The following is a 111,894-nucleotide window of genomic DNA, read 5'->3' on the forward strand; positions in this document are numbered from 1 at the left end:
ATCCAGAGGAACTGGCGGACAACGCAGGGCCGCACTGTTGCCACAGGAGACGCAGGGGCATTGCGGGCGCCGGTCGTGGTCCGTTCGATTCCCTCAACCGAGCACGCAGACACAGACGACGACGAGGAGGACGATGCAGAAGACAGCATGCTTGACATCGTGTCAGGGTGAGTGACGCGCACGATTAGACGCTTAATGCATGTTATGCAGTTTCAGCGCCTTTCGTGGCGTAGGTAAAACGAAATCAGCGGAGGCCTGGCCCTCCTCCGCTGCAAAGGACCGCCGACGTTCTTGGCATCCGATACGGGGGCGCGAGGGTGCCTGAGACTGCGAGGCATGGGGCGTTCAGACATAAGACTCTCATGTGGAATGCCAGAGCCACTGCTAAAGGAAACGCAGTTTCAGCGTACTCATCAAACGTGTCGTGTAGAGCGGCGTTTCGTTCCCCGCCGTGCCCCAGCTTCGTATGCCGCTATACTGCGGCTAAACACCTCATTTGCCCTCAGCCATGCCGGGACGCGCAAATGGATCTACGCCCTGTTCTAAAATACACTTTACTGTTTCTGCGCCACCAGCGGCACGATCGGGCCGCCGGATTCTCCACTGTGGAGTCTGTTTTCAGAACTTCTGTGGGTGCATGCGCCATGCAGCCGCTGACCGCTCCGGTGCCAGCAGCATCGGCGACATCTCTGCCGCTCACGCGGTACGTTCACAAAAGCAAGGATAGAGCTGGGCGGAATTGAATAACGAACTCGTGCCGTCAAATACGTTTCAGATGATATTGTCGTTCAATGCTATGATCTTAAGGGAGCTCCAGGGATGCCGTGAGTGAGATAGGATTGAGTCTACAAATATTCCTAACAACCAAACTAGGTCGAGTGGATTCACAGCCGTAGAACAGAGACAATTCGTTCCTCCCCGGCAAGAGATCCGCGGATAAGGAACATCTCCTCCGGCATGGCGACCGATAACCATGAGATATGGTAAATATATCTCAGATATTGTGCAATAGCATGCGTACTCTGCCAACTCGAGCTCGGACGACCTAAACCCTAAGTACCCAGTCGGGTTGCTTCAGCCTGATGGTGGTTCGTCTTGCCTTCTGCAGCTCTATAGGTACCTCTCCGCTCCCTGCAGTCCAAGCCTCATCTTCATCTGCGACTTCGGGCACTTCTACGTCTTCTCTACAGACGCTGAGGCCTGGTCCTTCAGGATTGCCCAACGTCGAGAGACACCACCCCGGTGAGGCGATGCAGTCTCGTGCGACTATGCCTGCAACGCCAGCAGCATCCGCTCGAATACATCTCCGGGAGCGCTGCACCTCTTTGCCGGCGCCGTCCACTTCTGTCCGCCATGGAACTCACTCTGCCCAACGAGAGGGCTCCTGGGGGCGCAGTGACAGTAAAGTATCCTTCAAACCCGCTTCACCATCGCCTGCCCATAAGCTGAAAACCACGAACCCCATGCTGAGTCTTTATCATCCACTCCAGTCACATGATCCGGGCCAGCCTGCAGAAGGGAGGGCTTTCCAAGGGCAAGACCCAGAGCAACCTGCAACTAGTGGCCGTCTGCAGCAGCCACAGGTCAGCGTGGTAGAATTTACGACGCCGCCATGTCACGCGAAGAATAGTACAGAAGCGGCTCGGTGCGATTCGGTTCTTGAGCCCGAAAAAAGCGGAATAAATGACGAGCTACCCGGGGAAAAAGGCCTTCCGCTGAGCGGGAGCTCATTTCCGCAACCGGATGTGACTGCTCCACCAGCTCATCTCGGCGGATGGAAGATGACGCAGCCTTGGTACTGTGCCAGCTGCGGAGGGTGTGGCAGCCTCATCGAGCCTCCACTTCCTCAACAGCCCCGTCAACACTGTCGGCACTGCCAGGTGCTGCAAAAGATCGAGGAAGTTTCGGATTCCCCACTGTCAAGAAGTCGAGCAAACCGGTTTGGAGAGGACTTGTTCCTTCTTGAAGGGACTTTCACCTCGTTCAAGCGAGAGACTGCGAATTGCCCGGGTGTGCAGCGGAGGCCATGCACAGACGACAGAGAGGACGCCAACATGTGCTACCCTCTGGAAAACAGGCCAGCGCATCACAGAGCGTCTCCTGCGGGACGAGGTGCTGAAGACAAGCAATCGAACTCTTCTTCCCCGCAGCCAAGCCTACCGCACGAGGCACAGATGCGTGCGGCGACAGCTACTTCTGCAGCTGCCTCATTCTACGCAGAAGCTCTCAAGGAAGCGGGGTATCGAGGAGATGCATGCGTGCTTCCTTGCTTTCCTTCCTCCAAGAGTAACTCGACGGATACAGATACCGTGGAACCCCAGCCAGGCGTTGGAGCGAGCGCCGGGAGTTGCCCTCTTTGCATGACGTCGAGAAGGGCAGAAGACATCGCTAGCAACCTGGGCGTGGTTGCATGCAAAGATTCTGTCATCACTGAGGCCAATTCAGCATGCCATAGCACTATAAATGACGTAAGCAGAGGGCCATCGCTGAAAACTAAGATCCCGAGGAGTGCTCTTCATTACGGCGTGCCTGCATACCATTGGGGAGACTGGGTAATCCCACGAGATGCACGCGTCCGTGCTGCTAGCGCAGTTAGGCCGAGGATGTCCACACTCCCCCAAAGTCGATCTGCACGATCGCACTATTTTTATGCTACGACAAACCACTCTCCAGACCCAGGAAAGCCGTTGCCCGCGTCCAGGCAACTCTCACCCCCCCCCTTGCGGCCTCGCGCACAAAGGGGCCCGGGCGTCCGGGGTGGTCTACCTGTATCGTGTCAAGTTCCTCGATACAGCCGAGCATCGGGAAGGTTTCCAGTGCCTGCGACATCCTCGACCAGTTTCGCGAGACTTTCCAGAAAGCCTTTCCCTACGTTCTTACAGTCTTTTACTGCTCGAGAATGGACCTCGACATCACCGTTTCATCCCTCCAGATCTTTTGCTGAGACAACACGGTGATCGGTATTCGATAAAACGTGAAGGCGACGATACAGTGACCGGATGATGGACACTCAAAACGAACAGTTTGATCACTAGCACTCCACGACCGCAAAGGGTCCAGTACTCCCGCTCCCAGATCTGCGTAAACAATCCTTCTTCATGCCTTCAGCGCATCTAAGGACAGGCAATATGAGTCTCCACGCGCGAGCAGAAGTGATTGAAGCGCTACCTTCGTTCATTAGTCTGGTTACACTGAGCGCCCTTTGGCCTTTTTTTCCACTGGCACCCCTGTAGAAACGCTCTCATGCTCACACATAGAGGCAACGCCTCTTCGCTGTGGGTGACCCGCGCGAGAATGCCTTGCCCACGAACATTGTTGATTGGTCGTGAAAGCTAGGCACATTGAACGAAGAACCAAGAGAGCAACAACCCCCCAACATTTGTTCATTGCATTGCCGCTGCCCTTATCGCTGCTCGTGTGTGCATTTGTTGCGTGTATGTACACTTGCGGATGCCTCCAACGGTGCTGGATCAGGGAAAATGCACCCCCCGTCCGCCCCCGCCTGGCGCGTTCAGCCGCTGCATATTCCCTCCGGTCCCTGTAAAATCGCGGAAGAGGGATTCTTCTTGCGGTCACGTCTTCGGATGCAACAGCGCTGTTCGTCGGATGATAGCAAGGGCCCTTGACTACCTAAGAGAGCGGCGCAGCATACCTTCCTTTGGGTGCGTTCAAGCCGACGGAGAAGGCCCGTGCGGGAATTATACGGGCATGACCCCAGCGGAACAGGGGCTGCAGCGGGCAGAGCAGTAACGGGCAGAGCGGGAGAACAGAAGTGAATACCGGAACTCACGCACAAAAACTGTCAAGCGGAAGCGGAAGGACGCCAAGTGAAGCTCCACACTGGTCCTTGATGCCGTCTCTACTGGCCCGCGCTTCCTCTTCTTCACAATGTTCGTCCCTTGATTGTCTTCCTTGCTGAAAAGAGGCCTTCCAAACCTTCGCACTTAGCCATCTCGCAGACCAAACAGCTCTAGCTAACGCCGGCAACAGCTCCACGAAGACACTGCCGGCGGCTGACCACAGCCTTGAACAACATAGGGGATGCTGGCCAGTGGGCGGGCGGAGAAAACTGACCGCACCAAGGAATGCTACACCGCAGAGGCACTGGCACTCAGTGAGAAGAGTGGTGTGAGAGTAGCTGACAAGGGTTGACTGCCGCGGGCAGGATATCGTGCACTGGTTTCCCTCCTTGCATGTATACTTGTCTGGCTTCTGGTGAAGTCTCACAAAAGGGACACTCCGGGTATAGGGAACACCAGATAATGGGCAAGGCATGACTAGCGACAAACAATAGGCAACGCTGCGGGATGAGCGCACCACAAAGGCACACCTTTATCACAGCGGCAAGGTGGAAGCATGCCCTCTTATATTGGAAAAGAAAAAACGTGAGGGGGCTCGTACACAGGTGCCACCTGCTTTCTCTCATGCTATCCATCTTAGTCGTGTCCCAGCTCACTGTAACGACTCCAGCAGCTCGAGGGCGAAGCCTCTCCGCATGGATGTGTACGAAGAAAGGCCTTCTGTCAGTTGTACTTCGGCAGTTGATGTGTGCACACATGCCGCGAACGTCGAATCGCCCACGCACCGCAGGCAGCAGTTTATGCTTCGCCGCCACCGGTTGCCCGGTTGCCACCTTTCGCAGCGTATTCGCATGTTATATGCGAGAGCCGGTTACGTATTGTGTGTCATTCCTTGCTGGGTTCAAGAGGCCGGCACCCGCTGCATGGCGAGCGACCGTGTGAGTGCCCTTGCTCGCCACCCCATTCAGCATGCTGTTCAATTTCCGCATTCACCGAACCGTACCGCACCTTCGACAGCCATCTACTGATGGAACTACCTGCCCCCACAGAGCACCATTGCTGAGCGGTAACCAGTATCTGTCCCGTATAGGGAATCGGTGCCTCCCGAGCTCGCCAGGCGAAGTGGCACAGCATGCTCAGGTGTTGTTGCTTCAATTGTGCCTTATCTGTTTTGACGTAGAAATATCCTCATTAGATCAGTTGCTACGAAGAAAGGCGAAATGAGTCACCTGCTGGGCTGACGCAGTTTGAGCGTGCCCCATCACGACAGAACGCCATTGTGAGGTGCCCTGCTCAGTCTGTGGCTCTCGCCATCGTCTCCCACTTCCACGTTCTTTTTGCCACGCCTCAGCACGACTGAAACGTGTTGTATACAAGACACCGAAGTGACTCACAGCTCGCGGAAAATCCGAGATATGCATGCACAGGTATAGTGAAGGCCGCAACAAATGAGCAGGACAGGGAAAAACGGAAAAGACACGCCGCGAAGGAGAATCAACCGGATGATATGCAGAGCAGCCTCTCCAACTATTGGCTTCACCGGCGAATCTGCCGGCTCCTCTTGTTGGTGTTCTTCTTCACAGAAGAGTTTCCTTTGCCCTTCGCACCACCTCTACGCTTGTCCTTCTTCTTGACCAGAGTCGCCAAAGACTGCACCAGCACCAGACATCGGCAGACCACTCAAAATGACAGGCCCCCGACTACTGATCATGATTCGCAACTTTCATTCTACTCATCGCACTTGAAATGCGGACGTAACGGCTCTACTCAACCGCTCACACCATTTACGCGGGCGCGCGGACAAACCAGCTAAATTCTCTGAAGTTCTACCGTAGAGGGTTCAGCCTGGATTCTCTATTCGGAGAGAGCTGCCGTATCCAGGCGGGGCTGCATGAACTTAGTGCAACAGAGTGAGCCAGTGTACCACTGAAGTGAACACACCGACACAATATCACGGATCTATGACCGCAACCGCTCTATTCATAACGACACGTATCGCTTCACATACAGCGTGCTCTATTCGCATACATATACCGTCAAACTCATATCGCAGTACGTCTGCCGGTCCCAGGTGTCTGCGTGTTCTTACCTGTAGAGCTTGCGGTCTGTGCTTCTCCCTGAGCATCACCCGATTGAGCCGGATATACGCAAAAGGCTCGACTTTGTTGTTTTGTTTGACGTCACCTTTCGCCTTCTTAGCCTTGAATTCATCGCCGCTCTTCTGCACAAAATGGCCTCTTCTTCGCTCCTGCTTCGCTGACTTCATCGCTTCCCTGCGAGCCGCCAGGCAGCTCAGATTCTTGCGCGATGCGCCTGCCTCCTTCTGAAGTCCTCCCTTCTTCGCAAGCGACGAGAGCGGCGGCTGCATATAAGAGACGACAGAACGAAAGAGGGGCAAAAAGAACACATGACTCACGGATGGGAACGAGGTACAGACCAAGTGCCTAACATACCAGCACACTGTCATTGGCAACAGCATTGCACTGCAGCCCAGCGCTGCCTCACTAGATAACGCATAGTTCGTGCAATATGCCCACCTCCTTTGCAGAGAGCGCTCCGCTTCCACCTCCCTTCCTGCTTTCATTCTCTCTATGCAGAAACACTTCCCCGACCGCCTCCCACCAAGGCTTACTGTCTTCCCCGTGATCGACAGACCGCGCTTGCCACCAGGTGTAGAAGATGCCTTGCCTATTGTGAAACCGGCATCTGCGGCCGACATGCAAAATAACAGAAAAACACACGCACGCATCGCTGTCAGATCAGTCGTATTCACAAAGGTCAATGAGTTTCTCATGTGATGTACTTCTTTCTTAAACTAGGGGGCTTCACTGTTTTGAGGGCCTAGTGTTCTCGGCGCAGGTATCCTCTTCTGGGGTAGTAACGCGTAAGCGTACATTGCTTCCACGTTCGTGTTTCGAAGCCTACTTTCCTCCTGCCTTCGAAACTAAAATTGCCTCGCGACGAGCACTACGTACACAGAACGTTCCGTATCTGTTGTGGAGAAGGCTCTCCATGCTTGTTCGCTGGGAGAGGATCTTACCTTTGTCGTCCTCCTCATCGTCCTCTTCTTCAGGAATCACCAGACGGCCCTCTTCATTCCAAGTCAAGTTGGAGACCTTGCTGCGTTCGCCCTCAGAGAGAATTCGGCGCCTGTGCTTCGTCAGAGGCTGACTGAGAAGGACGCGGTGAGCTGCCGCCGGTGAGTAGAAGTCAAGCGGCAGTTCACCTGCACTGTCCTCCAAAAGCATCACGTCGTTTTGGTTTGCCGAATCACCTGCCGCTCGAGACTGATTCGCAAGGAAACACGCGCGAAACACACGGAAACGTAAGCAGAGACATGGGACAGAGGTGCAGGCTCAGACCAAAGGGGCATAAAGTGTTATCGTTTTCCTCTCTTCTCTAGCACTCTAGTTTAAAAACTTCTCGAGAAACGAGAAGCACCTGGCACTCGAAGAGGACAAACCTAATGCTCGTAGACTCCATACAATGAACCACAATAGCTGCAGCGCCGAATCTCCATTCTCTGCTTCATATATTGCGAGCGGGTCTTCCACAATCCTCAATCTTGTGTATGTGCACCACGAAGAGCATGGCTACCTACCCGCTTCCTCTTTTTGTTTCTGCGGCCTTCGTCGTCACTGTCGTCCTCCTCCTCGAAAGCGTCGAGCAGCTGCTGCATTAGAGAAGGCGAGGTCTTCTTCTGCGACTTCTCGTGGTCTTCGTTCTCCTCGTCGTCCGCGGCTTGGCTCTCAGCTCGGCGCTTCCGCAGTGCTGCCTTTTTAGCTGCCGAGGCATCGTCCTGCGGGCACACAGCGGGACAGACGACGCTCGACACAACAACATCGTCAATGCCTATCCCCGGAAATACCGCCAAAGAGAGTTCGGGGACAGTGAGGCTGACCAGGCGCAAGCGCACAAGCCTGCCGGGTGAGGACGACGAGACCTTCCCAGGTGAAAAAGGAGACCGGGAATGACGCCAGGCAGAAAGGAACGGATAGTGTAACAGACAAGAGAAACGGAAGGTGCGCGAAGAGCCAGCAACGACCGCATGAACTTGCGCCCAACACGACGCACACCACAAACACAGCATTGCCACGCATCGTGTTTGCAGCTGTCAGTCGTACCTCGTCGTCTTCATCATCTTCCTCATCCTCTTCCATCATCTTTGAAAAGGCGTCATTCTCCTTTCTCTTGCCCTTCTTGCCTCGCGCCTCGGTCTCCTCGCCGGCACCGTGCTTAAAGCTGAGCTCATCCCACGAGAGGCCCTCTTGCTGCAGAGAATAGGCATAGACGCATGAATGGATGGAATGTCATCAGGCGCTCCAGCTATGCTCTTCACAAACAGAATCGTCTCCCTCCCGCTAGCCGTCTTCAGAAAACTGCGGGTTAACAGCCCGCCAATGCTCTGACACGCAACTCTGCAGAGCCGCTTCGCCAACAGTCGCAGCCATGCATGGGGTTCGCGAAGGCCGCCGCCCGCGCTCAGGAAGTGCGACTTGGAACGCTTCACAGGAACTCCTTTCGGCACGAACCCCAGGGGCTACACTTACGAGTGCTCTATTGACGAGGAGTTCCCGCAGCTGCTGTTTCCGAACACTTCGCTGGAGATGCCGAAGAAGAGGCAGGTGTTCCTGTGGGAAGGCTGCCCTGATAGCGGTCTCTCCCTGAACGGACAGCACGCCGCACACACGAAGGACACAATGGACTGCGAGCCGCCGCGCGCGAAAAATCCCTGAGCATTCCTTCAGAGACAGCAGCTGAAACGTTCGCAGCAGAGCACATCGATCTGCGCACGTTACGCGGAATGCCAATCAAAATTGCGCGTATCGAAACTTATGTCTGCCTGCCGAGATGTGCAGGAGTTCATATACAAAGAGCCGTGAATCCTGGAATCGATGGTGCGGCGAGCGATGCCGTTTTCGACTCTTACCAGATTCTTCAACAGCTTCTCAATCAACCGTCTTATCCGCATTTTAGCTGCGAAGAAAAACAACACACAAAGAGGCTTGGCGCTGTGCAGGACAGCCGCAGCGGAATGACACACAAAAAGAGCGAGCAATCGCGCACACAGGGACATGCCTTCCAGTCTACAGAAGAATGTCATGCGCCGATCGACAGTTGCTCCGCATATACATACATAGGCCCATTGCCCGGTAAACGCAGCTCTCCACATGCATCCACGTATCACCAGTGCGCCGAAAAGCAAGCCCGTATCCGCTGGGCGGTTACCACGAGTCTCACCTCGCAGAGCGTGCTTATTGCGCAGGACGGCCAACATGGCGGGGAGGAAACGCTCCAACGTGTTAGTGTCAACGACTTGAGCAATAACCTGCGAAGATAAAGGGACACGAAGCATTCGTCGATTGAAGAGCAGTGGGTTCGCATCCTCGTAATGGATTCGCGAAGCGTTAATGAGATACCAGTAAAATGGGTAGCCATCCCACTCGCGCTGAATACAGACTCCCGCCCCCCTCCCCCCGCGCCTCAGTTCTTGCCTGTGTCTCTACTGGGTCGTCTGTTGGAACTGCGACTGTCCTAGCCGTTCATGTGCCAGTCCCTTTTCCCTTCGTCTACCGTGCTACGCTCTCGCTCTGTCTGTCGCTCTGTTTTTGTGTAGTTCCCTCAGTACCCTGTTTTGTGAGACCCCCTGCCTCCGTCTGCTTCTGTCTGCGTACCCTGGCGAAGCGAAGCGCAGCGAGAAAGACCTGTTTGTCCCCGTCCTGCAGCAGGACGAGCACGACGTCGGCGATCTGCTGGATGAGGGACTCGTCCATTTGATCGCCTGCGACACAATGCACACACGCAGCCACAGACCACAGGACGCGAGGCGTCTGAGAGGAACTCCAAAAGCACGCAGGAAGTCACCTGCGAGATTCGAGCAGTCATCTGCGTGGTCGTCGCTTCGAAAAGCACCGCAGTTGCAGCCCGTGGGGAAATCCTGAACAGGGTCTGGCGGTGGCCGCGTCAGGAGAAACCGCTCAGAACAAATCAGCTCCACAGACACACGCACAGGTCCCTTACGGTGGCAGCGCATGTGCGCTGCGAAGAGACTACGAGCTCTTTCCTCAAGCGCCCGTTCAACTGCGACCGTGCAGATGACTCCCACTCATCGCCGCTGTTTCCATGGGGCTTTCATCTCCCGTCCAACGTCCGCTCCCCTGCTCCGCTGGAAAGGCTTTTTTCGCGGGTATTCTAAAGACAAGGGCTGCTCACTGTAGCTAAAGACGACGCGGCTCAGCGCGAGGACAGCTGCCGTCTTCATGATGGGCGTTTCTCCAGAGATTCCACGCGCTGCGACTCCTGTGGTACCGCCGAGACCCGTTGCGATCAAAACGGCGAGGCGTGTCACTGAAAACACACGAAACAGACAGAGGACGAGAAGAGCACGTGAGGGAAAACCTGACGCGCCGAGAAGGGAGAACGGCACAGCCGCTAGGTTAACAGGAAACATGCCCACAAGCGAATGACACTCAGAGCAAGGGAACGGATCTTGAAGGACGGGAAGCCAGCCCGCCGGCGGACACAGCGCGAATCGTGACGCTCCCCCATTGCCAGGCGGTGATACTCCGAACACTAAGAGACACAACGATTATCGCAACAGCACCTTAAGACACCAGCGACGACAGCCGCTATGCCGTGAAGAGAAATTCAGAGGAGCACGCCATGTGCAGAGAATGGAAGACGAAGCCTGCACTCCACGCGTCAATTCGTGACTAACATTTCGCTTGATCCCCCCCGCAGGCATCGCAGAGAGCAGAGAGAGACGAAAGGGCGGTTTCGCGAACTAGACGATTGAGATCTTTGAGAGAGAGGAGGATCTCCGGGACGACCGCTGGGAACACGCGTTCGAGCAGCAGGTTATCCCAGACAGCGTGAGAGCCTGAGCAACGCAAACACAAACAGGAATCCTTGAAACGTCCAGCTTGTTTCAGAACGTGGAGAAAACCTGCGCCGAAAGACCAGCTCAGCTCCGTCGCCGCTACCGTCGCTCCCTTCCCTCCTATCCATCCACTCCTGCTTCTGGAGCTTGTCCTAACGCTATTACCACGCCCAGTCGCCTCGTAACTGAAGCACGTCGGCGACATGGTAGAAAAGCAAAACGACGTCCATTGTTGGTCGCCCTGGCATCGCGTTTCTCTACACACGTGTTGCTTACTCGACTCTTCCTGTCGCTGTATCGCGGCGTGTGCAGCAGCTGTGAGGCAGCCAACAAACGCGCGGAGGCACCCCAGGCGCGGTTTTTCGGCCGCCGTGCCGCAGGAGACGTTGCGGGCAGCCACAAGGTCCTCCCAGAGGCTCTCGAGTTCCTGACGCCCCAGCACGCAAGAGGGCACAGCCTCAGTGGCCTCCGGGGACGGCGCCCGACACGCCGCCGACCGCTCCAGCACATGCTTGAGGGCCTTGTAGCCTCGGCGGAGGAGTGCTCGAAGCACAAGCCGGTCATCTTGCGTCTGCTGCGACTCCGCCGGGTTGCTGCTTGTCAGGAGACCGCGGCTGCATACCGAAACCAACTGGCGGAGGCTTTCGAACACCTCCAACCCTGCAAAGAAAAGAGAGTCGTCCGATCCGAAGGTGTAACTTTACGACCATCGAATTCAACGGCATGTTCCTGAAAGTAACGGTGCAGGCGGTAAACAACGCAATCCTTACCTTAAACGTAGGATTCGAGTAGATACACACCGTAGAAGGATTAATAATGTCAGTCTGTGCATCTAAGTGGTCGGTTCAGTCGAGGGGGACATCGACGGGCACCGACGACGAACAGACGCCCATAAAACTAAACCAGACATCCCAGCAGGAGCTAAACAACTGGATGAAGTAACATATGCCTCGTGACGCGTGAAGATACACAAGAAGACGAAAGAAGCGCTTGTCACATGCAGCAGCCTAAACTCCCATCCTGTCGCTACCTCTCTGACTAGAGGTTGAACGCTAGCAATGCACACGATGCACAGTAAAGGCCGAGTGGGCACTCTGAAGGCGAGTCTGGGGCGTGCAGTCCTTACCGACAGAAACGGGCAGGAACGGGTGCAGCGCGTCGGCGACGTCCACCAGCGCTGAGCACTCGGCGACCCCCATGGCGGCAGGCGAGCCAGCAGACGGCGAGTCAGAAGGGAGACCTGCGGCCGCATTCGCCCGACGAAGGAACGCGGTCGTAAAGCGACGGACGTTGGCGTGAAGAAGGTCGGGAGGGCACAGCGGCGCATACGCCTGCGAGTGGGAGGGGGGGGGGGACAGGCAGGTGGAACACATCGAAATGCCAATGAGAGGACAGGCAGCGCGGCCGAGGAGGCCCAACGACAGGCCGTGAAGAACCCTAGTCTCTACACTCTCAAAGGTCTACCAAGATCGGCGAAGTCTGCACGCACTGCCAAGGAGCTGCCCTCAGCTCACGGCCCCCACCGACTGCACAGCATCGCTGCGTGTGAACTGCGCTGCACCTAGGTGCGCATGCAAACGTGAAGCTTACCTTGATAGCCCCGAGCAAGTGCTGAGCAGCCTTCATTTTGGCACTCTGCGTGAGCTGCTCCAGATCTTCTTTTTCGCCCAGGAGCATGGCTGCAAGGGCTCGCTCCCCCGCTGTTTCTTCTCCATCCTTCTTCAAGGAGATCTTATGCACCTGCAGGAAGCGAACCACGAGGAATCCCATGACGTGCGCGCCGCACGCCTGCATGGCTTCCTTGGCGCACGAGCTGGTGGCCGTGCAAAGAGCCTCCATCACCGCTTTCTCAGCGTCGTCTCCAAGTTCTTTGTTGCTCTTCCCTCGCGCAGCAGAAGCCTCTTCTTCGCCGCTGCTCTCCTCCGCGGCCCCCGTTGCGACGGCGGCCTCAGACAGGTTCCGGATCGCAGAACATATCTCCTCCCTGAGGACGGGATCATGAAGGAACTGCAGTATGTTTTTCATTAAGGCGAAATCGTTCGCCGAAATGCCCGTCGCCAGGTCGACTGGGTGGTTGGCGAATCCAGGCAAGAGGCTCCAGACCTGCTGGCTAAGCCGGCAGAGCTCGCGCGCCTCGAGCGGCTGCCTCTTCGCCTTTTCTGCAGTTTGCTGTTGAAGCTCACGGGCTAGGGGAAGGAAGTGCGTCGAGAAGAAGTGGAGCTCGTCCCGACCAAGCAGGCGAGGAAGGAGAGCGAGAGCCCACGCGTTGGTGATTGGGCACTGCTGCAGCAGACGACCGTGCTGCTGGACTGAGCTGAACGACACAGAGGCCCGCGAGCGAACCGGGAGAAGATGAGGATCTGTAAGAAGCGTACGCGCCTTGAAGGCACACAGAGCCGCCGAGACGCAAAGGCGAATGTGGCCTCTGTACGGAGCCAAGTCTTGTTGCTGAATGCGCGTCGAGTCCCGGCTATCCTTGTTCAAACCAAACACCTCCTCTACAGACTTCTTCTTCTCCGCTTTCCTCTTCTCTTCGCCATCTCTCGCCTTGCCCCCGGTGCCCTGTTCAGGGGCCTCGCCTGTCTCGACGACCGCAAACATGTTTACGATCTGCGTGAGCAGAGGAGCGAAGCAGGGCCTGTAGATTTCCAAGAAGTGGCGCAGGAAGGTCGGCATGCATTTGCCGTCGTAGGCCTGAACCGTGTTTTTGCTGCTCTGGACTGACTTGTCCGCTCCCCCACCTGACGCGCGTCTAAAGTGATCCAGCTCCGGGTGAAGCCAGCACTCGACAAACTGTTTGCTAGCCACAGCCTCGAGTGCGGCGAAGAGCGCGCGAGTCGCCTCGAGCCCCTCCGGGAGGCGCCGCTTGTGGCGAAAGTGCAGAAGAGAGAGGCAGAAGGAGGCGAGGGCGGGGAACGCGGGAACCGACGCACTGCCAGAAGCCTCAATGAGGCGGCGGCCTGTGACAGAGACTGCCGAGAGGATCGACGGGTCGGATTCGGTATCGAGAACTCTCCGGAAGCAACGAATTACGCGCTCTACAGCTTGCATGCAGACGGACAGGCGAACCGACGCCGCGGTGCCAGCAGCGGACGAGGGCGGGCACAGCGTCTGGGAGTCCGCGACGACCTTTGCGAGGGATGTCCTGCCCTCATCGTCCGCGAGAGACAAACTCTTGAGCTGCTGCAGCAGGAGCAGCTCGTCCATACTTTCTGTGTCCTGCTTCAGGGCCTCCGGCTTCTCCTCCTCGCCCATCGCCTCGTCCATCTCTGGCGCCTTCCAGGGCTCGCGCGCCTCTCCCGCCCAGTGCATGAGCGCGCAGGTCGTCGCCGCCACCGCGTCGACCCACGCAGTCGCATACTGAATGGTGCCCTGAGGCACGGGGCAGCTGCCCTTCCCTTTGTCACCGCCGAGTTCCTCCCACAGCCCTCGCTGGGCGCCTTGCCGCTTCTGCTGCTGCAGCAGCGCCGGGAGCAGCTGCACCGTCAACGAAAGCGCCGACGCCGATGATCCCGCGTCTCCGTGGCCGCCCTCGGCGCGACGCCGTCCCTGTGGGTCCGCTAGCGGAGCCTTCTCAGCCTCTCCGAGGCATCGGCGAGGGCGTCGCAAGTCGCGAATGACAGCTGCTACGCACCGAAGGGCGTCCGCAGCGGCGGGCGTTCGGCCTGCCTTCCGCGACAGGAAGGCGAGCCGCACGCAGAGACCTTCGGCCGCTTGCTGCGGCTCTGCGGGCTTGTCCGCGGACGCTGCAGACTGCGCGCCAGCGTTCTGCGAGCTCTCCAAGTCTAGCAAAGGCGGCAGGCAGCGGTGGAAGAAGGGGAGACTTCTCTGGAGCAGCGTGGAAGCTGGGACAGCTGTGGCCGTGACGACCGTGAAGTCGAGAGAGCGCACCCACCGGTCGAGGACACCCATGCACGTCTGCAGCGATTCCCGAGCCCGCTTTTGCTTCTTCGGGGAGGAGGATGAGGAGACCTGCTCGGCAGCGACGCGGAGCAAGTGGAGAGCGACTTGCCTCGACAGCCAGCGAGCCGAGGCCCTAGGGTCCTCCGTGAGGACGTAGAGAAGTCGAGTCCAGACCGCTCGAGTGGGAAGGCAGCCGCAGGCGCTGCGGCCCTCTTCCTCGGCCTTGCCTGCTGGCGGCGGGAGAAAGATGCGCCGCAGCGCATGCAGCAAGAGAAGTAAAGGACGCGGGGAGCCCGTTTTCATAGACGAGCTCACTGCATCTATTGCCCTCAGTAAACCGTCAATCAAAGCTGCGTCCTCGTGAGCAGCCCGGTGCCGTTCAAGCGGCGCCTGGGGCAACCCTTCCTCGACGAGAAGCGCAAAAAGAAGTGAGAGGCCGGTCGTGATGCGCCGCGTTCGCTCGTTGCCGGGGTCTTCTGCGCCCGCAGCTGCCTCCCTACAGATGCAGACGACCAACGTGTGCAGAGCTGTGGAGAGGACAGGCGTCTGTATGGCGGATGTTCCGTCCTCCGCACCCTGTCCCGCGGCCAGAGCACTCTGAGCTTGTACGCTTTGCCTCAGCAGATCTAGGCACTCCAGGGCTGCATCTGCATCAAACGGACTGCATCGCGCCAGCAGCAGCGATGAAGAAGCCTCTCCGCCATCGGCCGCAGTGAGATGAAAGTCGTCTTCTTCGTCTTTGGCCTGCGATCCAGCAGTGTCCACCATACTCTCCCCATCATCTCTGCCAGCTTCTGCCTCCTGCGCCCGTCGCCGCAGCAGCTCTTCGGTCCGCTGAAGAACGCGACGTTCCTTCAACAGCGCCGCGACAACGGCATCGTCGCTCGAAGACGACGAAGAAACAGCGGCCGGTTTCTGGCCCCGCCCACGCGACGGAGCCTTCTGTATCCCCATGGCTAGTGTCAATCTCTGCCAAGGACTCGTTTACGCGAAACTCTGAGCTGATTGCAATCGGCGGACAGACGTCAAGAAACCGGGGCTGAGAGGCTGCCTGGTGCAACAAGGAACACATTCATGTGCACGTGAGGGACAAACATCCAAAGCAAACGAATGAGAACAATTTGCTCTCACTAGACAAAGACAACAAGACTGCCGGAGTGAATTGTCTCGCGAGCGTCTGTGGGGCGGGCGTTCCAAGAGCGCTCTGCAGACTGAGAGACACTGGACAGGGTATGGAGGCAGTCTTCAGTAAATATGCATAGGCGACAAGAACCGGCTTCACCGTGTTCCCAGGAGTAAAGCCGAATGAAGAGCTGCCCATCGAGTGCTAGTTTCCTCTGCCAGCCTCAAGCTCTGGGGACGGAAAGCTGCAAGGATCGACGAACGCATGCATGCTCGCCGATGTCAAGTCTCGGCGTTCATTGCCCCCCCGGCTCGAAACACAAATTTTATGCGCAAGAGGCATGAAAAAAAGTCTCTGTAGTATGAGAGAGCCCACATTCACCAGCAGGGCTAAGAGTTCTTTTCACTGTGTGTGAGGACATAACCTGACTCGCACAGCGGCCGCGCCTACGGCGCGCCTTGTTCCGCGCCTCCAAAGATCATAGCTAGGCCATGTATCGTTATTATCATTATAAGAAGCTATCGTCTCTGTAAAAGTGATCCGCGATCCACAACTGTATAACTCAAATCGAGTAAACAAAGACATTATAGGTCCTAGAATACTGAAGATGACTCCGGTTTTGAGATACACACAACCAAGTTCTTTATGATTGCAGTACACCACCACCACCTCCACGCGCCTTTTTACTACAATAACCGCTTGTTGGCCGTTCGTATCCAAGTTACACGTTTTCTTCTAGAACGCTCTTTTCCGCGGTGCCGGAAGAAATACCTAAGCGGTGACATGGTGCGCTAGAAGCTGAGAATGCGTGTGGTTCTGAGGAAAGGTGAACCAAAAGACTACCCGTGCCTTCCCTGTACGATGCGCGATCACTTGGCCATTGCTAGAGAGGAATAGCCGAAATGAATGGCTCTCAGGAAGAACAGTCTATTTGAACCCATGGGCCTTGCGTCGACGGGAAACACGCTGGAGGCCTGCAGGCACCTGTCGCCTCTGTTGACCTTACAGCATCCCATCGCACGCACACACTACCGCAGGCAGGTTCAGCTCGCCCTTCCGCTTCTCTCGGGGGAGTTCGCTCTGTGCAGGACTATGCCGTCTACTTCAAGTGGCACTTTTGTTCGGCTCTGGCGACCCATCACGCGTGGCACGCTGCGCCCGTATACAGACATGAGCCGCAGTGCCTCCTCAAAAAGTGCACAAACCAGCCTCGATCGTGTCTTCCCTAAACCCCCTCGTAGTGAAGACACACCTGCGGTAAGGGGGACGGAGGGCCTTGCTGAGTTTTCTGCGCTGAAGAAGTTTCCCAGCCATATGCGCGCTGCGTTGAGCGCCACAAGTGTTAGTGTCTCAGCGTTGCCTTTTCCCGCAAAAGGAAGAACGGCGAAGCATCTGCCATGCTCCGGCTCCTGTGATGCCATGTATCCAATGGGCGACCCGCGGCGCATGCGTCTCCTTTTGAGGTGCGAATGATGCCCGTAAAGGACCGCGAATCGCTGGAATGACTTGTTGGAGCAACCGTGCCCAGAGGAAACGCCGACTGACGTGAGTTCGACTAGGTTAAGGTCAAGCAATGGAAAAGAGAATGTTACGGCCGGTGGGCAGTGTCAGGCGTCGGAATGGCAACTTCTTCAGTCGCTTGCCTCGGCTCTTGAGGCGATGGACTGGTAGATGGATCACGAGGGGGTGTTGGGGCCGGTCGTCGTTCAGCGGGAAGTCCCGCCCCCCTTTCCTCGTATGTTTTCCCTGTAGCATCACTCTCTGACTTCAGCCCTTCCTCGCCTCCACTCAGTCTCGCCCAGCTTCCGCGGCGACGCCTTCTGCGCCATTCGCTGTAATACCCGCTGCGCCAGTCTCTCCCTCCCCTCCTTGTCGCGGACGCGTAATGCACTGCATGCCCTGGAGCCCTCGAGGATTTTCCTTGTTTCAGCGAGGAATAAGTTGCATGCGCGGCAGCAGCCATAGCGACAGCGAGCACGGTCAGCGCTGGAGCGGCAAGCAGTAGCTTCAACCCTAGGCCGATGTCTTCGTGTTTATACTGCACACATAGCAGCGACCCGGAGACATAGAAATTGATGATGAATGCCGCTCTCAAAAAGCACCATATCTGTTGGGCGACTGGCTGCAGGCAGGAGGAGTTTCGACAAGCAGGGGAACACGTGTGCACTGTGGGACAGGCGCCCACAATAGAGAGACAGTCATACACCGAAGCCATGCGACGATTTGTGTAAGGCCGCAGTAGCAAGCGCAGCGGGGAGGCAAGTAGTGGTGACGAATGTTAACGGTTCTGGGCACGGTGGCGACAGCTGCTATCCGTACACGTTTTCGTCTGTTTCTGCATGTAGAGGAATTTAGCCGCAGACAAAAGCAATGAGCAAGCCGGCGCTGTTAAGAGGTCCAGCAGGCGAAATCATGTTTCTGGGCATTCTGTTTTATCAACAGAACGATGAGGAAAGAGTCCCATGCTACCTTCACCTACCAGTCGAAGCAATAGACCCCCCCCCGGACTTAACCACTCTATCCAGCCACTGCCGCACAGACGTCAGAGCGGTAGCCTAAGCGGAGGGTACTTCATTTTCCTTGCAGCAACCTCTTTTACCTTGTTATTCTTTTTCCCGTTAAGTGGAAGTGGAAACGGGCATTCAACCGCCCCTTCCCCCCCAGTTCCCTCGCTTCCAGCGAAAGTCACTATACCTGAGGAATGACTCCAGCGTACTGGACAGGAATAAGCAAGACTGGCTGCGGCGCGAACGGCTGCTCCCACCCTTCAGCCTGCATCGCTACCGACTCCCAGGAGGGCGCCGCAGCCTCCTGGGGGCCGGGGACTGACCGTGGGGAACTCCAGGGAGGCAGGGCCTGCAGCTGTTGGCGAAAGAGACTCCTCTGGAAGGTCCCAGCGTCCGCGATCCCGGGGTTTGGGGCCGGGTGGCCTGCCGAGCCCCCGCGTGTAGCGGGCCGTTGATGTCGGGGGCCGCCGCCGCGGCAGTCGGCGGCTCCACCCGCATCAAGAAACTCTTCCGCAGTGACACGATTCGCGTTGTCGAACCCGTCATCGGCAGCGGCTGTCATCCTCACGGGACCACCGAACGGACTCGCATCGAAACGGCTGCCGCCTCCTGTCACGAAATGAGGAGGACGTTGTCTGCTGCGCAAGCCGTCGGCTGGCCAGCCCCCAGCAGATCCGCCAAGGTCACTGCCGGCGGAGTCGTCTCTGAACGACAGAGGGCCATGACTCTCAAACGGTGGGGAAAACCATTCGTCCTCGGCGGAGCTTCGGTGATACCGCCTGCTGCGAGGCGCGGCGTTTCGCGGCCTCGATCCGACGCCGAAACGGCTGTCCCGGAATGGACTGCCGCCGGACGGCTCGTCGCCGTCGTCGTCGGCATCGAAGGCGCCACTGTCGGAAAGCCGCCTTGGAGCAGACGGGCCCCGTGGGCGGCTGGCAGGGTCAGTAGCCTCAGCCACAGGCGCGTTGTTGTGCGAGCGAGGACGGAAGACAGAGACACCGAAGCCGGGGACCAAAAGGAGGAAAGCAGAGATAAAGAGGAAGGACAACAGAACCCAGCCGCGGAGAGGTACTGTCAAACGAAGTGGTCGACGCACCCGTAGGCTGGAAGTAGTGCGAATCATTGCGGTGGTGACTGAATGCACGCAGGCAGACGAAGGAAAAAGAGAAATATCTTGTCGTATGTGGTACCGAGCGGAAGGCCTAAGACATACTGATGGGCGACTAAAAAAGATGTCCCTCTAGCACCACGTGAAACCGGGACAACAGGACACGCTGCGTGGGCTAAGATGCGTTGAGAGCTTCCGAGCGGGAGGAAGAAGACAGAATGAGCTTGAGTACAGTTGAAGACGCGTCTTCTTCGGGTGTTTTGCTGTTAGACGGAATACTTCAACCCTGCCCAAGCGCGCAGGTGGCCATGTCCAGAGATCCGGCAAGCCTTTAGAGATGTGGCCGCTCCAGTATTCTTTCTTAAGACAGAAGCCTGGTCAACGATCCTCTGCCATGCTGGGAGATCTTTATTGTCAGGTTGAGAACGAAGCAGCATCGATGCCTGACAGCAAAAGCTGTGAGACACTTTTTTGCCACGTCTGCAGTCGGATTGTGTTGACGAGGCACGTGTCTGAATGGGAACAGAAATAAGCTTCAGATCATCGGGGATATAGGCACATCTTCCTCACCGGAGGCTTTCGAGCCCGCACTACAGTAGATGTGTAGGTAGTCTCCTGGCCACAAGAGACCGCAGTTTGGCTGATGTCCTGAGCGAGGGGGGAAAGCGGCACGGACACTCCCGCACGAGCAAGCGCATGCCATCTCTTGCTCATAAAGTGGCATCAGTTTATGAAAAGGCTCTCGGGAAGCAAAGGAATTCGTCCAGTTGCGATGTCTGCCAGCCCAGCGGCTGCGTCCTGGCCAACCACGCACGCTTGCGGCGTTCCCGTCGCCTGACCGTAAAACCTCAATCGAGGCGTTTGCCCCTCAGGAAACAGCACAGAGAGTAGGGGAGTCTCTACGCGAAAGCGAGATGGGAAAAGTAAGAGGGAAAAAAGCTGGGGGGCCCCACAAGTGTGTCTCTCATGTGGCGGCACGGCTCCCCTCTTGCGCACGCAGGGTCACTGCGCGTTCGCGCCTTGAGCTCGGTCAGTCGGCGGAAGACAGTCTCCACGACAGAGCCGACGCAACTACTCTATACAGATGGTTTATTTCTGGTTAGGGTGAACTTCTTCCGAACGACGGAGAGCACAGAGCACAGCCGCTGCAAGCACGTGCGGTGGTGTGCACGGCGGCACGGGCTCGGCGCGGGGACGTGAGTCAGTTGCACGGCACCATTTCTCCAACCCGCCTTTGCGAGGAGCTGTTGCGCCAGGCGTCGACGCCTGAGGGTGCTGCCGGAAGTAAGCCCGCTCGGTGGAAGCTGGAATCTCTTTCAGCGTGAGAATCTGCAACCCGGACTCTTTGTCGCAGCGGTGACCGGGATGTCCATCAGACGTGCCTTGCCCCTATTTCGCCACAGCAAGTTGGGTTTAGGGTGCCTCATCGGGAATAAGTGCTTCCATTGTCGCAGCATAGATCCAAGAACTGGAGGCCGGAGTAGGGTTCAAAATAGGAAAGGTCACCGGCCCCAGAAGGATCGCGGCGACTACTGCCTGGCACGTGCGATCACCTACCGTACCGTGGTGGTGCGCTGGACGGAAGCGGAATCGGTACGCATACATGGATCTTTTTGTCTGCGTTCATGCGAATAGCGGAAGCGAAAAAGCGTCTACAGACCCAGTTATCTATCGCGCTGTGTGGATCGTGGGCTGGCCATGCCCTGCAGCCGTGGCCTTGACCTGCCGTGTGAGGCCAATCCTTACCTTGTTTACCCGCCACAATTTTGTGCATTGGCGGTTGTCGTGTGCGGAGAAACCCGATTCTCAGGGTCACTGTGTTGGACAACGTGGATGAGATGCAGAGGTGCAATTTAAAAGAGGGGATTTTGCCTCCTCTTGCGTGAACTACCTCTCGAGTGAGAGAAGCTATCAAAAAATGCCATGTTGAGTTACATAGTCACATTCGGTGGCACTGCAGAAGTGGACGCCCAGTCAGCTTGCGAAGTGTAACAGCTTCTCCATGAGCAAACACAGTGAGGTACACGTTTGGCGTATACCTCACTGTGTTCGTGGCGTTAGCAGTCTCAGGAGGCACGCTCACAGACTGCGATTGTGGTAGCGTAGTGAGTTCATCCCCCTTGGATTTGAATGATTTGTAGGGTAATTTACTTCATGATTTAGCGCAGGTAGGACTAGGTCAGGTGTCTTGTTTCCGGCACAAATTATAGTCTTGTGCAAATGCAAGCAGCGCAAACACCGCGTGGTTACCTCTTGCACTTCCGAGGGTGTCGTGGACGAGTCCAGGATTTTTTGCCCTCGAATGTGGCTGTAGTTGTATGTTCCGCTTGACGTATACTATTGCGGAGTTCGTTCTGGTGACGTCCGCTATTGCCAGTGTGTCGAACTTGTGCTTTTACTGCAGCGGGGTCGCAAATGACGTCCCCCCACCTCGTGGCGCTACGACAAACCGCCTCCTGCGACTGGACGCCACATGCGATCCAGGCCTTGGTCTCCCGTAAACGGCGACAAAGAATCGAGACCTTATACAAGCAGACCACCCACGGGAGGGCTCGCACCTAACGTCGTTCGCTGCAATACGGGAGTCACGTTCAGCCACCCTGCACCATTTTCTGACTGAAGAAACTACCCCAGTCTGCCACTGGTGCAAATTATCGCTTTGATCGACGTAACTAGAATTGTACGGGAGCGTTATCTTGTACTCTCGATCTTGCATTTACCGCAAACAGAATGTTGTCTACGTAGAAAAGTAAGCCCACCAGTGTAGAGGCGTGCCGGTCAGTTCCGCTTGTTCTCCAAGACCGTCTAGCGGGCGTACAAAAATGCGAGGGATCTTAGCATTATAGTCTGTTGTTGCCGTAACTGTTACGCCACGTAGATATGTGCTGACAAATAAATAAATTCGATTAAATTATGTTTAAGTGGTAGAACACTTTGTTCTAAATATTTTGGATTTTCTTTTTCTCAGAAAACATGTGAGAAGTTTTGCACGACCGCTTTTTCGGGTGAAGGACACAGTGATATTTTCTCTGGAAGCCGATTGCAACCTCACAGTGTTGGCGAGGCGTGTAAAAACAGCGAACAGAGAGCGTAGCGCCACCAAATTAGGCAGTGCCACAACTCAGTCCCCACAACGAGACATGCCTACACTGCGGGGTCGCACACTTCTGGGGCTTACCTGCCAAAGGTGAAGCCTCGTGTTTGGGTACTCATGCGGCAATGACGACCGCTGTTATTCACTGTACATGAGGACAGACCGTGCCAATCACAATCGTGGTTTGCAAAGGCGACTCATGAGTGCTAGAGAGGGGTTTTGCCATGTGTACGAACTATGCACACGACACAGTACCCGAGTTCAGCTCAGCTCCCGACTACTGCGTAGATTCAAACGACTGAGACACAGCAGCACACTCCGTCCGTACTACTGGCTGAGCGTTTCTGACTCAATCAGATGTGGTCGACTGCCTTGTTCATGCACTTTCACTCTTGTCGATGACATTCTGTCAGTGTGAATTCCAAATAAAGTCTAACTCGCCGCGGAGGAAGGCGTCCATTGTTGTAACCGACTTGGCGGGTCGCATATTCCGGCGGACTTAACGCACAAAGCTAACCGGGTCCCACAAGTCACAAGAAAGCTACTACACTGGTCGAGTCTTCTGTCTCCGCTGCGCCTCTCACCATGCTAATTGCGGGATCGCTTGCATCCATTGACGGCTTTCTAGGGGGCTGCCGCTCATCGGTTGCTGCGTCAAACATGACCACTTAGAACTGAAGCACCGTAGCCACCCCGGAGAAGACTCGATTGGCGGGGCTAGGATGGCCTCCGTTTTTCGTGACCCCTTCTCTCCCCGTTCCCGCCATCCACCTCCTCAACCTGTTTCCGTATTTACCCCGTGATTCCTTTCCATTGTTGCTGGGGTGAGCGCGCATGCAGCTCTCTTGGGAAAATGTCAACTTCCCCGCTCAGTCAATCTCCGGTGAGCAATAATGGTGGGACACGCCTTGGCACCGTTGCTCACTTGCCAATGGGAACTACAGGTCAGGCCACGTACATGGAAGACCATGTTGCTCGCCTGCAAGCTGAGATAGAGCGCACGACGAGACGTCTCGAGATGGAGAAACGGAAGTTACATGAACTGGGAGAGAACTCGCGAAAAGCGCAACACGAGTATAATGACAAGAGACTGCGGTACTCTTTCAATAAGGCTGATGCTAGGACAAAGGCGCGCAAGGCGGAGCACAACCTGATACAGCTTGAAAACAGACTTGCTCAGGCCCTAGTAAAGTACAACTCTGCGAACAATGAAATAAATACAGTGAAAGCTACCATCGATAAACATCGCAGGGATCGGCTCTCCATGCAAAAAGTCTTTAAACAAGTATCTCGAGAACTCTCCGAGCAAGCTGAACAGTTGAATGAAATGAAAGAAAGGGTCGTGCAAATGCGAGAGTGGGAACAGCAGACTACAAAGCGAATGGAGGAGCTTACGAAAATACAGGAGCAAGAGAGAGAAGAGTTCAAGGAGAAATGCTTGGTGATGCAGAAGGAACTGCGAGAACAAGTAGGAACCAAATGCGGTGGATCCTACCCGCAAACATAGAATCCGCCAAAGGATTTCAGATGTAACAATAACCACCTGTAGTCCAACTTACCCGCATTGGGGGGGCAGTCGTGGTAAAAATGTTTCTATTGCCTACCCTAGAGCCTTGAACGCGTATGGCACGCATTCTCACTTTGCCGTTTTGGGGAGCAACCCGACTATTCGCAGATGTGAAGTTTGCAAGTTTACGTGCTGCTTGTCAGGATCGTCTGCTCAAGGAATTTGACATCCGTGCACACAGAGAATCTTCGAATCAGCGCGCGCAGATGAGGGGCACTCCATACAGTCTAGCTGACGAAGAGCAGAAGTTCAATCCAGAGAGCCTCATGAAGCTCATTCTGAAGACAGCGCTTCTCAACGCTGTGCAACGCCATAGCATCAAGCAGCACAGAACGAAAATTGCAGTTTTTGAGCGCGCGATGGAAAGCATTAAAACCTCGACCGGTATCTCTGGTAAGGATCTAAGCACCGGCTCGATTCCGGAATGTGCCACAGCTTCCACAAGGGATCGGTACAAGGCCGGCGCCAGGGCTGCTGGTTCCGTTTGTCTAACCCGCGCGTCAACACGACGATATGGATTGGGGTTGGCTGAGCCCCCCCTCCTCATAGGCTGATACACTCGATCGCATTTACGCTCAGCGTACAGCCCTTCGAGAGACTAAGGCTGCAGCACGTGGGATCTCGATTAGTGCGCTCGGGCTGTGAATACGGGTTCGTATCCTACTCTGTCCTTCTTCAAGGCACCGAAGCCGCCCCAGGGCACTGTGGCCCCTGTACTTCTGAATGCGACATGTAGGAGAAAGTCGTCATCATTCGACTCAGTCTGAGCGGAGGTTGTGTGCCGACATGTTATACTACAGTCCAGCGCAACGCCCTTGCATGTATTTAGGACTCTACGTCGTGTCTCCAGAGTAGCCTTACGTGGTTCTATGCTTCGAGTTCCTGGTGAGACACAATGTGATAATGATATGACCATGCCCGGTTTCTTGACCTTCCACTTGGGTAGTGGTCCCCGGAGGCGACCTCCTCCACACTGCGGATGGACACTGATGTGCATTTCGACGTGTGAGATACTGTGGTCCCCGCAGATCCGGCAGAGATCGTGGCTATATTTTCGCAGTTAGAGGAGAGGAACTACAGCATCATGACATACGTAAACACCTTGAACTTTGAGCTCGAGGCCATCGAAGCGAAGAAACGTGACCTCGAGGCGCACATTCAGCAACAGGCCCAGCACGAGGCAGCTGCGCAGCAGGTGACAGACGCTACGCTTCGTAATGAGGCCGCGCAGATCTCGAAGATGGTATTCTCAACAGCTGGCAAGAACGCCATTGTTCAGCACCAGCTGCACTACCTCTCCCAGGCACACGCCATTTTACAAGACGCTGCAGCCCTGGTTGGCGGAGCCTGGAGCGACCGCCTCTGCATCGGAGGCGAGCCTCCACCTCCCGGAGCGGTAGATGAATGCGCTGTCGCAGCCACTTCGATGGCTGCCGAAGGCCGAAGCTCGGCATGTCAGGCATCGTGCAGCGGGCTTCAGCCAGGCGAGCAATCGGAGACCGCCGCTCCAAAAGACACCGGTGGCAGCGGAAACGCTAACAATATACTTCCCCTGCTTTGGTACATCGAGAAGTTTATCCTGGACAACAAAAGCACCTTGCGCTCGGCTCCTCGAGTCGCTACTCCTCCGGGGGCGGCCGAGTCAGGTGAATGCGCATCACCGGTGGCGCGTCATCCACTGGCCGCCTCTTCACTTCCTGGCGGGATCCGGCGTGGCGGCGGCTGCAAGAGTCCCGAGTTCGCTTCTTTGCCGTCGGGGGCTAGCCTGACTCTCACTGCCAGCGACGCCTGCCCTGAGCGTTCAACTGGAGGCCGGGCTCTGTTGCCTGCAAGTCGGAAAACCGTAAGCAGCCCAGGCGCCTTTTCTAGTCGCCAACCGGGCCACAATGGGTCCTGCCGGGGGGGGGGACCGTGTTGCAGCTCTCCCGCGGTTCCCAGCGGCGGAGTGAGAAATGCAACCGGGCAGTCGACCCCCGATGGAAACGCGAGTGGGACGTGCAGCATTGAAGCGGGCTGCACGAATTCCAAATACGGCTCAAGAGACGCAGGCAAAACCGACAAGCCTCAGCAGTTAGACGGTAACTGTGGGAGTCGATTCAGACTGAGCAGCATAACGGGACCGGAAGGCGGTGACGGCAGCTCAGGCAGCGACCTCAAAGTCACAGCGACATCGCCGCCTCAGCTAGCCAGCCCAGCAGATGGGCCACGTCCAGCTGGAGCCCCGGCTCGCGGGGACATCAAGCTCTCATCCTCCCGCGCAGGTCACGTGTCGCCACGAGGGGCGATGACAGCCGGAGAAGACGACGTTGACGGCGATGACGGGGGGACGGAGTCAGAAAGAGGGGGCGGCGACGTGGGCTTTGGAGACAGGCCCCTGAGCATTGGAGAATTGAGGGAGCGGACCATTCACGCACTGAACAGACAGAGGCGAAAACGAGGCGAGGGGGCTGGAACCCTGTGTATCACAGAGAAAATGTGTCTGCTAGCTGCCCCGATTCTCGATCCTGCAGGTACGTTCCTGCCCGCGTCGGCCCACGATACTCCAGGCTTACGGAAGCAGACACAGAGTCGCGAGGGGGGGGGGGCGGGGGGCTCACACTAGCGGAGGAATATGCCAGGGCGGTGACCGAAGCGCAGCGAGCCCATGAGGCAGACAGACTGTCTCTTGCACGGGTTTGGAGCGGCAGACTACTCTGAACCACGTTTTGCCGCACTTCATCAAAGTAGACAGAGAGCTGTATTGTCCAGAACCGCCCGCCAGGGCGTAGTCGTCGCTGTCAGGCATTCTGTAAGACCGTGGACCGCAAATATGTGATTTGTTTGAGCGTGCGTCAACTCTCTTTCAGCTCTCCGCGCGGCGTCGCTCCGTTCGCATCCGCGACCACCGAGTGGAGATCTGTCGGCCTCAGAGTCGCCACCACCGCCGACAGGCGCGGGCAGCACGGACTCCGGTTCCGCCAGTCACACTGCGAGACGGGGCAGCTCTGCACAGAGTCGCGAAGAAGAAAAAGACCCCAGACCCGATGGGGATCAGGGCTCGGAGTCTGGAAAGTCTCTGTCTTCGGCCACGGCACGGGGGGGCACACGAAACTCCCGTCGAGCCGCAAGAACGGTCAGTACGTACACACCATCGCATAGGGCGCTGCTGTTTCGGAACGCGCGGGGCAAGGATAAACAGTTCGTCCTGCTGTCATCATCAAAGCGAAAATCAAAACATCAGGGTGCCAGTGCGGCTGGCGACCCTGCCGCTTCTTCTTTGGAGATTCAAACGCATTCACCGGCGTCTGCCAGCGAGCCAACGCGGAGAGAGATCCAGGCTCCACGCTCAAATCCAGGCAACAGGAAAGGCACTGGCGTGCATGAGTCAGGGCCTGCGAACCCACGAGTCGCGTGCAAAGCCGGCACACCAGACAGGATGGGCGAAGTGTGTGGGGAGCCGACGGATGCCGCAGACTCTTTGGCATTGGCAGCCGCAGCAGAAGAGGCGCCAGCCACGCCCGCAAAGGGTGCGGATGCAGGCGAGGACGCAAAAAGAGAGGATTCCGCGCCAAGCGAGGCAGAGCAGGGGGAAGGGCAGGAGATGGAGGGCGTGCGTGCAGAGACGTCGCGCACAGACAACGGTCCTGGAGAGTTCGCTGAAGAGGAAGAAAACGCGCAAGATGAAGGCAACGAAGAAACCCTAGAGCCGGACGACAGCATGTCTGTGACATCTGCCGTAGCCCGGCGAAATTACGACGCTGACATGGAAGAAGACAATGAATGCAACGGATGCGGGTCTATTTGCCAGGATTGTTCAGAAGATACGCTAGGCCCACGTGAAGAAGACATTGAGGAACAGCACGCGAGAAAGGCAGAATGCAACTCCGCCGGTGAGTACGACACGCAGGCACGAGTAGACATTCTTGAAGGCGGACATGCACACAGGGACATAGGGCGAGAGGGAGGCGATGAACAAGGCGGCAAAGAACACGACTCTGGGACACAAGGCAGCCCGCGAAGCGAGCAGACTGACGACCCAGACACAGAGAAGCAAGCTACCGTTGGTAATGCGCCTGAAGAGAGAGATCCCGAACCAAAACCAAATACGGAAAACAAACAAGAGATACCACTATGTAGTGAAGAGAGCGAAAACACTCCGTCACACACCTCAACGCCTCAGCCAAGCTGTTCCTCTGACGCGGCGAGCCAGAGCCCAGCTGATGAACTCTCCAGCGCCCTCGGCCGCAATAGGGACATGAGCCATGGCGGTGATGCCGATGATGAATCCTGCATGCTAGGCGCGGAACCGGACTTACAGAAGGACGCCGCTCAGCCCCCGCCGCCCCTGTCCACTGAGACTCCCCCCTCTGAAGAGCTTTCTTCCGATCCAGGAGCGTCATCTGCGACGGATACAGACCCGCAGATATCAGCGTCTGCGTCCCACCAGTTGGCCTTCACGGGTGCTGAAGCGGACGAACCCTGTTGCTTCGCTCAGCATCCAGAGGAGGAGCCGCACAGCGACCCGCCGGCTCCATCGACGCCTACGTCCTCAGCGAAGAAGCTTTCCGGCACGTACGAGACTGCTGCAGAGGACAGTCCGGCGCAGGGCGCCCGGCGCAGCACGGCGGAGCTTGTCGCACGCGCACGCTCTGGCATTCGGAGCGCTGGACAGCGCGCAAACGACGCCAGCGAGCCAGTCTCACCTCCCCAGCAGGGCCTGCTCCCGCACAACACTAGCGAATCCGACGAAAACGTGTTGACGCCGCCGGCCTCTTTTTCATCTTCACCAACGCCGCCTCGATCCAACCATGGCAGCCGCCCCCTGACGCCGGTCGCTTGGCATCCACGCTTGTGGCTAGGCGAGCCCACGAACGCCTCCAACGACGGGCGACCCGGAAGTGCCGTGAACGCTGCGCATGACAGCAATGCGAAAATGCAGCATTTCTCACAGGACCTCGCGCTGTGTTCTGGGGGAAGCCGCAGCAGCGGAGATGATGCTTCTGGTCGTCTTCCTCAGCCGGTAGATGCCAGCCTGCAGGCGGGTGCGCAGGACAACGAGGCCGACGCGGGCACCCGGCGGATGGCGAGTGAGAGTCGCGCAACGATAAAGGAGACCAAGGCACGTGAGCCCTGCGAAAGCGCCACACGCCGTCACCTAACCGATACTCCTCTCCTCGAGCAGGGCACGAGACCAACTTCGGAGGAGGAAGAACCGACACCCGCTGCGGCGCCCGCGCGGCCGCCATCCCCGTTCCCGCGCGTTCCAGAGGGCATGCAGCGCGCCAAGGCGGCGCGACCACTGCCAGTCGGGCCCCCGTTCTCTGCAGGAGCGACGTGCTCCAGCGAGGCTCCAAGCCGCTTGAGCCTACGGCCGCCCTGTACACGGCCATCGTCGAGCCCGTCTCCCGGTACTCCACGAAACACAGGGGGGATGGTATCTCAGCCTGCTGCCCGATTCGTCCCTCCGCCGTGGCGCGCTGTGCCACCGCCGCGCATGCCGCGACCGCTTTGTCTCGCGAGCCCGAAAACCCAGGCCGAATTCCTCGCGCTCGACGAGATGCCGCCCTGTCCTCTGGCGCCTTCAGAGGAGGAGCCCGACGAGCAACGCGAATCAGGAATGGGGGCTGAGGTGAGGGATCTGACAGGGCCAGCCTGCCCACATCCTCCGCCTAGCGACAGCGGAAAAGGCTCCGAGAAGCTGCAGCTTACCCGGGCGGATTCTGGCGATGGAGGGCCCGAGCCGTCACCTGCCGTTGCACATCACTCCAACACTCGCATGGGCGAGACGAGCCGCGAGCAGGAGGGAGGCAGCGGGCCCCTGAGCTCCCCAAGTCGACCCTCAGGCCCTCCGTATCCGTCTCTGCACCTCTCGCCGTCTTCCGGCACGCGCCCCGGACCCCCCGAGGCGACCTTCCGGCGCTCACCGACCCCCCACGAGATGCCTCTTGACGCAGTCCCCCCACCCTCCTCAGCGGAGAAGCCAGTCGCTCTTCCCGCGAGAGCCTCTGAAGGAGGCGGAGAGCTGCCTGCCGACAGCGAAAGGAAGAGTCCCGAGGCGACAGAGAAGTGCAGCAAGGTGGTAGCTCAAAGCGCGACCAGCGAGGTCTGCCGAGGAGAATGCCGCGCAGCGAACGCTGTCCTGTCGGGGGTCGGATGCGAACTCCGCCCTGAAGAGCGCGCGCGTGTGTTCGAGAATTTGTCTGAGGAGTCCCCGGAGAATGACTCGAAGGACAAGGGGCTAGAATCGCCTCTGCGGCTCCCTCGGGCGTGCGGCGCCTCGGTGCACAATCTGGCGATGCCTCCAGGCATGCCACATGATCATGCGCAGACCTCGACTCCTGAATCGGAGCCCCTGAGTCCCCCGCGTCCCTCCGCTGCCCCCCGGCTGGAGTTGCCGCCGCTGCACTCGGACACGCATCGCATGTCTCCGCAGCCGTGTGAGGCAGTTGACACCGTCGGGGCCGCGCTGCAAACAGCGCCGGATGATGCTGCAGCGCTGGACGCGAGTGAGTCTGGGCCCCGGCCGGCGGCGTGCCCGACCCCAGAGAGCCTGCTAGCTGGGCGGACAAGGAGACCGCAGACGCAACCCGCCGGCGCGTCCCTGTCTCCCACTCGGCGCCTTTGCATCCTTCATCCGTCACTCTCGGTGCGATTTCTTTCCGAATCCGCCGGCAGTGAAAACGACCCCCAAGACCGCACAGCAGGCGTGACGCCTCCTGAACACGCGAGCGAACCTGAGCGGGCTGCGGGGACACCCACGCGCAGCATCGGCGTGCGACGGAGCGCGACAGAGGGAGCCGCATGCGCTCGACGCTCGCCTCTCGTCGCTCAGCGACCCACGCTGAGCGCCTTCTTTCACTTTCCAAATGACTTGCCGGTCCCCGAGTACGAAGCGCCGCCGGGAACGCCTCCTGGCGGCTCGAGGCCAGCCACGGCCCCGAGGGGGATTGCATGGGGGAGCGGGCGAGGCGCGGGCGAAGTTGTCGCGGAGGCAGTCGTTGATGGGAGCAGGATTACAGCAAAAGTGAGCCGACCGAGGTCGGATGGAAACTCAGGGAGCGGAGACAACGACGCAGTAGAAAGTCGAAAGAGCCACGAGGAGGAGATACGAGGCAACGAAAGGGCAGCCGAGTCTGAAGAAGACGCCCACAGCGCCAGGGGAGGACAGCAGGAGACGGAGGAGGCGCAGAGTGCGGAAGCGATGAACGGAGAAGGCAACGAGATGCATCCGGAGTCGGCCGTCTGCGTCGCGAGCCCGCTAGAGCAGAGACCTGACGAAAATCGAGAAGCAGAAGACGATGCGTGTGGCAATGCACCAGGAGAGCCAGACGAAATAGAACAGCACACACTGGGGCACCGGCACGGAAATGAAGTAGAAGTGCACTACACAGACGATGTATTTATGGCGCCCAGGGAGGCAGACAGCTCCGAAGAAGATACTAGGAACAGACCGGACACGGCAGAGGGACGGGAATGATCGGAGGCTGGCGGATAGTTCATTGAAAGTCCGGGAGAGAGCTGCAGGTGGAGCTGCGTGCGTGAAGACTGAATCGGTTGCGCTGGAGGCCAGCCACGCGCGAGTCTCAATCTCGCAGGCCTACCGGGTACGCACATCCTCTGCAGACTGAGCGCACAGCAAGTTCAGTCCAGTTCTACAAGAGTTAAGCCAACCATAAACCCTGAAGGCGGCAAACGATGCACGCAGGTGTCTGGAACAAAGTGCCGGGAGCTCTCGACTTTTGCAGGACACGTCAGGGCAGCGAAGAGACGATTGAGAGAAGACCTTTACGGCGTTCACGGCCAAAAGCCAGGCTACTCTCAGCTTGAGGGTTTCGGGTGTAAATTCAAACCCTAAACCTCTACTCTGGTTGACTGATGCGTGGCAGGGAAAGAAGGCACTTATCGCGGAGGCGTGTTAGATTAGCGCGGAACAGTCCCGCGATGCAGTCGCGGGTCTCTGACGCGTTCGCGCGGAGCGGCGACAGAGAAGGGAGCAAAGAGGGTCTCAGGAACTTTGGCGGGATCGCAGACTCCTAGTGCTAACGGCACCGCTACTCGCGGCAAGTTGCCGCGTCAGAGTTTGCAGCACACGCAGGTCTCAACTGGAGTCGACTCCCTCCGCGACCGCAGCACCCGAGCCGGCGGGGTTCTTTCAACAACGATGAGGCGAGACGGAGAGCGAAAAGAGACGACAGCGATGGACACCTAATGTGTCGAAACCCTACGCCCTGTGCGGCGAAGTGAAAATCAAGTTTCCCACGGCGTGATAAGGGTACAATTCCTCAGCGTGTAACGGCAAAACGACCGCTGGGGGGAGCAGGCCCGCGCTTCAACGTGCCACGACAGTCAGCTCGAGACTGCTCAGCAGTGAGCAATCTCCGGCATTTGTCGTGAGCTCCGCGCCACTCCTGCACACATACTATGCGCACTGAGAGGTACCTCTTTCAGGGTCCAGGGTGTACGCGCAGCATCCAGAGGGGGCTGGGGTTAGTCGTTGACGCTGAAGGCGAGACACGTTTCGATTACCGGACCGAGTCCCAGACTGGGCAGCGTTTCAGCAACAAGTATAATAGAGGCACAGGCGTCTACAGACGTCCGAGACGTCCGGCTTTTTCAGCGATGCAGATATAGACTGACACGGGTCGAAGAACTGGAAAAGGAAAAACTGACAAAAAAGAATCACCGTGTGAATCGCACGCCCTCCTGGTGTTTCACAGCCGCATCTCGAGGAGCACGAGGGTAGCTGGGGCTTCGCGCTGGTGAATGCCCGCGTTCAATCTTCAGAAGAGGTAGCGTGTTTCTCTGCCTCAACGAACTTGCAATACCGTTCTTCGTCCATGAGTCGTTTGGTGAGTTTGGCGACAACTTCCCGCGCCCTCTCCTCCTCTCCGCAGTCCCCCCCGTTGTCTGCGGCGGACGTCAACTGAAGTCTGAGAATCCACCCCTGTCCCTCGGGGTCCTGGAAGATCACATTTGGCGTTTTCACTGCTGTTCGGTTCACCGCTGTGACTCGTCCGTCGACGGGGCTGTAGACCTCAGCCACGCTCTTGACGCTCTCAAGCGAGCAAACAGGACTCCCTCGCTTCACCCAGAAACCATCGGCGTCTCCCTGCGCCTCTGCGCTGTCTGGCCTCTCCGCGGCATCCCCTGGTGCGGCGTGCGCGAGGCGATCGATCGGTTGAGGGAAGTCTGCGTAAACGACTTCGCCCAGTTCTTCCGCTGCATGTGCGCTTATGCCGATGATTCCGAACAAGACGCGCTCGGGGCCTGCGCCCGCGCTGGAGGCGCCCGCAGACGCCTCCGGTGCATCCAGGAGGAATCGAACATACTCGTGAGACTTGGAGTAGTAAACGCCGAGGGGGGTCGGCGCAGGCCGCGGCGGAGACCCCGCGGAATCCGCGCTGGAGCCCAGCGACGCAGAGGCGGAAGTCGGCGAAGAAGAGGACGCGCGGCAGAAACGGAGACAAGGTACCGAGAGGCCAGCAGGCGCAGGAAACCCGCACGAGAAAGGCACCACCGGACACGCACCGTGCAAGCAGACCTGCTTCAGCTGGCGACTTTGAGCGCGCGAGCGCAGAGCGCGAGGAAGAAGGGCGGCGGATGACAACGGCCGACGCACCCAAATGAAAGGCAGAAGCTGGACTGAGCTATGTGCGGAAAAAACGAAGCGGCTCATGGTCGATGAGTCGTTGAGAAACACCTTTCCACGGTCGACGAATGACTACCGATCGATTGAAGCGCAAGCACCCAAAGTCTGCCGCATTCCAGCATGCTCACCCGCCCACGCCCCTCTCACACTCGGGAAGATACGAGACAATCAAGAAAGAGATACAGGGTACAGCCGAAACGGAGTTGCGTGTCTCGCGCTTTTCGTTCAACCTCGTCACAGCGAGCATCGGTCACCGCGGCGGGTCACCTGGCTCAGAGACCTGCGGAGCGGCTGTGGCGAGTCGAGTTGGCTGAGCGTCAAAGTTTTAGACGAATGAACGATCCTCCACGGAAATCCGGCAGACAGACCTGTCAGGCCTATTCCGGGAGGGTATAGGGAGTATGGATAGTCGCCGTCGGGAGAAGCGATGAGCTCGTCACACCACTACCAGACACCGTCCACGTCGCCGTCGTGACTCAAAGCCAGGCAACGTGGAAAGCCCGCGCGCGTCAAGACCTAGGGAACAACAGAAACAACGGCTCAAGGCGTTTCTTCCGCCGTGTTCTCGTTCAATGGCGTTAGGATGCCTCGGTCACGTGGTCCGGTTGGCAATAGGCAGCTTGCGAAAAGTGGGTATGCAAGGCGACAAGGCACGGAGCAAAGCGCACCAAGAGCCGCGCCAAAGAAGGAGAGCCCGCTCTGAAAGTGGGATCGGCGTGGTCAGTGCTGCAATCAGACAGTTTCCAACGAGATTCCGCGCCAAACGGAGGGCAGCCTGGTCACGCAATGCACGTGGGCGCGGAAACCGGGAACAGGGAAAGGCAGAACGACGTGTCCGCGCGACTCGAAGACGGAATCCACCTACTGATCACTCTGTAAAGAACGGCCGGCACTAGAGCACGAAAACCGAAATCCACCGAGCCCAGAACTGTCCTCTTACGGCCTCCCACCACTGTGATATACATGCATGCTGAAGAAATTTTGCGAAGCGAGCGGTCGCGCGACACACCACGCCGGCGCGCCGCAGCTCAGGACGGGCAGCAGCATGCAGTGTGTATTCCAGAAGGAAGATACAAATAACTCGTGAATTACCGACCACCAAAGCTGTATATATAGAAGGGAGTATCCCTTTTTTCATTCTTGACAGATACGGCAACCGTAAGTCTACCCTTGTCCTCCTCTGGGGTTGCCGCCTCTCCCGGGTACCCAACATACATTAGTTAGTCGCCCTCGATTATTCGCTCCCCAGGTCGCCGTTCTCGTCGAATCGTTCGGCCGCCGTCCTTTTCCATCGGATCCTTTTTCGACGCCTTCGCATTCCTCTTTGCTCTAGAGTTACGGCCCGCCACCTTCGGGCAGCCGCGCGCATGAATCGTTGCGACTTTTGCGTGTGACTTCTCTCGCGCACATGCCTGTCTGCGCCCCGGGGTCAGCTGACAAGCCAGGATGCGGCGACAGCCATCGAAGGGCAGCTTTCTGGTCACCTGTAGTTGCTTTGTGCGTAGCTTTGAATTTCCTCGACACACTTTCGGCTTCGCTGTTGTGGCTGACGTTTCCTCGCCAGTAACGGGGGCGGAGACACCGTCTTGCGCGGCACCCGGCGCTTCCGGACGCACTTGGAAGACACGCCGCACAGAACAGCTTCCGACTCGCGCTTTCTCGAGCCGGTTCGGCCCTGATGGACTCTCTCCCTCGTTTGCAGGTTCTTCCGCCCGCGTCGCTCTTGTAGGAGGCGAGTAGCTCGCTCTTGCGTGCGCCTACAGGGCCATGGCCGCGCACAGCCTGGGGAAGCGAGACACTGGCGTGAAGAACAGGAGCATGATGAGAGAGTCCGCATGCTGGTGACTTCAGAACGCCAGTGGCACGCCCAGGTCGTATTCGAATGAATCCTCCCTCACACATCGTTTCATCGTTGCCCTCACTCCCGTCTACGCGTCGCACCGCCTCACTTCGTCGCTTGTCCTCCCGCGCACGTCGCTTCCAGTTCACGCCGCCTCCAGCTCGCGTCGCTTCCAGCTCGCGTCGCTTCCAGCTCGCGTTGCTTCCAGCTCGCGTTGCTTCCAGCTCACGTCCTGTGCGGCCGTCCCTTGATTCGGTTCGCCTTCGGGTTAGGCCTTGAGGCCTCCTCTACGGCGAATCGCCTGTCGTCTTCTAGATTCCTCACCGCATTCCTTCCGAGCTGGCGGGGTGGTGTTTCCAAGTCTAGGAGCCACAGCCGCTTCTTCTCGTCGTGTACCCTCTGCTTCTGGGCAGCCCGTCACGCGAGCCCTTTTTTCCACCTTGTTTCTATTCTCTGCTCGCTCTCTGACCTGCTAGCCACAGCATCTCCGTCTACTCCTCTTCACTCTCGTCCGCGGTGTCTCTCCTTCACCATGCAGCCGTCCAGCTTTGTGCCCGCCGCTTCGGCGGCCTCGCCCTGTCCGCCGGTCTACACAGAGGAGCGTGTTCGCGAGATGGTTGCAGCATTTTACTCTCCGTCTCCCATTTCTGGCGCGACGCCTGTCCAGGCGAATGAATTTCTTGTGGAGTTTCAGCAGCACGCCTCGGCTTGGCCCGTATGCATCTCCTTTTTGAACCAGTTTTCGCTCTCGTCCCCTCAGGCTGCTTCTCTCAGCGCGGGCGATGAGTGTCTCCTCTACTTCGCTTCGCAGACGCTCGCGGCACAGGCTCGCGCGGGCTTTCCTCAGCAGCTGTCTCTGCTGCTGGCGGGCAAGCAGCCCGCTGGCGGCGCTGCCGAGGCTGGGGGAGGCAGGAAGCGACACACGCAAATCGTTTCGTCCATCTTCAAGGAACTGCGAGAGGGCCTCCTGCAGCTTCTCTTCGCCTGCAGACACGCTCCGAAGGCAGTGGTTCGCCAGCTCGCAGTTGCGCTTTCGGCCGCGCTGGTGTTTGGCGCATGCGGAGGGGGAAGCGATGACAGAGGCGAGGGCGACGCAGCCGGAGAAGACACCGACGAGCTCCAAGAAGAAATTGCACTCGAAGAAATACTCGTCACGCTCGGGCAGAAACTGGGCGAGCAAGCTGCAGGCCCTCTCCTCGAGCTCCTTATCTCCTTGCCGCAGGAGGTCTCGAGCCAAAGGTGCGCGGAGGGGTTGAGCGGCCGCAACGGCGAAGACCGGACAGCAGATGATGAAGCAGAGAGAGCAGTTGAGACAGGCAACTCTGCAGGCAGACACAGCCGGGACAGAGCAGGGAAGGCCGCTGGAAACAGATATCCTGAGAGCGTTGGCGGCTGGAAAGGCTCGGACGGAAGAAACACCACGGCAGCTGCCCTCAAGACAAAAGTGGAACAGAAAACCAGATGCACGCGGGCGGTCATCCTGGCTCCTAGAATCAAACGGATGCTTCCTGTTGGTGGTACGCTGTCCTCTTCTCTTCTGCAGGCTCTCTTTGTCGCAATCCCAGCGCCTGGCTGTTTTGGGTACTCTCCTCCAGCGCCATTCTGGAAGCGCGCTGGCAGCCGCTGCATCAGTCTTTGATTTCCTCGAGCGCCGCGACCCGGCGCTTGGCTCGGCTTCTCAGCTTTCCAGCGGGGATCAGATTCTCACTCTGAAGTCAGGTAAGGGTCAAGAAGGGAGCTACCCTAAACTTCCTGAGGGCATGTGCTGCGAGCGCTCTTCCACATCATCGACGCACTGCGTTTCTCAGTTAAATCTCTTGCAGTTGTGTGTATATAGTATCGCGCGCGGACTCGTCTCCTTTCTCACGTCGTTACGCGTGCGTTCGTGCTATGTATGTCTGTACGTTGATTCGCCTTGTTTCTTTTCCGCTGTCTGCAGCCGCAGTTACGGCAGTGCGTGCGTGGATTTCTGCGCACATGTCCCTGCTTTCCGCGTCCGCCTGTCAAGCTTCGGAGCCTGCGGGTGTCTCGCAGATTGCGTCGAGTTGCACTCATCTTCTGTTTCATTCGCTGCTTCCCGCGTTTCTCCCTTCGTCTCTGCTTGCGGGCGCCGCGTCGCTGCCTTCCGAGTCGGCGCTCCGCGTGGTTTTGTCCACGCTGCAGTCCTCCACGGCGCTTGGGATTCTTCCAGAAGGAGCTACGTCACAGAACGGCGCCGCCGCCCAGCCGCGGGCGCCTCCGGAGACAATCGACGGGCTCCAGGCGGCGGCCGACGCGGTCGCGGCGCTCGCAGCGCTCGCCAGCGCAGTCGCAAACGCCGAGGCCGCCGAAGACGAGGAGACCGGCGGCCTGGGCGCAGGGCGCGCAGCTGGCGGGCTCTCCGCGGGTAAAGGGGCGAAGCAGAGAGAGGAGGAGCGAAGCACCATCCGCGCAGTCATGGAGATCGCCGTCCATGGATATGGAGTGGCCTGCGAGGCCCTACAGAGAGAAATGACACAGGTGAGAGGAGAGGCGAGGCGCTTCCGTAGAGGCCCAACCTAGAGAAGAACGGATGCCAGTTGGTCGGGATTGACTGGTGAAAGATGTGGAGGCCTCTCAGCTGTCTTTCCGCGTCCTCCCTTTCTTACAGCGCGTTAGGGTGGAGGTCTGCCGGAGATTTGGGGGTTCCATCCAGCAGTGGGCTACTCCGTCTGCATTCTTTACGTGTCATTGCGGGTGCTGAGAGTGGGCGCGATGAGATCTGTGCCCTTCGCCCCTGCTTTTTTTTGTGGGTGAGGGGTCGCTTTACACACCGGCAAGAAGCCTTCAAAGTGTGTCTGTCGCCCTGAGAGCGAAAGAGAGGTGCCTGACTTTTAGCAGTATCAGACGTGGGTGTGCTGCTGCGCCGCGGGTGCTGCAGGGTGCTGCCGTCGTGGACGCAGACCGGCTGCAAGCTTTTTCCGTCGGGTTGCTCGAGTTGGCGAAGGAAGTTTTGCCTGCGTTCCTCCACGGCGACCCGTGGCCTCTCTCTCCGTCTTCGACTCCCGCCGCTCCGTCTGCAGCCACTCCGCATTCGGCGCCCGCCAGTCTCGCACACATCTGCGCGTTTGCGGCAGACACGCTGTTGACGCATCCGTCGCTCGACGTGAAGGAACTCGGCCTAGACTTCCATTACAACTTCCTTTTTCACTTCATGACGCTCGCGGCCCAGCAGCAGGAGCTGTTTCAGAATGTGCGGGCGCACGAGCGCGCCTTCCTCGCAGAGCCAGCTGACCGGCGGACGCGGGAGGCCGCCGCCGTCGAGGGTCTTGCCGAGCGCCCGTCCCCCGGCGCCGCCGCGCCCGCTGCCGGCTCCAGCGTCGCGGGTCGGTTCCGCGCAGCGGTGGCGCCCGGGGCGGTGGCGTCGCCCGGCTGCAAGGACGGCGCATCCGAGAACCCGCCGCCTCCGGCCTTGGCCGCCGCGCACCGCATGTACGCCTCCGTGGCTGCGGAGACTGAAGCGCGGCGTCGGCGCCTGTTCCCGATCTACCTCCGCTTCCTCGACGTGCTCGTGGCGCAGGTCAGCGCGCCGCCCGCCGACTGCGTCGTAGACGAGCGAGTCGACTTGGAGCGGTGGTGTCGCTTTCGCGACGAAGCCGCGGGGAATCTCACAGAGGCTACGCTGGTCGTCGGGCACGCGCGGCTCCTTGAGAAAACCCGCGACGAGCTGGAGAAGGTCGTCGCGCTCGGACTGCTCGCAGGACATTCAGCCGCGGAGGCCCAGGGGTGTGGCGGCGCGGCAGCGAATGTAAGAATCGATATCGGCGGGTCAGGAGCGCAGTCGCTCAGAGTCGCTCAGAGTTGCTCATGTCGCTGCGTGTGGCATCGGCTGTGTCTTCCTGAGCAATGAAGAACTCTGTTTTCATGCGCCACCTCTTTCGGTCGCCACGAGTGTCTGCTTCAGTGCAGTGTCCTTTCGCCTGTCTATCAAACATGGGCTGTGGAGACCGCGGGCGAATCTCGAGCGAACGCCCCCGTCGTGTCCCCCCGTCTTCTGAATCTGGAGACCTGTGGCTCGCGCGCGTCGTGCCCGCCCGGCGTTTTGCTGGGGGTTAACCACTGTCTACTCTCTTTTGGGGAGCTTCCCCCGCGCTCTTCACGTGTTCTGCGTCTTGCTGGTGCTTGAGTATACACGGTGCGCGACCCCGTCTTTTCCAGCGCACACCCTGCATTTGGCGGCAAAGGAGGGTGGAATTGCCAAAATCTTGCTCAGTGACTGTGGATGTGGTGTTTCGCCTTGCGGTCGCCGTGGTTTCCTGCCCCTCCAGGTGGCATATTGCTTCGACGACGCATCGCCCGTCATCGCATGGGCACGACTTTGTTTTGTGTGGTTGTCAGGCTTGTGTGGATGGATGGAATGGATCTGTGGTCGGTGTGTCGGTATGCGTCGTTCTCCTGCGTGTTTGCTTCCTTTCAGACTCCGGGCGCAAGCTCAGCTTCTTCGTCGTCTCCCCTTCCGTGGCAGCGACTCGAAGCCTGTCTCTTCGTCGTGACGACCGTGGCTCCCAGGGCGCCCGCAGGCGAGGACCGAGTTATTCCTTTCTGCCTCGAAGTCCTACCTCGTCTCCCCTACGCGACGGCTCTCGATCTGGGCAACCCTGAGCGCGGGGCGGGCAGCAGCAGAGCCAACGCGCGAAGGCAAGAAGACGAAAGAGAGGCCACTGCGCTGTTTCTCTACGCGGCAGCCGGCAGATTCATTCTGTGGACTGCGGGCTACATCGGAACGCAAAAGTTCCTGTTCGCCCAGCTGCTCCACTTCCTCGCATCCAGTAGCTTGCCCTTCGTCATCAAGGCTGCTCAGGTAAACGCGGGTACGCAAGAGGCAAACGGGAACCCGCGAAATACGTGGGAGTCGAATCGCAAACTCACGGAACTCTACTCAAATCGCGAAGCAAAAAAAGATGACAGACGAACAACCGCAAATGCAGGTGCTGACATACGGAGGTGTCTTTGATTCTGCAGCAGCGGCATCGATTCGATTTGACGCTTTACTGCCTGTTTTGTTCCCCCCCGAGTCGTTAGCGTTAGATATTTTCTGTCCTCCGTGTTGCCTCCAGCGCCAGAAAGCGATGCTGGACTCCGGCGCAGCCGTGTGCAAACTCCGCGAGCTCGCAGAAGAGGTCCTCGTTGAGGCAATGAAGGCTCTCGCAGCTTCTGCAGCTCCCATTCTTGCGGAAGAAGTCGCCGAGGAGGACATTAACATAATTCTCAACTCCATTGTCTCCCTCATCCTCGAGTAAGCACCGGCTCACTCACGCACGCGTGCTTTCTGCAGCTCGTCAGACGGGACTTCCACCCAAACCCTAAACTCGATAGAGGGGGCGTGTCTGTCTCAGCAGGTGCGGCTGCCGCGGCGGCTGTGCCGCCTCTGTGCAGGATTGAGTCGTGGAAAGGTCGAGCGCAAGAAGATGAGTGAATTCAGAGTTCGGATGCCTTCCCGTGACCCTCCATGTCCGCCAACGCACAGGCGGATCGAGGGACGCGGGCGGCAGGCCAGCGAAGCGGACGATCTCGCCTGTCTGTTCATCTTGTGTTTTCGCGTTCCTTTCATGTCTCGTGTGTACAGAGAAAACCTCAGCATCGACAGTCGAGCCGCACTGGTGTTGGCCGCAGGCGCGGTGCTGGCGCCGATGCCCGCGGACAAAATGCGCGCTCTGCACAGGCAGCTGTTGAGTGTAGGTTGCTTGTTTCGCTGCGAGGGGGGAAGTGGGACAGGTTTTATTTAGAGGTGCCGATTCTTCTCTGTAGCGAGTTCGAGGGAGGCGTTTGCGCAGCCCACGCGGGGTTGTCTGCAGGAGACTGCGCGGCGAATTCGAACTCAGACAGCCTGCTGCTTCGAGGCTCAGCGTGCCTTCGCAAGTCTTGCGGTAGCATTTTTCGTAGAAAAGTAATAAAACTCCCTCTCCCCGACCCAGAGGGAACGATCAACTTGCCGCACAGCAGAATCGACGCCGCTCCAGCGTCCTGTTTGCATTCAGGTTCTGCGGAATATCTCGCGGCTCTCCTCACCGCACCTTCCCCTGTGGTGCATCTTTTTGTTCGCTTCTTAGCGTTGCGTTTTGTTTGCGTCTCATCCAATTTTCCCCTTGATTTGCTGCTTGACGGGTTCGCGCCCAGCTCGCTTCGTCCTCCACTTTTTTTCATCCGTGGCGATGTCTCTACTCGTTTCTGTTGTTCCTGGCCTTCAGTCGCTTGGCCAAAATCTGCGGGAAGTCCTCGCCCGCCCCGACAGCTCGTCGACTGCCTACCGCAACGCTGTGAAGCTCTTCTTTTCCGCGATCCAGGGACTCAGACCGTCCTACGCCCTCCCCCTGCCGCCGTCGACGACTGGAGATTTATGCGAGCCCCTTCCGAGTAGGAGAGCACAGAGGAAAACTACGCGCTGGTCTGTAGCCTTAGAAACGAACTCCGCGCCTTCTCGCCTCTTCGCTTGCACTTTGCTGAGTGGGGATCAGATGAAAGCAGCTCCGCGGGGGGTTGCGGAGGCCTCCTCGCTATGTGCACGATTCGAAGTCTCCGTAGACGTGATCGTCCTTTTCAGGGGATTTGTTCTTGCTGTGTATGTTCAACGCAAGCTCAGTTGATGCGCTGGAACCGCGCGGAGTGCAGATACTGACATGCAAAGTGTTTTTCTCATCTGGCGGCCAGAGCGCTCCAACGCATGCAGGAAGCCCGTTTCGACGTTGCGTGCATGGAGCTGAAGGCCAGTTCGCTTCGTGTGTGAGCCTCGTGGCATGCGAAGGCGGGCGTATGTGTGTGGATGTTTCTGTGGCCTGAACCTCAAACCTTGCCTCTGTCTGTAGAGGACAGTCCCTATCGGCACCCTGTGCTGGATGTCACGGAAGAGCTATGGGAGACCGTGGAGGCGGCGATGAAGAACCCGCGGCGACATGAGCACCTCTATGAGCAGTCGACCTACGCGATCGTCGCAGTCATATCCACGTGTCGGGCGCATGTCCCCCGATATTTGTGAGTGAATCCTTCAAGTCTCATCAAAGAAGCGCACAGGCGACTGAGACCAGCAACTAGCATGGAGGGACCTGGCCCTAGGAGGCATACGCGGGGAAGTGTGGAGGCAAGCGAGGCCAGAGAGCACGTCACAGCAGATGCCTCCACGTTCTCGTCTTTCGGTCTGCATTGCAGGCCGCGGGTCTCCACGTGCATGCGCCAACTCGGTTTTTCCATTTGCAGGGTTCTGTTTCGCTTCCTCGACGTCCTCGCAGAGACGTTCGCCCTGCACCCGACCGCCTACCATCTCGGCGCGCTTCGGACTCTCGAGGGACTCTTCGGAAGCGCGCCTGAAGAGCCTGTCTTAGACGCCGTCTGCGACTGCTTGCGGCGATGTGTACTCGCCACGCTCGAGCGAATCAACGTACGACCGAAACGAGACGGCAATGGCGTCGCTGGCGCATCTGAGCTGCTGAGAAAGGCGCTCCTGCGCCGGCGATCCTGTTATTCTGGTCGAGACCCACATACATATATTTATACCTGTATTTATATGTGTGTTCACTCGTGGACGTGTTTGTGCACAGAAGGGTGACCGGTTGTGATGCGGACAGTGAACTAGGTCTCCGTGCTGTGTGCACAAAACAGAAAAGGCGACATGGGACGCGGGTGTCTCGAAGTAATAAGTAGAGTTCGGAGAAGCGACCTTGACAGAGTCGCTGTCCCGACTCGAGACCCTGAGGATGCGATTTGACATTCGGTGTGCGCCGCTCCTCCCCTCCCCCCCTTTACAGCGGCTGGCTCTTAAGTCTTTTTGTCGTTCAGGTTGAAGGGGAGCACTACGTGTACAGGCAACCCGACCTTGTGGGCATGACCGTGGACAGTGTCAACATTGCGCTGCTTCATCCCCTTCAAGCAATGAGGTTTATTCAACCAACCTCGCTGAATCAGGCTTCCGCGAGTAGAAGCCAGAGTCAGCAAGAGTCGTCCAACTGGTTCTGTACGCTGGCCCTCGCTGTCCTTCAGTTCGCTCCCACGTGCCACCACCCCAAGGTAATATGAGATCCGCGAGATCCGACTGCAAGCAAAATCGCACATACACATATATACATATATATATGTATATATATACATATATACAGACATACGTACATGCATACACACATTCATACGTGCATACATACATATATACATGTATGTATATACGCACGCGTCTTTCTGTATCCGACAATTTGTTCTCAAATGTTCGACGTTTGTCGACGGAGCGTGCTCAATCACTGAGTGCAGTTCGCCCAGACGTGCACGGAGGCGATCCCTGTTTGTCATGGCATTCTGCTCGCTGCCACTCTGCGTTGTCTGTTGCCCCGCAGGTTCTGCATACCTTCATGGTGTTTTTCTCCCGGCTGGCAGGGTGGACAGACCCTCCTTCGCAGCTTCACGCTTTCGACAGAGGTGAGAAGCAGGCGGTCCTTGTGCTCAAGAAAGCCCTGTACTTGATATGCCTGGTGCCTGTCCTTTTAGCGGGGTGCTTCAGTGCACTGGTACGCACGCGTATGTTTTTTGTATCTTTTGTCTTTCCCGCGGTCGTCTTTTGTGGCCGGCCGTTTCTCGCCGGTTTATTCCTCTCCGCTTTGTCGCCGTCTGAGCCGACTGCGAGCCCGTTTCCTGTAGTCTTTCTCCATCCTCGTGTTTGCCCGACTGCTGCTGGGTTCGCTCAGGGGGCTCCATCCCGTGGCTGCTGGAGGCGGCAGAGAAGACTCAGCAAGCTGTTCTAGCGCTTCTCCTGAGGCCTCCCCCGGTTGCCTTCTCCTCGTCGGACGACCCGCCACAACCCGAGAAGCAGAGCTACGCGACTGTGACGATTCGCGTGATCGTGCATGCGCTCACGAGTGTGCACGCCGCAGTTCAGTCTTGGATCGGAAACGCCGCGCAGGCGCTGCTTTTGCTGCTTCACCATCCCGTCCTCGCAGAGCAGAGTCGCGTGGCTCTGGAGTCCGCTGTCATGGTAAGCGTAGTGCGTGTCGGCAAGGCTTTGAAAGGGGTGATGAGCGCTCTGAACCATGTGGCGAACAGGCCAGAACAGCCACTATCGGCTTTCCTCATGACTCGTCCGCCATTCCGTTTCCTCATTATGCTGAAAAACCGGCCGGAACAAGACTAAATACGGCGACCATCACCAGCTGGAGAGGCGCGTTGGCGCGCCCGCGGTATTTGTTTCAGTGGATCAGGGCGTAGACTAAAAACGCTTAAGGCAACTGGTGGCATGTATGCCTGGGAGTTCCTTCTTCGCGAGCGGACTAAAGAGATTCGAACGGACGAAATCGGTGTTGTACGAAGGGCCTTGTGCACTCATGTGCATATAGAATTTGGCTGTTTTGGGTTTGCGCGTTTCTTCTTCAAGAAGGTGCCTTTTCGGCGCTGGATCGCTGTGTGCCGTTCCTCTGTCGTTTGTGACTGCTGCTGGCGCCAGAGTCTTCATCCGCACCTGCTAACGCCCGAGCAGCGGCGAGGTTTCCTTCGCAACGCCCTCGCAGAGGCGTCCGTACGAGGCTTCTGCAATCTGTGCCAGCAGCTGGCAGATGACGCCAAGGCGCAGTTCCACAGAAACAAGTTCTCCGCCGGATTTCCAACTTCCGCGGGTCTTCAAGGCGGAACGGCTCTTGGTTCGCAGAGGCAGTGACCGACGGAGGCAAAGATCTCCCGCTGTGGATCCGATTGAGCCGAAAAGGTGTAAACCCAAAGGAAAGGAATGAGCAAGATAAAAACGATGTGGACGAGAGAAAGGCGAAAAAGAGAATGGACGGCAAGGCCCCTACAGTGTCGTGCCGTGTTCCTTCTGAGAGGCAGCCGTGTTGAGTTCCTCTGGCTAGGGAAAAATCTGAACAAGCGAGTGGATGCGCCAAGTTTGCCTCCGTCAAACGCGTGGCAGTGACGCTCGTTTCTTGCACTCACCCAGGTTCCGCGCGCAGTTTTTCCGCGCCTTGCAGTCTGGTAGTCTTGCCGAGTTGAACGGACTGGAACTCCAGTCAAGGCTACCAGCCAGTGAGTGGGGAAGCACAGAGCTGGGCTGTAGACTTGTGCATGTTAGCGGACGCGCTCCGAAAACTGCCGATTCTCCGTGTTGTGGGATGTATCATCTGTCTGCCTGTGCGTGCACCTCTGTGGTGCCCTCTTGTATGCGGCGCTACCCACCAGTCCATCACGCTCCGTGGATGGGTTCTGCTCTAGCTCCAAGATCTGCAGTCTTCGAAGGGCTTCCGGCGTCCGCGCCCGTGTGCCATCCCCGGAGTGAGCCATTTGTCGCGGCTGCGCAGCCCGCAACTGCGAATGCCCATTGTTTCTCTCTTCTCGTTCGGTGTCCGCTCTCTGGTGTCGTCTCTCCCTGTCGCGTCATGTGTCCAGAGATGAAGGGCCTCGCATTAATTTTCACTCAGACGGACAGGATTTTAGGACGGACTACCTCAAACCATCTCAAAAATGAGACTCCGTGTTGGGTCCCCTTTTTTTTCAGAGACTTCTAGTTGATATGGTAGCATCCGTCTTCGTCTTACTCCTAGCCACTGCCACTGACTCGCTGCCACTTTCACGCCTGCCGGGCTATGGGTGGCGTTAGATCGAGCTGCGTCGTCGGCTACATATCCAACAAAGGAAATAATACCACACAGACTCCCACCGCGTTCCCTGCGTCTTTCCCTACGATTCGTGGTGCGTTTTAACATTTCTGCAGGGGAACCGTACGGTGTAGAAATCCGCTCTCCGGTCAACCAGCAAGTGGGAGCGCAGGGGTTGCTAACATGTGAGCCGCCTGCCTTGGCAAAGTTGCACTCGCGGTGACAGTCGGGGGTCGTAAGCTATATTTACCGAGATTGTCGCCGTGTTGTGCGTCCGCTACAAAACGTGCCAGACACACTTGGAGTTCTTCCCGCGGAAGTGCCCACCAACCGCCACATTGTTTCAAAGGAGACAGCGGCCATCCGGTGCAGGCACGAAGAGTTGTTGCATGTCTCACATCTTCGGACCGCACGATATTAACCATGTGCATTGCCTGAACTCAGCCCCGCTCCCACGGCGGGGACGCGCGGACGCGTGGAGACACGTTGGCAAAGCGTAATCAAACGGCCAACCCCGACAGCTGTACGAGCCACAGCGAGTTCGTGAGGGACGTGACCGCCTGGCCGCGGGGAGAGACACCCGTGCAATGACACGTCTGCTGTACGGGGAGGAGCGACCCCGGAACGCGGAGACTATTCGAGCCAGCGACCAACCGAGGAAACCATCAAAGAACCGTGAGGGTGAGACAACGCCCACAAGCTAGCCAGCCACACTTTTCTACACGAGTGGCGTGGCTGCTGGTCCCTTTGACGTCGGGCAGCTGTGTCCCCAAAAAGGCTTGATGTACACGTCTACGGTCATAGGAGCGCACCTTACAGACCGATGGCGAATGTTTCAACGCGTACAACAGTGGTCATCCTCCAGCCTGTGCAACACAAGAGGATCGATGTGTTCACAGGAGCGCTGACGGGAGAAACGACTCCTACTCCCACCACCGTGTGGGCGCCTGCCACACCGCAGAACTCTTGACTGCAGAAGACTTCCGCGCACCGTCTGAAATGAATATGTCGCCGCTGCACCGTTTTGTGGCACTAGTTCAAATGCCATGTTCTCATTCCAGCCTTCCTAGACACTTTTTCCTCCAGCGCGTAGGCGGTGGCCGTAGCACAGGAACATCCACACCCCGCGAACGTGATCTCGCCTTTGTTCGCCTTCTCTCTCTCTCATCTGGACACGCGAGTCTGCCCCGCTGGTCGCAGAAGCTACTTTGATATCGCGGCGCCCATCACGCCGGATACGAAAACAGGGTAGCTGAAGAACGGCGTTAAAGCTGCTGCGGAACGTCTAGCTTGTTGATTCCTGCCGTCGCGTTCTCCTCGCCTTTCGCTTGACTCGCGACCTCCCTGAGTCCATCTACCTTAGACTTCCCCGTCCTCCTGGATGATGACACTGCATCTTCTTCCGCGTCCACCGTGCGTGTCGGAGTTTCTCGCTGACCGCCTGAGGACTCGGACTCACAGCAAGAACTTCCGTCTGGCGGCGCATCTCCCCTCTGCAACGGATTCCCCGTTCCCTCTAAATGGGACCCGCGCTCCATCTCCTTATGGCCATCCGCAGCGTGGCGACGAGGCTGACGCGTGTTCAGCGGCACCGGCGGCGCATACTCGCCGCTCCTGTACCCAATTAGCCAGCGGAGCAGGTCATACACGAACATGATGTTTCTACCGAGAAAAAAGTAGAACACAACCGGGTGATGGAACAATCGATGCAAAAAAGTCCCAAGTCCCTGCCTGCCTCCCGCCTGTCGCATGATCATTTCGTCATAATAGTCTCGGTAACGATAGATATACGCGTCTACGACCTGCAGGGCAATGGCGCAAATGAGAAGAGCAATCTTCCATCGTGCCTCTGTATTTAACGCAGTTCGGTGGAAGCGCAAATACCGCTGATGGAGTCGCCACCCCTGGCTGGGTGTTATAGCAGCTCCCTCATCCCCTGATGGTGTGTCATCCTCTGCAGAAAGAGCCTCCGTCGAAATCTCTCTTGTGGCTCCTGCTTGCGGTTTCCTCCCCAATCGGTCCCCTGGTGCAGACCGCAGAGATGCTGCGGGGAAGCGCGGTGAAAGTGGATACGAAGCCGCATCCGCCACAAGCTCTGATTTTATCCCACTCTCTGATGCAGATGTTTCCTCATCGAGGGTGGGTCTAGCATTGCGTCGCTTGTGTCTGGAATCGATCCATGAGTCACTGACCCTCGAAGATGCGACTCCCGTAAAAAACTCGCCACTGCGTCTGCCCGTTATCGGGCCTCGCCTCTGGCGGCGCCCTTCCGGAGTTGCAGCCTTTTGGTCACGCCTCGGTTGCGGGGATACACGGGGCATCTCGTCCCTAGCCGTATGGCTAAAACTCCCTGATGCGTCATAATTGTCTTTCTCGTCGAAAGGAACAGGCGCTCGCGCTCCGCTAGGTTGGCGATGCGACGCAGCATCTGCAGTAACGATATAAGCTGCGGAGTGAAGCCTCGATGGGAGCCAATCGAGGGCAGAGGACGCGAGAGCCAGGACACCAACTACAAGTACTGTCTTGAGGGCTTCATTCCTCCTGTACAGCGAACCCCACAAGGGCCCCCTGGGAGAAAGGAATGCCGTAGAAAACCACAAGCAGGGCGGCGGCATGGAGGCGGTCGCCTTCGCGCGCTGAGCAAGGAACTCCGGGACCAGCGACAACAGGTGTCGCACCGCAATTCCATTCCCAGCTTTGGAAGCCGTCCGCATGTGCCAGAGAACTAAAGAATCCGGTAACGATCGGAAAAGTACATTCGGAATAATTCGTGTTTGTCGCCGCTGAACAGGTTTTAGTCTTATTCATGGAGGCGTGAATGCGCTCCTGGGGATCCAGCGTGGGCAGCAGGTGTACTGACGAACTGCTAGTTCGATGTGTGCACACGCGCTGCGAGGGGTTTTCCTGCCTTCAAAAATGGCATGAGTAGAGGAGAGAAATTACGCTTCTGAGTACGATGCGCACCTGATGGTGCATTTGGTCAGGTGTATCCCCAAGCACTCACCTGCAACCCGCGTTCTCCGCGCATATTTTACTACCAGCAGACGGCAACGAGCATGCGCAAGCTGTCGCGCTACATGGGGTCCGCAAAAACCGCAATTTTTTAGCGATCCCGCGACGCCACGACACAACAAAGTAAAAAAAGCTCTCGCAGTTTGCGTCGAAGTCAACCCTGTATGGTAGATGCTACCATTCGGGAGGTGGACTAGCACAAGGCACCGTTGAATGCCTGGTTTGTGCTCGATCAACGCCATTGCGAGGACGATCCCGCGTTGCAGACTCGGCCACTGGACAGCAATCGCTGAAACTGCGTCGCATGTAATAAGCAACAGTAACGCTAAAGGAACACATATAATCTGCATTTTGATGGCTGCCGTACAAAAAATTGTCCCAGAATGTAGCATAGGTCCCACTCATGCGGAACGGGAGTGAGATTTTCAGCTGGGTAGGTGCGACCGTGATCCTGGCTGGATACGGCGGTACTGCACGAGTGTGGTTTCTTGCCGTGCATTGTTGGACTGGCCTGGTCTAGAGTAGCACATTGATGAATCCGTATGTTCATGGTGTGGGTAAAAGACCATTGGCTAGCTTTGCACGCGTGAATATGTTCTTTCCAAGCTACATCACCGAAATTCCCTATGGTAAGGGTGGACTGCAATACTCCCAGAAACCCCGACGAATTCACGCGTCCATAGGGCGCAAGGTGAAAAACTCCTTACGGAAAGAAAAGTACCAGACACCGTCACAATGGCCGGTCAAACGAAGAAAGTGTGCACTGTTCGCGATGCTGCTTGCCACCACACTACACCCTGCCATTTTCGCAGTGTAGTGTGGACCCGTGTCTTCGAGTCGATAGCCTTTCCGGGCACAGGTGCGGGCAAACGTCACCGGCCATATTAGGCGGCCACGGTTCAGAAGATACATGCATGAAAATCCGCTGTATAACGTTACCCTCTGTGACACACTCAGAGAGGAGCGTCGGCCAAATCTTTCAGCCTGAGAAATTTACATGAGGCGTTCCTATCCACCGTGACCAGCACTGACGTGCCGGAAAAGTTCAGAAGACAACGGACACGGTGGGACACTCCTCACGTGGACCAACATTTGTATACACGTTGCACGAATATCCTCGGCTAGTTTTCTTCAGAGAAAAGACGAAGTCCCGCTCTGTATCCCGCTGTCGGGGGGGCAGCAGAGTTTTTTCAAGTCGCAGCCGTATTCGAGGCGCCTCAACCTGTGGTTGTGTCGGGGATCCTCTTCCTCTTCTCCAAGTGAACAAGCTGCCAGGTCGATGTTCGCCTCGGCTGTGTCATCTCTGTGCAGACTGCACTACCCAATGTTCATTCCAGGTGTGTGCCGCGTTGCCCTACACCAGAAGCATCTGTCCGAACGGGACCCGGGCGTTCTATATGCAATAAAATGGTTCCCAGGCGACCAGCAAGCTAGGTCCAGAACTCCATCGGGATGCGTTGTTTGCACAGGGCGATCTGCTTTGGCACTCAGCCGTACTGCGGGTCACCAAAACTGAAAGGCAGGCATTCGCGAGTGTGGGTTGACGCTGACCCCCATGATGCGGAAGTGCGAAGTCGCGCAGAAAAAAAGAAACCTTGCAGGCTAGCATTATCAACAATAAGACATATTTTGAAGTTACCCTTGGCTTACGACAATCTCAGTTCGGAGGCACCGAAGCAGGAAGGTCTATGGCCTGCTTGCACGTAGACGCGTCTAAAGCGATCGTGTCAGGCTGTGCAGAGTGCTGAAGCCCGGACACTCTTGACCCCCCTCAATATGAAGTGTCTCGGCCTAAAGTGCAAGCCTGAATGCCTCTTCCTTCGATAATTACATGCCCGCCGCAGGCACTGTAGGGGAGGTGCTCCAATGCCCACGGAACGGGCTCACGAGACACTGGTATGAAAAAGCAGGAGGGGCTCCGAAAGGCGCGTCATTTGATGACTTCTCTGAGCTTGTCGCTGGTTTGCCCGTACTCCGGCTCCCAGAGGAAGTGCTGCGCTGTCACAAAAGCTCTCTAGCTGCTCCGCCGAGTTCGGAGCACCTGGTCGACACAAACAGGTATGATAGAGAATCGAAGCTACAGGTTAGTGACGTCAGAGAAGAAGGGGCTTCTCCAGACAGAATCCGTGGCGCGAGCGCATGAATGATCGGTTCTGCGAGAATGAAAGCTTCACGGGTTCAGGTCGGCTACGAAGTGTCTGTGCTTCCATGAGGGTAGGATGCGGCAATTGGGGACGGAGTACATCATCACCATGTCTCTGCTCTCCACAACCTATGCGAATCTTGGCTGCAGAGCAACCGTGCTGAATGAACTCCACCGGCGTAACTCCACCGTATCCCTGGTTATTGGCTCGCCCCACCTGCGCTTCGCACAGCACAACTCTCCCGCCAGGCCTTCGTGTCGTCCTGCAGTATCCACGAGAAGCGATGGGCAGCAGACATACGAAAGCGCAGCTCCGGTTCTCCCTGGGATCTTTCATAAGGAATACGCGATCCTCACATTCGAGCGGTCTCTGTCACGGCACACCGTGGCCCCCCGTGCACGATCCACGAACCGGATCGATACCGCGATGAAAAACCGCGCAGAGACCCCAAGGGCAATGCACGCGCTGCGCAGTTTGCAGTACCCGTCGGTCTCTACAGATTTGCAATCGCTTCACCTCCGAGCACGGCTAAAGCATTCCTTGCCACAGTTTTGATAATTGCGGCTACGGATTTACCCGCAGCTGTGAGAACGAGTAATAACTGTATTACCATATTTTCCACAGAAGCATCTGGCGCCCCCCCAGCAATTCGTGACGCCCCCCCACTAGCGAGCGTTCGGTCGATTCGCGGTCGGTGAGCGAAGTGAGTTGCAACTCGGCATTCGCGCTGGCCCGCCTCGATGAGCTTCACAGTGACGCAGAAAAAGTCGGGACGGGAGTTTGCTGTCCCACAGAATTCGAGGCGCTCCGATGCTTCCGGCGCGCGCCCATCGTTAAAACGCGGTGTAGAGCGCAGGGGGTGTCATTTTTTCCCGTCCAGGAGTCATGCTATCGCGGGCTCGAAGTCAATTTCTTGTGCTGGGATGTCTGCATGCTGAGCTGTGTGTTTTCTTCGGACGACATCTGCTTTCAGGTTTCATTGACACGGGGGTATCAGTGATACCTACGAGGTTTTCGGGCTCTTCAGACCTAGCGTTACCCCGCACCGTGCTGGGTTGGTCCTCGGCCCTTTTGGCGCGTGGGAAAAGCAATCCTGAGCTATTTTTGAGAAGAACATCGACCTGAGCCCGCAGGATTCGAGGTCAGCACACTAGCGGCCACGTCTGGGGATTTTTTCACCGCACGGCAGAGAGCAAACAGCGCCGTAACCGTCTCTAGTCCCGTGCCCGATCCGCGCAGATCTCCCGCCGGCTTTAACTGGCGCTCACTTGTAAAAATTGTTCTCGTGATGGAGAAAATGGCGACCGAGGCGTACAAGGTCCCAGCGGAGTTCGTGATGGAGGACATTGCTGACGCTGCGACGGCTTGCTCGCCGCGTCTGCTTACAACTGAAAGTCGCACAGTATCTTGTGCTCCTTTTGTAAGCAAGACCGTTTTGGCGGCTCCGCCCCAGACGACGCAGCCACCGATGAAATTCAAGGCTGTTCCGAAGCCCATGGAAACGGTCAAGACGTTCAGCCGCGTCGGAGATCCCCCCTTCACTCCTTACCTGTCTGCAACGCCTCAGGACTCGTGGGTGACGAAAAGAGTGTTCCGCGACGACCGCCCAGAGCAGCCATACGCGTTTTTCCCACCAGTGGCTCAGGGAGTCGTCGACACAGTGTCAGAATTCCTTCACAGCACATGCGCTGGGTTGAAGCAGAGCCAGTTCATCGACTACTGCCGTAGTCTGCAGCCAGCAGCGGTCGTTAAGAGAGCACCGTATGTCTTGCCTGCAGCCCCAGCGCCTGCATTCATTGCGCAACAGCCACAGCCGCTATACGTGGTTGCTCCTCTGCAGCGCCAAGTTGTTGCAGCGCCCACACAAGAGCTCATTTGGGTGCAACAACCGCCACAGCCAAGACCGCAGCCCGCCCGAGGGATGGACTGGTGCAGCCCCGCTGCACCGACTGTCATGATCCCCAACCCGGAAAAGCAACTCTGTTTTGGACACAAGGGCGACGAGCGGAAACTATGCTTTGGTCTTCTTACACTGCCTCCTCGTCAAATCAAATACGACTTCGTAGTCGAGAAGACCCAAAACTGCCTGGGGCTGTGCCAGCAGGAGACGTTTGTAGCGGTGTGCAGGAAATGCCGTATGCGTCTTGCCACGTGCCCCCACTGCCACAAGCAAAGCGTGACTGCCCATCCGTGAATTCGCCGTCTAAACTGTGGACTAGAGGCTGCAGAAATGAGATAACGGGGTGACGGGAGCTTTGTCTGTCATTAGTCCGATGCAAATGCAGGCAGTGCCGAATAAGCGTGCTTCTTCCTCACAGGACAGAACAGAACAAAACATGTTGAAAGGAGGTGTTCATTGAGTGCTTACGCGCCGCACTCTTGGGGCGGCCGCTATTGCGTTTGCCCCCTCCTCGCCATATGTGTAGTTGTTTTCATTCCCAACTTTTGAACGGGCGGGTTTTCGATCGGCAGTGGGTTGACAAGCTCAAAGTAAGGAACCAGCATGGATCCCTTACGGTTTTTCATGAAAAGGTTTGGTTGACGCGAACTCCAGCCGCCCCGCGGCCTGGCCTGGTTCGCATACCCGTCCATCATTTGTGCAAGGCAGACTTCATCAAGTGACAAACGCTGAAGCCACCTTATGCGCATCCCTCCTTTCTCCTATTCGATAGAGCGAACGGATCCAGAATTTGGACGGCGCCCTCGAGTATGACTAACCCTCGCACGCAAGGACACATTGGTTACAATCAGTCACTGCTTTTGCGGGGCCTGGAAGTTAGTATATATTGAATGCATAGAACCGAGAGTCACCTCCCAGACGCGGCGATAACAAATTTACCTACATGCTCGTGGAGGCAACCGGACAACAGATACACAAACAACTACTTATATTAAGCGTCTGATTCAGTCACAGCGTCAGCCAATGTCTTCTCTTACATGCCTAGAAGCCAGGAGGTCCGCATCAAAGCAAGCCAGCGGATCCCTGTGTAGCTTCAGGCGAGGCTGGGAGGCGACGATGCTTGCACACATGCAGCAAGCGTTCCCAGAACGGAGTTGGCCTTCAGTTCCATCTCTGCCCACTCTTCGCTGGGAACACTCAGAGCGACAATAGCTCCGCCCGCGCCGACACTGATGCGCTGTAGTGAGGAATACAAGGAAGTAACAAAATTCGCGTAGTGTTGGTGGCACGCATGTTCTGAGCGGGATATTGTGGTACCTCATGTAGAACGCAGAACAAGTGCTGTACGTGAAGTGTATGACTGCTTACACAAAAAAATCCTAATGTGCACGCGGTCGCTGATGTTGGCGGCAACTGTTTCGCATCTCTGTCCGCTCTGAAAAGGTAATCAAGCATTCACAACGAAAAGTGTCAACATGCCAGCCTTATCAACCCGGCAGCGAGCAAGCTTCTCCCTTACGTCAGGTTCGCTGAAGACGACTGTCCGAATGACGATGTTTAGGCTTGCTTCACCAGTAATCGATAAAAATCCGATCGCGCCGCTGTAAATTCCTCTTGGGCGGGCTTCCAGCCTGGCGGGGTGACAACGCCAACATCGCAGGCACACTGATGATGCTCCACGAAGAAACCCATCACTAAGGGCTGAAGCCTGCGCCTCCCTGCCCCGTCAACGGAAAAAGTGAAACTACTCCTGCGGCTGTCCTCACTGTTCTATGATCTCCATTGCCCGCTCTTTAGGAGCGCCTGTCATTGAACCGCCTGGGAAAGCGGCAATCACAGCGTCGAAGAAGTCCATTTCCGGTTCCCTGCAACAAAGCGCAACCACATAGCGCCACCGCCGCAGCGCACTTGAAGCGCGGGGAAGTCCACGTACATACATACTTGCATACATGTCCTTCTTGTGCGCCAGTTTGACGCCCTAGTCTCGTATAGAACACATGTCACATTGATACAGGGCAGCATGAGACTCCTGTTCTCACGCTTTAAAAAAATCATGTTCCCACCTGAGCTTGCCTTGGATGGTTGATACCAGCTGATGAACTGTCGCGTAGCTCTCCACCACCATCAGCTGCGGGACCGATACTGTTCCGGGAACGCAAACTCTTCCTGTTAATTCCACAGACCCAACATACTTTCGCAGAAAGTAAGCACATGCCAGCTCACAAAGCTTCCGGAAGCTGCCGGTGCACCCCTGAAGTATCCACGCTCACCTAAGTCGTTTCGGAGAAGGTCGACTATCATAAGGTTTTCGACAAGATCTTTTTCGTTCGTAGCAAGATCGTTTGCAAGCTCGCGGTCTTGCGCAGGAGTCTTTCCGCGTGGTCTCGTGCCCTTTATCGGTTTCGTCTCCAGCCAGCCAGCTGCATCCTTCATGAGAAATTGCTCCGGGCTAGAGCAGCAGACGGAGAACGGAGCACGGAGCCTTTGGCTCACCGGCTGTTTAGAAGACGTGCTCTCAAGGCCACGAGAGCCCGATGCTTGCAGAGAAGGATGTTCATCGAATCTGTAGCGCGAAGCACACACAGATGGGTTCAGTTGGTGAAGGGGCGATCAGCAGCCACAGCGTTATGTGAGCCATTTCTAGCCATACAATGTTTCCTCTTACCAACAACCGGGAATTCAAGTGCTCATACAATGTCTCCCTTACCGGAGAAATGCAGCAAACGGTGCAGGATTCCGCCGACGGAGCTGACCGTAGAACTGCAATGGAGGCAGCTTCGTCAACTTCATGGTACCTAAGAGTTCCGTAGTGAGGCAGACCTCATACGTCTCTCCCGCAGCTATGTACTCCTGGATCTTCCTAATCTTCTTCTTGTATGTGTCTGGCTTATCTCGAAATGCGAGGGTCACTGAGCTTTGCTTGTTTCCAGGCGCCGTCGTCATTTCACCCGTAGATACGGCATGCTCTGCGGGAGGATGAGCGGACGAAGTGAAGGTCCCAGACACCATGGAACGCAGCAGCTCGGACTCCTTTTCCGTCATAGGCACACATGGCAATGGTGCGTCCTCTCCGGAGCAGGGGGAACCCTGGCCTAGGGGGGAAAAAGCAAGATTTGCCGTCGAGGTGGAGGTTACGCCCGGGTGCTGAATGGGCCGAGTACTCGGAGTAGTTCTTGCACCTGTGAAGTACACAGCTGACGCGATAGCTTGCAGAACTCTTTCTGCCCATTTCTGCTGGGCCTGGCATATTGCCGCGGCCCTTTCCATATCGCCACCGAAGATCCACGGGTCACACGGGCACACTCCGCCAGAATCAGCTGCTCCGGCGCTTGGGAATGACTTCTCCCGCCTCACCGTTGGGGCCAGCCACGAGAGAAACAGCTGATTAGTCTCATGATTGATAGCGACCAATCTGTCTGAGAAGACCCAGCCGGCGTCAGGCACCCCGCTGCACTGACGCGCCACAGATGTCCGAACGGACGATTCCTGCATGTCAGGCCCCATGTATCTTCCGGTCTCATGTCGAAGTTCGTATCCAAAAAAGCCGGCGTAGCCGCACGGGAAGGGAAAAGGAATGGAACCGGGGGTCCACGGTTCCGACGGTCCGTTGATTTCGTGAAGAATCACCTGTGGCTCGTGCGAATCGGGGGCACATTCTGTGCCCGCCGTAGTACTTGCTTTCCACCTGCGCACGGTTGTACGAGGTGCGTAAGAGTTCTTTGCTATGCCGAAAGTGGAGAGACGAGCTCGAAGAAAGGAGAAGATGTCTCCCTTTACAGAATGGTGACATACACCAGTGGGGTGCAAATGTGATATGACCACTCCTTCATCGAGGGAATACCGAACTACCTCCCCCAGAGGACCAGATGCGCTGCCCATGAACGAGAAACAGGCGCGTCCAGAATAAGATCTACGCGCCTGTTCCCCAGCGCATGCGATATCCGCCGAACTGGAATCGAGCCAGAAACAAAACGGATCCAAGCCAAACACGTCACTGAACAACCGAAAATAGTCGACTGCCGGTTCTACGGTGTGGTCTCCTTGTGGATATCCCTGTTGCCAAATATCAACAGCCGCAACATTGATAGACCAATAACTATCCACACTTGGCACCAACGCGCGGTAGTTGCTGTGCCTTGGCGGAATCGGGGCAGCTTGGAGAACAGAGATCTCTGGTTCCCTGGACGACCAGCGTGAACCCTTAGCGCGCCACCACGACAGGGTCATATCCCTGAAATTCTCCAGGATCCTGAAGCCAGCACTTGTGCCTATTGACTCAGGGTGAAACTGGACACCGTGAAGCGGTAGTTCTCGGTGCCGCAATCCCATCAGCACATTATCACCATCAGTTGTCCAGCAGGTTGGCTCGAGGCAAGGGGGTAGGCTGTAGCCACGCAGCAACAGATCAGCAGAGAGTTGATTGCAGCCAGCGACACGAATTAGTCTCACGCACCGAGGACTGGCTTTGGGGTCAACTTACCTTTCCCTGTCGACCGCGAGTGAGTGATAGCGCACAACGTGCGTACCGCTGTCAACGCCGTTGAAAAGCTCGTATCCCGCGATGAAAGCAATGGGGCTTCTGCGCCCATGAACCGCTTGAGGTATTCGCTGAATCTGAAGACACGGCAGCCACGGTTGCGTGCGGAAATCAGCGTTCGACCGCACCACGCCGTGCCAGCGATGAGAACAAAGAAAAGCAACACTGCCGCTGCCTGTTCGGGTCGTATAGCTGCAGGGTCGAATCGTTCTTACCTTACCACCGTAAGTATGACCAAGCCCCTGGTGACCCAGGCAGATCCCGAGGACTGGAACAGCGGCCTCCTTGAGGACCTCACGGCAAACCCCGAAATCATGGTCGTTCTCTACAGTTCCCGGACCTGGGGAGATGACAATGTTGTGTACGGGCCCCACGCTCGCCTTTGCACTTGCCCAACTGCTAAATTCATCATTCCGTATAACAGTTGGAGCCACACCGTTTATGACCGAGAGGTACTGGTACACATTGAACGTATATGAGTCATGATTGTCTATCAGTAGTGTACGGACAACTGGAGACGATTCGCTGGTATGTCTTGTCTCCATGGCGTTGGAAGGTTGCTGGAGGTCCTCGGTTCCGTTGTGGCGGCCACACATCTTGCCTTCAGACAGCAAGACACCGCGGAGAGAAACATTTCAGATCCGAATCAACGTTTTGGAACCTAGTTCGATGGATGTTCCACAGAAAACCGGGAACCATTGTCCGCGTCATAAGGACCTGAAGCTAGTCGTTTTTCCCTAAACTTTGCATGCTATTCCAGAGCGCGTCGGCGTGATGCATGCCATTATACTTCGCTGTACAGACAGTTATGCCCTCTGTGAGGACCTTGTGCAACTTCTTCTGCATAGAATTGACTTTTGTGTATATCATGTTCTGAGATGCACGAAGATGAAAGGTGTCGCCGCGATTGCTGCCTTGGTGGGCATTTCATGGTATTCGTCTGAGGTGTCCGCGGATTTGCCACCCTTTTACCACACGACACCGCAGTTGAAGGACGAACTGATGAAGCTAGCGGATTCATGTGAAGGGTTTCGCGTACACCACGAGTCAATAGGCGATGGCAATACAGTCGAAATTGTCACGCTGTCACGAGCTACCAATGGCCCAAATAGGTTCTTTATGTTGGCGGGTGAACACGCACGGGAACTTATTAGCGCTGAGAGCGCATTGCACTTCCTCCAGGGTAAAAAAAATCCAGTTCATGGGCCCCCCCGCCGCATTGTGCAGTGTGAATTCAGTTTTGTGTGGAAAGGAGAAAAGGCTGGCTTATAAAGCACGGAAAGTTCTGGAACGGACGAGCTTCCAAGTCGTCGTAAATGGCAACCCATTGTCGAGGGCGAAGGTGGAGGCGGGTGATTATTGTGTAAGGCGACTCGGGCGCGCGAGACCCATAGTAGCGACAGCACGATACTGAATTATGCAGTTGCGTGTAAACGAGAACCACGTCGATCTTAACCGTAACTGGGGAGGCAAGCTGGCGATGCACTCCTCGCCCTCAGTACTCGAGGATGCCACTTATTTTTAGATCACTGGGCCCCCACGACGGCAACCCCAGATACGAATCCGGGGAAAAAAGCATTTTCAGGTCAGCGACAAGACCCGGTCGGCAAACGCAAGGGAACCACACACAAGGATAAAATGGCACCCGCTACCAGAGCCGGAGACTCAGGCATTCGCCAAGGCTCTCAAATCGTTCAAACCGCATGTGTTCCTCTCGGTGCACTCTGGTAAGCAGCAGTCTGGCTCTCCCTCGATATATCATTTTTCTCGATACGTGCGCTCAACAGGAACTTTGGGAATGTACATGCCGTGGGCATTTTCTGCAGCGGAACCGAAATGGAACGAAAAAGCGATGGAGTGCGAGTTTCTGACACATCGTGACCCGACAGATACATAGCTAGGGGGTCCTCAGGTCTATATTAAAAGATGTGGACAACAAGTTTTGCCAGTGTCCATACGGTAGGGCAATGCAAACCGTCCTGGGAGACGAATGAATGAGGCGCCTCTCCGCCTCTCAGGGCCAGCAGGGAAAGAAGTTGGATACCGCAGCTCAGGGACGTGCCTCGACTTCGTGTATGACAAGCTGAAAGTTCCATTGTCATTCGCTGTAGAGGTATGTTGCACAAGCTAGCGGTGACGTAAGCCGTAACAGAGGGGAAAATCTCAGATATATGCCCACCCCGAAAGAGAGCCGGAGCTGCATGAAGCGTGGAAAAAAGAAACGGAGTTCCTTGACCCTTACTCTGACTTTAGTGGCGTATTCCAACGCATGCGCTCACGTATCAGTAGAGCGCTCCGCTTCTCTATTGTACCAGAGGCAGCGTTCGCCTATAGAGAGTGTTTCGAGGTACGTCCGCCCTCAACGGTCGCAAGCCAAAGGAAACAGTGTCCTCACTCATGCTCAGCAATTCAATCCGGCCAGCGAAGGAGAAGTGAACTCGACGCTGCTGCGGTGGAGCGAGGTACACTGTCTTAACTACCTTCAGGAATCCGCAATATAGGATGCCTATTTAGGCGTACCTGGAACTGAGTGAAAAATCAAGCAGTGCTCTTGAGCATATGTAGCCTTTTGGGTGAAAGGGGGCACCATTTCTTTCGGCAGTTGTCCCCTATGGACTGAAATAACACGCCGTACCCCGCGACTCCTGATGAAACGGGGCTGCTCCGTGCCAATCCCCGGGACACAAGCCGGCACGCACTAATTTTGCTATGCTAGTGATTGCGACCTCGCAGACCCATGTTGCCACTGGCTTCTCCGACAGGGAGGAGCAGGACGCTGTTCACTTTGACTCCTTGTCCTCCGTATATGGGCTAGCACAGCCATCCCCGTTTTCCTCCCACCCGAGTCACTCTCCTCGAAACTCTAGATGGAGTAGCACTGAACACGCTTGTGTGTCAGTCCCAGTAGCAGCTGCTGAAATAACCTCGGAAGGTGAGCCCTAAATCTTCGCGCCGAATCCTGAGGGGCCCTCCATTCACCTTGCATTGTGAGCTAGAATAGTCTATCGTGAAGAAAATTGTCTTCGGATCGCTTCTAGAGCACAGAGACAAGGCAGAACCCCTGCGAAACAATGGAGGATTTTCTTTGCGCTTCCCGTGCTACGTTTCCTGGTTGCAGAACCATTCCAAAGTCTTACTCGTCTGGTTGCCAAAACATACCAGAAGCCGACAATTTGAAGGTCTATCCTTTGAAGAAGGCCAGTTGCGGAGCTCCTGTGATCTCAGCGGAATTGCGTGTTAGCTCATTTTGTCTAGTGCGTTCCGTTGCCTGGAGTTCCGTCGCGAACGAGGTCAGCTTTACTCGGTGCCTGCCGAGCAGCGGAGTGAATGAGAGCGTGGTGTCGCGAGTCTCCTCCTCTCAAGTTGGTGCAGCGGCGGCAACAGCAGCAGCCAACAACACCAGTAAAGCTGCTCCCTCCGTGAAGTGACTTCAGATCCTGCGCGTCTTCCCATTTTCTGTTTAAGAATATACTATTATATAATATCATTATTTCAGGGTGCGGTGTTCTGCATTTGGCTGGCCGGCGGTCTGTGGCAATGCGTCCGTCGTCTTGCCACTCGTTGACTGGGGGGTTCGAGGCAGTTCACAGGCTCCCATGGCGTTTTTTTCCGTTGTGGGGTCACCTACCGGCGGGTTCGCCACCCATATGTGGCGAAGAGACACTGTCCAGCGGGACTAAAACTCGGCAGTCAATTGCTGCTTATTGATCCGAGTACTTGTACTGCCTACCCTTCGACCGTATTCTCTCTCGACATCCGCGTCGTCGCTTCGTCTATGACTGGGCAGCCCCGCGAAATGGAGGGGTCCGCCTTGGCGGGAATTGGTTCTCCCTGCAACGCGTGTACATCCCTCGGAGGCTCTTGCTTGCTGGCTTTTTCAAACTCCCGTGTTTCGTCTTTTCAGCGTGGAAACGACCGAAGTTGTTGCACAGAACGTGATCGTCAGCTTTCTGTGCCGCCTGATTGCCACGAGCCCGGCCCAAGCTGCGCTACTGCCGTCGTTGGCGGGGCGGAGAATGACCACAGCAGCTCCTGTGGGGCCAGAAGCATGAATGTAGACCACTTTCCTCCTGTTGGAATGTGTGATGTGGAACATGTCAAAGTACTGGTTGTTGGGGGTCAACGTTTCGTTGCTTCTGTTTCCACTCTAAGCCGTTCCAGTACCCTTCGACGTCTCCTACAGAGAGATATTCTCATTCAACCACATGGAACAGAGTCCCGTAGACACCGCGGCCAGTCACAGGAACGTGGAGGCAATGCAGAATGCTCTGCAGCCAGAGGAGATTCACACCGAGCCGTGGATACCGGCGTGTGCACGTCGGACCCTCACGCCGCCACCAGTATTGCGAGGAGTATTTTCATTGACCGTGACCCACAGCACTTCCAACTGGTTTTAGAATACCTTCGTAACGGACAGGTGAATGTCCGCGAAGCATTTGGTGGACAGGAACCGTCGAGGGAGTTGTGGAGGACCCGAGTGTTATCCGCTAGCGAAGACCGAGAGTTTCCGCCGGGTTTCGACGGCCGACGACTCCATCGGCAGCAGTCAGTGAACAATCCTGAACGACTCGGCCCCAACTGTGCCGCTTCTCCGTCGCTTGTGAGCTTGCGGCGCGAGTTTGACTATTTTGGCCTCGAATGGCCGAGCCGCTGCATCCGGTGTGATGCCTTATTCGATCCTTCCCGATGCCAGCCGCGGCATCATCAGCCACATGGTCTCATGACCAGCGGCCTTGCGCGACAGGGTCAGTCTGATACTGCAAGCGACGAAGGTGCACGTAAAGTAGGGGCAGGAGGTGCTGCATCAGACGATCCTACAGGTGGTGACGGCAATTTAGAGCCTCGGTGTTACTATCACCCGGGGCAGCTTGCTGCGGTCGACCTGACGGCTCCTGAGGATGCTCAAGACGGCCCGCGCAGAAGAACGCTTGATGGCCACTGTGGCTCTCCAAAGGAGCACCTCTACTATACATGCTGTAGGCGACGAGAAGATGCAGTGGGATGCCAGGCCGGGTCTCACGTAAGTGAGGAAGAGGCCCTGGCTGGATTGCTACGGGGGCAAAGCGCGTCTGCGGGCGCTTGCAGCGAGGCTAGTGAGGGCTTACCAGCGGCGTCATCCGTCACTAACAGCTCATGTGTTCCCCTCGGAGGCGCGGCGACAGAGACACCAGAAGTTACGGAGCTTTTGAACAAGTGTAGCCGCGCGAAGTCTCAAGCGCCGCACCACGCTGGCGGTTCAGCTCTGCACCCTGTGGAGACTCGAGACTTGGACAAGCCGCGCGGCGACAGCCTCGAGTCCCTTCGTGCGAGCTGCCCGGGCTCTTCTTCCGTGGTTGAGCCGGCGCCCCTCAGTTCAGCTGCCATCCCCGAACGGCAGACTGTGGAGGGTGACAGCCGGGAGAATACGCGGGATGTAGGCGGCGAGAGAGAGCCGCCTGCCGAACCGGCTTGCGGCGCGATCTCAGCCTCCCTCATCACAACGTCTTCCTTGTCCTGCCGCGCTGCGGACTCCCCAAACTGCGCCACGGCGGAGATCGCTGGCGGCGAATCCTTTTCGGAGTCTGGATTCCATGTTCCCCAATACTCGGGTTCGACGGTTTGCTCGACGCCCCACCCGAGTATTACCTACCCACTGGCTGTCCAGTATTCACAACAACAGGCTGCACGTAGAAGTGCGGTGTGGCCTCCTGAACATGCAGCTACGGCTCCAACCGATATCACATCCGCGGCGCGTCATGGCCCTTTTTCGGCCACGTTTGTTCCCACGTATTCCGTAGGCGTGCATCAATCTGAAGGAGGTGCCTCGGGAACCGATAGTGCAGCAGCGTCCATGACGCTAGCGCTTTGTCAGTCCGCGGCAGCCGCTCCTCGTTATCCGTTAGGTTCTCTTATGGGGACAATCCTACAAATGCCTTTCGCGTGTCCGTTCTACTATTTTCCTGGCACGCCTATGCCGTCAGCAGGACCGCATGGTGCAGCGCCCGCCAACTTTATTGTCCCTGCCCGGCAGGCGCCAGCTGAGCACTCACAGGTCCTTCATCCACAGCTCCATGCCCAGCCGCAGCCTTCTGTGTATGGCTGGGGGGCCTTGCCAGCATCTTCGGCGAGCGCCGACGCGCCACAAACACATCCGCATGAATCGCTCTTGGCTTGCACACCCAGTTCGCCGGCGTCGGAATTAGCGAACGAGGACAACGGGGGTGCGGTCGGATGCCCCTGGCTACACCCGGCGTCTGTTTCCTTGTGCGAACACGAAGCGCCACCATTGTGTGTTCACTGGATTAGTGAGCGACACCATAACCTTCATAACCAGTGTCTTTTACAAGAACAACAGTTCCAGTTTCAACAGCAACATTTTCAACAAACGCGTGACCTTCCCCCCCTTGTAGTGATACCGACTGTGCCTGCACCGCAAAACTCGGCTACGGGCGGTGCCCACTCAGCTGCGGTGGGTGATCCCATACGAGCAGCAGAGAGACCCCGCCTCACGCCTCGGTCTCAGGGTAACTGCGCTGACGTACAACAGAACGGAGTAACTGACGGGGAAGATGTTCCACGACCAAGTGTTTCGGCGGCGGCAACCAGGGGAGCGGGAAGTCACACACGCGGAGAACCTCCCTCTCTGCTAGAGGGGAGGCGGACAGGCTCTGTGAATGGTCAGACCGGGGATGCTGGAAGGTATTGTTCAGTTCCTGGTGAGGAACAGGCGTGTGCGAGTGGTCGCAGCCATGCCGCTTCCGACAGCACGGGCCGCCCGGACGGAGCTCAGTGCGTGTCTCTGCGACGCCGGCGGTCTGCAAGGGGGGCAGATTACTATCAGCCTCACATTCGCGTTGACTCTATTGAGGCAAAGCAGGAGACGGCAGTCAACGTTGAGCAACCGGAAGCTCCAGTTTGCGGGATCCAACTATGTCGTGAACACAGCATGGAAGGCGTCAGGTACACGTCTCCGATCAAGGAGGAGCAGACGAACAAGCACACTAGCCCTTTGCAGGGAGGATCGGCGTTTGTGATGAAAGAAGGGATGGTGGGATGCCCGGACGATAACACAATGGATCTGAAACGGAGTTGCCGGCAATCGGCAGACTGTACGCAGTGGGGCTCATGGCAGAGCGCAGATATTGAGGATGCTCCTTCATTGGAGTGCGGAGCGGTGGCAGGGGCTGTAGTGATGCCTGATGAATCACTCACAGCGGGAGTTTTTGCAGATTCTCAGACAGGGCGCAGTGTCCGGGTAGGTGGTTTGTCAGGTGATGCCGATCAGCAGGTGTATTCCACGGAGGGACAGGAGACGCCTGCCACCTGCTGCCGCGTCCGAGATAGGAGGGCAGGAGTTGAGAGAAGCAGTCGTGCAGGCGACGCTGTCGGAGATGTTTCTAACGTGGCAAGCAGTTTTCCACGGGTAACGGATGGGACTGCCGCGGCCCAAGGAAGAGACTCGGAGTCCTTACAGGAAGACGAGCACAAGGGTGCGTGCCCATCAGTTGCAGGCAGGCCGGCGGGGAAAACCAGCTGGACCCTGAACCCCCTTTTCAAGACGAAAATGTGTCCGCTTCTTAAAGCTGGCCTATGCCCGAAGTAAGCGCTACGCCGCTGTGATGGGGGCCACTTGCTTAACATGTTTTCAGCCCCCGAAGGGCGCGCATCGCTCGCGTGATAGGATCCCCGCCTCCAGCGCTGTCAACACCATGTCGGTCCTTCCAGCGCAAAGGGTACTGCCAGCCCAGCGACGTGTGTGATGCATTCACTATTTTCTGTGTTTGCATGTCATGCCTTTTTCAGGACTGCGCGACGCTGTAAGTTCGCGCATGCCTTGCAAGAGCTGCGTCCCACTGCTGAGTTTTACAAGACCCAGATTTGCAGTTTCTGGCGAATGGGGGTATGTCGCGCCGGTCTTAGCTGTCGTCATGCTCATGGAGCAGAGGAGCTAAAAATACGACCAATGGTGAAGCCACGTCCGCCGGTGGAGACACGGCCAGTGAGAGAGCCACGCCCAGTGGACGGTAGCAGGCCCCAGCCAAGGACAAGTGATGGAACTGGCGCGCCTGCCTACCCCTGACAGCGTCTTCGCCAGTACTGCCTGAGTTGTTGAAAGCTTCGCCTTGTCATGGGGTTGGGGACGTCTGGAGACAAGGTGGTGGTACCATGCTGCTTTAAACCGCAGCATGTTATCAAGGATGAAGGTAGCAACCTTACCACCATAAGTGCTTCATTCATCAAGTGGGCTTCGCACAGGTCGCCCATGAATGGGGCATCCGGAGTGGGAAGCCGATGACCTGTGAGTATCTACTTCCACGGTAGGAGGTCCCCATGAGCCTTGAGCATAAATCAAAGGGAAGGGCTCAGCGGGACCGCTCACGCGAAAGACGTCGTGGCAGATCCTGCAGTGGAACGTGAGTACAATGCATACCGAGAGCAAACACCAACTTAAATGTCGGTGGGGCTGCAAACGAAGAAGCCGAGAACCGGCATCTGGAGTAAGGGCGTCCGCGCAGGAGCCGGAGGATGGAAAACTTTTTTCGCGCTCCACAGAGCCGTTCGACTTGATGTCTTTTCTCGGGTGCAGGGGAAGAGTGTGCATGAACAGTTCTGGCTCCCATTGCACTGTTCACTGTGGGAACGGCATTGTCTGTCGGTGGTGTCATCCGTTCCCTTTGGATGGCCACATGCAGTGTTATGCAGGCGCATGATCATCATGATTTGGTACTTGTGGCTATGCGGTCGACACACGGCGTTTGCATCTAGGGATAAGTATTGAATAAAAGGAAACTGCCGTTGGTCTCACTCTTCGGTATTGTGAGACGACCCGTTAAAAATAGCGCTTGAAGTGGGGAGCGTGTGGACTGGCTAGCCTGCTGGCGGAGTTCCTCAGCCTCAGCCTTTCTCTCTTTCGATAAGCGTATGTCAGCATTCAACTATTTGATGGGTTTCGTTTTTCGAAGTGTGCACGTCTGCCGCAAGAAACGTACGAATGCGTCGGCGTGACGGTGCGCATGCCGAGAACGTAGAGAGAGACGCAGTTCGTATCATGAGACGGGTAACGTGTCCGATCAGTCTTGGGTTGTGCAGTATTGTGCGCGTCGTGTGACGAGCTTGACGCTCGCAGGCCGATCCTGTGAGTTGCCAACTACCGCTCAGCCAGTGATGCCCGATGTGGCAACCTCAGCACGTGAACGAACTACACGTCCAGAGGTTGCCCGGGGTGCTGGGCATTTTTCCTTTTCGGCGCCTCCGGTGGTCTGGCAGAGTCTTCGTTGTTGCATTGCCAGTTGTACGCATGATGTGCAACGTGAAAGGTGTATGGCAGAAGGCTGGGAGCACGTTTCGACTACCAAGAATGGCTGTGTTCACAGTGGCTCTTCCCCATTCCCAGCTCCGTTGGCGCGTCCAGTGTCCGTTTCTGTTTGATGAGTTCGTGACCAAGGCGGCCTGATGCAGATAATGTAGGGTTACGGTTGTGCTTTTTCAAGGCAGACATATGCGCCGATTTTGCTTCTTGTTTCTACATGTAGCCCCCACTCCTTTCCAACCACGCTTTCTCGGCAACTATCCAGAACTGCGGAGGCATTCTGGAACATTCACCGCTCCCCTTAAGTGACTGCTACGACTTCGGTTTTTTATGTTCGTTGGATGAGGTACATGTATACATGCATGTGGTTGCCGAAAGACGGATGATCAGCGCAGGAGCGTTTGTGTGCGGGCGCCGGGCGGCGGCGTACGGAGGACGAGGAAGTCTGGCGTCTGCCCCCTCCCGGTGAGTTTTCCGTTGGCACGTGTGAAATGGGGCTGCCGCCACCATCCGCAGCTTTCGATACTGACTCTTTTGCCATGCTGGTAGCAAGGTCAGGAGCAACCGGAGCGTGTGGGAAACAGGCGCGCTGCCGTGTCTAAAGTTTCGAGTTCATATTTTTATCTGGAAGGAAGCAGTCAAACCGGTCTCCCTCCGTTCTTACACTCTACAAAGAGGTACCGCAGCCCTAACACTGCATATAGCGTAGCGGTGGGACAGTATATCAAGTACCGACGGTGGTATTATCAGCCTCTTCTTCCGAATAGGCATAATGGAGAACCAAAAATTCGCAGCTTTGTGCAAAACGGGCGTTTCTTCATTAGCTTGAGTTTACCTGTGCATCACTTGCTCCGGCCGTGCCACAGGGTCACACGCCTCAAGTTGGGCAGATGCCTCAAGCATCATGGTTTTCTGCGGGTGGGGCATCTGTGTGCATCCACGTTTGAGTTGCGTACAGGAGTTCACTATTGGCAAGTCCGCGTCACGTTCAAGCAGGGCTTTTGCAGCCGACACGCACAGATTTTGGTGTAGTTCACACAACACTTACGTCGTAGTTTGTCAAGCAGAGCATATTGTGCCGGTGTAGCCTTGTGTAGCCGGCTGCCACTAGCTAGAATAAGAGAGGGTACACTTCGTTTACAAATGAATGCACGAATGACCAATTGCCAGATGTCTGGCTTTTGAGCAAAAACTGAGGCATTCTCTATGTAGCCGGTAAGGCCGCAGCATACAGTGTCAGTTATACCTCAACTGTTGATCAACTTCAGTGATCTGGACCGACTAGGATGGCTTTGCACAGTTGAGACCAGAGAAAGAGAGGGCGGAAAGATGCAGCGAGGGCGTTTGGCGCAGTCGGTAGCGCGTGGGTCTCATAATCCCAAGGTCGCGAGTTCGATCCTCGCAGTGCCCAAGTGTTTTCACTTGATAGAGAGTGGTCCGTCTTTTTCTTTTGGCAACTAAACAAAGCCATCCTCGGCCGCGACTCTGCAGCCTGATATTACTTCACTCACTTGGCGCCCGGGTATGGCTCCTTAACTTCAAACAGATGAACCTTACTTATTTCCTCGGGGGAGTGCAGTGAACGAATGCTCCACTGGGATGTGTAAATACGCATAAGTACGCTGATACCCTCTCACCCGAACACTCTTTTTCCCTGCGAAGCGTGACCAAATAAGTGTCGCTCGAACAAGAATCCGACACATTCGTATTTCATATTGGCGAAACATCAGGAAGGCCCCCTCAGCATCCAGCATTGAAATTGAGTGACTGCGTGAGCACATAATCGCCTCAACCAACAGTGGAACGCCAGCAGGCCAAGGTTAGCCGTGGCTCCGTAACATTGAACTAGACGCCTGCCGACATTCACCGCCCGTTTCCCATCTCATCGAAGAGATCCACTCGGACTGTGTGTCTTCGTTCAGATGCCCTGTCTTAGCCGTTATTAGGCAACTCGAGCGCTTAGAGAGCTCGTGGTGCGCGTACGCGCTCTGATTGTATAATGCAGGTCCGGCGTATTTGCTTCTTTTGCTACCTGTAGATACCCTTGCCACCAATCCGCGTTGCTAAGTACTCACGAGAGCTCTGGTAATGAGAAGTCGCCTGGATCGACATACGCAGTTGGAACATGTATATATCTCTATTTAGCTATCCATCTACATGTGTGCATATACATACGTAAATGTGTTTGCCGATATATGGTGGGCCAGTAACGAGTGATCTACCACACTGTGTGATTGTTTTCCGAGGCTGAACAGGTGGCTTTGACGCCATGACACAGGCAAAGGCAGATCGACCGCTGGCGCCTGCAAGAAGATGTGATCCCCGTCGCGAACAAAACCTGAGAAGACCAACCGCTTCTACCTCTCGCCTACGACCTGTGGTCCCTGCCCTAAGCTGTGCGGGCTGTCCGCACAAACAGAGAACAGCCAGACATTCAGATAGACGCGAATGTGTAGCGGTGCACGCCAGACACTTCAAAGACTCCAGAGGGAATGGGCTTTGAAAGACACCCATCCCAACACTGGAGTGATACAAACGAATATATCTATATATGTATACGCGGTACCGCGGCGTACGTCTGCCATGTCAACAAGCTAAACCGGCGTCTCTCCCTTTGGCATGACTGTGCTAGGTAAAAACTAAAGATCCGTTTGACTGCGGCACAAAGAATCCCTGCTGTCAACGGGACAAGAGTATGTGGACAGACAGTGCACCCACTGGAATTTCTTGGCTGAAAAAAAGCAGACACCTCGTGCAATCCGCACACACATGCCGAAAGCCCTCTTTCTTTGCAGTCCACATGTCAAGGCGCTTCGCTCACCGCGCATCAGTAAGACAGGTGTTCACACTGCCATCCATCCTTGTTGGTAGGCACTGAGTCGCTGCCTGCTTCGTGTCGAAGCGGAGAGCCGAAGTTCCTGGCAGTTCTCTCCCAGAGTAGTATACGCACATGCAGATATGTATACGTAAACTAAAATACGCGCCACGAAAACGCATGCGTGCGAAGCGCGCCTTCACTCTTCGACGTCTCCCTGCTCCAGCCACCACGCAGACGCAATGCTGCGTGGCCTTCCCTCACGCCGTGTCAGTCACCACTCCTCCGCCCCTCGCCCTGTCGGCCTGCGGCTCACGAGCAGCCAGCACAGGCCTACCACTTCCTTGGGGTTAGTCACCCTCGTCAGGGTATCTGTCTACACCTGGTGCGTCTTCAGTCGCTTCGTCTCCCTCGCACCTGCGTCGCCATCAGCGTCTTCCACCGCAGCGCCTGTGACTGCCTCGTCGAGAGCTGCCACCCCGCGCCCACCCAGAAGAGGTTCTTCGCGTCCGCCGTCCTCCCCTACTCCGTTGCCTCGCTCCTCTTGAGCGCTCGCCGCAGTCACTGCGGGGCGGTTCGTTTCCCCCTTGTCTGAAAACGCCGTTTCGCCAGTCGCGCCGGCTTGGTGCTGGAGACTTGTCTTCCCAGCGGCTTGCATCGAATCAGCGTGAAATCCCGTGGAATGTGCAGGTGAGCTCGAAACAGAGCTCGTGTCGAGGGGCGGAGACGCTTGTACATCTGCGGTCTGACTCCCGAGCGAAGACGCAACAGCGGCTACCTCGTCCACACACGCAGAAACCTCCTGTGGACGCGCATGTGTCGCCTGTGCGCCTGCGGCCGTATGGGCTCGTCGCGGCGCCCGTGCCAGTGCGTGCCAGGCAGAAAGCTGCGAAGTGTCTCGGCTGGCTATAATGAACGCGCTCGCCTTGTGCGTGTCGCTTTCATCGAACTCTTCTCCCTCTCGCAGTCCATCTCCATCTCCTCCCCCAAGAGCCGCTTCAATATCACCTCCAGTCAGACGCGTTCCCAGCCCTCCCTCATCGAAGCCAGTCTCGTCTCCTGCCCCCTGAGGCTGGCACGCCCCCCCGCCGGCTGCGCCTGACGCACCGCCACCGCCACGCACTTTCCGCGACAAACTCGTCCCGGTCGCCGCAAATGGCGGCAGCGCGCCCTCGCCTCGCACAGAGTGTCCCGCTCCGCGCGGGCTTCTCCTCTGACTCTCGTCGTCTTGGTGGCCTTCGTCGCCTCCGTTTCGACTGCCTGCGCAGCCCTCGTCGTGAGAGCCGCGGCTCCCCCCCGACGCGTCGCTCGACGCGAACGGCGGAAACCCTTCAGTGGAGAAGCCTCGTCGAGCACAGCCGTTGGGTAAACCGCAGGGACCCTCCAGCCACTCCGCAGGCACGCGAGCCGCCCGCGAAAGGTCTTGAACGCAGTCTGGGATTGGCGCCTGGTACGCTGGTCCAATGCGCGGATGCCTCCGGCGCTGCGTCATCCAGCGGCTCGGATCGAACGGCATGTCGGAACTGGAACAGCGGAAGACACGCCAGAGACGCAGAAATTCGACTGAGGCGCGGAAGAAAGAACGGAAGACGCGGAGAAGGTATGGGAGCACTCCCGAAAGGGGAGCGAGATACGGCGGGAGACTGAGGAAGGTTCTGGCTGGTGGAACGCAGAAAGTGCCTCGGACAAAGTTTGCAGAGCGGACTCAACCAGTCCTGTCCGTTCTCATGCTCACTTCATCCGAAAATCGCTGCTTCTTCCAACAGGAATGATGCCGTGGAGACACTCAAATACCGCGCAAATGAAACTGGGCATTCACCGTGCGCCGGTGAGCACAGCAGACAGAGCCGGGGCGCTGTGGAAACGGCCTCCTGCCTTGCATCTACCTTCAATCTACCTTCAGTCTTCTCCCTGTCTATTCGCAGTGAGACTCGAGTTTCACGGAGAGGCACACCGATTTAAGGGTAGAAACCTCGCAACGAAGCACGTACCGCTTTTCCCGCCTGAACAACAGCCGGATCGATCGTCTTCTTACTTCGGCAAGATTTCCTAGGGACGTCAGTACTTGTGTGTGTCCCATGCTCACCGCGAGACAAATTGTGACTTCTGAGGCCAGGTTCATCGGGAAGAGGAGGCAGACGAGCCCTCGTCTTTGCATGGACGGTAGGTTTCGGCAGCCGAGGCGCGACACGCAGAGACGCCCTCGATCTTACTCGTCCGATGCATGCGCGCGACCTTCGGCCGGAGCTCATCCAAAGGATGGCGCATACGGTCGCATACGAAGCACACACGGGCGTGCGCACAAAAAGAGAATAATTATTATGTTGCATTGTATGCGCTGACCATGACGCAAAGTCCGCGGTATACATACAGCCGTCCCTGGACTCTGCTTCGTCAGGTCGCGCTTCACCGCCCCTCTCAGCAGGTCGACTACGGAGATGGCCGCGCGATACGCAACTCCAGAAATACCCCGTTCGACGCCACCTGTCTCCGCCTGATACGTCGAGCCTTCGGAGTGGATTTACTCCTCCCTAGGATCTCTGTCCGTTGCTCGTGTGCGTCGTCTGCGGGCGTAGCCTAGCTGAGAGCACCATTTGGCGTGAGCTGCATGTGCGGAGACTTGTCTCCGTGTCTCCCTGACATCGCAGCGGGCACGCTCCCGCCCTTCTCGAGAGGATATTCCCAAGCATGCTGCTACACCGTCTTTGCAACAGTTTGGTCGTAGAGGACTCGGACCTGCAGCACCCTCTGCAGGGCAAGCGCTGCAACATCTCTCTGCCTCGCTATCGACCTTGGTAGTACTCTGTTTGCCCGGGAGGCTGCGTTCCCATTCGTTTTCCAATTGAACTCTTCCAGGTGCTTGTTGATTCCACAAGAAGCCACACAACGCCACTGTCTTCTGGACTCTGTGAACCAGGGTAAACCTACCGCGGCCTTTTTTTGGCGGGAACGACCTACGGGGACTAGTCGTGCCTCGCAGCAGAGTTTCACTGGGCTGCCTTCATTCTCCAGGACACATCCGAGATACCGTCTTTGACATCACGAAAGAGAGTTCAGAAACTCGTAAAAAGCTCTTTCAAAGCGGCGGCAAACCGCAGATGCGGACTAGCACGGCACGGTCGCTCTCTCTGCCTTCCTTCGTCCTCTGCTTTCGCGACCGACACTCCTAAGTTTTCCCCGTTGTTGTTGGTTTTTCTCACCACCATTTCAGATCTGCTTTCCATGCATACTGCAGCGCCGCTGCCCGCGGTATCGCTTTCGCGTGCGCCTGCTCACTCCCGCGTCTCTCCATCAGCTATTTCTTTGCCGCCATGTCTCTGCGTCGGTGACGTCGCCTGATTGCCCTCGGCCGCAAGTACGGAACGCGTTTAGTATCGGCGCCGCTCGAGGAATTCCTTCCTTTTTTCGGCTGGGTAGCTCATTGGGGAGGGGGATTCCTGTCTGAGGCGCAGCGCCTCATGTGGCGAACCCCTTACACACAGACTTGAGCCTCGAGAGCCTATTCAAGCAATTTGGTAGAGTGCGGGGCTTGCAGAGATTGTTGGCATTTCCTCCTCGGCGTGCCGCTTTGCTGAAGAATACGACGAACCCTGGAACACCTTGACATAGAGGCAGGGGCGCTTCAGTGTGTGCATCCTCTCAGTCGAGGCGAGCATTTTCTCTCTTGGGTGCCATGCTGGAAGATGACAAAGCGCCTTGCGAATACAATGCCGCTCTCAGGGCATGAATGGTCTTCGGTCTCCACACATGTTTCCGTAGTGTCGTGCGAAACGGCTCCGCGACTCCAGTCGCATCGTTTGCGGCCTCTGGCATGCGCCGCCTCCGACCTGTGTCTCCGGAGCGCCTGTCCTCTCTCTCTCCTCCGGTCTCTGGCGTTTGTGGAACTGAATGCTGTGCGCACCTCGCCTCTGACTTCAGCCCCTCACTACTCTGTGTCCTCGTCTGATTCCGCGTGCTCCGCCTTGTTCTTGCGTCTTGAAGCCCGGTGCAGCAGCGAGGCTGCTGCTCGCCAGCGAATCTTCTTCCGCCAGCATGTGGACGACGGTCGCCGTGCAGCACCTTCCACCCTCGGGGGCACCGCCCCTGTCCCAATTCCAGTCGGTTTTTCTTCGCGGTTGGCGTCAGCGGCGCGCTGTGACTCGCAGTCTCTCTCTTCTTCCCCTGCGTCGCACGAGCTGCAGGCGGCGTATTCTGCGTCGCCGTCCGTCTCGCCTTCCGCACCAGCCACCCCCCCTGGCTGTGGGCTGACCCCTGCCGACGCGCCTGGTGTTTCACTGTACGCCCGCCTGTCTCTTGCGCCATCGCAGCCTTTTGCTGTTGCCGCGAGCACGTATTCTACAGCCTCAGCGTCCTCTTGGCCGTGGCGTTCTCCGTCGTCGCTCGACGTCATTCCTGCGTCATGCAGAGGGACCGCAAGAGAGGAGCGAGAAGCGGCTGGGCGTCGCGAGGAAGGCCCGCGCGCAGAAGCTTCAAGACCTCACTCAACCGCAGACATGCAGGGAGGAGAGGCGCACTCTGGCGACAGCAAGAGGCCAGCGGCTCAGAAAAGCGCGTTGGCCTCGGGCGTCGCGGCCGTCGTCACGTGCTGCGTTCTTCATCCTCTGGATCTGATCAAGACGAGGCTCCAAGGTGAGAGTGGCGGGAGAGATCCAGGAGGTCTTCAGAACTAAAGGCGGAACGACGTGCACATTACACAGCTTCTCGCTTTCCCTTGGCCTCGACGGTTCGGGTGTCTATACCCTGGAACGTGTTTTCCACGCTTCGCCCACCTCGTGAGTCTCTCGTGGCTGCGCGCGAGCTGTGTGTCAGTCCCGGCCTTTGGCTCCACATGTGCCTGAAACCGTCCACACGCGTCTCAGTTCGTCTCTCGAGCCTCGCTCGGCAGCCTGCCTGTCGTGTGCGCTTCAGTGTTTTTGATATGGTGTCTCTCTTCTGTGTTCGCGGCTGCCTCTCTGATGTCGCGGCGCTGTTTCTCTCCATCCCGCGGCCATCGCGTCTCTTGGCTTTGCCTCTGTGCGCCTTCACTCGCCTTTGCCGGCGTATCCATGTGCACATGCAATCAATCGGTGAGGGACTTGAAGCTCTGCTTCGCTCTCCACGCATATGGAGGCCGCTCTGCGCGTGTACGAGGGGGAAACGCAGAGTGCAGGGATCTAAGCGTCCGCCAGCTCATGCAGATGGCGGCCGAGATGCCGGCAGCACTCGCGCCGCGACGCGAGTCGTGCGATTCGTCTGCTGCCTTCCGTGAAGAAAAAATGACGTTTTGTAGCATCTTCTGTAGGTATACCACAATGAAAGTCGTAACTTTCTCTCTATATAGAAGTGTCCATATATATATATATATATATATATATGGAGGATAGCGGCAGTCCGGCGGACTTATGAAGTCGGGTTTCGTTACTCGGCAATTCCCGGTTTGCATGCCGTTTGCTGCTTCGTGGGCTGCTCGATGTGAACTTTCGTGGTGTTCAGTTTCCGCCATTACGAAGGGCGCGATTCCCAGGTACTCGTCTTCCGCCCAAGCAATTCGCGAGATCTGGAAGCTGGAAGGCACTCGAGGCCTTTGGAAGGGCGTGACGGCAACTGCAGCAGCATCAGGCATTTCGTGGATCACCTTCAGATATCTGTAAGACTGACGCTAGAAATCGCGTGCCGAGGCGTGCGTATATGGATTCGGAGTGCTTAGTCGTCCGCGTCTATGCGCATCGAGTTAGCAACGCAGGACACAGCGGCAGAGGGGGCACAGAAGGCTGCGGCTAACGTGGCGAGTGAAGAAGAGAAGAAAAGGCGACGGACGAAAACCTGAAACGGGCACGTGGAGCACCGACGCGCGCATATGCCGGAGCATAGTTGGGATGTGGATGGCGTCTCAGATTTGTTTGCTTGTCGCTTCAGCTTCGATTCGGGGAGATATCATCTTACGTCTCTCCCGGCGTTCTCCTCAGAAGGCGTCGCGACCTCGCGCACGCCTTTACCCGCTTCTTCATCTTCTGTTTCGCCTTTAGCGGTCGCGACTTCGTCGTCTGTCTCTCCCGCTGCTTCGAGGCCCCCGGTTGACGATGTGACGCGCACGCGTCCAGCGGACGAGCCGTTGCTTGGGAAGGCAACAAGCGGAGACGAGCAAGAGACATCGCGGATCGGCGTCGTGGTCGCCCCTGGGACCGCTGGCTGTTCAACGCAGGATCAGCAAAGAAAACACCGAGATGGACAGCAACAGGGCGGCGACACTGTCGCGTTCCGCGCGAATCTTGTGAGAGGCAACACCCGCGGCGTCAGACGACTCGCTCGCCGTTTCCGCGTTGCTGCATCAGCGAACAAATGGAAAGGACATTAGTTTGAGCGGCTGGTGGGTGGCTGCGGTCTCGCGTGTATTGTCGGCTTCTCCACACCTCGTGCGGACGCCTCACGTAGTTTGCCGGCGTCGCCCCTTCTCCGCCGTTCCGATGGGACAGCGGAGACCGCACACACCATGAAGGGCGTCTGTGTTGGTCCATGCTCCATGCGTCCTGTTTCGTGGCGCTATCCAGCGCGACGAACTACCTGACGGCTGGTCTGCCTCGGCGAGCGGACAGGGGAGAAGAGTGCTTGTGGTGTCTGCTCGGTGCGTCGCCAGCGCGTTTTCACCTCGCGTGCTGCGTCGCCGCTAGGTGTATCCCCGCGGCTTCACTCAAGAGCGATGGCGGGCACCGGGCATCCTCTGTGGCAGCATTCAGTTCTCTGCCTTCCTCTCTCTCCACTTGCTCTTCACAGGTCGCCAGCATCGTTGCAGGCTTCCTCTCCACTCTTTTGACGCACCCGCTGTGGCTAGTGAAGGCCCGCATGGAGATGCAGGCGTATGAGACTCAGGTGAGACGAGAGCAAAGGTCGCGAGCTGGAAGAAGGTACAGGGCGGCGACGAGAGAGGAGAGATAGTAGCCCAAGGCGGCTGAGAAGGGACTGATCGCGGGCTGGAGACACGAACGATGACGACGCGACAAGGACAGGGGTGCGGCGGTGGGGGGGTGAGGCGAGAGACAGCCGCCGCGAAGTGCCCGCGGTCGACACGAGTTTACCGATTTGCCGTTCATCGAGCGAGATTCCTTCGCTTCCTTTGTCACCCCGTGTCTCGGCTGTCTACCTGCCGCGTTTTCCCCCGTTTTCTCCTTTCTGTTGCGCAGGCGATCTCCGGGTGGCCGCGCTACCGGGGGCCGCTTGACTGTCTCCTCAGTCTCCGGCGCACTGGCGGGCTGCCGGCGCTGTACGCGGGTCTGGGCCCGGCGATTATGCTGGTGCCCCATGCCGCAGTCCAGATCATGGTCTACGAGGAGATGAAGAAGCGCGCAGTCCAGACTCCCGAGAGGTAAATGCGACCTGGACTGCAGTCGATATGGACTAACGGGAACTCGCGAAAAGCGCATGCTGCCGGACGTGCTTCGATGCGCCTCTGTGTGCGGACGTGAGCAGGCGGCTCTGCATGCAGCTTCGTCCAGACGGCGGTTCTGTTTGCTTGCGTGTGAGCCGGTGCCCGGCCGAGAGTTGGCAACGCATGCGTCGGGGGCTTCTATTGCCGGCTCGGCCGGTTCGATGTGTGCGCGACCTGCAGAGAGCGAGACAGCGATTCAGGAGGCTACGGCGTCAGGCCGTTCATTTGGGGCGCGGCCTCCAAGTGCGCGGCCATCACAGTCACTTACCCTCTTCAGGTACAGCTAGTTTTAGGAAGCAGAGCGGGGCATTTTGTCGAGGCGCTCGAGACACTTCTTAGACGCCTGGATCGCCCCGACAACTCGGCTGTGCCATCCTGCGCGTATCTAACTCTCACGACTCGTGCGTGAGGACGCGTGCGTTCTTAGAAAAACGTCTCTCTGCGGCGGTGCACCGTGAGATCGTCTGGTGTGCTGTGGACGCCACTGCGTTGCGGTCTGCAGGTGCTTCGAGCTCGGCAGCAAGTCGCGAATTCTCCGTATGCAGGGAAAAACTCTCTTCAGATTGCTGGCGTAAGTTGTCCAGATAAGAAGCCAAAAGAACGAGAGTGAGCCCTGCGCTGTCGGCGTTCCTGTGGATCGGGCTTTGGCTCCTCGAAACGTGCCGTAGACCAGGCGGCGCTTGACAGTGGAAATTCCGGAGGCGTGAGGCGTGGAACAGCACGGCGTTCAGGGTTCGAGCGGGACCGCAGATCCCAGGTCGGTGTGACGTTTCTGTGTGAAGACTGTGCTGTCTACGGTGTGCTGTCTCTTTTCTCGTCTGTCAGCTCATGCTTCGCAGCGAAGGCTTTCTATCTCTCTTTGGGGGCTACTTCGTCCATCTCCAGCGCGCGTGCCTCCAGAACGGCATCATGTTCCTCCTTTTTGAGCACCTCGTCGGGTCGCTTCGCTCGCGCTGATTGACGAATGCCTCCCTCCTTCAAACGCATCGCAGGCAGGGAGATTCTTTGCGGCCCTCAAGCTCAACCTGGCGCCTACTGCAAAGGATTCGGTATACGTAACGTGTCTGTCAAGAACAAGCAAGTGAACTGCGTGTGTGTGTGTGTGTATCTTTTGGCGTTTCCGTGCGTTCCATATTGGCTTTCAAAGGGAAATCTAGTTCTGGCATATGTACACCGTCATCGTCTCAACAGCGCAGATGTGAATAATTCGTCAAGCCGATTGGCAACCAGCGTCAGTGCTGGTGCAAAGGACTCGGCATCTAAAAAGTAATGAAAGCACATTTCAGGCCACTGCCTGGGGGAGAGGGCAGATGTGCTGGCGTATATGGTGGCTCTACAGCCGCCTCCTGAAGAACGCAGCTCCGCGCCTACAGGTTGTTTTGCAGAGGCACATAGTCAGGCTCATCTGCTAGGGCGCACATAATAGAAAAAGGCATGAGAAGGGTTCCACGACGTTATATATATATATATATAAACCCTAAACCCTATATATATATATATATATATATATATATATATATATATATAGAGAGAGAGAGAGAGAGAGAGAGAGAGAGAAACAGATCGATGGATAGACTGACACATAGCGATATATAAATAAGGCAAGAGGGGGAGACATTTGTTTCGCTTATCACCTGGTACAGATGATCTGCATCACGCTCACAAGATAAAAAGACGAGCCGCTGGACGTGGATAGGACCTACTGCATCCCTTTAGCTCTGGCGGCAGTCCTGCAGTTATGAGTGCTCTACCCCTCTTTTTAGCGCACGTCACCATTACGGTACATGCTGCGGTGGAAGCTTTTAAGAGCCGCGCACTTGTTCAAGGTTCTTGAAGGCGCAACGGAAGCCCAGATTGCCTGCGCCGCGGGCGATGCAGGTGTTGGTAATACGGTTCAAACATGGCGTCGTTCATTGGGGCGCCAGGCTTGGAGAAAGGGCACTCGCCGTATACTCTGTATTTCAGTGCCACCCCTGGATATTCATTGTCTTCGTCTCTGTCTGTACAAATACATGAACAGGGTGAGAGATCTCTAGGGGCAGCGTTATGCAGGTTGCTTCTCTGTGCTGGTCTACACGGAACCGGCATGTGCCATTGCAGAGAGCCCGTCTCGGTGCTTCTAGTGACCTGGCATCGATTTTAGCATTTTGAAAGTGAGTGGATCGCAATAAATCATCCTGATTTCTGTCCTGTAAGAACGGACCGCTACTTCGCGAGGGGATTCCCGCAAAGAGGCGTCGGCAGTATTCTCTGTAAGAGATTGTGCTTCGTAGTCTAGGGGAAGCGAGAGCTGACCCGTTGAAGGGAATGCACGCTGTCAGCGCGTAGCGGCCTCCATATTTGTCGATATTCTTTTATTTCCAGCGTGTGCGTAGGTTTGTTCAGATGGAATGCATGTGTATTCGTGTGTGTTTTTGGTATTTATCAAGCCTCAAGGTACGTAGACGCGGGGGGCGCAATATAAGCCGAGGCGGGGGGCGAAGTCGCACTGGGCGAGTGGAATCGAATTTTTGGTCTTGTTGGGATTCACGGCGGCACACGACGTATCGCAAAACAGCGGTGCCTGGACTCCTTCTTCCGCTTCCAGAGACGTTAGGTGCTTTTCGTGCTCGAGTTTTTGCAAGTCGTGGACGTTTCGCATTTTGCGTTCTGCTTCTCGGCTGTGTCGTTTCGTGTCTACGGTTGCTAGTCCGCCGCGGCGAGCGAGGGACGACGGCCCTACTAAAATTTATTCAGGAAAACAAAAAACGAACGGCTTATTTGCTATTTCTGTTTCGTAACGAGCAAGGATATCGTGAACACAGTGTTTCTGAGAGCCTTCTACAGCCTTCTTTCGGCTTTGCGAGTCGCATGCCTCTCACGCGAACAGACGGCACACAGAGACTGACAAAGCTTGTTTCTTTTTCGGGGCCAGGGATTTTGATGTGCCTCTTCCACACTCCCTGTATCGTGGACGCCCCAGAATCTCCTGACTGCGTCGTTTTCGTCTTCCCTAGTGCCCAGCGACCTCCGTGCGTTGCCTCGCCGTCTCGTATGAGTCTGGCGCTGTACTGCGCGACCTTTACCGGACTAACCGAGGCGCTTGTACTTTTCACTTCGTTTTCCATCTTCACCTTCTACGTTTGAGGATAGCGCATTGCTCTGCCTCTCGACCCGACAGTGCTTCCACGTTTCAGAGGTTGTCACTTGACGAACCAAAATATTTTTCCCCTGCCGAATCCGAGTCCGGAATTCGCGACCACTTGCCTTGAGCACGCGTCTTTCACTCACGTCCTTCTCCCGTCCCGCGCCAGATTATCTCCTTCACTGCTTGCAGAACACGCATCCTTTTGTTTGTCCACTGCCGCTGTTCCTCTCGGCGGGTACCTCCTTTCAAAGTGACGTCTCCTTCCGTACTGCGCAATCACATTTCTGTTTGCCCCTCGGAGGGCTATTGCCAAGCCCCTTTGCACAGAGGCAGTCTCTGCCTTGTTTGCTTGCTCAGCGGAGCTTCTCGAGTTCACTGCCGCATTACTCTTACCTGTGTGTGCATCCCGTTGGTGATTGCCTCGACGCCTCTTCCTGTGCTTGGTTTCCGCTCTTCTTCTTTTCTCGGCGTTGGTTCCTTTTCTCGGCATTGTTTTCAACCTTTTCAACATGCCGACGAGTGGAGAAAGCAGCGCTTCGGGCGCCTCCGCGTACGCGGCCATGAAGGTCACTGAGCTGAAGGACCTCCTAAGCCAGAGAGGCCTCCCAACGACGGGCAAGAAGGTAACTCGAAGTGCATCTCCGGTCGTGAAACAGTCTCGAAAAACGAAGATCGGGCGGTGAACATGCTGCCACTCTCGCGTGCAGGGGCGTCGACCAAAGGCCTCGAGAGCGAGATGACCTGCGACATGCAGAGGCGCCGTAGACGAGGTTTCGCCCAAGATAGGACGCCTATATACACATACATATTTATATGTTATGTATGCGGTAGCAGGGCATCTCCATAGACTCATACGTATTCAGTGCTCCTAGAGGAAGTTCAGTTACGATATGCTGCCTAAGCGAGGAGTTGCGGGGCACCCGCTGCAACCCTCCCGTTTGGCGAATAGAAGAGTTGAGACCGGCTGTAGACGCTTTTCCTTTCTTCCGTATAACCAACGTCTTCACTGAGGCCATGCATCTCTGCGGAGGTGTACCTGACAACTGCTGTCCCCCGATGCATATACATCTATATGTGTATATGTATATATAGATCAAATATATATGTGTGTCTTTTGCCTCTCGCATTCCTTGTGCGCCAGACTGAGCTGATTGACCGCTTGCTTCAGTCGGACGAGTCAACCAGCGCTTTGAAGCCTGAGGCTCTAGCTGGTGCAGCGGAGGCCTCGACTGCTCTGTTGCCTTCCGCGCCTCTGCTGGAGCACGCGGCGGCGGGCGAGCTCGGCGACCTCTCTGCAGCGACGTTCGAAGAGAAGGGCGACGCCTGTTTCCTTCACACGCTGAACGCGGAAGGAGCCGGAAGTGCCGGCGGAAGCGCGCCGCAGGCTCTGCACATGGCGGGCACTCATGCGGCTGCGAAGACTGCGTCCTCGTTCTCGCTTGCGTCCGCTGCCGCAGGCGAAAAGACAGCGGCCGGCGCGGCGGGCACGCCAGACGCCGTCAGAATCGACAGTGCGTGCAGAGTCAGAAATCGTTCACCTGCAATGTGAAGTGCACTCGTGCATTTATCTATATGTACATCTATTTACCTGTATATGTATAGCAACTTGTCTGAATATCTGTTTCGCGTGTGCGCATGCTGAGGTATGCTTTGTGCCGCGTGAAAGAGAGCAGAAAGGAATGGAGCGGATATAGAGACCAGCAAGGCAAGGCTGATACACTCAGTAGGCAGGATTGTATGTCGAATGACTCGCGTTATGTATATAGCATTCCCCCACCAGTGCGTGTGTGTGTGTGTGTGTGGCTCGGGAGTCTCATGCACGCATTGCCTGCCATTTGCCGCGCTGCTTTTCAGCGAAATCAATGACGGAAGAAGAGCGCCGAGCGCTGCGCAAGGCGAAGTTCGGTAAGGCTGTTTCCTGTGCGTTGCGAGGAGTCTTTTGGTGGTAGGCGAGTCTGAATGGCCGCAGAGCCTGCGGTCTTCACTAGCATGCCTTCTGTTCAGCTGCTGGTGTTTTCGAGGCGAGACGACCCCCGCCTGCTCAGGAGCCCGTGCCGGTAACACTGCATCAGATTGTATGCAGACGCATTTCACTGACACGTTGGGCTGGAACCGAAACATATATACGTCAAATATATATTTATATCTATATATGCGGGGGAGGGAGGGGGGAGGACGCTTCGCGGGGAAGGCTCCCACACACAGCGCTGCTCTCGCGCGTATTCTTCTCCGTGCTACGGTCGTGGCGTCTCTGTGTATCCGTATAATTTCGCATAAATATATACACGATTTTTTCGCGACTTACGTGTCGGGCAGGCCTTATAGCGCGCAGCTATCCGTGGAGTGTGGGCGGCTTCATCTCGCCGCTGTCCGCGTTGTTCGTTTTTCAGGCGTGAAGACCGACGACGAAAAGAAACTCGACCGGGCGCGCCGCTTCGGGCTCTCTGTGCCTGAACTGGAAGAGGAGAAGAAAAAACTGCGCGCGGAGCGATTCGGCACTGCGGCCGCTCCGGCGGCTTCCAAGCCCAGCAGCATCGGCACTGTGGTGAGGGTCTGGTGAAGAGGAGAATGATGCCTTCTTCGAGCTTCTCTCCATGTAATCACGTTGGAGTATGCTCTACTCCACGTCCCCCGTATCGGCCGCGTCGTTGAACCCCTGTGTCTAAGCGCGTGTGTACGTGGCATGTCACTCTGAGACAGGTCTCCAAGTGAGAAGCTCCGCACATGTACTCGTGTATATCTGTCTGCGCGAGCTCCTGTGGCTGTTTGACTGTCGCATGCCGCTGGCCTTAGTCTGGAGGTTTGCAGACCCGTGCTTCCGCCTGCCTCGGGGCTTTGTCTCTCCACGGCGTTCGTTTTTTTTCTGTCGCTGTGTAGGCTGTGGATCAAGAGGAGGAAGAGCGACGCAGAAAGCGAGCGGAGCGCTTTGGAATCGTTAGCGAAGTGAGTGCTGGATCACCCGCCAGGCGCTGTGTTCAGGTAGCCGAAAAACCGGTGTTCAGCGAACGCCACAGCAAGGCACGCACAGCACACTATGTTGCATGCACAGTGCCGCTGAATGCCTCTTTTTTGTGTGCTGCGTCCATGTGCGGTGATTCCGCCCGTTGACGTATGGCTGCGCTTCTCACTAAATTGCGAGGCGAGGCTCGCTGCAGAGGAAGGGCATCACGTGTGAACATGGACGTGTCAGTTTTGCACGAAAGTGCTTAGCGCGGCACGTGGCGTGCAGACGTATCGACCACATGATTCCGTGATGCATGTGCTGTGCATGGACCGAGGGTATTCGCACGTCGTCGCCGGCGGAGAGCAGAAAACTCATTTGCTGTTTATCTAGTTATGTTTTACTCAGCCGCCTTTTCATGCCATGAGCTGCTCGCCTCTGTGTCGTCGCATCCGTGTCGAATTTCAAGTTGCTTGAGTTGCTTCTTGACTGCGTCCAGGAGGAGAAGAAAAGGAAGCGCGCGGAGCGCTTCGGAGTGTCATCTGAAGAAGAGAAGCTCGCCAAGCGGCTCCAGCGGTTTTCGAGCCCAGCCGCCGGCGCGCCCACCTCGACGACGGCGGCGCCAGTGAAAGTCACCGGCGCATAGAGTGCTGCTGAGTAGGCGCGGGGGAGAAAGGCGGCGAAATTGTGTGGATTTTTGAGTATTGACTTCTACCTCCGCGACAACGTACAGAAAAGGAAGGAACGTCAGGGATGATAGCACAGAAGACAGAAACGCTTCCACTTTTTCCGTATATAGCAAAGTGCATCTCTGCCGAGGCGAAACGAGTTTTTAGGCGGCCCTCTGTTGTTATTGGCTTTCTCTTGTTTCCCCGCTGAAGGGGACCGGCGCCTCTGAGGCTGTTGTGTGTCCTTTATCGGGCGGGTGCGTGTCGGGTTTCGTCCCTGCGAGAGTTCTCAGCCCAGAGAGAAATCTACTTGTCTGGTGCGTCTCCCGCTATGCACTGGCGCCTTGCATGTTGCTCTCTGCTCAGCCCACTTGTCTCTCTGCTCATTGCCCTGTGGCGTCGCTTCTTCTGACTTTCATGTCCTCCCGTCTCTCTCATGGGGTTTCCGCTTCTGGCGTCGCGTGCAGTGTCTTTCTGGCGCCCTTCTGCTTCGTGCAGGAGCAGAGCCTGGTCTCCTCTCTTGTTCACCGCAGGTCGTTTTCCTCACTGTCGCGTATTTTGGCGGTGTTCTATTGAAACGTGTTGACCTGCTGCTCCTGGCGGGGCTCTCCGACGCGCAACTCAGTCTGTGATGCTGCATATATGCCTGCATGTGTGCAGATACTCGGCTGCGCTGTTCGCGCGCGCGTCAGCTGCCCTCACCCTGCCCGCCGAGAAACGCGCCCGCACGACGGCGGACGAAACGTGGCAGAGCGTGTTCAGGTCTCCGTCTTCTCGCATCCACGTGTTGAGTATGTAGAGAAGTGTTTGTGTCTAATCGCCTGTATGAGCATGTGCCTTTCTGCGCCCTGCTGCAGGAAAGCGCGCTTCTACCATACCACGCGTGGACATCTACGCAAATGCGTACGTATATATATATATACACTTATATACATATATGCATGTGTGGAAATTGGGGTGGAGGTGACAATTTTCTCCTGGTTTCCTGGATCGGAGATCTTGTATGCATGTATATATATATATATATATATATATATATATGCATATAAAGCGTTCGATACACATGTGCGTCTTGGGTATAAGATTGACAACGCAAAGAAGGGAGGAGTGCGACTGCTTGGTGGGGGAGGATGAGGGCGGAGAGCAAAAGGGGTGAATTGAAGAGTAGAAAGATGACGCCTCTCCAGGGGCACACGAATAGAGGAGCTAAACATCGACGGCGAGATTGCCCGTCCCTTCGAGGTAAGTACAGACATCTATGCTCTCCCCTCGCGATCTACTTACGTCCCCTTTCAAGCCTGTTGTTCGCCGTTCCTGTGACTGTAGCCTGGATCCCTTTGCGGGATGTGTCTATAGATGTTTATACGAAGAGCTTCCAGTGGAGAGCGCATAGCTCTTGCGTCTACGCATACAGAGACAGCTGTGCCGTGTGTGAGTGCTTCAGTTTGCGAGACCGCTCAACGTTAGGTTAGACAGCGCAAGCAGACGGCAGCCGCCCATGCGGGGCGACGTCTGGGCGCGTGTAAAAATAGAAGCCTACATGCTTGTGAGTAGGAAATATAACGTATAGACGTGTCTTCCTTGGGCAGTCGCGGCGGAAGGGGGGAGCGGAAGTTCAAGTTGACTCACTGCCATCTGCCTGCCGCCTGGGCGGAAATCTGAAGAGCCTAGACGCGCAGGGAGAAGAAAGACAGAGGCGCGGATGGAGCGGAGGGAGAGAGGCACAACTGCGCAGGACTGCATGGCGAGCGCTGCCTGCGGGAGCTGCAGGTGGCGGCGCCCAAAGAGCGGAGGAGGAATGGTGACGTGGACACGCAAGACAGAAGGAAGGGCGCCACGAGACTGAGGCGGCTAAGATTAAGCACGCGAAAATGGAGCCGACAAGGGTCAGAGGAGGAACGAGGAGGGAAACGAACGCAATGGCACCGACGGAGGGAGGAAGGACCGATAGGACGCGTTGGGGGGGAGGTGATGGAGGGCGAAGAAGAGACGAGAGCGTTGATGAGGAACGCTCCTGGACGGTGAAGCAAAGTCTTCTTCACGTGGAAGAAACGTGCACGAGCAAGCTGAGACGGCGAACGGGTGCGGAATTTGTAGGTCACTCGGACTTTACATGCGAAGAGACACCATTCTTTTTCCTTTCTACAAACTTGGCACAGCCCTCTCTCCCTAACTTCCTTAAAGTACTCTAGGACACAAGCCAAATTCGCGCCGGCGCCTGACCTCACGCAAGGCGATGCAGCTCTCTTTCTTCCAAGTGCCTCTCCTTGGATGGGCTACTCCTGTCCGCCTTCGCGTCTAGGTTCTTTTCGCGCATTCTTAGGCGTCATTCCGATGCCACTTCTCCCATTCTCGAATTTTCTGACGCGCTGGATATCGCGCTTTGTGTAGACGTATGCACACACAGGATCAGGGGACTGAGGGTGCCATGCGTGCACGATGCCGACAGCATCACTTGCATGGGGCGTGTCTGGCTGCAATCGAAAAATCGGGAAGCAGAGAACCACTGAGATTTGATTCCGTAGGTTCGCTCACAGCGGCTAGCGCTGCCGCAGCGACGAACAAGGCCGTTCACTGCCTGCGAGAGTTGCCACATTGTCCTTGATCTACTTTTATAAATAGTAGAAACTCTATTATATTCAGTTAGATAATTGCTTCAAATGGAACGCAGCGCTAGTAAGCGAAACATCGGAAAAACCGTTTCCTGCGGTTGAAACGTAATCCGCCCTTCGAGGATGTCGTCGAGCCTGGGGTCTAAATACAGGACGCGAGCCATTCTCACCTGTTGTTTCTAGGAATTCGTACGCGTTATGTATGTATGTATGTATGTATATATATATATATATATGTCTACGTTGGAATAGAAATGGAGACACTGTGGAGGAACAGCACATGCAGATGGAGCCGAACGGGTAAATTCTTTGCTGTGTTGCTCGACTTGCACGCGTGAACCTGTCGACGTATCTAGAATACAAAGCCGGCCTGCCTAGAGACGCGCAGTTGTATGCTAGCCACTAGGGAAATGATTAGAATTGCGGAAATAGGTTCACCAGAGGCTTGTCAGGGTGATATGGCAAGTGAGTATTCCCTAGATCCTCTTCATCGATCACCTTCGCATATTAGGCGTAGTCTGCGTATCTTCGGTCGTAGCATGCGGCGCCCTTCCGCAGGCGACTCATCGAAGTCTTCGTCAGCAGTAATCCCTTTGATATACCCTCGTGATTCAAGCACTGCCGAGGCGGCGAAGAAGTGCGCTGCACGGCTACGCAGCACACGCCTGTCTGCGCATGCAGTGTCCTCCGCGCATGCAGTCAAACATTCAGTTCCGTTGCACGCGCAGCTGCACCTCAAGCACTCTGCCTCGGCTTTTCCGCGTGGGCATCCTCCGCAGAAAAACCGAAAAAAACAGGTTTTTTTCGGTCTGTGGTGCATCTTAATTACGCGCGGCGCGGGAGGCCTGCCTTTGAGCATGCCGACGCAGGAAATTACGAGCCGATGTGAGTCAAGGCTGTGACGCCTTGAAACACAGATTGAGTGAGGCACTGCATAGAGCTGTACGAAGCCTTCTCCGCTTCTTTAGCGCGTCTCCGAGCTCGCCTTTACTCCTCGTTTGTCTTTTTCTTGCCGTTGCAACCTTCATCGCCACCTGAGCTCTGGGTGAACCGGTACGCCGCTTGGGGTCGACGGCGCATGCGCAGCGCGGCTTCGAAGCCGGCGTTTCTCGATTCACTCCTGCGCCTCTCCGCAGCTCCTTGCGCCGCTGCGCGTTGCTTCGAAGTGCCTCACGCAGCGAATCAAAGTCAACGGCAGAATCGCTCCACGCGGCGTCCGCGCCTACTATCCCGAACTATAAGCTGCGCCGACCTGGGGGGGGGGAGGGGAAGGATTTGACAGCGCCACGCGTCCTTACGTGGCGGCTGGCGCACAGAGACTCGCGTCGTCGCGTTTACGCTGGACTTTCGGCATGCTTCTGCGACTCTGTATTCCTCTCTGCAACTGACCATGGCGTGCCTGTCGCGCGCGACGTCGCCGCCTGCTCCGTGCGCGGCCGCTGCTCCCCCTCCGTCTTCTCTCTCTCCCGCTCGCTGCTCGCCCTGCCTCGCGTCTTCTTCGCCTTCTTGCGCGGGAGCAGGTGCTTTGGGATGCGACTTCGTGGCACTGATCAGCGGAGGGAAAGACAGCATCTACTCGATTCACTATGCCCTCGCGCTGGGGCATCGGCTGCGATGCGTCGCTTACTTGCGGCCGCCGCCTTCCGTTCTCGAGGCAGACAGCTTCATGTACCAGTCAGTAGGCGCCGAGCTCGTTCGGGGCATTGCCAAATGCCTGCAAGCGCCTCTCTTCGTGCGGACGATAGAGGGAAAACCCGTCGCCACTGACAGCGTCGCGTACCAGGAGACGGTCGGCGATGAAGTCGAAGACCTCCTCCATCTCCTGAAAGCTGTCAAGGTACGAAGAAAGCGCACCAGGTGCCGCAGAGGCTCCACCGATTGGCAGACGCCTCGCACGACTTCCGCGCTCATGCATATATATTTATATATATTTGTATGTCTATGGGCTGCGTCGTTTTGGTGCTGTTTTTCTTTTGTTTGACTACGCTTTCACATATGTGGCGCCTCAAGGCGGTGAGAAGCACCCGCCACGGGAGCAGGCGCCGCTCCTGCTCGTGTTCGCCGCGGCTTTTCGCGCTGTAACAACGTGCGTCCATCTTTGACTGGTGCTCCATCTGTTGCTGCAAGTATTCAGTCTCTCCGCGAATCTTTCCAGTGGCGTCTGTTGCTTTGTAGACAGAGATTGACAGGCGAGCGAGAGATCCGTTGCTACATGCAGGTCGTGTCGTAGAGTATGTGCCTCTGCCTCGCCACGTGCCTGACCTGCGGAGTGGACGCCTCCATGAGACGCCCTCGGCCTAATGCCGGACATCCCCTACATCTACGTGTCTGCGTGCATCAACGCATGTCTACCTGTATAAATGCGAATTCGCTTGCGCATTGAATCCGTATTAAATTTGTTCCTACGTATTCTAGACGCACCACAGCAAACTCCCGGTTGCGGCGCCTTCTCACCTTCCCCCTCTGTGTCTCGTCCGGTATATGCCCGCATAGTGTAGAGATATCTGCCAGCGAATGACTGAAAGGTGTTCACAAGTCAGGTATCTCAGCGTATCTGGCGCTGCATCTCCCGTGTTACGTTCGATCCACGCGCATTTGGCGTATGCAGCCACGCCATGAACTGATCATGTTCGGCGTTGTCGCGGTGTGTGGCTCTACTCTGCTTCAGAAACGCTTCCCCTCCATCACCGCCGTTACGGCGGGCGCGATTCTCTCCGACTACCAGAGGCAACGCGTCGAGAATGTGTAAGCATCGAAAACACTGAAACCCTCGCTAATTCAGAGGCCGTCACGCGAGGCACGCGAAGCTGAAGAGCCACAAGCGAAGGACAGAGCTCAGCTCCCCGACAAGCGAGCCGAGGCAGGATTCAGACGCAGAGAGGCTCGTGGGGAGGCTCGACGTGACCGCACGTCCAGCTTTGTGCGAGTGAACTCAGTGTTGTCTCAAAATACTGACTCGCCCAGCACGGGCTACGTCACTCTCGTGGCCGCTTCGTCAGGGCGCCAGCGGATGCATGGGGACGAGTCCAGCCTGGCGAGGGGCTCCGCGGCTGTCTTCCGGCGTGCGTACGTCTTCTCAGCAGGCGCTTCTCCGCTTCGTGGTGCGCTGTTTTGTTGCTCAGTTGTCAACGCCTGGGCCTTCAGCCGTTTTTCTTCCTCTGGCATCGGGCGCAGGGTCAGCTGCTTCGCGAAATGGCGGCGTGGGGTCTTGACGCGGTGCTCGTCAAGACCGCCGCCTGGGGGCTGGGCGCGAGGCAGCTCGGCGAAACCATCGGGACGCTGGTGCCGCAGTTTCAAAAAATGGATCGCGAGTTCGGCTTCCACCAGTGCGGCGAAGGTGAGCGAAATGACGCGCGCCAACGCGGGCGAGACGGGCGATTTGCAAAGAAGCGCTGAAGCGAAAGAATCCCCGCGCAGAGAACCGAGGAGAGGACGAAAGAGCTGCGCAGGCAGGCACACGCGACTACATGCGAGTATTCCACACCGGTTACGCTCTAGGCGTAGTATATGGATTTCTGTTCCCACTCATTATAACAGCGAAAGAAAACGACTACTCAGATGCTAGCCTGATCAGTAGCGTCGCACTTGGAGGAGGGGCTGGAGGGCGCGCGCCGCACCGTGGAGACTCATGGAAGATCGTATCTTTCTGGGCGTCCTTTTTCTTGTCCGTTCGTTCTCCTCAGGAGGCGAGTATGAGACCGTGGCGGTCGACTGTCCGCTCTTTCGGCGCGAAGCTCTCATTGTCGTCCGTTGGAACCTCGTGACGCATGTTCCGGACGCCTACGCGCCCGTTCTGTTGCTGCAGGCTCTGCGCTGGCGCACGCGAGAAAAGGGCGGCGCCCCCGCGGCCGCTGCTGGCGAAGGCCCTTCAGAGAGTCTCCCCACGGCGGCGGAGGCGGCCCGCGCGGCAGCCGAAAGGGCGCGGCGCGGCGAGACGGCGGGCGACAGCTCTGCCGACGCCGGACCCGAAGGGTCCCACACAGAGGGAGGAGGCGATGGGGACAGCTGCATGCTCAGAGTGGACGAAGGCGTTTGGATAGAAGACCGAAACCTCAGCGTAGAGAGGAACGAGGAAGCAGGTCAGACCGAGCTTCCGCGCGACTCCACCTCTCTTCGCTATGTCTGCGCCTGCCGGCCGGGCTTCGCGGCGGCAAAATCGCGATCCAAAGCGCCGCGGTGTCCTGCATGCGCCTTTCTACGCAGTCTGCTGTCGCTTCAGTTCTACCTGTCCCCTGCGGCTCGCGGCGTTGCGGCGCGTGCAAGCTCCCTGTACGCCGAGGCGCTTGCGAGGCTCGGCCTTCTACAGGGCCGCGCGGCTCGACGGTCTGGCGGCGTAGGCGACGTTCCTCCTCCCACTCGTGCTGTCGGTGCTGGAGCGGCTGACGGCGAAGGAAAGAGCGCGGCGGCGAACGCGCTGTCGGTCGGGGGCTCGTGTCGAGCGGCAGCCGCTGCACTCGCGGGTCGAAGCTGCGCACGCACGTTCAGAGTTTCCGCCGTCCGCGTAGGACGCCGAGTGATTGTGAATGCCTGTCTTGGCCCTCTGGGGGCGCCTGAGCCTCCGCAGGCGACCAGCCGCAGCGAGGGAGACGCGAGCGTTGTGCTCGAGGCCGAGTCGCCCGTAGGCGCCGCGGAGGCAGTGCCAACGGCGGCACTCTCTGGGCTTATCGTGCGCAGCATTCGACAGGTTTTGGCTGACAGCCGCCCTTCCGCGTGTGCTCCTTCTTGCAGTGGAAAGGCGGAGACCGTGATGAATGGCACACGTCCTCAACGAAACAACCTCCTGCTGCCTGTCACGCATGCGCTTCTGGTTTGGTTCGGTCATCCGGCATCGGCACCGAGCGGGCAGTCGGCCTCCAGCTCGCCCCCCACATCGCGCGGCGAAGGCATGGCGGAAGGCGGTGATGGCGCGCAAAATGGACGGGTTTCCGGCGAAGTCTTTCCCCAGATGGCCGGCGCGGAGGCCTCGCGTTCTGCGGCTGGCTCCGTTCCGTGTGGCGATGCTTCGCTAGCGTCCTCTCCGTCGCGGACTCTCTCCACAGACGCACTGGTGTGCGGCAACAAAGTCGGCGTTGAGCAGGTCCTGCGCGACCTGCAGGCCTCGGGTCGCCACGCGTTTCCGGTCACGTCGCTCTTTGCGTCTTTGCCGGATAACGTCACCAGAGGTGTCTCTGGCTCGGATACGGTCTCTCGCGTCCTGAGGCTTTTGGTAGAACTCGAGGACGACGCGACGGTTGCAGGGGCAGCTGGGGGGACGGACGTGTTTCTGGGCCGAGCGCCCGCCTCGTGCTCGCAGTCCAACGGCGCGTCTTCGGCTTTTTTTTATCGCCGTTCCCGCGCACTCACGCAGTCGTTCGACACCCGCTCCCTCAACCTCTGGCTGCCTGCCTTGCGGCTGCTTCCTGCGGCGCCACAGCCGCTACGCAGCGAAGAAAACGAGTCAGAAGTCAGAGCCGAGGCAGATCGACGGCGGGAAGCAGCGAGCCTCGACGCGGACGCCCGAGGCCCTCCGCGCGCGGCCGCGGCCTACTGCCCATTTTCGGTCTCTAGCAGATCGTGTCACGCGGCACAGTGCGTTGGGCACGAGCAAGCGTGGGAGTGGGGAGTGCGGCCTTGCGGCGATTCATCTTCAAATGCAGGAACCGGTCGGCGCGATGCGGCTTTCTCCACAAGCGCGTCCTCGCGCTCGCTCGCGCGGCTCGTCGCCTCTCGCCCGCTGCCGCACACGGAAATCTCCCTGGGGGCCGTCTCCGGGCACGTTCCCCACTCCGGTTGTCTTCCTCGTTCGCCTTGTGCCCTGAGCGCGCCGCCCGCTGACTGTCAGTCTCGCGCGGCTTCGCCTTCCTCCTCGTCTGCGCTCAGCTACGCTCCGCTCCCGCTCTCTGCCCCCGCCGGCGGCGACTCTCTCCGTCGAGGCGCGCAACCTGACGCCACCGCCACGCGCCCGTCGCCGCCCGCCGGTCAGGTGGAGCCGACGGCGGCGGCGCTGCAGCTGCTGAGTGGCGCGGACCTTGCTCTGGAGGTTGCGATGGCAAGTCGCAACCTGTTGCACGCCATGCGACTGGCGGGAGCCAAGGCTACGCCGAAAGTCGGAGAAGATAGCGGAGTGGATGAAGAAGACCAAGCCAGCGACGAGGAGGAGGAGGAGTGTGGGGAGGCGGCAGCCACGGACGGAGAAGACGCGATGGAGGGCAGCAGCGGCGAGGGCAGCAGCGGCGAGGCGGTGCATCTGACCAGCGTGGTGCCTCTTCCGCCTCCTCTGGTGTTTGCCTTCTTGAGCCTGTCGGAGGCAAATTGTCTCTTGCAGGCGAATGCCGTCCCTGGCCTGTCGCCCTCCAGGGACGCAGCACGTCAACCAGACGATGGGAAACAGATGCTCGAGGACGGGCACGCGAACCCCGGAAGAGCTGCGCCGCGGAGCCCACGCGAAGAGATCTCGGCGAGCGCCGCATGCGCTGACGAGCGTGTCGAGGCTCGCGCCTCGTCCGCAGTAGTGGGGTCTATTCTCGCAGGCGTCCGCGCTCAAGTCGAGTCGCACTTTGGACGCCTGCCGTGCGATTTTGCCGCACAACGGATCTCGAGGCCTAGCAAAGCCGTTCCTCAAAGGCGTGACGACGAGGAAAGCGCGCTGATGTCTCCGCCCCGTGGAGCCCCGGGGCTGGTCTGCTGTCTGTGCTCGTCTCGTGGCGCCAACTGCGCCCTTGTCGCCCCTTCCGCGCCGTCCGGTTCCTCGTCCTGCTTCGTTTCCTTCTCCAGCGCCTCGTCTTCTTCGCCGACTTGCGTGATGTCGTCGCTCGAAAGCCCTGCGTACTGCGCGCAGTGCCTGGGCACGGAGTCGCTTGCGGTGCCTGCACATCTGAGTGGAGTGCAGGGGGGCGGGAGGATCGCGTTGTGGCCTCTCGGAGTTCGAGGCGAAAACGCCGCGGCCTCGCGAGACGCTTCTAGCACGCCAGTAACCCCCGCGGCGGACGGAAGAGAGGCTGGGGCGTCACGGAACAGGCCCGAGGTCGCCGCCGTGAGCTCCCACAGGCCTTTCGTCGCGGCGGTGTTTTTGGAGGGCTGCAAACGCAAGAGGCAACCGAGAGACGCGATTGGTGGCGCGCGCGAGGAAAGGCGCGGTGCTTGCGACTGTGAAGCGGATAACGGGGGAGTAGAAGGGCCTGAGGAGGACGAACGCAGAGTCGCAGAGCCGCGGAGACGAGGCGAATCAGAGGTGTGGAGTCTCAGTGTCTCTGGAGACAGGGCGCGAGGAAGGTGGGTAAGAACTGTGAGGCGCTCCCCTTCGACAGAAGCAACGAACGCGAGATCCTTGCGGGGCGGCGCAAGCAAGAGGACAGAACAGGACATGTTTTTGAGCGAGCCAAGGAACGAGGAGAGCGTAGTCGCGCAGAGAGCGGCGTGCCCGTGCATGCTGGAGGACGAGGAGAAGCACAGAGCTGCAGCGAGAACCCACCCGAGCTGGCGACTCGACTTGAACTTCTCAGCTGTACTGAGAAAAACGCGGAGCACGCAGCAACAGCTGAGAGAGGCGAGCGCCGCGATGGCAGCGGGTGATCTGGGAGCTGACTGGGCGGCGGCCGTCGTTACGGCGGGGCGAGAAGACGGCGGCGGCTGCTTAAGAGCGGCAGAGGCACACATCGTGGAGATTCATATCGGTGCGGAGAATGAGACTCACGCAGGGGGGAGATCAGCTCAAGAGGACGATGCGCAGTGGCTCGGAGTGCTGGTGAAGGGCGCCGTGGACGCTGTGCTGACGCTGCGACGCTGGACGGCTGCCGCGCCGGCGAGCCCTGAGGCGTTGAGGACGGCACAGCAGTCCCGAGAGAACGACGAATTCAACGACGCGTCTCACGCGACGCGAGACTGTGTCAACGCTCTGGCGGATGGAGGATGGTGCGCGTACGTTCTGTATGTTCCATCGTCCGTGTCTGCCTCGCATGCAACGGGAAGCACGTGGGAGACTTCGTTCCGGCGCGCCTTCGCTGCAGCTCTCTGCGATTGCATCGCACAGGAAACCGCGACCTCCAATGAGGAGTTGATTTACTTGCCCGTCCCAGCGGTATCCGAGGCGGAAGGGGGGAGTGATACGCCCTCACCTGTTTGTGATGCGAGAGGACAAAGGACCGTCGCAGAGAAAAATCTGGCGACTAAACGCGCAGCCTCCCCTGCGAGTCCGGAGAGACAGATCTGCGGCAGCGTCGACGCTTCGTTTCCTCCACAAGGCTCCTCGTGTGACTCCTCGTCAAGCGGCGGCGGAACGATTCCTTTATTTTTCCTTCCTGTCCACGCCTTAGAAAAGCGAGAAGGCGGCATGCCGCGCGCTCAGGTTGTCATCGTCAGAGACGGGAGCCACGCGTGTGCGCGCTCTGCGCCTTCAGTCCCCACTGGAGGCGCAGAGCTCTGAATGAGTCGTGTGTTCCCAGTCCGCGGTCGCGAACAGGCAGAGGATGACCTTTTCCTTTTCCGAGGAGACAGTCTCCTTTCCGTTTGCCTGCTAAGACGCAGGCCTTACGCAGCTAGCCTCATCGCGGACGCGTCACTGTCTAGGGGCTTTAATCGACCCCCGTTGGAGGCCTTCCTATGGGGCTGAAGCGACTTGGCTGTCGCCTCCAGAGTGCATGCATGACTCGGCTTGTTTCTGCATTTCCCCTTCTGGCATGAGCATGCGGAACGAGTCTTAATTTGAGTGGGCAGTGCTTCCCTCGGAACGCATCCCTTTTCGACTTTCCACCTCCGAACGGCGGTGCGAATGCGCATCAGACTACACACGTGTCAGCAACCCCCCGTGGAACGCTCAGAAGCGTCTTCTGAACTGCGCTGGTGCGGCACGCCAGAGCATGTGGCTTCCGCAAAAACAACTAAACGAGAGGTTTGCTACTCGACTACCGAAGGCGAAGCGGGGGAGGGACCCGCGATGAAAAAATACCTCGCTTTTACACAGAACCTAATGGTACTAAAAAATAGGCGTCGCGTTTGTTCTTGGGAAAACGACTTCCGAACCACCAATATATATTGGTACAAAGAAGTTACCACATTCTCCGTACAAAGCAGGCATTAAGAATAGGGTTAAAGGTTTTCTGTACGCCGGCTCCACGGAGAGTAGGGTCAGAGGAACGTTCTAGCCTGCGCAGGCCCCAGCAAATCGCAGCGGGAGTTTGGTGACGGTCGGCAGCGCCATCACACAGCAGTATAGGACAAGAGCACTCGTGCAGAGAGTACGGAAGATCTGTGGAACTTGCGAGGAGAGCCCGTTGAGAGTCGCCCCGTAGCTTCAGTGTGCGCGCTCGTCCTAGGCGCACGTCCGCTCCAGTCGTGTCAAATCACCTTTGCAGAGTCAGAGCTTCCGTTAGGAAGCGCCCCGCATGCGCTCGGGGCTCTAACAGGTCTCAAACAACACAGCATGGCGCCTTTACTCGCCCTCTGCCGGTACAGGCACCCGTGTGTACCTAGCGCTGAAGACCGACGGTGTCTCAGATCAGCGGAACGCAACTGAGAAGCGATACAGAATCGATGCACGCGTGGAAATGTGGCAAGGTTCACAAACCGGGGAAGCACCGGCTCAGGTCTGCCTCTGTTCACTCGCGTCTCTCTTCCTCAGTGGGTGACAGCGCCACCGCCTCTCGTTCCCTCTCGCTTCTACGTGCGTGCGTCTGCGCGGGGCTGTCCGCGACTCTCTCTGATCCCCGCCGCTTGCTGGAGGCACGCGCCTTTTGCGGTGCCGCCTGGCGGGCACACGTTCGTTATTCTTGACTGTTCGTGTGGCGTTTGTCCAGAAGAAACGGCAGACAACGAGCACTCACTGCGTCCCTCGTGAGCCACGGGGAGTCGAAACTCGGCGACGCAAGTGAAAAACGCAAGGGTGAGCACACACACGGACACGCTGCAGAGGGAGCAGCAGAGAAGCGCGAAGAAAAGACTCTCTCCGTGCCGAGAAGGCGGAGCGAGAGCTAGAGAGGGGAAGACACAGACGAAGGACGCGACACCGGGAGCGGCCGCAGCAGCAGGACTGGCGCTCGAAAGAAGAGGCACACGCGCAGACGACGCTGAATGTTGTCCTCTCTCTCTCTCAAGTTCTCTTCTTGGCTTTACACATATGCGCGAGACAGCACACAGGCCCCCCGCCACGGGATTCGCTCCACTTTTGTTTTTTCTACAGCGTCACCTACGCACCAGCCACAAAAACACAAAGTCAATGTCGCACGGAAAGGACGGCAATCGCGCACAACCAGCCTACCGTAGCCCAAGTGAGCAAGGTTCCTCTGAAGAAGGTTTCAGCCCTCGCGCTCATGTCTTTCCTCCACGTTCTTCGCCTATGCATCATACACGGTATCACCACGAATTTGTCTGGATACGAAAGCAGACGTGAAAATGAATCACGCGTTCAACCCGCGTTCCGCGTTGGAAGAGACCGAGAGACGAAAGAAGACACAGACGGCCGACGAGACTGGAGACAAACGCACACCCTCCCTCTTTACCTGTAGATGTCCCTTCCTCGCTACAGAAGGCCACAGCCCTCTAGCCTGCCGCTCCCCCTCCTCCTCACAGTCACGTCCGAAGCACGTCGTACACGCAAGACAGTCCTGCTGCATTCTTCAGTTGTCTCCGCTTCGCAAGAGAAACAAAACTAGCTCCCTCGAAACAAAAGTGTAATCTCCACGAAGCTTCCTTCCTCTCTACTGCTCGCGTCCTTCTCTCCCCTCTCTAAACACTTTCTTTCTTCTCTAAGAAAAAAAACGGAATTCTTCGGCACTCGTGAAGAACTCCGCTCTTGGCTGACTCTTCCACGCGAATCAGAAGACCCACCCCGCTACCGAAGCAGACAGAAGCCGTCATTCCCCCTCTTTCTTGTCTCACTAAAAATACGAAGCACGGTCTTCCTCCAAGCGTGCTTGACGACCGAATCTACACGCTCACACAACGCAGTCTAGAAGACTGCATCCGGGCGGTTGCATCGTCGCAGTCAACGCGACTCGTCGCTCCTCCGCTCCTTCCTCCCACACAACACGAGCTCTCTCAGAGCTAAATCCCTTCCAGTCTACGCCCCGGCTCCTTCTCCGCTCGCCTGTGTCTGCCCCCCGCCTCCCCCCCCCCCCCCGTCCACCGGTCCCTTGCCTGCTCGCCGCCCAAGAAGCCGGCTCGGGCTGCGTCCTGTTTGGCGGAAGTCCCATCAAAATTCGGGCGCACATCCACGCACTCCGCTTCGTCGACCTCCTCTCTCGCTCGCTCTCCGCCCGCCTCCGCTTCGCTTCGAGTCTCGGGTCTGTCCGCTACTTTACAGGCTTGCACCGCCTGCGCTGCCAGAAAGCCAGACGCTTCCCGTCTGCGCAGAGGACTCAGGCGCCCCGCGGTTGGCGGTGGCAGCTGCTGACGTCGTCGAGCCGTTGCTGCTTGCAATGTCCTCCACGCCGGGATAGGCGAGGCCCTCCTGCTGCATGCAGAGGCTCGCAGCCGCCTGCGCGTTCGCCGCAGCGCCCAGCGAGCAGACAGTTCCGGTGCTTGGGGACTGCACCACAGTGAAGGAGCCGAGCGACGTCGCGCCCGCCAGCGGCGCGTTGCCCAGCGGCGCCGCCGCTCCGCCCACGCCCTGTGAGGAGACCGCGTGGTATCCGGGCGTCAGCGGCGCGGCTGCCGCTGCCGCAGTGATGACGATGGGCGAGAAATTCTGGCCCGTGCCGCCGCTGCTCGCAGAGGCGGCAGGCACCGCGGCAACCGCGGGGACGCCGGTGGTCGGAGCGCAAGAGGGGCTCGCCGCGGCTCCAAAGAACGCGCCGGGGCCTTGCGACGAAGACGGCGGCAGGCGCGGCGTCGTGCTCGAGTGCAGGACTCCGCTGGAGGCGCCGCCTGTGTCTCCGCTGCTGCCTGGCAAAGCCGACGCGGTGCTCGGGTTGCTGCCGCTGGTCATCACGCCTGACAGCTGCACCTGCGCAGGGGTCGACCCCTGCGACGCGAGGCCACTGTACGCATTCCCGGAGACGCCCCCGAAACTCTCATACGCGCGGCTCGCCGCAGCGGCCGCAGCGGCCGCTTCCTGCTGCTGCTGAAGAACGGCCGCCAAAGCGAGGTGGAGGGGCACCTGCTGCGTAGACGACGAGCCGACAGCTCCTGTCGAGAGCGACCGGGAAAATACCCCGCCGTTGTTCGCCGCAGAAGACATCTGCGCATGTTGCTGCAGCTGCTGCAGCTGCTGGTGCAACGCGAAAAGCTGCTGTGCGCTCGCGTTGGCGTGTGCGAAGGAAGTCGACCCTCCGGAGATACTCGAACCCGACGGCACCACACCTCCTCGCGAGTGCGGAAACCCCAAAAGAGGAGGTCCGGAAGCGTCTCCATTCCCCCCGTCGAGCTGACGTGGCTCATGTTGCCTGCACTTCCGTTCAACGCCGCCGCCATGGCTGCCGCCGCGGCCGCCACAGCCTGGCAGTTCGCGCCCGGCGCCTCAGCTCCCGGCGCGGGCACTGACCCCTCCGCGCCCTGCGGGCTCGGGCCTTGGTGCGCGCCGCGACCGCCCACGCCTCCCGAGGCCTGGTTGGCCGCTGCAGCTGCGGCTGCTGCCGCTGCAATCGCCTCTTCAAACCGCGCCGCTGCTGCCGCTGCCGCAGCCGCGGCGACCGCCGCGTCTGCCGCGGCGGCTGAGCTGGCAACTGGCGCTGCGTTCGCGCCCAGCGCGCCCGACGGTGGCAGCGGTCCCATTCCTACGGAGGACCGGCTTCCCAGTGGAGCCCCACGATTGGCGACCGCGCTCGCGGCGGCCAAGGCTGCGGCTGCTGCGGCGACGCCGGGCGACGCCGAAGACAGATGAGGCGGCAGCTGGAAGTCGCCAAAGGAAGAGGGGAAGTTCGACGACGTGCCGTGAGAAGCATGCGCGGAGCCATGGTGCTGGCGGACGTCGCCCGAGAGCAGAGAGGCCAGGACGTTGTGAGGCGGCGGCAGACGTGCGGAGAGAGACGCGTGAGACGGCGCTCCCTGGTGCGCTCCAGAGGCCGCGGGGCCCGCAGAGCCACTTCCGGACGCCACGGACGACGAGGGCTGCTCCGGAGCGAAAGACGACTCTGAGAAAAACCGAGAACAGAATCCAGATTCGCAGCATGCAGACCAAGCTCAAAACGAAACACGCACGCAAAACAAAAACGCGAGGTCGGTGCCAGAAAGCCCCCGCAGACGGATGTGCAGACATGCCCCTTCGTTAGTGCACTATGACACGCCCGTAAGGCTTGCAAGCGCCCACACAAGCACGAGCCCACATACGCCTGTAGAGGAGTATACATACGTGTAACGCGCCGCACAGAGGGAGTATGTACCAGATGAACGTACCGGAGGGCAAGGGCTGCTGGCGTTGGATTTCGTTGGAGACGTCCGCGATCGCTGGCGCGTTGACCGGAGCCTCGTCCAGCGAAAACTTCACGACGCTGCGACCCACCTGGAGGGCGACGTCTGAAAAAGTGCATCGCAGAGACAAGGCACCGAGACGAGCGCAAACGGCTGTTACACGCGCGACATCAGTACCTGCTGTCTACCAGCAAACCCCCATCAGCTGACACGCGTCCAGTGCGCCGCCAGCAGCCCACAAACCCCCCTCCCGCCTCCGAGTCCCACACCCCACCCCCCCCTCTACCCCTCATTCCTTCCTGTTATCCTCTTCGAGCCACGGCGCCGGAAACAATAGTTCCCCCGTAAAGACGGCTCGATGCAAGCATATGCATATGGATGCATCCAACCCCCTCTGCCGCTCCAACACTGTCGTGTTTCGCGCCCTCTGGTGCCCAACATGAGGGAACGTCCGATACGACTCGAGTTTTGCGCCTCGTACCAACGTCGCCGATAGGGAAGGCTTTGCGGAGGGAGACGAGGGTGCCGAATTTCGAGTTGTGATCTTCAAGTTGGAAGTGCCCGTCGACAAACCGAATCGTCGCGTGATATCGCGAAATCGACACGTCGGGAATGCGGACATCCGACTCGTGGCCTCTGCCCTGCAAAGGCACACACACCAGCGCCGAGTCGAGGAGCCGTCAAATGCTGTGCGAAGAATGCACGTTGGCAACTGCACAACGCCGCTCTCAAGCCGCGTGGCCTTCTGCCTGATGCACGCCCCAGACGCACACAGAGACGAGCTGGATGAAAGCGCGCCAACCCTCTCATCCGCGAGATTTCCGCGGCAGGTACAGGCAAATCTGCTTGGCCAGAGGCAGAGACTGAGCCGAAATCAGAATAAAGATGTTCGTACCAGCTTGAGGTCTTTCTTCGATGCCATGCTGATCACATGGACGCCCTTCTGCTGCACGCCGACCATATTCTCCAAGACGATGAACGGGGGTTCCGTCCGCGGCACAGAAACGACTTGCATGCGCTCTGAAAAAAAACACACATCGTGCGGTCACTACTCCGAGTGCTTGACCAAACCGCTGACGAGCTGAAACGCATGCGCCGTCATACCCTCAAGCCCCACGCTGGATAGTGTGAGCATGTTCGCTGGCAGAGCGGCAGAGATCGAAGCACAATGCCCGCTACTGAGGTCTTTGGTTGAAGGCCTTCCTGCTTACTCGGCGGCTCTCCGTCGTCTCGCTCATATTTCACTGCAGTAGGGTACGGCACCTTGCACAGCTCGCAGTGAATTTGTTTGAAGAAGAACGCGCTTCTCTGTTGCTGCTCGTTGAGGTTGAGGCGCCCGTTGATCCAGTGGCGCAGACACTGAACGTGGACGAACTTGATGCTGCCTTTGCACTCGCAAGGCGAAATCAGAGGATCGCCTTCTTGGTTGCCCTCCAGCAGACAGATGCGGCACTGCATTTCTCTGAAAAGACAATACAACACAGCCACACCCTGCCTCACGCCGCCTCTCGCGCTGAAGAAAGATCGTTCTGAGCGGCCTCGCGACGAAATGCGAAAGGCCGCGCGACGTCGACTCCGTCTGCCTGCGTCTCCACATCCCTGCTTCCTTCTACACATCAAGACGCAAAGCCGCATACACGCGTGTCTGTCTTCTTGAACGCCCATTGGCGCATCAAACGCGGTGCGCGGCTGCCTGTTTGGGATTTTAACGTTCTGCTTGGGTAAAGACTGATGCGTAGACACGCCTCGCAGAACCGCGCAAGAGCGTGTCTGCCAGTCTCTCTGCTGTCTTACTCAGGCGCCGCATGGGATACGGGCGGTTCGCCGTCTTCGAGTCGAAGTTCGGGGGCATTTTCCTCCTCAGGCGCAGATCCCTCGCGGGCGTCTCCTGCGCCGCTGGGCACGCTTTCGTCGGACTGTTTCTTGGTCACGAGCTGCTTGACACGCAGCTTGAAGCGACCCAGCTTGATCACGTCGCCCTCCTGCAAGATATGCTTGTTGTTGTTGTGCTCTCTGACGATTGACCACAGCTTCTTCGGAATCAGCGCCGTCGTCGAGGAGCCGCACAGCGATCGGTCCGCGGGCACCACCACGAATTTGCCTGAAAAACGGCGGAAGAAGCACAAGTAGTCGACACAACGGAGAGACTAGACACGTCTTTCAGCTGGACACACACGAGGGGCAGGGAGGGACGATGCTTGTCGCATGCGCCAGCTGGCGTCATACTCGGGACGCGCACCTCAAACGCCCCACAGCGAGGCCGAAACCCGGCGGGCCTCCACTTGCCCGACTCGCACGGAAAACAGACAAAAACGGTCCTTCGGCCGCAGACTTCCCGCTCACGCAGCCATTTTTTTTGGGAAAATGCGTATCCTCTTCGCGGCTGCCCCCCTTTCCCCCCGTTCCTCAATCTTTCTCACGCTACACGAACAGGATACATACGTACGCTTCATCCGTCCCCTGGATTCAGACTTTCCCCGAAGAGACACTGCGGAAAGACACGCTTCCCTTACCGTCCTTGACGCATTTTATCGACAACAGGAAGTCGGTGCTGACGAGAGGCGGCGGCGGAGTGGCTGGCGCTCCAGCGCCCTGGGCAGCGCCTGGGACCGCAGAGCCCGCAGCTGCTGCGGCGTTGGGGTTTGTGTTGTTCCCTTGAGACTCTTCTGCTGTCCCGGTGTTTGGCTGCGCGGAAGGCGAGTTCGCCACTCCACCAGCACCTGGTACGGCGCCGCCGGGGGGCGCCTGGGCGTTGCTGGGGCTGGCTGCCGGGCCAGTTGCCCCGGCTTGGGTTTGCGGGCCAGGTGAACCCGCTGCTGCGCCCGCGGGCGCGACGCCGCCCTCTGCAGAGGCCAGCGGCGGGGTGGCTGTCGAGGAGAGAGACTGCGCGAGGGAAGGCGGCGACGGAATCGGCGCCGACTCGAGCACGCAGTTGATGTCCGCGTCTAAACGAAACAATCGCGCCGAGCGGGTGACAACGAACTGCTTCACGTTCACGTGGCGAGTCTCGTAATCAAACAAGTCGTGGCTGTCGCGGTGCCACGTCGTACACTCTACTCGCAACCTGCAAACAAACAGCAGAAGCGTGCGAGCACCCAACATCCAGCACGAACGGTGCAGACATACGGGCCGCACGCGCACGTCAAAACGCAGTGGAGCCGCCACACACACATCCAGGGACGAAATGTCTCGATACAAGACGAATTCGTAACCGAAAAGCAAGTCGCAGCGCAGTGTAGAGAGTTCCTACAGCGTCATCGCCTGCGGGGTAGTAGACGAACTAGAAGAAGACGCGGATGCATGCGCACATGCAGATGGAGAGAGAGAAGGCGCCGACTTACGCAGGCTGCATAGGGAGCAGTTGGTTCGCCGACGCTTGATGCGGCGCAGGGAGCACCATGCTGCCTCGGTTGAACAAGGACCCCTCTGTTGGCTGGGAAGTGTTGCCAGACTGCGACCCGGGAAACGGCAGCAAAATCACCGCGGGTTGTTGAGAACTCATGATTCAAAGCAGAGAAGAAGACGGCCTGTTGCGCCTCTTCGGTCGCGTGCCGCCTCAACCTCACACGTGAACGCCCTCTCCTTCGACAGAAGCGAATCGCGGCCTACTCCACATGAACGCTGATACTCCAGCCGAAACATATATAAATATATATATACGTCGGGATGCAGCTGCTCCACAGCAGAAGTACAGGGGTTCGCCAACTCCTTCCTGGGCAAGTCGCTCGCTGAATGCTACGCAGGCGCGAAAAATCCAAGCCCACGCGAGTTGCTTCGCGTGCAGACACTGAAGACTCCCTCAGCGACAGGTGGAGGCCGGCGCACCGAAAAAGACGCCTCAACCGTCTACGCACGCCTGAAAGACGGGTCGCGCATGCAGCCGAACGCGAGGATACAGCTCCGCCCTCCCAACACAATAGTCTCCTCTGCACAGACAGCGCTTCCTCAGCCACGCTCATGCACACGCACCCGCGTCGACGCCGTCGCGCGTTCCCTGGCGAAGAAGAAAGGACTGGCGGGACGAGAGGCTCTACAAGGTGCCTTGCAACCGTCAAGAAGGCCGCAGGAAAAGAAGCGCACGCGGCCAGAAAACGCAGAAGCGGAGAAGAATAGACGAGCCTCGCCTCTCCACCCCTGAGATGTGGATGAAGAAGAGGAAGAGGCGGGCGGGCAAGGCAAGGAGGAGGCAGAAGACAGAATGACTAACGGGTCCAGTTCTCGATGGAAGGAACGAAGCCGCCAGTAAGCTAACGTTTCCCCTCTCGTCCTCTCCGTAATCTGCGTAGAGACCCAAAAAAAAGCAGTTTCTCCACTGCCGCGAGTCTACCTTCGCTTCGCCGCGTGTCTCAAAAAAAATAACGACGCCCGAAACGTCGTGCTCCCGTGAGAAATGTCCAAAAGATCAAGACGAAACGCGGTCTTCGCCGCGACACCACTTCGCCTTTCCCGAGCCCTGAAAGGAACATACACACAAACAGGGCACAAACATTGGCACCCCCGGATCAGCGCACAGGGCAGCCGGCGCAGATCAGACCGAAAAATGAACAACAGATCTGCGCATCCAAATAGGTTGAAGACCGCAGCACTCGTACGCAGAGCGCCTCTTCATTCACAAGAGAAGAGAGAAAGCGAGCGCACAGAAGCCCTCCAAAGCCACTCCCGCTGAGCGAAGAAAGTTGAGACGGGCGACACGTGCGCCCGTTCACGCGGAACAGGCAGCGAAAAGCATGCGAAAAGCAAATAAAAAGCAGACGCCACACAGAAGGCAAATGAAACATGGAATAAAAAATAACAGGAAATCGCGCAGACGCGCAGAAGAGAGCAACTGGAGGCGACGACACGGGGAAGGGGACGGCAGTTTGGCGGCCCTGAAGCGGCGCACACAGTGGCAACGGCGAAAAGAAATCTTAATCCCCCTTTTTTTCTCTGTGGATGGCTGAACTCAACGGCACCATCCAGGAGAAACGGAAGGACATAAAGCTGCAGAGGGGCAACGCACCGGCACGCCGCTGGCAGATGATACCACGACCGCCTGCAGCAGACGAACTGCCGTTAGCGCGGGAAACGACGGCAGAAAGAGAACTCGCAGTTGCAGTTCCTGCGTACAGGCGGCGGAGGGGCAGAAAACGCGACTTTGAGAGGAGCAAGGCCGCTCGCGAGAGAACTGAGAGCAAACGAGGCTGGTCGAAGGTGATACGAGAAGAGCTGTATGTACAGCGGGCGCAGTGGCAAAAAAGGGGAAGAGAGAAGAGACACCGAAAATAGACAGAGATGGGAGCAGCGTGCGGGTGGATTTTATGTGGAAGAAAAAGGAAAGAAAGAAGGGGAAAATGCGTATGGAAACACCGAAGAAATCCTCCGCTGAGCAGGCAAGCGACAGAGAGACGAACAATCGAGCTGAAGAATTTTTTCGACGGTGGAACTAGAGGCGGACTGCGGACAACCGTGGCGCGCCGCGCGAGAGAAAAGGGAAGAGGAAGAAGGAACAGCTAGAGAAACGAGGAAATCGACAGCGAATGGCCGGGAATGCCCTCAAAACCTTTTCCAGGACGACGGGGAAGAGAAAAGAAAAAGAAAGACGCCAGAAAGCGGAGAAGAAGGAGAGGAAAAGAGAGACGAACGCGCCACTGAGCAGGCAGGAGTCGTGCTTTATTCTGCGGTGTTGTGAGAGACGAGATATGGTCGGCCATCATGAGGGATAGGTCGCTCGTGCGCGAAAACGAAAGAAATCATCCCTGAAATCTTCAGCCGCTCGTCAACGGACCCAATGTGTGATACAGCCGACAAGGTAACAAAGAGGAAGTGGAAACGCGCACGTTTTTTCAGGATCGAAACGGCCAGAAAACTCCGAGTTTCTCTCTTCCCCTATTTCTCTCAGCCGCATGGATGCGCATTCCTTCCGCACGGCTGGTACAACGTTGCCATACACATTCGTTCGGAGGTCTTCCATGCGTCGTGGCGTGTGTCGCGGCTGTAGGCTTCAGAAGGTACCACGGCCGTACGCAGGCAGTGATTTCGAAAAAAAATATCGATCCGTCCATCACGCGCGTCCGTACACACATAAAGACCACGTTCTACTAAACTAAACGAACTTTTCTGGGCGGAAGTGCGCCACGGCGCACGAGGGGTTTGTGCATAGAAGGCGCCGGCGAGTGATGGCTGGTGTCGTGACGGTGATAGCGGAAGAGGCGGCTGAAACTGTGGGCAAGAGAGGACGAGGCAGGCCTTTTCGACGCTATCTTTTCGAAGACGGCGGAGAGAAATCGAAGAGCACTTCAGTTCCTGTTCACCCGAAAACGCGCGAAGAAGTCGGGCCTCCAAGGAGAGGAGGCGCTGAAAACTTTTTCCGAGCAGCTGGGGATGGCTGGAAGTCTCTCGCAGGCGATGAAGAGCAGGACGTCCTTTGAGAGACGTACCGATTCGCACTCGGTTCCCCCTTGTGTGTTGTGCGCAGTCCTCTTTCCAAGAGGCGCTTGGAGCCCAGAAAAAGACGTCAATTCGGATTCGACGTGTGCACCATTTCCGCGGCAGGGCTGCAACGTGAAGAACGGGGAAAGTGTAGATGCCACAGGAGAAACAGAGAGGGCCGGCACCGAAGGTTTCTGTTCTGCATGTCGACTTGGGGCCGTCCCGTATGGTTTTCGCGTTACATAACGGCGCCCTTTGGTCAGGTGACGCCTCACTCAAAGTTAGCGCTGTGGTCCCGTAGATCTATTCATCCTCAAACAAGGGCGCGAGAGTATGGGTTTTCGCATAGTTCGTAGGCCCCTCGAAGACCGAGTAGAGGCGAGAGAGAATGTGGAGGACAGAGATGCGAATACCGCCAAGCCTGACGCCCTTACGTAGCCCGGTCGCCCCCGATCCACACATTTCCGTGTGGCGCCGTAGCGCTGACCTCTGAATCGTCGTGGCGTAGAGCAGCAAAGAGTCTGTGACTGCACCTTTGCCTCCGGGGTTGTGCACGTCGTTTCAGGACAAGGGCGGTGGACGCGCATGCGCACAAGCCTGCGTTGCCCGCCGAGAGATGAGAGTCGCCCTGAGGGCAGTTTGTCTTCGGCCTCGCAGCGCAGGCTTTTCACGTTGGAAGTCGAACCGAGAGGCAACGATTGACCGGAAGCAGAGAAAGAAGTCACTGGTGAAGAAAGCTAAGGATATTCGCAACTCTCCCCCATAAGAAATATCGAAGCTGAGTACCCAAATGAAGAAGACGTTCCAATGTCGTGAATGTCCGCGGGATGTTGAGAAACGCTCGGGTAACGACGGAGGTCACGTCTTCCTTTCTGTGACTAGGTATGGCTTCCCGAGCTGCTACACACGCGCTTCGTGTGTCGGCGTCCTCAGAGCGTATGCCTCTCCGACGAAGAGGAGGGCAGCGAGTGTGGAAGAGAGCGAAGGCGTGCGCGCAGTCGCGAACCCACAATTGTCAATCTGGTGCGCCTCCTACCGCGGCCAGGGCAGCTGCTTGCGCTTTGTGATAGTCCGCACGCTCTCGCGCTTAGATCGCACTCACGCGAGGAAGTCGCCAACAGCTTGCTGCCGGGATGAAGTATGGCAGATGGTGAATCTACGCGGGAAGAGTAGGAGAGGGCGGCCACTTCATTAGGCATTCTTGGGTGCACGATGGGAGAGGGACTCACATCCCCGTGCCCACTCAGTTGAAGACGCCACTGCATGCCACCTAGTGGGGGCAGCTTCATTTAAGATCAGCCAAAAAACTAGTCACCTCGGCTTACCGCTGTGTGGAGTGCGAAGGGTCAGGGCTTGGGAGCAGACTGTGTTCTCGCTTGACAGGGCTTTCGCGACCCTGATGGCCGCAGAAAATCTGCGCAGCCACACACCTCACAGCAGTGCCCACGCTAGTGCAGACGTGTTGCTGGTCAGTAGGATGTGCTTTTACTGGGTGCCGGGCTACGCTGGTGCGATGTGTCTTGGCGCTCTGAAAGGAATCGTGGCAGGTGCCCGTTCCCTCACGCATTCGACCCGTCACCTCCTCTCTAGCTAGACATGTCCAGGCTTACAGATACATACATCCTTTCTGTAGAGTAAAGGAATTGACTTCATCTGCTCTGCACTGATCTTTCTCCAGCGCTGTATTCTGTATTGAAGACGTGCTCTGCATGCGTCCCGCGTACCTCCTTGCTTGAAAGGACTTCATCCGAATGATGGTCCAAGAGGGACTGGCTCGCTAGCAGAGGAGATCGGCGCCGACCTGCTAAGCGTACACGTCATGAAAAGTTGTAAACTTTCCATTTTCTTTAGCCAGAACGAGGGATGCTAGGTTTGGTTGACGTAATGATGCACAAGGCTCAAAGGTTCTCGTTCCATCGCTGAGAACTCAGGGCCAAGGGCATATGAGGCTTACACAAAAGTGCCCCGGGCGTCCATGCACAGCGCCCATAGAACTGCGTATTCATGTGAGGTGACGACATCGAATCAGCAGAGCCCCGTCAGGATACTCAACCGCACACATATACCAAGCTAGATATTGCAGTACGTGAATAGGAAAGTGCGCATCGGCCTCACGTTTCGTTCGCCGTCGGAGCAGTAAAAGGCACAGTGAAAAACAGCTTGACTAGAGTGCAGAAGCTTGCTCTAAGCGTACTGATGCGTATTATGCATGACACCCCAAAGTCTTAATATCGGCAGTATTTATAGGAATATGCAGCTACATTTGTACTTCGGCACGACAATCGTTACAACAGCTTCTGTGTTCGGTCTCGCATGCGGTCACGTTACCGCGCTGGGAGAAGGCTCGACACTGCTTTAAATTCTGCAGTTGTGGCTTGCAATGGAGCACCTCTAAGCCTAAACGTGCTGGCTGTTCCCTGCTAAGTGGTCTTATTCCACTTTGCCCAGGTGGTCATAGTGCTCTGTAGGGTTCAGATAGAAACGGTCCAGCGTGTTGACTGCTGTTCCTCCGCATCCATTATTTGGTCCCTTGTTGGTGAAGCCTTTTCCAGATGGCATGAACGCTCTCGTGTTTGTGCATAGTCGGCCACTGACAAAGGTGCGTCGTACTTACCGGGCTGCAACCAGAGAAACCCGTCAACGAGTCTCGTCCCAATCACGCCTTCTATCGTTGACACACGCGAAGATTGCCGTCAAACTAGATAAGCATGCATGCATTGTTCGGCTGGTGCTTTTGCGGCCTATTGCTCGTATGGGGCAAACTCTGGTGCGCACTGTGGCTACCCATTTCAGATACTGATACTCCTTTGAGTCGATGCAAAACCATCGTTTTGCAATAAGCACTGGGGCAGGACGCAAGATGCTTGCGACTTCGCGGAAAAAAGCTGGATATGCACGCTTGTCATGCATCTTTCGCTTTCCCACCAGAAATCACGTTTCTTTAGAAAGCCTCCGTACCTGCTTGTCTCGTCGAATGGAGCCCTGCAGCTGTTTCGTGGCCGCCGCAGCTGGTCGAGTCGCATGCAGTGACTACAGCACACGGGGCAAGAAACCGACGACTGCCGTTACCCCTGGAACCTTTGAGAAGCTGTGGAAAAAGACATCCTCATCTTCCTCTGCTCCTCATTTGATGCTTATGCTAAGGACACGGAGTGCGAAGACACCGAGACGCAAAACGGAAAGTGAAAAGATGTGTCTCGTGATCCCTCGGCTCCGACTACCAGCCTCCCTCCGTAGACACTTTAGCGAAGCTGCGCCCTCAACGAAGTACCCCACTGTTTCCTGCTCACGCTCGGTCGAAGCGGTCAGCAAGACGCAGTTGCATCATCAGGGCATGTGGAAGCGACAGTGGCGCTGCAGTTTGGAGAGAAGTGGCAAAGTAGGAAAAAGGCCGCGGCCTTTATCGTATTGCCCCGCACCACAGTGGGCCCCACGGAGGCTTCCAGCAATTATTGCTGCGTTTCAACGTTGGGAGCCTCTCTACGCATGTTGCATCTGGCTCGGCACATAGAGGCAGTCTATTTAGCATCATTTTTCAATAACTATCCTAGCTGCCTAGGGGGTGATAAAGAATCCTGTACGTCTCTACAACATCCTTGTCCCATTGCAGCTGTCCCAGAAAACAAATGGAAATTGAAGACGGCGCCCGTCTGCATGCAAACCAGCTTGGCTCGTCATACGCATGAATGCAGGGATGCGGCTCCTTCCACATCCAGAAAACCAGCGACTGTTCAGTACCCACGATGTCAAATTCCTTCTTCCACGAGATTCGTGAACTTGTTAAGAGCCTGGACGGCGATGACACGGACATGGAGGAAAATTGGATATTAACCGTCCCTCCCACTATATTTTCTTTACGTTCCTATATGATCGAATACACAGAAAGGGAAGCGGTTCACTGTCCAACGGACGAAAAGCGCCTGGCATTTTGGGTGAATGTTTGCTGTAGGGAGCCACCTTTTCTGTCCAGCCTGTTATGACTCATGCCTTACGAACAGTCAGCCTCTGACGCCTTGTTGGATAAATGCCCTCCCTGCCCTTCGCCACCATTGGAGAATATATGGCGAGAGATCAATCAAAAAATAGATAGCGATAAGAAGCTTCCTGGACCCATGTCCCGTGCCCACACGAAGACCCAGAAAGAAGGCGTGGGGCTCCGCGTCGAGTGCCCACATCTGAACAGAACAGAAAAATTCCACGTCTCAAACAATGCATCTTCAAACGCCACCACCTCCCCTTCCTCGTTATCCTGCAAAGTCTCTCATGTGGTATTTCCGTCCTCGCAGACATAAGGATGTCAGACCCGCAACATTCAATAGGACCTCGAGTGCCGTGTAGGCCTCTCTTGCTTGCTTTGTGTGCCAATTTCAAGGGGAAACGGCAAGAACACACGGTGAACCTTGTAGTCAATATACACGAACAGCATTCCACTCACCTTTAGGGTTACTCACATGACGCTATACTGACGTTCCAACATGACTCTTTGGAAAAAGGCAGCATGCCCCTGGCTACATATCCTCAGTCACTTCCCTGCCTGAGCAGGCGGGAAACGTTACGTTGCTACGTGTGCAGCGATATCGCTCATGTACTGAACGTACGCAACCACCCACCAGAGCTTCGGCACTGCCACAACCGTCACAAAAGGCGAACCCAATCAACAATGTGGTATCATGCGCTCTTGCATTTAGCTTGACTTACAAGCCCCTTCAACCACGCGTTACGGTTGGCAATAAATAACCTAACAAAAAACGCATTCGTCAGAATTCAGAGTCTACGCTGTTTGCAGCCTCGCACTAGTGCGTCCTCCGACATTCCAGCCCGTAGTGTGGTGGTGACTCTGTAGTCCCTTTTTAAACACAACACGTACGGCCGAAAATCATCGTGCCCCTGCGCGGTGGGCTGGTATCGAATCGGGAGGTGCTTCAGCCAACAACTCAAGGCGTGCAATCCTCTTCGTCACCCACGGTCAGTTTTGATCCAGGTGCCGCCCGCGACCACTTCGTCTGTGCTGCTCGTCGTGCAGAGTTCCACGTATGACAGCGATAACAATAAACAGCCCGCACACAGGTAGCACGATCTGTTAATGCTGGTGGCAAGTATAGGAGAATCCAGTACACGATACACCGCGTTGGTGAGCTGAGGTCAGATCCCTTGAAAGTAGTTGTGCTCTATCTCTATGTGTAACACTCTTCGTCAACATCCGCTTCATCATCACTCAAGCACGTAATCACCGCCATAACGAAGACTCCGGTACACTTCGAAGGATGAACAGGTTGAATCCGGATGGTTCCCTTACAGATAGAGCTGATTGGATCGCATTCTCGCTAGCGTCACCGATGTGAGCATGCATCTGGAAGGGAGGTCAGTGATGCCGCATTTATGATGTCGGGTTCACTTCTGATAAGCGAGCATGGGTCCATAGCCTCCTGTGCACAGAAGATTCCCTCTGGCAGTTTCCAGTGGTACTACTGACACATCGACACCTCATGGCAGAGGGAGTCGACCCCAGGATGACGGAGCTTCTCCAGCTTACCAGCTGACGGAAGACGACGGTTCACCGCTTCTCCTCGCTCCACCCTATATGGTATGCTTTCGTGTCTCCTTGGCAGCACGTGACGTATTTGGGCCAGTAACCACCCGCGGATTCACGCATGATCCACAATATCCCTCCGGTGGCAAAGCGAGCCGACTCCAG

At 57.3% G+C, this 111,894-nt stretch overlaps 14 protein-coding genes and 1 non-coding gene across 15 annotated transcripts; 8 read left to right on the forward strand and 7 right to left on the reverse strand.

Annotated features, from left to right (window-relative positions):
- Positions 1-5,336: 5,336 nt before the first annotated feature.
- Positions 5,337-15,537, reverse strand: BESB_066190 (uncharacterized protein; the record flags this gene model as incomplete). The annotated part of the gene is made up of 15 exons (XM_029365012.1): positions 5,337-5,450; positions 5,890-6,162; positions 6,433-6,506; positions 6,841-7,087; positions 7,402-7,599; positions 7,925-8,071; positions 8,351-8,464; positions 8,731-8,777; positions 9,042-9,129; positions 9,476-9,582; positions 10,014-10,148; positions 10,519-10,680; positions 10,957-11,340; positions 11,807-12,011; positions 12,271-15,537. The coding sequence occupies 15 exons, from the start codon at positions 15,535-15,537 to the stop codon at positions 5,337-5,339; spliced, it is 5,562 nt and encodes a 1,853-aa protein (XP_029218595.1).
- Positions 15,538-18,394: 2,857 nt separating this feature from the next.
- BESB_066200 (uncharacterized protein) lies at positions 18,395-19,336 on the reverse strand (the record flags this gene model as incomplete). The annotated part of the gene is made up of 1 exon (XM_029365013.1): positions 18,395-19,336. The coding sequence occupies one exon, from the start codon at positions 19,334-19,336 to the stop codon at positions 18,395-18,397; it is 942 nt and encodes a 313-aa protein (XP_029218596.1).
- Positions 19,337-23,346: 4,010 nt separating this feature from the next.
- Positions 23,347-31,438, forward strand: BESB_066210 (uncharacterized protein; the record flags this gene model as incomplete). The annotated part of the gene is made up of 4 exons (XM_029365014.1): positions 23,347-23,883; positions 24,126-24,375; positions 25,011-26,492; positions 26,829-31,438. 4 exons carry the CDS (start codon positions 23,347-23,349, stop codon positions 31,436-31,438), a joined length of 6,879 nt encoding a protein of 2,292 aa, XP_029218597.1.
- Positions 31,439-32,734: 1,296 nt separating this feature from the next.
- BESB_066220 (glycine cleavage H-protein) lies at positions 32,735-33,637 on the reverse strand (the record flags this gene model as incomplete). The annotated part of the gene is made up of 1 exon (XM_029365015.1): positions 32,735-33,637. The coding sequence occupies one exon, from the start codon at positions 33,635-33,637 to the stop codon at positions 32,735-32,737; it is 903 nt and encodes a 300-aa protein (XP_029218598.1).
- Positions 33,638-35,982: 2,345 nt separating this feature from the next.
- Positions 35,983-45,093, forward strand: BESB_066230 (uncharacterized protein; the record flags this gene model as incomplete). The annotated part of the gene is made up of 15 exons (XM_029365016.1): positions 35,983-36,689; positions 36,994-37,169; positions 37,390-37,949; positions 38,350-38,790; positions 38,848-39,216; positions 39,886-40,269; positions 40,526-40,704; positions 41,035-41,143; positions 41,657-41,822; positions 42,272-42,437; positions 42,660-42,840; positions 43,239-43,466; positions 43,784-43,865; positions 44,132-44,418; positions 44,884-45,093. The coding sequence occupies 15 exons, from the start codon at positions 35,983-35,985 to the stop codon at positions 45,091-45,093; spliced, it is 4,245 nt and encodes a 1,414-aa protein (XP_029218599.1).
- A 2,196-nt stretch (positions 45,094-47,289) lies between these two features.
- Positions 47,290-48,738, reverse strand: BESB_066240 (uncharacterized protein; the record flags this gene model as incomplete). The annotated part of the gene is made up of 1 exon (XM_029365017.1): positions 47,290-48,738. One exon carries the CDS (start codon positions 48,736-48,738, stop codon positions 47,290-47,292), a length of 1,449 nt encoding a protein of 482 aa, XP_029218600.1.
- A 3,730-nt stretch (positions 48,739-52,468) lies between these two features.
- Positions 52,469-53,374, forward strand: BESB_066250 (uncharacterized protein; the record flags this gene model as incomplete). The annotated part of the gene is made up of 1 exon (XM_029365018.1): positions 52,469-53,374. One exon carries the CDS (start codon positions 52,469-52,471, stop codon positions 53,372-53,374), a length of 906 nt encoding a protein of 301 aa, XP_029218601.1.
- A 799-nt stretch (positions 53,375-54,173) lies between these two features.
- Positions 54,174-58,213, reverse strand: BESB_066260 (p-aminobenzoic acid synthase; the record flags this gene model as incomplete). Its single annotated transcript, XM_029365019.1, has 8 exons — positions 54,174-54,317; positions 54,600-54,711; positions 54,847-54,945; positions 55,144-55,246; positions 55,351-55,643; positions 55,788-57,464; positions 57,561-57,694; positions 57,833-58,213. 8 exons carry the CDS (start codon positions 58,211-58,213, stop codon positions 54,174-54,176), a joined length of 2,943 nt encoding a protein of 980 aa, XP_029218602.1.
- Positions 58,214-61,392: 3,179 nt separating this feature from the next.
- BESB_066270 (zinc finger (CCCH type) motif-containing protein) lies at positions 61,393-65,548 on the forward strand (the record flags this gene model as incomplete). Its single annotated transcript, XM_029365020.1, has 2 exons — positions 61,393-65,086; positions 65,400-65,548. The coding sequence occupies 2 exons, from the start codon at positions 61,393-61,395 to the stop codon at positions 65,546-65,548; spliced, it is 3,843 nt and encodes a 1,280-aa protein (XP_029218603.1).
- A 2,696-nt stretch (positions 65,549-68,244) lies between these two features.
- On the forward strand, positions 68,245-68,317 carry BESB_069870. The gene has a single exon. It is a non-coding gene; the product is annotated as a tRNA-Met (tRNA).
- Positions 68,318-70,097: 1,780 nt separating this feature from the next.
- On the reverse strand, positions 70,098-71,237 carry BESB_066280 (uncharacterized protein; the record flags this gene model as incomplete). The annotated part of the gene is made up of 1 exon (XM_029365021.1): positions 70,098-71,237. One exon carries the CDS (start codon positions 71,235-71,237, stop codon positions 70,098-70,100), a length of 1,140 nt encoding a protein of 379 aa, XP_029218604.1.
- A 2,191-nt stretch (positions 71,238-73,428) lies between these two features.
- Positions 73,429-78,080, forward strand: BESB_066290 (uncharacterized protein; the record flags this gene model as incomplete). Its single annotated transcript, XM_029365022.1, has 8 exons — positions 73,429-74,350; positions 75,194-75,347; positions 75,617-75,971; positions 76,472-76,567; positions 76,879-77,060; positions 77,304-77,400; positions 77,626-77,694; positions 77,949-78,080. The coding sequence occupies 8 exons, from the start codon at positions 73,429-73,431 to the stop codon at positions 78,078-78,080; spliced, it is 2,007 nt and encodes a 668-aa protein (XP_029218605.1).
- A 2,679-nt stretch (positions 78,081-80,759) lies between these two features.
- Positions 80,760-83,837, forward strand: BESB_066300 (SAP domain-containing protein; the record flags this gene model as incomplete). The annotated part of the gene is made up of 6 exons (XM_029365023.1): positions 80,760-80,873; positions 81,392-81,761; positions 82,105-82,155; positions 82,641-82,795; positions 83,128-83,193; positions 83,691-83,837. The coding sequence occupies 6 exons, from the start codon at positions 80,760-80,762 to the stop codon at positions 83,835-83,837; spliced, it is 903 nt and encodes a 300-aa protein (XP_029218606.1).
- Positions 83,838-87,861: 4,024 nt separating this feature from the next.
- BESB_066310 (uncharacterized protein) lies at positions 87,862-94,872 on the forward strand (the record flags this gene model as incomplete). The annotated part of the gene is made up of 4 exons (XM_029365024.1): positions 87,862-88,308; positions 89,140-89,216; positions 89,594-89,808; positions 90,155-94,872. 4 exons carry the CDS (start codon positions 87,862-87,864, stop codon positions 94,870-94,872), a joined length of 5,457 nt encoding a protein of 1,818 aa, XP_029218607.1.
- A 2,868-nt stretch (positions 94,873-97,740) lies between these two features.
- BESB_066320 (FHA domain-containing protein) lies at positions 97,741-103,191 on the reverse strand (the record flags this gene model as incomplete). The annotated part of the gene is made up of 9 exons (XM_029365025.1): positions 97,741-98,649; positions 98,745-99,514; positions 99,777-99,896; positions 100,273-100,432; positions 100,687-100,811; positions 101,003-101,253; positions 101,586-101,892; positions 102,305-102,855; positions 103,133-103,191. The coding sequence occupies 9 exons, from the start codon at positions 103,189-103,191 to the stop codon at positions 97,741-97,743; spliced, it is 3,252 nt and encodes a 1,083-aa protein (XP_029218608.1).
- Positions 103,192-111,894: the final 8,703 nt, after the last annotated feature.

This window comes from Besnoitia besnoiti, chromosome VI, assembly GCF_002563875.1.
Source record: "Besnoitia besnoiti strain Bb-Ger1 chromosome VI, whole genome shotgun sequence".
Lineage (NCBI taxonomy): Eukaryota > Apicomplexa > Conoidasida > Eucoccidiorida > Sarcocystidae > Besnoitia > Besnoitia besnoiti.